This window comes from Oncorhynchus mykiss, chromosome 6 (genome assembly GCF_013265735.2).
Source record: "Oncorhynchus mykiss isolate Arlee chromosome 6, USDA_OmykA_1.1, whole genome shotgun sequence".
NCBI lineage: Eukaryota > Metazoa > Chordata > Actinopteri > Salmoniformes > Salmonidae > Oncorhynchus > Oncorhynchus mykiss.
The window spans coordinates 11,886,976-12,019,240 of record NC_048570.1 but is presented as its reverse complement, the minus strand read 5'-3'; the positions used below and the strand labels follow the sequence as shown (position 1 = coordinate 12,019,240).

At 43.2% G+C, this 132,265-nt stretch overlaps 3 protein-coding genes across 14 annotated transcripts; 1 reads left to right on the top strand and 2 right to left on the bottom strand.

The window, feature by feature from the left end:
• Nucleotides 1-9,221: 9,221 nt before the first annotated feature.
• LOC110525268 (MAP kinase-activated protein kinase 5) lies at nt 9,222-30,879 on the bottom strand. Of its 2 annotated transcripts, none has more exons than XM_021605262.2 (14): nt 29,771-30,879; nt 26,327-26,400; nt 23,012-23,087; nt 21,337-21,434; nt 16,970-17,078; nt 16,610-16,699; nt 16,331-16,426; nt 16,173-16,253; nt 13,127-13,314; nt 12,824-12,944; nt 12,198-12,328; nt 11,742-11,857; nt 11,507-11,611; nt 9,222-11,187 (listed from the first exon to the last, which is right to left on the bottom strand). In XM_021605262.2, the coding sequence occupies exons 1-14, from the start codon at nt 29,804-29,806 to the stop codon at nt 11,093-11,095; spliced, it is 1,416 nt and encodes a 471-aa protein (XP_021460937.1). In that variant the 5' UTR covers nt 29,807-30,879; the 3' UTR covers nt 9,222-11,092. The 2 variants fall into 2 exon arrangements, with proteins under 2 accessions (XP_021460937.1, XP_021460938.1); XM_021605263.2 differs by having other exon boundaries at nt 11,742-11,854; nt 29,771-30,878.
• An 8,964-nt stretch (nt 30,880-39,843) lies between these two features.
• LOC110525267 (ataxin-2) lies at nt 39,844-64,024 on the top strand. Of its 9 annotated transcripts, none has more exons than XM_021605252.2 (25): nt 39,844-40,433; nt 42,175-42,208; nt 42,482-42,541; nt 43,265-43,336; nt 43,885-44,035; nt 44,807-44,821; nt 46,810-46,940; nt 47,402-47,493; nt 47,690-47,878; nt 48,152-48,315; nt 51,783-51,974; nt 52,508-52,687; nt 54,927-55,091; nt 55,264-55,371; nt 55,487-55,557; nt 55,678-55,985; nt 56,176-56,242; nt 56,361-56,492; nt 60,469-60,486; nt 61,047-61,119; nt 61,592-61,770; nt 61,999-62,125; nt 62,439-62,857; nt 62,971-63,145; nt 63,423-64,024. In XM_021605252.2, the coding sequence occupies exons 1-25, from the start codon at nt 40,342-40,344 to the stop codon at nt 63,449-63,451; spliced, it is 3,243 nt and encodes a 1,080-aa protein (XP_021460927.2). In that variant the 5' UTR covers nt 39,844-40,341; the 3' UTR covers nt 63,452-64,024. The 9 variants fall into 9 exon arrangements, with proteins under 9 accessions (XP_021460927.2, XP_021460934.2, XP_021460928.2 ...); XM_021605253.2 differs by having other exon boundaries at nt 39,846-40,433; nt 61,047-61,113; XM_021605257.2 differs by having other exon boundaries at nt 39,848-40,433; nt 62,439-62,800.
• Nucleotides 64,025-69,223: 5,199 nt separating this feature from the next.
• sh2b3 (SH2B adaptor protein 3) lies at nt 69,224-130,304 on the bottom strand. 3 transcript variants are annotated; one of them, XM_036979412.1, is made up of 9 exons: nt 130,189-130,304; nt 109,085-110,062; nt 85,708-85,809; nt 80,915-81,009; nt 74,562-74,653; nt 74,045-74,259; nt 73,727-73,898; nt 70,423-70,730; nt 69,224-70,365 (listed from the first exon to the last, which is right to left on the bottom strand). In XM_036979412.1, the coding sequence occupies exons 2-9, from the start codon at nt 110,033-110,035 to the stop codon at nt 70,354-70,356; spliced, it is 1,947 nt and encodes a 648-aa protein (XP_036835307.1). In that variant the 5' UTR covers nt 110,036-110,062; nt 130,189-130,304; the 3' UTR covers nt 69,224-70,353. The 3 variants fall into 3 exon arrangements, with proteins under 3 accessions (XP_036835307.1, XP_036835306.1, XP_036835308.1); XM_036979411.1 differs by having other exon boundaries at nt 69,224-70,730; XM_036979413.1 differs by having other exon boundaries at nt 69,224-70,730; nt 130,042-130,279.
• Between the last annotated feature and the right edge of the window lie 1,961 nt (nt 130,305-132,265).

The window sequence follows — 132,265 nt, the reverse complement described above, 5'->3', positions numbered from 1 at the left end:
GCTGGTTACGGTGAACAGTGTTTTTAGTTTTGTGTTTTTATTTCGTTTCGTTTCAATGATCTGCTAGTTTTTATTTAGATTTAGTTGTACAATTTAGTTATTTTCGCTTTGATATTATTTTGTGTCAGGGACAGAAAGCATGTGTTGGAGACATTTGTGTTGCATAGTTTTTTGGGGATGTCTTCTTGCAACTGGGAGGCAGTAACGCATACGATGATTTGTCAGGTCATAGATTAGGATTAAATTAAATCAATCTCAATGTGACTTGGATTTAAAAGGAATAGTGCTGCAAGAAAACATGGTGGAAGCCAGGAAACCTGAGATTGCGTATGTTTACACCAATCCAATGTACATGTAAGAAAAATTTAAGTTAGCTACCTAGCCAAATTTTCCTTGCTAGCTAGTAATAATTTACAGAACAGGATAGCTAACAACTGAAGTTCCTTCTGGAAAAATAAAGTAATTAAATAGCTAGTGATACTTGTCAAATATCTATATACTGACAAGATACTGGACTGACCGCTCTAACAATGGGAATAAATGTTTGCAAAAGCTGTGAGGAGGTGGGATCCAGCGGGGATATTCTAGCCAATGAGAGGGCGGATACACGTGTGAACAACAGGCACAACACGGATATAAAATAGTTCTCAACGTTACCGGAATGTCACATGCTTCCACTTGTATCGGTACATTCGAAACAACCTAAACATTAGGCTGCATTTATCCACTAACTTCAGTAGCTTTAATACCCCCAAAAAGCTTGAAATCTTCATTGAAAAACCCATTTGATTTTTGCGTTAGATGATTTTTTGAGTTAGATGAACAGTTACAGTATAGCTTTCATTTTTCAAAAAAGGTGTTCATTATTTTATTTGTTTACAAAATTGTTTTTTCATCATTAGTTTTGGTTTCAGTTTTACTATAATAATACATTTACTATAATAACATTGCTGTGTAGATGGTATTTTCAGCCAGCAACTATCAGGAAATAACAATTAAAAAATATTATTTTACAGTTAGTTTCATCAACTGTTGTACAATATGATACAAAACACAGCAAAAAAGAATTGAGTGCACTGGGCCTTTAATATAATTAGAAATGGCAATGGATACATCAGGAATGGCCATGGCCTCGCAGTTTGTGTACACATCGAGACAAAAACACACAAAGCAATCTCGTTTGTCCATTTCACTTTAACCTGCACACGGGACAATTTATTAAACTATTGATTAAAAACCAAAAAGATGAGTTTTCACAAGGCAGTTGGTAGCAAAGTAATAGTGACTTCAGAAATTGCTTGACAACCACTCATGGTTGTATTCTATCACTGCTCCAGATTAACATGCAGTTCGTTCAACTGCTCCCGAATGTTCTATTTTCTACAGAGATCTGTATATCATGACGAGATGCTCATGTCTCCGCCCTAACAATGGGAGTCATCCCAAAGGCGGGAAGGCAGACGACAAGTTTAGGTCCAAAATAAACCCATAGGATTTATTTTGGACAGATTTTTGGCAAGAGTAAAACCTCTCGCTTCGCCTCTTCCGATCTGTTCTCTCTCGAGGCAGAGTTTAAACTTTAGTCAACAGTGACCTCCAGTGGTGGACAGAGCACTGTTTTTGTCACAGGCCATTTCAATGGTGCAGTAGTTTACAATTAAATCGATCTCAACTCATCCTGAAGAACTGGAAAGATATGAAACATTCATAAACCCTGTTCACTGGATTGTGACGCATTGACTGACCAAATGATGATTGTGTCTAACCAGGTTTCCATCCAACTTGTGTATGCGAGTAAAACACATGTCGAATATTTTTGTTTTTAATAACAGGCCTGATGGAAACATATTGTAATGAAACGGCAGGGAGCAGGACTCGAACCCTCGACCTTCTAGCCCGAAGTCCAGCAAAAGCGTGCTCAAGCGGCAGAGTCGATATCCGCGCTTATAAACCCATGTTCGTTACAATATTTACGGTACATTTTCTAAATGTAAACAAAACACGCTAGATAAGGTGGTATCTTTTTGTGTCGAGGGTCTTATTCTGGTGACATGATCATCGATGATTGGTAGCCGTTTTACAAATAATCTTGCTCTTTTGTCCATAATAATGTCATTAGGCTATACGTGCACTCGCACGTACCAATACCAGCAAGAAACCAATCAGTAGTGTTAAATGCGATTTTTAGTTATACAGAAATAACAAAACATGCTGCTGTGTTGTTCAACTGAGTTTGCAAAAACATGAACACCTGCTCTTTCCACGATCGACTAACCAGGTGAATGCTATGATCCATTATTGATGTCAATAGCTAAATCCACTTCAATCAGTGGAGATGAATGAAGTAGACAGATTAAATAAAGATTTTTAAACCTTGATAATTGAGACAGACAAAAGATTTAACATGGGCCAACATTCTTGTGGAATTTTAGGAAGGTGTTCTTAATGTTGGCTTAAATCCTTATTTAACCCGTCTCCTCCCTTTGATCTTGAAGTGGATTTAACAGGTAACATCAATAAGGGATCATAGCTTTCACCTGGAATCACCTGGTCAGTGTCATGGAAAGAGCAGGTGTTCCTAATGTTTTGTACAATCTGTATGTGATCATATACAAATGTAAGGTTTGAAATTGTTTGTCTAATATTACATCCGTTTGGGCTTCTTGCAGTCAATTTGCAGTCTCCAAATGTGACATTGTTGCGGCCCGCTGACCATCCGCTCAAGAAAAAATAAAATATTGTCCCGTTGCTGAATCTAGTAGATGATTCTCTCTACTATTATTCTGACATTTCACATTCTTAAAATAAAGTGGTGATCCTAACTGACCTAGGATTAAATGTCAGGAATTGTACACTAAAGTGTATGAAAACTTCTAGGCTACCCTGGAAATATCTAGGCTACCCTGCGTTAGAGCATTGGACTAGAAACCGAAAGGTTTATTGTCCAGCTCATGATGCCATCTATTTTGTGAAGTGCACCAGTCCCTCCTGCAGCAAAGCACCCCCACAACATAATGCTGCCACCCCTGTGCTTCACGGTTGGGGTGGTGTTCTTCGGCTTGCAAGCATCCCACTTTTCCTCCAAACATAACAATGGTCATTATGGCCAAATAGTTCAATTTTGTTTCATCAGACAAGAGGACATTTCTCCAAAAAGTACAAGTCTTTGTCCCCATGTGCAGTTGCAAACCGTAGTCTATCTTTTTATTATGGCGGTTCTGGAGCAGTGGCTTCTTCCTTGCTGAGCGGCCATTCAGGTTTAGTGGATATAGATACTTTTGTACCCGTTTCCTCCAGCATCTTCACAGGGTCCTTTGCTGTTGTTCTGGGATTGATTTTCACTTTTCGCACCAACCTACGTTCATCTCTAGGAGACAGAACGCGTCTCCTTCCTGAGCGGTATGACGGCTGCGTGGTTCCATGGTGTTTATACTTACGTACTATTGTTTGTACAGATGAACGTGGTACCTTCAGGCGTTTGGAAATAGAGTTGAGAGAATGCCAAGAGTGTGCAAAACTGTCAAAGGCTACTTTGAAGAATCTCAATTATAAAATATAGTTTGATTTGTTTAACATTTGTGGTTACTACATGGTTCCATATGTTTTATTTCATAGTTGATGTCTTCACTATTATTCTACAATGTAGAAAATAGTAAAAATAAAGACCCTGGAATGAGTAGGTGTGTCCAAACTTGACTGGTACTATATCCATACTTTGTGTATGTGGATCCTTTAAATTAGTGGATTTGGCTATTTCAGCCACACCCATTGCTGACAGGTGTATAAAATCGAGCACACAGCCATGCAATCTCCATAGACAAACATTGGCAGTAGAATTACCTTACTGAAGAGCTCAGTGACTTTCAACGTGGCAGTGTCATAGGATACCACCTTTCCAACAAGTCCGTTTGTCAAATTTCTGCCCTGCTAGATCTGCTGTTATTGTGAAGTGGAAACATCAAGGAACAACAACTGTTCAGCCGCGACGTGGTAGGCCACACAAGCTCACAGAACGGGACTGCTGAGTAATGAAGCACGTAGTGAAGTAAAACTCGCCTGTCCTTGGTTGCAACACTCACTACCGGGAGCTTAAAATAACGTTTTTTTTATGGCCAAACAGCCGTACACAAGCTTAAGATCTCCAAGCGGCGGCGGGGGGGGGGGGGGGGGGGGGGGGGGGGGGGGGGGGGTGTAACGCTCGCCGCCATTGGACTCTGGCACAGTGGAAATGCGTTATCTGGAGTGATGAATCACACTTCATCTGGCAGTCCGACAGACAAATCTGGGTTTGGCGGATGCCAGGAGAACGCTACCTGCCCCAATGCATAGTGCCAGCTGTACAGTTTGGTGGAGGAGGAATAATGGTCTAGGGCTGTTTTTCATGGTTAGGACTCGGCCCCTTGGTTCCAGTGAAGGAAAATCTTAACGCTACAATGACATTCTAGGTGATTCTGTGCTTCCAACTTCTTCATTGAATCAGCAATGAAGTGTTTATATATATATATATATATATATATACACACACACCATTGGTCATACCCTCATCAGAGCCCAAAATATAAGCTTGTTTTTCACCATTGTTTGTAAACAAATACTGCAAAGCATCAAAACATTGTTAAGTGTAATTTTGATATGGAAGGTCAGTCCCTGCACCCATAGCGCCGGCTATACATTTGAGTGGTTACATTTCTCCAGGCCTATCCCTCAGCTTTTTTCCAAAACAGAGGCGGAGTGCCAGATCCTCAACATTCTAGCAGGCATCATCGCTGCGCAGAATGTGGCGCTCTTCTCAACATTACTGTGCAGAGGGAGATCCCCCTAACATCAGGCCTCATTGTTGTGTGTGTGGTGGAAAATTACAAACTAGGCTATCTATTCCGTATTAAGAACTTGACTGATACAGACTGCCCTGGTCTGTTCTAGTCATAAGACTGGGTGAAGCCACAGAATGTGACATCCTGTTACTCAGTATCTACAGGACCCCAATGGAAACCTACTGAGGAGAACAGAGAATAGCGTGATTAGCAGTGTCATGATCTAAATCATTCAGACTATACCCGGTGTCAGCAGATAGGTAGGAAACTTTGATTGCACTATGTACCCACCTTTTGTTTCCACACATCTGCTAACTGTGCAGTAGATAAGGAGGTTGTACTTCTGTTCGTTGGGTCCTTAACTCTGCACCATTGGGTGATGGTTAACTGCTCCAGATTGGCAAACCTTAAAGTTGTTGTTTGAAGAATCTACAGTCTCTCTTCCTTTTGGTTAGAATTACCAAGACATGTGCAAAGGGAGGGGACCCTATCAACAGCCAACACCACTGCGTAGAGAGAGAGCATCCTATCAACAGCCAACACCACTGCGTAGAGAGAGAGCATCCTATCAACAGCCAACACCACTGTGCAAAGGGAGAGCATCCTATCAACAGCCAACACCACTGTGCAAGGGGAGGGGATCCTGTCATAACCAACATCTCAGCACAGAGCTCCATTTTCATGTCATGTGATCTGACCATATCAAACTCCGGGCGGTGCTAAATGGCATTGGCAAGACAATAACTCAGTCCTAATACAAATCCACAAAGAAATAGTTAATTGACTTTAAAATCAGTTTCTGGACTGGAACCCCATTGAAAACCGTTGATTGCAATTGAAGAGGGCAGTCCATCAGAGGATATCAAGGATCTGGGAAAATTCTGTATGAGATTCCTCTCTCATAAAACATTTTTAGAAAAAGGCAGTGTTATCATCCTCGCAGGGGGAGGTCGTTAAAGTATTGAAAAGAGGGGTGCCAATCATTTTGACCCCCCCTTCTTTTAGATTTCATATTACTTGGTAAACAAAATGTCTGAGCGATTTTATTAGTATAATATTTTGGAGCATACAATATAGCTCAGCATGTATTATCTTATACAATCTTTTTTGCTCATCTTTATCAAGGGATTCCAATAGTGGGGCGGGAGGTTTAAATAAAAAGTTATTTAACTAGGTAAGTCAGTTCAGAACAAATTCTTATTTACAATTAAGGCCTACCCCAGCCAAACCTGGGCCAATTGTGCACCGCCCTCTGGGACTCCCAATCATGGCCGGATGTGATACAGCCTGGATTCCAACCAGGGACTGTAGTGACACCTCTTGCACTGAGATGCAGTGCTTTGCGCCACTCGGGAACCCTGGCAGGTAACCTAGCGGTTAAGAGCATTAGGGCAGTAACCAAAAGGTTGCTGGTTCTAATCCCAGAGCCAGGAAGGTGGACATATCTGCTGTTCTGCCCACAACTGCTCCCCGGCCGCTGATGACGTTGATTAAAGCCGTCTGCATGCTTCGCAGTCTAAACAGTTCGGAAGAGTTTGTGCATGTGACAACATTGAGGTTGTTGTTAGTTTGGGGCTTCAGCAAGTTTTTTGGGGCTGTTAGGGAACACAAAACATGTTTTGTTAGAGAGTTACAGTGCCTTAGTAAAGTATGACATTTTCCAAATGTTACGTTACAGCCTTATTCTAAACTATTATTATTTCTTAATCTCAATCTACACACAATACCCCAAAATGACAAAGCAAAAACAGGTTTAGAAATCTTGGCTAATTTAAATAAAATTAGTACTTTGTTGAAGCACCTCTGGCAGCGATTACAGCGTCAAGTCTTCTTGGGTATGACGCTACAAGCTTGGCACACCTGGATTTGCTCCCATTCTTCTCTGCAGATCCTCTCAAGCTCTGTTAGCTTGGATGGGGAGCATTGCTACACAGCTATTTTCAGGTCTCTCCAGAGATGTTAGATCGGGTTCAAGTCCGGGCTCTGGCTGGGCCACTCAGACATTGAGACTTGTCCCGAAGCCCCTCCTGCGTTGTATTGGCTGTGTGCTTAGGGTTGTTGTCCTGTTGGAAGGTTAACCTTCGCCCCAGTCTGAGGTTCTGAGCGCTCTGGAGCAGGTCTTCATCAAGAATCTCTGCTCCATTCATCTTTGTCTCAATCCTTTTAGGTCCACTTAGTACAGGAGCAGCCATGACTAATTCTATATCCCTGAGCCTGGCATCCACCAAATGTTGCAATATGCCCGCTCCCCCCTCCCCTTATTACGACACTTAACCTTCACCGTAATCATGCGCCCCTCCACACTTAGCACATATTTTCCTTCCTTTATATTGAACAGCTACATGTCCAATTCTTTGGCATTTAAAACACCTCATGGGGATGAGACAAATCCTCTACTTTTCCAATCAAAACCTTCTCAATCCTCAGCAGCACTGATAGGCTTTCACTTCTTTTACCCTCTTTCCTACTGATCAACCTTTTGGCCTCACTCACTCTTCCTCCCTTAATATCAATGGACAGGGGAGCAACTTCAGTTTTAGAAGTGTGGGGGAGGACATACCCAACTACTCAGAAGCGTCCTCAAGGTCCTAAAGCATACCCTGTCCCCCCCGACCCCAGTGAAAGTTGCACCCCTGTCTATGGACATAGATATTGGGACCACAGTGATGACTCCCCTCAATCTAGCATAATCACCAGGGACATGGCTTTTAATCTTCCTCTTAAGCTTTTCCATTTTCAGAATCTTCGCTTGCTGAGCCTGGCTTCCACAAAATATTAACAATCTGCCATTTCCAATGAACCAAGCTAATTTGACAGCATTAGCTAGTTGGATAGGGTGTAAACGAGGTCCTGTGGTCTCAAACACCATTACCACTTTCCACTCCAACACACACACTAGACGCTCCATTGCTTTCTGTATCACAATCTCTCGTGTGTCTCTCCCCTACCGACCATTCCGGTCCTTGGCCCTCATTCTCCAGCTCCATACCATCAGAACTGACACCCAGATTGTTTTTTTTTCTCCATTTCATCTGCACCACTGAGGGGGGGGGGGGGTAAAGTACCCAATTGTCATACTTGAGTAAATATACTTGAGTAAATGACTCAAGTCACCCAGTAAAATACTTAAGTATATTTTAGCAATTACATTTAATACGTAAGTGTCAAAAGTAAAAATCATTTCAAATTCCTTAAGCAAACCTGACGGCACCATTTTACTTAGGGATCGCCAGGGGCACACTTAAGGGGAAAAACCTCCTTAATAGAACTTAGAAACATTTGTCTTTTCTTAAAAAAAAAAAGAGGCTATAAACCACATCCATTTAAGACTGGAGTATTTCAAGTGTGTCTAATCATTCTGTTGTACATGCGGGTAGAGGTCAGTACGCTCACAGCATTATGTGGTGTGCACAGAGGGTGCCTACATTGAGAGAATCACCACAGGATTGATGGAAAACGTGATACGCGGTATACACTGCACGTAGTTGAACAAATAATAAACTGTTGACAAGGGGCAATTATTATTTACACAGCAAATTGTCCATTACAAAACAACCCAATGTTTGCCCATTCATCTCCATTAGGAATGGTAATATTAGCCGACAATGAGTTGAAAGAACACGAGCAGTGGAGGGCGATTAAATGGCAGCGTTGGTAATTAGTGTTGGGCATGCACCAAGGATTGACTAATTGTCTGTATTAGCATTCTACCTACTCCAGAGTCATTAACAATGTAGATGAGGGAGAAATGATCTGCCGCTCCCCTCATCTCCGTGAAGAGCGCCGCGCTAATGACAGACACTTGTCATGTGGATAGTTTCCTGCAGAGCGCTACCGCCAACACAGCAGGCTGTGTGTGGAAATCAAAACAGAATAATCAGAAATGGTTAGAAACACAGCCGTCGCAGAGAAAGACATGAACCTTGACAAATGTGGACTAACAATATTTTAAGTGGTTTGTTGAAAGGGTGTGATTAAAATTGGATGTGTTGCGTGGCTGATCTGAAATGATGAACGCATATGCGCATTATAGCAACACAGACCTGAATAACACACTTATTACGGTTGCAAATAATTCCTTTAATACAAATAGTCAGCATGTTCATGACATTCCCAAGAGGACAGAGGACAAAAGGAAATTAAGAATACCAATTAAGGTACAAATCTTCCATGGAGTCAGCAGGTAGCCTAGCGGTCGAATCCCAGAGTCGACAAGGTGAAAAATCTGTTCTGCCCTTGAGCTAGGTAGTATATTTTACACCCCCCCCCCCCCCCCCCCCCCCCCCAAAAAAAACAGCTCCCCGGGTGCCAAATGTGGCAGCCCCCCCACAAATTCAGAAGGGTTGGGTTAATAGCTGAAGTCATGTTTCGGGTTGGACCTTGTTCGCAATGAACTTCTTTTTTTTAACGTATGCATGTACATACGAGACAACCGAAGGAAATATGGAACAGAGAAGGAAGGAATAGCATAGGCAAGTTTTTATAGTGGCCAAAAGTAGGGCACTATAGGGACCCATTTGAGATGCAACCATAGGTGCTGCCTGGATCTTTTGCAGATATGGACTTAGGAACTACTTCAACAGTGTCTGACTAGGCATGCTCTCCAGCTACCTAATAGGAGATATTTAAGTTCTCACTTCCAGGTGACTGACTATATGCTCATGTACAAAACGCAAATGAAGGGAGAATTGTACCTTTTCTCCATCTCACTCTTAATATTTCTCTCAGGCAGCAGAGGATATAAAATCAGTCTAGACATCAGGGCCTGTATTCATAGAGTGTAGGAGGGCCAATCAGGGTCAGTTTAGCCTTTTAGATGATTTGGGCAGAGGAAACAGGCGCTTTCTGAATACGAGCCCTGATCTTGAGCGTTGAAGACACTTTGTATCATTGGGTATTTTCACACAAAGATGAGCAAGTGTTAGTGATTATGAATGCATTGTTATCCTGAGTTAGGAGGCTATATGTTGCCATGAAACAGTTAACAGCCATGACACATTCATGTTGCAGATGTTTGGAGGACAACTTCAGCATTGATTCATGATAGGCCTCCAAACAAACAAAATGACACACACAGAAATGCTTGCAGTCATTGTTTTGACCAAATAAACATTTAGGGCAACAGTCTTACAATGGGAAAATGTGCATTTCCATTGCACCAACCCTTGCCCAATACACTTGAAATGTGAGAGGAGCACATGCTATCTTGGACAAACGGAGTCGATGCAGTCAGCTCATCGATTTAGAAGAAAATCAAAACAATTAGGAAATAAACGTTATTCGCCTCATGTGCAAGCAAGGCTAAGACTTTATCCATGGAAGGTTCAAATGTATACATTTGAGAATGTTTAAATAGGAAAACATAAATACAACTATCAAATAGTCAAGTACTATATTAGAGAACCTGCATTGCCTCTTTTGATCAGTTTTGTTTGGTGTACTATGCTCTGTACTCATTACCACAGGAAGAAACGGGGAGGGTCCACGTTAGCCGTGAATAATACTTTACATACATAAATATACATATTATATAACATGTAAATGTATGCATATGAATGTAAATACAACATATGTACAAATTATGCACATGCCCTAAATGACTATTGCACTGTTGACTGTTGCTGATATCCAGTAGATTGAAGAGCACGTTTCGATATTTTCTCTGTCATTCGAGAGCAGAAATCCCCCCCCCCCCCCCCCAGTGAACCTCACACCGTCACCGAGGGCCCACTCCCTACCCCTCCCTGGAACACAAACCACCCACCCAGTGGGTGGAGAAACAGAGCTTAGACCTAGTTCCTCAGGTCTGCTTTAGAGCCTCTATTGTTCAACTGACAGACTTAAACATTTGGCTTCATGGTCAAAAATAAGGATTTCTTTGTTAAATAAATACTATTTTTAGCATTGTTAAAAAGGTAAAGAAATAAGAATCAAATAAAAACAAGTGAGATTAAAACACATCACTGTGGACATCCTGGTCAAGCAGCTTGGAAAAATTCCCTCCCAGTGGGTACAGAAAAAAAACTAAGTATTTATTTTTCTTTTTTTGCAAAAACTAAAATATATAAGGATTGTATGTTATTTGCAGTTCATAAAAAAACAGTATAGTACAAACAAGTCCTCTTTTGAATATCTACAGCTGTACAATAGTCTTGCAAGTGAGTACATGAAAAGAAATGCTATTGGTTTTAGCATGTCAAGTCACATAAAAATGCTTCTACAGTCATTGGCTAAAAACTGTTCTAATAAAACGCTACAAAAAGGTAAGACAGCACTTGCTACTGACAGTCTTGCAAATGTGTCTTTACCTCTATGGCCTGCTTCACTATTTCAGCCAACTTCAAGCGATCCACTTTGTCAGTAAAGGCCCGTCCTACAAAGAAGACCAAATAATTAAACGTTGACCAAAACCAGATGAATTTTTTTAAAATCAAATTCATCCTACACCACCCAACATGTGAAAATGGAGGGTTTCTGTTTTGTAGAAAAAACAAAACTAAAAATTAAATGTATGTTTCCAATGACATCATCCGGAGACAGCGAATTTAACCAACATTGAGCCAGCAAAGGTTACTAACTGATGAATTAGAATTTCCCATTCATTTGGGGACCCCCTCACAGAAATGAGTTGTATGTGCTAGCTGCCATTGCTCTGCAATGAATGCTGTATCCATGCAGTATGTTATGCTTACCGTCCCAGCTGAGGCCCTGCAGCCCGTCTCGCAGCAGTTTGCAGTCCCGGTTGAAACGCCAAGCCTCATGCATCACCTCATTCAGCTTCTCATCCTCATTCTCCCCTGCCACACACAACCAAACACAGTTTCACCATGCTCACTGTGTGCATGCATGTATGTATGCCTGTTAAATGGAAGTTGTACATCTGTGTTGGTTGATGGGAAGTGTGTGTATGTTTGTTTGTGGACTGACCAGCCTGTGGGAGGATACACTGAGCGATGACGTCTCGTAGTTTCTCCAGGGCCACGTTGGAGTTCTCACCGCCGTTCTCTGGGTCATGGATGAAGAAGCCATCACTCGGCTTGCTGCTGTAGCACACCACACAGTCAGGAGATCCAGACACCACCACCACACAGTCAGGAGATCCAGACACCACCACCACACAGTCAAGAGATCCAGACACCACCACCACACAGTCAAGAGATCCAGACACCACCACCACACAGTCAAGAGATCCAGACACCACCACCACACAGTCAAGAGATCCAGACACCACCACCACACAGTCAGGAGATCCATATACCAGACACACATTTTGTTTAGCAGTGCTGTTCTCAGCAGAAAGTCCCTCTCCACTATAGAGCTAAATTAGTGAGTCAGATCCTAACCAACTACTACATAGAGAGACAGGAATTTAACAAGACAGACCCTAGGAGCTTCCTTTTCCTCAGGATGGGGTTATTGACGGAGTGGAGAGGCTTGAGGCTGACGTTAAGATCCTGTATCCTCATGTTAGCCAGCTGTTCAGCATGGGCCTGCTGGATCCCAGCTACCACCGCCTGGCAGAGGGAGGGAAGGAGGAAAAGACAGAAAGAGGAACGGTCACATGGCAAAATTTTACACCCTGATCATTGCTATTAAAGAGATACCTCAGGATTTTGGCAATGATCCTACTACTTCCCCCAGAGTCAGATGAACTTGTGGACACCACTTTTATGTCTGTGTCCGGTATGAACAAAGTCAGAGGTAGTTTCGCGAGTCAATGCTAATTAGTGTTAGCGCAATGACTCAAAGGTTATGGTATCTGCTAGCGCTAGTCAATAATTGCACTAGTTAGCAACTTCCGTCAAACAACACGCAGAGACAAAATAGAATCTGACTTTGAGGAAGTAGATAAAGGGCCTCAATGCTAAAATCCTAAAAGTATTCCATTAAGACAGCAAAGGCGTTGTCTGCAGAGTCCTGTAGTAAGTATTACTGGGTCTATCTAAAGCGCTTTGAGACTAACGGGAAAGACAGCGTTACAGAAACGCTGTCCATCCCTCAAGACCCACCTTGTCCATCATCATCTGGGCGGAAGGAAGCACGTTGTCTAGAGCCTCTGTGCAGTTCAGCCAGGGGTGTTCCAAAACCCCCTCGATGGTCAGCCTCTCCTCAGGCTTCACCTTCAGCAGCCTACAGAGGGAGGAAGTAATGCTAGTGAAACAGATTCTTCAAACCCTCCTCACTCAATCCAAAGAACACAGAATGAGTAAAGCCCCGGTTTGGCAGTCCACATTGTTTGTCAGGCGAAACCATCACTCGTGAACCATGCCATCTTGTTAGCACACACAGTAAAGCCTGCTGTGGGGACGTACTTGCGAACAATGTCCTTGGCCATCTCAGAGATCTGGCTCCACTCGTCCTCGGGGAAGTCGAAGCTGGCCGTCATGATCTTCTTGCGCATGTCCTTGGGGATGGTGCGGCTGTGGTGCTTGGAGTAGAAGGGAGGGTAGCCGCACAGCATCACATAGATGATCACCCCAATGGACCACAGGTCACAGCTCTGCACGCACAGCAGGGGACAGTGAACGAGCCAAGTCATAGGGATGGAAGGAGAGCGAGAAAGGAGAAGAGTTAGCGTGACAACCCTACAAACACTGATGTCCTTAGTGGAAATATGTTGCATAATGTGGAAATATGCTGTCATTGGTGGAATAATATCTCGTTGTGGCTGAGGTAGTGCATCACCTTGTTATACAGTGCATTCGGAAAGTATTCAGACCCGCTCCCTTAATCCACAGTTAAGTGACAGCCTTATTCTAAAATGTATTCAATATTTGTTTTCCCTCAATCCACACAACCCCACAATGACAAAGCAAAAAACAGGTTTATAGAAATCTTCACAAATGTATAAAAAAAAAAAGGGAATATCTTATCTGCATAAGTATTCAGACTCTCTGCTATGGGACTCAAAATTGAGCTCAGGTACATCCTGTTTCCATTGATCACCCTTGAGATGTTTCTACAACTTGATGGGAGTCCACCTGTGGTAAAATCAATTGATTGGACATGAATTGGAATGGCACACACCTGTCTATACAAGGTCCCACAGTTGACAGTGCATGTCAGAGCAAAAACCAAGCAATGAGGTTGAAGGAATTGTCCGAAGAGCTCCAAGACAGGACTGTGTCGATGCACAGATCTGGGGAAGGGTACCAAAACATTTCTGCAACATTGAAGGTCCCCAAGGACACAGTGGACTCCATTATTCCTAAATGTAAGTTTGGAACCACCAAGACTCTTCCTAGAGCTGGCCGCCCAGCCAAACTGAGCAATCGAGTAAGGGCCTTAGTCAGGGAGGTGGCCAAGAACCCAATGGTCACTGAGTGCCTCTGCAGAGATTGGAGAACCTCCCAGAAGGTCAACCATCTCTGCAGCACTCCACCAATCAGGCCTTTATGGTAGAGTGGCCAGACAGAAGCCACTCCTCAGTAAAAAAGCACATGACAGCACACTTGGACTTATCCAAAAGACACCGAAAGGACTCCCAGACCATGATAAACAAGATTCTCAAGTCTGATGAAACCAAGATTGAACTCTTTGGCCTGAATGCCAAGCGTCACATCTGGAAGAAACCTGGCACCATCCCTACGGTGAAGCATGGTGGCACCATCCCTACGGTGAAGCATGGTGGCACCATCCCTACGGTGAAGCATGGTGGCACCATCCCTACGGTGAAGCATGGGGGCACCATCCCTACGGTGAAGCAAAACAAGGGCTGATTAAGGTTTTACTACTAACCTACAAAGCATTACATGGGCTTGCTCCTACCTCTCTCCCCCATTTGGTTCTTCCGTACATACCTACCCTACGGTCACAAGATGCAGGGCTCATTATCCCTAGAGTTTCTAAGCAGACAGCTGCAGACAGGGCTTTCTCCTATAGAGCTCAATTTTTATGGAATGGTCTGCCTATCCAGGTGAGAGATGCACTCGGTCTTGACCTTTAAGTCCTTATTGAAGACTCATCTCTTCAGTAGGTCCTATGATTGAATGTAGTCTGGCCCAGGGGTGTGAAGGTGAACAAAGGCAATAAACCACCCTTGTCTCTGCCTGGCCAGTTCCTCTCTGACTCTAACCCTATCACAGGAGCTGAGTCACTGGCGCTCTTCCATCCCCACCCTAGGTGGGGTGCGTCACTTGAGTGGGTTGAGTCACTGACGTGATCTTCCTCAGGTTCGTGCCGTGGAGGAGATCTTTGTGGGCTATACTCGGCCTTGTCTCAGAGTAGTAAGTTGGTGGTTGAAGATATCCCTCTAGTGGTGTGGGGGCTGTGCTTTGGCAAAGTGGGTGGGGTTATATCCAGCCTGGTTGGCCCTGTCCGGGGGTATCTTCGGACGACAACGACAGTGTCTCCCGAACCCCTCCTGTCTCAGCCTCGAGTATTTAAGCTGCAATAGTTTGTGTCAGGGGGCTAGGGTCAGTCAGTCTGTTATATCTGGAGTATTTCTCCTGTCTTATCTGGTGTCCTATGTGAATTTTAAGTATGCCCCCTCATAATTCTTTCTTTCTCTCTGAGGACCTGAGCCCTAGGACCATGCCTCAGGACAACCTGGCCTAATGACTACTTGCTGTCCCCAGTCCACCTGGTCATACTGCTGCTACAGTTTCAACTGTTCTGCCTGCGGCTATGGAACCCTGACCTGTTCACCGGACGTGCTACCTTGTCCCGGACCTGCTGTTTGCAACTTGCTCTCTACCACACTTGCTGTCTAACACTGAATGATCGGCTATGAAAAGCCAACTGACATTTACTCCTGAGGTGCTGACCTGTTGCACACTCTACAAACAACTGTGATTATTATTATTTCACCCTGCTAGTCATCTATGAACATCTTGGTCATGCACTGTTATGATCCCCACCCGGCACAGCCAAAGAGGACTGGCCACCCCTCAGTTTGGTTTCATCCTAGGTTCTGGCCTTTCTAGGGAGTTTTTCCTAGCCACCGTGCTTCTACATCTGCGTTGCTTGCTGTTTGGGGTTTTAGGCTGGGTTTCTGTACAGCACTTTGAGACATCAGCTGATGTAAGAAGGGCTTTATAAATACATTTGATTGTTTTTCAGCGGCAGGGACTGGGAGACTAGTCAGTATTGAGGGATAGATGAACGGAGCTAAGTAGAGAGAGATGCATGACATCCTTCCAACAGAACAATGACCCTAAGCACACAGCCAAGACAATGCAGGAGTGGCTTCGGAACAAATCTCTGAATGTCCTCGAGTGGCCCAGCCAGAGCCCGGACTTGGACCTGATCTAACATCTCTAAAGAGACCTGAAAATAGCTGTGAAGCAATGCTCCCCATCCAACCTGACAGCGCTTGAGAAGAACGGGCAAAGTGTAGGGGGAGGGGTAGTGGCTCACCTTGTTATAAGTGTAGGGGGTGGGTGAGGTAGGTATTATTCCAGACTTTTCCTTCTGGTGTCGCCGTTGAGCCTCAAGTACCTAGAGTGAGGAGAAGACTGATTGAACCATTTCATACTCCCCCAACTTGGTGTCAAATCTGACGAGAGCACCCTTACCTGAGGTGCAACGTAGTAAGGCGTGAACTGTGGGGTCATCAAGTCGCCCTGGTCGATTTTGGCAAATCCAAAATCACACAACTTCACCGGTGCATCCTTGAACAGGAAAGGGAGAACGACAGACCAGAAAGAGGGATGAGCATATGAGCATTTTCAAATAGGATGTGTAAATGTTTAAGGGATTCTCCTCTTGCAACATGCTTGTTTCAGCCTATTACTAGACACCTGTATTAAGAGCAGTGTGTGTGCGCGCTTCAGTCAGCCCATCTATTTCCTCACCAGGGAGTTATCCTTGAAGAGCAGGTTCTCTGGTTTCAGGTCTCGGTGTGCAATATTCAGTGAGTGACAGTGTTCCAGCGCCTGGCCAATCTGACGGAGGATAAAGGACAACACAGAGAGAGAGGCTCAACTACACCAGGAAGTCATGTAATTAATGTATGTGTCCATTAGGAAGCCTGGGAGTAGGAGCAGCAATGCAGAGGAAAATGCTCTGTTTGAATGCATAAATCTACTACGTGTCGCAAATGGCACCCTATTCCCTATGGGGTGCACCTTCAGGGCTCTGGTTGAAACAAGTTCACTATGTACCGTATGGAATATGGGACCCTTGTGTTTTCACTAGACAGACAGAAGGCGTACCTGTTTCGTGACCTGACTGGCCATCTTCTCTGTGAAGTGTTTGTGCTGACTGATCCTGTGGAACAGCTCACCTCCCTCCATCATCTCCATGACGATCAGTAACCTCTCTCTGATACAGAGGGAAAGACCAAAAGAGATGTAGACAAGGAATGAATGAGAGAGTTGTTATCTACTCAAATCTGGGGAAAAGCTTGAATTTGGTTGTTCCATTAGTTAGTAGTATTTTATTAGGATCCTTATCCTGGGGCCACACAAGAAATAAAGACACAAAAAACATAATACAATTTGTTTTCTGTTAAAATAACATTGCATTTGGTCAAACACCATTTCTTTCAAAAGTTGGCTAAGTACCGGCAGCAGGCGGATTCGTTGGATGTTTGAACCATTTAAGGGTGCTTTACTACTCTTGGGCAGCGGAATGAGTTTTGGCTCACTCCAGGGCACACTGTCGTCTAGGCTTAAATTGAAGATCTAGCAAACAGGAGTGGCAATGTATTCCGCTACCAACCTTATCAATTTACCATCCAGGTTAACAGTACCAGGTGACTTGTGCTTATTTATAGATAGAAAAAAATATTCACCCCTTCCACACCAACTTTACAGAACTCTAAACCAGTGCTAGTCTTTCATTATTTGGTCTAATATGCATGAATATGAAGGCTCAGTGTTTGCATGTCATGCCTATTTTTTGCAAATCTTGGTCAACAAAATGTATTAAAATGGTTGGCATTATCAAAGGGTTTTGTCATGAACAAGCCATCTGCCTCAATGAAGGCCTAGAATTTCATTTAAGGTACTCCAGAGATTACTTATTTACTGTATGTTTGGCAATTTGTGTTGTCAGACTTATTTCTGGCCCTTCTTTGGACACTGTGTTAACTAACCTCCAGACGAGCTTCAATGCCATACAACTCTCCTTCCGTGGCCTCCAACTGCTCTTAAACGCAAGTAAAACTAAATGCATGCTTTTCAATCGATCGCTGCCCGCACCTGCTCACCCATCCAGCATCACTACTCTGGATGGCTCTGACACATGGACAACTACCTGTGTCTTGTTAGACTGTAAACTCTCCTTCCAGACTCACATTAAGCATCTCCAATCCAAAATTAAATCTAGAAATTGGCTTCCTATATCGCAACAAAGCATCCTTCACTCATGCTGCCAAACATACCCTCGTAAAACTGACCATCCTACCGATCCTCGACTTCGGTGATGTCATCTATAAAATAGCCTCCAACACTCTACTCAACAAACTGGATGCAGTCTATCACAGTGTCATCCGTTTTGTCACACTACTCACCATTGCGACCTGTACGCTCTCGTTGATTGGCCCTCGCTTCATACTCGTCGCCAAATCCACTGGCTACAGGTTATCTACAAGTCTCTGCTAGGTAAAGCCCTGCCTTATCTCAGCTCACTGGTCACCATAGCAGCACCCACTTGTAGCACGCGCTCCAGCAGGTATAGCTCACTGGTCACCCCCAAAGCCAATTCCTCCTTTGGTCATCTTTCCTTCCAGTTCTCTGCTGCCCATGACTGGAACGAACTGCAAAAATAACTGAAGCTGGAGACTCATTTCTCCCTCACTAACTTTAAGCACCAGCTGTCAGAGCAGTTTACAGATCCCTGCACCTGCACTTAGCCCATCTGTAAACAGCCCATCAAACAGCCCATCTATCTACCTACCTCATCCCCATACTGGTATTTATTTATTTTGCTCCTTTGCACCCCAGTATCTCTACCTGCACATTCATCTTCTGCCGATCTACCATTCCAGTGTTTAATTGCTATATTGTAATTACTTTGCCACCCTGGCCTATTTATTTCCTTAACTTACCTAATTTGCACTCACTGTATATACACTTTTTGTTTTCTTTTGTTCTACTGTATTATTGACTGTATGTTTTGTTTATTCCATGTGTAACTCTGTGTTGTTGTATGTGTAGAATTGCTACGCTTTATCTTGGCCAGGTCGCAGTTGCAAATGAGAACTTGTTCTCAACTAGCCTACCTGGTTAAATAAAGGTGAAATAAAAATTTAAAAATAATCTCTCAGCCTAACAGGATTAGAGCCCCACGGTGGAGGTGTCATAATACCCATAAAACCTAGCGGTCAAGCAGGGAAATGGTTTCAATCGATTTTAGAAACACTGCAAATAAGGGCTGTGTTTCGTGTAGGCTTACCCCGGAGTGACGTTTTGAAAACCGTGTAAAAATGTATCAATATAGTTCACTCCATTTACGCTGATTCGAAATTACTAGTTACCGTCAAAGTAGACATGGAAAACTACAAATCCCTGCAAGCTCCTACACGGCATCTCTAGCTGACACCTTTGCTAACAGGTTTTGTGTAAATGTAAAACTTGCGCAAGACCGTTCACAGAATTGTCAATTTAAAAAATACATTGCCAATTTATTCATTACTACACTTACCTAACATTAGATCGTAAATCCAGAGATTCTTACCTTTGCATCGTCTCGTCCAGATCAACATTTGTAATTCTTTATGATAGACACATCAGCAATTCAATTTTTGAAAGTCATAGAATGCCACCTTTCCAATAAGTCAGTTCATCAAATGTCTGCCCTGCTAGAACTGCCCCAGTCAACTATAAGTGCTGCTATTGTGAAGTGGAAACGTTTTGGAGCAACAACTGCTCAGCCACGAAGTGTGAGGCCACACAAGCTCACATATCGGAACCGCCAAGTGCAGAATCGCACACAAAAAAAGAAAAGAGTCTGTTCTCGGTTGCAACACTCACTACAGAGTTCCAAACTGCCTCTGGAAGCAATGTCAGCACAATAAAGGTTAGTGGAGCTTCATGAAATGGGTTTCCATGGTCGAGCAGCCGCACACAAGCCTAAGATCACCATGAGCAATGCCAAGTGCCAGCTGCAGTGGTGATACTCCCCACCACTGGAGCAGTGGAAAACCATCCTCTGGAGTGATGAATCACACTTCACCATCTGGCAGTCCAACTGACTAATCTGGATTTGGTAGATGCCAGGAGTACGCTACCTGCCCCAATGCATAGTGCCAACTGTATAGTTTGGTAGAGGAGGAATAATGGGACTGATTTAATGGTTCAGGCTCTTTAATTCCAGTGAAGGGAAATCTGAATGCTACAGCATACAATTATATTCTAGATGATTCTGTGCTTCCAAATGGGTGGCAACAATTTGGGGAAGGCCCTTTCCTGTTTCTGCATGACAATGCCACAGTGCACAAAGCGAGGTCCATACAAAAATGTTTTGTCAAGATCGGTGTGGAAGAATTTGACTGGGCTGCACAGAGCCCTGACCTCAACCCCATCAAACACCTATGGGGTGAATTGGAATGCCAACTGCGAGCCGAGCCTAAATCGCCCAACATCAGTGCCTGACCTAAATAATACTTGTGGTTTAATAGAACCAAGTCCCCACATAAATGTCCCAACATCTAGTGGAAAGCCTTCCCAGAAGAGTAAAGGCTGTTATATCAGCAAAGCGGTGACCAACTCCATATTAACACACATAATTTTACAATAATATGTTTGACGAGCAGCGCCTGGCCAATCTGACGGAGGAGAAAGGACAACACAGAGAGAGAGGCTCAACTACACCAGGAAGTCATGTAATTAATGTATGTGTCCATTAGGAAGCCTGGGAGGAGGAGCAGCAATGCAGAGGAAAATGCTCTGTTTGAATGCATAAATCTACTACGTGTCGCAAATGGCACCCTATTCCCTATGGGGTGCACCTTCAGGGCTCTGGTTGAAACAAGTTCACTATGTACCGTATGGAATATGGGACCCTATTCCCTACTACTGACCATACCCTCGGAGCTAACAGTTAAAGGAACACATTACATGACTGTCAGAACTAAAAAACATATCCATTCAGTGACAGAGTCTGGTAGACTTTTTTTTAAACGACGTCTCAGTAATGATCTAAATCATTGCACTGGTTAGAGAAATCAGAATTATAATAAGAAACATTTGAAATCAAGCTTCTGACATTCACATGAATCATTCCAAGGACACAGCTGCGGGATATCAGATCAGATGAAGTCTCTAACACAGAAATGCTATGATCAGTAGCTAACCCTCTATATGAAATGGCCTTGGGGTTGGCTTGAAGAAATGGTATACATACAGTACAAGATAGCTTAGAACTGTGCCATTTGATCTATGCCTCGAACGAGGATTAATACAAGACTCAATAAGGGTTAACTGTTGTGGGCAAGAACTGATATCCCATCACTTTAGTAAAAGTACACAAGGTGCAAAGCATTAATACTGTATGTAGCAATATGACAGTGGCATTCACAGGGTTTTAGGTGATGACGTGTTGTATGTGCTGGTACAGTTGACTTGCTCCTCCTCACCTTGGAGTGGATTCGTGAGGAAACTGCACACTGTTGGCATACACCTCCATAATCTGCACGATGTTGGGGTGTGTGGCACACATCATGTGAAGCCGCACCTGAATCATCAGACAGAACAAAGAGTTAAAACACGCCTGGTGACACTGACCATGTCTGGCTAGGCAGAGGCAGACAGTCTTTCACGATTGATACACACAAACAGAGCAGATAACCATCGGCAAAACAGACTTATTTAGGCCAAGTAGCCCTTCAGAGCTGACAAGGGCACGTTGCACTGATGGGACGCTCTGCTGCTGTGATGGGGGCAGCTCGTTTCAACTGCACCTCACACAGCTGGACAACTGCAGGTAGCCGAGGTGCAGTGTTGGGGATGCTACTCTGAAGTAATTGGAAGCTTGGTAAACTATATTTTCACACTGGAAGAAGCTACACTAAAGCTACCCTTAGGAAACATATTTTACTTAACTAAAGTTGCTTTGAAAAAGTAGTTTCCTACATCCAAACAACTTCGTAAAAAATTACCATATCCGATTTTAGTTAGGTCAGACGACAAATTGCAAGAACAGCTCACTCTGGAGTCACTGTTTCAAGTAGGGATGGGTGGTATCCAGATTTTCATACCGTCTCTGTACCATATATAGTATACGGTATTATTGAATGTGCACACAAGTGGCGCATGTATTTTTTTAAACAATATGACATTTTTTGGAGGGGGAAGACAACGCACAAAATTATTTTGGCAACAGGGATCTTGATCCAGGAGAGAACTGAATGTCTCTACTGTAACCAAGAATCTTAACATCTAGCCAATTGGCTAACAAGTTAGAAAACTAAACGCATAGCTGGAGCCCTGAGCTGAATATAATTTGACACATCTTAGATTTTACAGCTATACTTAATTTATAGTTCTAAGCCTGGGTGAAGTAGTCTTGCCTACTTCACCCATATTGTATTTTAGCAAAAAAAATGTAGTACGTAGTTCCAGTAGTTGGCTACAACACTACAAAAACAGTTATTAACTACTGAAACCACTAACAAGTTTTGAAATTAGTTCAACTACCACCAAACTACAGCAGAAATGTATTAAATGACTAGCTGAAAGACGTAGTTCACTACTCTGGCGAGGTTCTTTATCTAATAGTAAGTAGTGGGCTGGGTGAGTGACTATACAATTGAATGCAAGGGAGCAGAATGTTCCGTTTTTTCTTTTCAAAACTAGTTGAATGGCTATTTTTACCATGTTGGCACCTGCAACTTAACACAGGTGAGAAATTACACAGTAAACAAGAATTTAAATAACTTAGTCAAGGCCATCATTTACTTCGAAGTGAAAAATAGTAATTTTTGTTTAAAAAAAAACTAAAGTTGGTCTGGAACAGTTTTTTTTAAAAAATGTATTATTTAAGAAACAGTGTTTCATGCAAGGGTGCCAATATATTGGACTGCTTCTTATGTCCCAAATGAAACCCTATATAGTGCACTATATTTGAGCAGAGCGCTATGGGCCCTGGTTGAAATTAGTGCACTTTATAGGGAATAGGATGCCATTTGGGACTTAGACCAACACAGCAGACGCAACACTGACGAAACAGACGACGCATAACAGTGGACATGACACACAGACAAGGACAACGCGAACAAAAGACAATCATAAAACCAAAACAATGGTTCAAACCTCATTTCTGGCCTTGGGACGATCAATGAGGATCTTCAAGGCCAGTCGTTCCTGAGTCGACTTCTTAACACAAACTCTATTGAGGAAGAGAAATGTAATTAACAAATCAGACAATATAACAACAGTGAGACAGCTTTTCATGGAGCCAATTTGGGCTGCACAAGTTAGCTCATTTTAATATCGCAAGAGGCAGTAAAAAAAATTGCAACATTGAAAATGTAAGAATGGTCCCCTGAGAAATCCAACCAACACGTTGGTTCCTACCATTAGTTGTCATGCCAAACACCACCAATCATGAATTGGAATACACATTTAATTTCCATGATCCCAACAGTTCACCAAAGTGTTTGATCTAAATAAAAACTGCAAAAAGCAATCAAATGTATTTAATTTTTTAATGCACGATTACATAATTTGCCCATATTGTGCAGCCTTAGAGCTAATTCGTGAAGGGGAATAAAACAAGTAAAAAAAAAATATATATTTTAATTTAGAGAGGATATTTGTGAAAACATATTGTTTCAGTTTGACCATATCGTATTAAAATCCAGCATTTCTCCTCCATAGCTTGTTCTCCAGCAGGGAGCCATTTTGTTTCCATGACCAATCAAAACTGATTTTCCTCATTGCTCTCCCTTGTCCCTCTGCAGCAGCAATATGTTCAGAACAACAAATCACAAAAATCAGTGTCAAAATACAATACAAAGAACCGTAAGAACAGCAATGCATATCGTATTGGCACCAAACTACTGTGATAATACCATATCGTGAGGTCCCTGGCAATTCCCAGCCCTAATGGTGGTCCATGCCGTTATTAGGTTAAATAAGAGTAGGCTTAATACCAGTACCAGCCTCTCACTGAGGACAAACATTCTATCCAAACCATAACCTCTGCTCCTAAACTCAGATTACACTAAGAATAAAACATAGCAGAATGTTCCTCCAGGATAGGCTTCGACCAAAGTTCAACAGGGGGAGTGAAATTCCTGATGCATCAGAAAGAGTATGAGAGGAGGAGAACAGGGTAACGGGAACAAGAAATGGGAAGGAGAGACAGACTAGTCATACCTACAGTATCTAGCTATAGATGGCTTATATAGAAAGCAATGGGTCTCCATTCTGAATCAATTACTAAGGTTTTGCGGCACGCAAGAGCTTGTGTTCATTGTGTGTCAGTAGACCATGACGAACGGTGAGCCGTTGAGGACTTAAGGCTCAGACATACCAATAGCGTTTGCTGGCAGAGAGTAATTAACACCTCTGAAAGTAATTTGCGAACAGAGTGCACACCGATTTTACATGTAGAATCACATGAAAATTGTGGGAAATCATACGTCTACAGTAGGTGGTCCCTAAAACACAGCGCACTGAATTATCAGCAGACAAATACTAGATCCACATTAGGTGCGCTGTGTGTGGGCCTTAAGACCATGACAAAAGGTGACCTACCCAGGAATTAGTTATAAACAGTAACCCTAACCCAGTACTTTGAAATCTGTTGGAGTCTGAGTCACATACCAGCTGTTCCAAAGATAAGGCCCATCATATCAAGCAAGGCCTAGGTAACAATTGACTCGCTCAGGAAGAACGGAGGGGTGTACTATGAAGCTGGAGGAAGAAGAATTAGCGAGCTAACGTCGGTCAATTCCACGTTCAACTCAAGATAAGTCGACACGAAGGTGCCTCAGCTTTTAGCCAGGTACATTTCTATGGCAACGCCACCAGCTCTAACCTACTCTGGGGCAGGCTAGCTCCACTTTATCCTGAATGAAGTTTGAGCAGTGAGTTGAGGACCAATCAAATTATATTCCCCTCACTCTTCAGACCATTTCTTAGGAAGATGACTGGTTAAATGTTTTATTAAATCAAAATGTTAAAAATAGAAAAATACACTACCATTCAAAAGTGTGGGGTCACTTAGAAATAAAAACAGGCCTTCTTTAGACTAGTTGAGTATCAGCATTTGTGGGTTCGATTACAGGCTCAAAATGGCAAGAAACAAAGAACTTTCTTCTGAAACTCATCAGTCTAGGCTATTCCATGCAAGAAATATCTAAGAAACTGAAGATCTCGTACAGAGCTGTGTACTACTCCTTTCACAGAACAGTGCAAACTGGCTCTGACCAGAATAGAAATGAATGGGAGGCCCCGGTGCACAACTGAGCAAGAGGACAAGTACATTAGAGTGAAACAGACACCTCAAGTTCAATAGTCATTTACAACATTAACAATGTCACTGTATTGCTGATCAATTTGATGTTATTTTAAATGGAGAAAAAAAAATACATTTCTAAGTGATCAGTAGTATATATCGCTAGTACATGCACCAAATCTCCAGTATTTTTCCTTCATTGCTTGTTCTCCATATTCTTTTTAAAGAGCGAGCCAATTCGTTTTCAGCACTTTTATTTCCATGACTGATCAAAACGTCTCATTTCTCTCATCCATCTGCAGCAGAACTACAGTATGGTGGAGTAATAACTTTGGAACATCAAATTGCAATGCATTTTGAATCATGAGAATCACAATAAGTATGGCGCTATCGTGACATTCCCAGCCCCAATGCGTCACACTACACATTAAGTAATGACAGGATGCACTTGAAACATCACACATGGTAAAACTTCACTTTTATGTCTTAATATGATTATTTTAGCCATAGGAGTAGGGAAAGGGGGCCTGTGCATTTGTTACGGATACAGGTATCATGTGGGTGTGTGTATGTATCCTGTGTTCTTTTCTCTCCTCACAGGTGAAAATCATCACTCCCCAATCAATCATCAATCAGAAGACACACCTCCTCCTGTTTCCTACCCAATCACAGTTCCTTTCCCTTGGTTTAAAAACCCTGAACAGATCTAGCTGGCATCATAGTATACCCCTCTGAAGCGAGTAGCCTGGCCAAAGATGAATCAGGAAAATGGAAGAGCCTTTGAGGTGAAGGCAATTCAACGCATGTCCAATTCCCTAAACATGAGAATGTTGGAGGAACTTCCCTCCACAGCTGACGAGGTGTATCCCAAACACATTGACACTAACGCCCCGTCCAGAGATGACACATTACCACACCGACCGGGTCAATGGGGTGAGAGGGTAGGGCAGGCGCCACTGTAAACACACTGAGTAATACTACCTTTAACAAGTGTAGGTGACACCACCATCTCCAATAAAGCACGGGGCTCTTCTGGAGGACAACTGTTGAACCTCATCTGGGTTTATGCAACCATATTTATGCATCTCCTACATTGCACAAATGAGTTGGCTATGGCAAAGGGAACCCTTCAATAGGACCAACTGTGAGAGAACAACACTCACCTAACAGGTCCACTGATCCCAGCCCCGAGCTTCTGTGTCCAGTTGATGTTGTACTCCTCCAAGATGGAGGTTTCCTAAGAGGGGGAAAAATCAAAAATGCATCTGGGTCAATTACATGTACCTTTAAACAATAAATAGCTACAAGTATAAATGTATTTTTTTTTTACTTTCAAGGCCCCCAATCAGTCAGTGTGCAGGGGTACAGGCTAGTTGAGGTAATCTGTACATGTAGGTGGGGGCAAAGTGACTATGCATCGGTAACAAACAGCGAGTAGTAGCAGTGGACAAAAGGGAGGGGGGGGCGGGGTCAATGTAAATTGTCCGATGGCGATTTTTATGAATTACACAGAGGTCTAAAGGCTTGGGGGTAGAAGCTGTTGAGGAGCCTTTTGGTCCTAGACTTGGCGCTCCGGTACCGCTTGCCGTGCAATAGCAGAGAAAACAGTATGTAGCAAATAAAGTTTGATTTGATCAGTCCTGCATCTAGAAACATTTCACACAGAAAACATGTGAAAGCATCAGCATCCCTGTTCACAGTTAAAAGAGAGGAATTTTACAATATTGCTAGGTCAAGCTCCTGTTGTGTATACACTCATGGCCATAGTCGTAATGCATACCAATTACTCAGAGGCTTTTCTTGGACCAGAGATGACCCCTATCCAGTACCACTGGGCTCTGGTCCAACCATTTATATCCTATGACAAGCAAGGGTGTATTTGGCAAGTAGCTAGGAAGAGTTGTTTACAAAAAAGCCTAAACGCTTAAGGTAAACTCCATAAGTGTCACTTAAAACCTTTCCTTTTCCTGTTCAGTCTAGCGGGCCAATATAACCCTTGGGGCTTTTTGGCCCAGGCTGTGTTCCATTTCTCTGCGCTAGGCTATTCCAAACAGCCAGCACCTCTCGTTGTCACTAGTAAACAATTGTAGTATTTCTATACTCTTAAAATCTGATTTTTAACCAAACCTTGAATCACACTGCTAACCTTAAAGACTAAATGTTTGTTTTCAAGAATTTTTACAATAGCCAATTTTGATTTTGTGGCTGTTCAAATGGAAACCGACCCTCTCCCCCCTGGGCCTCCTCCCATCCTTAGCACATTCTGACCGGCCACTTGGAACACATTTTATGGTTGATATGGATGCCCACTGACACACTAAGAGTAGCCGCCAAGAGCAGGGGCGACTAGGCCAGGCATCTGAGGGGTTGTCTGGGGAAGATTATGGTTCCAGACAGACTGGCTGGATAACATTTAAGACAGACCTGGAGAGAGGGTTCACAAGGAGATATATATCCTTAATACATAGGAGTGTTTCCTGCTAAAAGCATCTACCCTACTCACTTGAGCTTGAGGGTGCATGATCGCTACACCGGATTCTGACCATGACACATTTCAGAGGTTGAATGTCACACTCATTCATCTATTCCAGAAAAAGGACCTCAAACTAAAAAGTACAAAAGGTTGTTCTGATATGTAGCAAATGAAAAAAAAAAAAAAATTTTTTTTAAAGATGGGTCATGCGATTGCATATTCATGGTGATGAGAGCTAGAGGGTTATTTAACAAATTATAAGTTTAAACAGAAACCTACATATAGTGCCACAGTATGAATCATAATTCCCATAAAACCTAGTGGTCAAACAGGGAAATTGTTCCAACACTTTTTCCACCATTCATTGTTCCCCACAGGGGATTTTAGAAACACAAAACACAGCCCAGTGTTTCTAAAATCCCCTATGGGAAAAACAATTGGTGGGAAAATAATTGAAACCATTTCCCTGTTTGACCACTAGGTTTTATGGGTATTAAGACACCACCACTATGGGGCTCTATAAACAACACCCAGCAGAGTTCAGACTTACTTGGGGCACTAAATTGTGTTGCAGAGAAAACAAAAACGAGGCTGGTTTCATGTAACTAATACACATGGAAAGTGAATTCTTTCTTCGCTCTTACAAGACATAAGATTACCGTTTTCCATTTTAAAATGAGGTGATATGTGACAGCATGTTACGCATTAGACATTGCTTCTAAAATACAGTGTTAAGGAAGCTACTCTGAAAATAGTTTACCATGCTGCCAATTACTTTACACTGGAAGAAGTTCAGTATCATTAAATTAATCCTTAAGAAAAAGGTAGTTTACTTAACTAAAGCTATTTTGTCTGTAGTGAACTACTTTTCAAACTACTTTGTGAAAAATAGCATTTAAAATCTGAGAGGTCATACACTACAAACTGCAAGACAGGTCACTGTAGTCTGAAGTTAATGTAATTTCTCATATTAAAATAAACTATTTCAAGTGAGAATTAGTCAGGTCTGATGAAGGGAAAGTAAATTATTGCCTACTTCACCTATATATTTTTTTGTAGTAGTGTAGATCCAATAATTAGCTATACCGCTAGCTACAGGGTGAAAAAGTAATTGACGATTGGAAATACAAAGATGTGAATTTAGTTAAACTGCTGCCAAACTGCAAAATGTTGTTTAATTACTATACTGAAGAAAAATATAAAAACAATTCCATTGATTTTACTTTTCATGAGGAAATCAGTCAATTTAAATAAATGTATTAGGCCCTAATCTATGGATTAAACGTATATCTTTATTCCCAGCCACGTCTGTTGGTCACAGATACCTTACAAAAATGGCCCTCAGGAGCTCTTCATGGTATTTTTGTGCATTCAAATTGCCATAGATAAAATGCATTTGTGTTCGTAGCTTATGTCTGCCCATACCATAACCCCACCATGGGACATCAGTAAATCACTCGATGCCATACACATGGTCTGCGGTTGTGAGGCTGTTTGGACATGCTGCCAAATTCTCGAAAACAACATGGGGTGGGGAGGTGGCTTATGGTAGAGAAATTCATAATTATCTGGCAACCGCTCTGGTGGACATTCCTGCAGTCAGCATACCAATTGCACGCTCCCTCAAGACATCTGTAGCATTGTTGTGTGTGACAAAACGGTGCTTTTATTGTCCCCAGCACAGGGTGTACCTGTGTAATGATCATGCTGTTTAATGAGCTTCTTGATATGCCACACCTGTCAGGTGGATGGATTATCTTGGCAAAGGAGAAATGCTCACTAACAGGGACGTAAACACATATGTGCACCAAATTTGAGAAATAATATTTTTGTGCATATGGAACATTTGAGATCTTTTATTTCTGCTCACGAAACCAACACTTGACAAGTTACTTTTTACATTTTTGTTCAGTGTAGTTTTAGTATACGTACTTAACTACTCCAACACCGCTAAAATACTACAGTAAACGTACAAAGAGGACCAAAATACTTACTCTAAAACCTAAGCAACTGACTTGCCTACGAAATACAATCGGACACTTCAGTCAAGTGACACTTATTTCAATGCATTATAAAAACATTAGCAGCACATCCAGCATGCAAACAGTTGCTCCATCTTCAAATTCCCCCTTACCTTGATGAATATGTCTGCGTTGTTATCCTCCGACATGATGTTCCACTGTGATAGAAGAGTCCTAACTTTTGTTTTGAAGTTCTTTCACAGTTTACAATCAAAACAAAAGGGTGTTGACCTTTAACAGCGATTGTTAATGTTAAATAGCTAACGTTTCCCCTACCGGGTACAAGCTACTGTTGACAGGCCATGGATGACGCTTGATATTCGGCCAAAAAGCCAGTTGAATGCGTTTACTTCGGTAACCCGACTTGAAGACATCCAGCCGGGGCGAGATGCCTCATTCCAGCATTGCCTCCAAGTTTTTCAGATAGTCCTGACTTGGCTGTGGCGACCATGTAGAGCGACAAAGTCCCAATGGGTTGTCTGAAAAGTCGTAAGGTGGAAGGGATCCAATAGGCAAACTCACCGCTTTTGGTAGGGCGCTGAGTGGGGGACAAAGAGTGGTGTATTTATAGCCATTGAGTGATATGATTGAGCACCTGGCTGGCTAGCTAGCTAGATAGCTACAGGACACGCGTCAAGCACCGGTCAAATGAGCGGCTACTCGCTAATGTGGCTCTTCTGCACGGGTTTCGTTGTGTTGTAAAAGCCTGCAAACTTGCTAACAGTCAAAACAAGCTTTGTTGAGAGACCGGGGGTTTCGGGTGAAAATAAAGCGGCGGCGGGGGGTGGGGGGGGGAAACGGTACACCGAGTACCAAAACTCGTCGACGCTTGTTTAGTTAGCAAATTAATGAGATAAAAGAGCCTGGCTTGTTAGCAACCTAACCATCATTTAAAAAGTAAATAGCCCCCCAGATTAGATATCGTTAAACACAATACGTGATAAAGAATACTATTTTTAGCTGACCAGTAAGTGACTTAAATACACCAAGTGGCTAACTAAACAAGAACGGTGTATAACGAAAGCCTGATGAAAATGATATACATTTTAAGACATTACAATTCCAGATATTTCGGGAACTTCACCACTACAACATTCAATAGGAAAGTCAAGTAAATTGGTTGCATTGAGTCCGGTTCACTTGTAATCCATTTCCCGAAAATATTATGAAATCAGGCAGGAAAAAGCCTGGCATTTATTGGGCCTTGGGGTCCTTCTTGTTCAATGCGGGCAAATAGCAGAGAGGAAGAGGCCAAGCGAGAGGTTTTACTCCTCCCCAAATCTGTCCGAGAAAAAAAGCCAAAGAAGTGAGATATTTTTGAATGTCAACAAAAATATATATTGCTAATTTGCTACGTGAGGCTTTATTGATCGAATAGAAGTTTCATGGTGGTTAAGTTGTTACGACTGCACTGATAAAAGTGGATGCACGTGGCATTTCGGCAACTTTGAAAAACAACCAAGTTGTGCCTGTTTTCATAGAGATAAATAGAGGACTCATCACGGATAACTCTTGTTAGCCTGGACATTGCCATTAACTGATTCCACCACTTTAAAATACTCAATTGGGTGTGGATTTCTATGGGTTGGGAGCAATCAGCCAATGAAGAAGAAAATTGACTGCTATAAAACTGAGATAGCATCAATGGGGCTGCCCATTCTGACACAGACACTATAATGACACAGATAAAGTTTAGTCCTCTATCTCTATGTCAGGTTCAAACCTGTATCTGCCCTCTCATTGGCACGAATGGTCCCGTCTGATCTCACCTGCCATCCATCTTTGAGGACATGTATTTCCATTGTTAGAGAGGTCATTTGACTATCTTGTCACTAATAGACAATCTTCACACAAATATACACTACCAAAATCATGGGCATTAATATGGAGTTGGTCCCCTCCTTCGCTGATATAACAGCCTCCACTCTTCTGGGGAGGCTTTCCACTAGATGTTGGAACATTGCTGCGTGGACTTGCTTACATTCAGTCACAAGAGCATTAGTGAGGTCAGGCAGTGATGTTGGGAGATAAGGCCTGGCTCGCAGTCGAGCCTGGCTCGCAGTCCAATTAATTCCAAAGGTGTTTGACGGGGTTGAGGTCAGGGCTCTGTGCAGCCCAGTCTAGAGCTTCCACACCAATCTCAACAACCCATTTCTGTATGGACCTCGCTTTGTGCATGGGGGAATTGTCACGCTGAAATAGGAAAGGGCCTTCTCCAAACTGTTGCCACAAAATCGTCTAGAAAGTCATTGTATGCTGTAGTGTTAAGATTTCCCTTCACTGGAACTAAGGGGCCCCAGACCTTTATTCCTCCTCCACCAAACTTTACAGTTGGCACTATGCTCCCGACGAACAGTTCTTGTGCTGACGTTGCTTCCAGAGGCAGTTTGGAACTTGGTAGTGAGTGTTGCAACCGTGCTTAAGCACACGGCAGTTCCGTTCGGTGAGCTTGTGTGGCCTTCCACTTTGTGGCTAAGCTGTTGTTGCTCCAAGATGTTTCCACTGAACAGTAACAGCACTTATGGCTCACATCAACACCATTATCTCAGAAACCCTATACCCAATCTAATTTGCATACCGCACCAACAGATCCACAGATGATGCAATCTCTATTGCACTCCACACTGCCCTTTCCCACCTGGACTAAAGGAACACCTATGTGAGAATGCTATTCATTGACTACAGCTCAGCATTCAACACCATAATGCCCTCAAAGATCATCACTAAGCTAAGAACCCTGGGACTAAACACCTCCCTCTGCAACTAGATCCTGGACTTCCTGACGGGCCTCCCCCATGTGGTAAGGGTAGGTAACAACACATCCGCCACGCTGATCCTCAACACGGGGGCCTCTCAGGGGTGTGTGCTCAGACCCCTCCTGTACCCCCTGTTCACTCATGACTGCACGGCCAGGCACGACTCCAACACCATCATTAAGTTTGCTGATGACACAACAGTGGTAGGCCTGATCACCGACACCGATGAGACAGCCTATAGGGAGCAGGCCAGAGACCTGACCGTGTGGTGCCAGGACAACAACCTCTCCCTCAACGTGATCAAGACAAAGGAGATGATTGTGAACTACAGGAAAAGGAGGACTGAGCAGGAGACTTGACATGGGTCCTCAGATCCTCAAAATGTTTTACAACTGCACCATCAAGAGCCTCCTGACGGGTTGCATCACTACCTGGTATGGCAACTGCTAGGCCTCCTACTCCAAGGCACTACAGAGGGTAGGCCCAGTACATCACCGGGGCCAAGCTTCCTGCCATCCAGGAAATCTATTTCAGGCAGTGTCAGAGGAAGGCCCTAAAAATTGTCAAAGACTCCAGCCACGCTAGTCATAGACTGTTCTCTCTGCTACCGCATGGCAAGCGGTACCGGAATGCCAAGTCTAGGTCCAAGAGGCTTCTAAACAGCTTTTACCCCCAAGCTGTAAGACTCCTGAACAGCTAATCAAATGGCTACCCAGACTATTTGCATTGCCCCCCCCCCCCATTCTATTCTGCTGCTACTCTCTATTATTATTTATGCATAGTCACTTTAATAACTCGACCTACATGTACATATTACCTCAATTACCTCGACACTGGTTCCCCCGCACATTGACTCTGTACCAGTACCCTCTGTATATAGCCCTGCTATTGTTATTTACTGCTGCTCTTTAATTATTTGTTATTCTTATATCATACTTTTTTGGGGGTCTTTTCTTAAAACTGCATTGTTGGTTAATTAAGGGCTTGTAAGTAAGCATTTCACTGTAAGGTCTACAGCTGTTGTATTCGGCGCATGTGACAAATACAATTGGATTTGATTTGACTTACAGTTGACCTGGGCCAGCTCTAGCAGGACAGAAATTTGAGAAACTGACTTATTGGAAAAGTGGCATTCTATGACAGTGCCACGTTGAAAGTCACTGAGCTCTTCAGTAAAGCCATTCTACTACTGCCAATGTTTGTTTATGGAGATTGCATGGCTGTGTGCTTGATTTTATACACCTGTTGAGGTGTGGCTGGAATAGCCAAATCTACTCATTTGAAGGGTTGTCCACATACTTTTGTATATATAGTGTATTTTTATAGCAAGAGGGTCAACCAGAGACGGAAAAGGATGCGAGACACCCACTCCTGAATGCACTGGTGTCTATGGGAGAGTCACCCCTTAAACAGACTGGAACTGACCATTTTTTAAATTGGTAAATGGCCTAAGTGAACTATCTTTGTATATCCACCATCTTTGGGTAAACTATTACATGATTTCTGTCTGTCGGAAAGTAGTTGAAATTTTAGTTTTTTAGTCAAATTTCAGCTTGAATGTTGGCTGCATGTATGGAGAATACTGTAGCCAATGGCAACAGTGCAACTTACTTTGTGGGTTTCAAACCCGAGTCTTCCAGCCAGCCCTAGGCAAACTCGCTAACCACTGCTCCAATACTATGATTCACTTGGGGAAGATCCATAAACAAGGGTTGTTACTCAATATACACTGCTCAAAAAAATAAAGGGAACACTAAAATAACACATCCTAGATCTGAATGAATGAAATATTCTTATTAAATACTTTTTTCTTTACATAGTTGAATGTGCTGACAACAAAATCACACAAAAATTATCAATGGAAATCAAATTTATCAACCCATGGAGGTCTGGATTTGGAGTCACACTCAAAATTAAAGTGGAAAAACACACTACAGGCTGATCCAACTTTGATGTAATGTCCTTAAAACAAGTCAAAATGAGGCTCAGTAGTGTGTATGGCCTCCACGTGCCTGTATGACCTCCCTACAACGCCTGGGCATGCTCCCGATGAGGTAGCGGATGGTCTCCTGAGGGATCTCCTCCCAGACCTGGACTAAAGCATCCGCCAACTCCTGGACAGTCTGTGGTGCAACGTGGCGTTGGTGGATGGAGCGAGACATGATGTCCCAGATGTGCTCAATTGGATTCAGGTCTGGGGAACGGGCTGGCCTGTCTCCTGGTAGCGCCTCCATGCTCTGGACACCACGCTGATAGACACAGCAAACCTTCTTGCCACAGCTCGCATTGATGTACCATCCTGGATGAGCTGCACTACCTGAGCCACTTGTGTGGGTTGTAGACTCCGTCTCATGCTACCACTAGAGTGAAAGCACCGCCAGCATTCAAAAGTGACCAAAACATCAGCCAGGTAGCATAGGAACTGAGAAGTTGTCTGTGGTCCCCACCTGCAGATCCACTCCTTTATTGGGGGTGTATTGCTAATTGCCTATAATTTCCACTTGTTGTCTATTCCATTTGCACAACAGCATGTGAAATTTATTGTCGATCAGTGTTGCTTCCTAAGTGGACAGTTTGATTTCACAGAAGTGTGATTGACTTGGAGTTACATTGTGTTGTTTAAGTGTTCCCTTTATTTTTTTGAGCAGTGTACTATCCCCTCCCTTTCAGGAGAGCATGTCCCTACCAAGACCCTCAAATACGCACCTTTCCAATGGTCTCAAGGGCACCATCCCACTTTTGACGTAGCAAATGGCAGCAGTGCAAGCTCTCTTGTGGATCTTGAAGCCTGGGGTGCATTCAGTTTATTCAATGATTTACTATGTTTCGTGACATGTACTGAACGACATGTTTTCTCACAACTGTGTGCATCTAACCCATTCATAGACACTAACTACCTTTTTAACGCCTATTGACGATAGTATCTTCTGGCCCAGGGGAGTTTTGTTCAGACCCCCGACGCTCTAAAAGTTAACATGAACCGCTTGTATTTTTTAGTTAACCTTTACTTAATTAGGCAAGTAATTTAAGAACAAATTCTTATTTACAATGACAGCCTACCCCGGGGAACACTGGACCAATTGTGAACCACCGTATGGGACTCCCAATCACAGCCAGATGTAATATAGCCTGGATTCAAACAAGGGACTGTAGTGACACCTCTAGCACTGAGATGCAGGGCCTTAGACCACTGCACCACTCAGGAGCCCTCAGGGTTTTGAAAACAATAAGGAATGTATCTTTCATAACAGCAAGAAATACATTTAAAAAAAACAAAAGGTTGAATTACTATACTTTTATATTAGTGTTACCACAAGGCGACATGTCCATGTTACAGCGCTTGTTTGCAGAAAACAGACTGAAATGATTTTGATGGGATACAAAAGTAGAAGGCTTTATGTTTCTAGAACCGTACCGCAATTGAGAATCGACTCACATTTAGATGGAGTATTTGGCTGATTTGGCTGCCAGTGCCAATTTGCTTCTAAACAGAACATGTAAGTTCCTTGGACTATAAGGAGTAACATTAGGATCCTTTAGTCCATTATTGGGCTAGTGCAAAACATTCTTCAAGAGTTTTCAAAGTATGTTTGCTTGGTGAGTATAGCGGGGTATGACCTGATCGATATGGGTGTGACCATTTTAAATAGTAAAACTGGTGCAGCAGCACTCCACACACAATTACTTTCTAAGCCACCATAATCATAACCATAGACATACTGTACCAGTCAAAAGTTTGGACAAACCTACTCATTCAAGGTTTTTTATTTATTTTTTACTATTTTCTACATGTAGGAACCAAAGAAAATAACAGCCTATCCCTCAATGTAACCAAGACTAAGGAGATGATTGTGGACTACAGGAAAAGAAGGACCGAGCACGCCCCCATTTTCATAGACGGGGCTGTAGTGGAGCAGGTTGAGAGCTTCAAGTTCCATGGTGTCCACATCACCAACAAACTACAATGGTCCAAACACACCAAGACAGTCGTGAAGAGGGCACGACAAAGCCTATTCCCCCTCAGGAAACTAAAAAGACTTGGCATGGGTCCTCTGATCCTCAAAAGGTTCTACAGCTGCAACATCGAGAGCATCACTGCCTATTACGGCAATTGATCGGCCTCCGACCGCAAGGCACTACAGAGGGTAGTGCATATGGCCCAGTACATCACAGCTGCCTGCCATCCCGGACCTCTACACCAGGGGTGTCAGAGGAAGGCCCTAAAAATTGTCAAAGACCCCAGCCACCCCAGTCATAGACTGTTCTCTCTACTACCGCATGGCAAGCGGTACCGGAGTACCAAGTCTAGGACAAAAAGGCTTCTCAACAGGTTTTACCCCCCAAGCCATAAGACTCCTGAACAGGTAATCTAATGGCTACCCAGACTATTTGCACTGTGTGCCCCCCAGACCCTCTTTTACGCTGCTGCTACTCTCTGTTTATCATATATGCATAGTCACTTTAACTATACATTGATGTACATACTACCTCAATTGGCCCGACCAACCAGTGCTCCCTCACATTGGCTAACCTGGCTATCTGAATTGTGTCCCACCAACCCCTCCTTTACGCTACTGCTACTCTCTGTTCATCATATTTGCATAGTCACTTTAACCACATCTACATGTACATACTACCAAAGTCAGCCCGACTAACCGGTGTCTGTATGTAGCCTCGCTACTTTTATAGCCTCGCTACTCTATATGGCCTTGCTACTGTATTTTTCACTGTCTTTTTACTGTTGTTTTTAATTCTTTACTTACCTATTGTCACCTAATACCTTTTTTGCACAATTGGTTAGAGATTGTATGTAAGCGTTTCACTGTAAGGTCTACACCTGTTGTATTCAGTGCATGTAGCCACCCTTTGCCTTGATGACAGCTTTACACACTTTTGGCATTCTCTCAACCAGCTTCACCTGGAATGCTTTTCCAACAATCTTGTAGGAGTTCCCACATATACTGAGCATTTGTTGGCTGCTTTTCCTTCACTCTGCAGTCCAACTCATCCCAAAACATCACAATTGGGTTGAGGTCGGGTGATTGTGGAGGCCAGGGCATCTGATACAGCACTCCATCTTTCTCCTTCTTGGTCAAATAGCCCTTACACAGCCTGGAGGTGTGTTGGGTCATTGTCCTGTTGAAAAACAAATGATAGTCCCACTAAGCGCAAACCAGATGGGATGGTGTATTACTGCAGAATTCTGTTGTAGCCATGCTGGTTAAGTGTGCCTGGAATTCTAAATAAATCACAGACAGTGTCACCAGCAAAGCACCATCACACCTCCTCCTTCATGCTAATGTCCATTGCTTGTGTTTCTTGGGCCAAGCAAGAGTCTTCTTATTATTGGTGCCCTTTAGTATTGATTTCTTTGCAGAAATCCGACTATGAAGGCCTGATTCAGTCTCCTCCGAACAGTTCACTTTGAGATGTGTCTGTTTCTTGAACTCTGTGAAGCATTTATCTGGGCTGCAATTTCTGAGGCTGGTAACTCTAAATGAACTTATCACCTGTAACAGAGGTAACTCTGCGTCTTCCTTTCCTGTGGCGGTCCTCAAGAGAGCCAGTTTCATCATAGTGCTTGATGGTTTTTGCGACTGCAATTGAAGAAACGTTCAAAGTTCTTGAAATGTTCAGCTTTGACAGACCTTCATGTCTTAAAGTAATGATGGACTGTCATTTCTCTTTGCTTATTTGAGCTGTTCTTGCCATAATATGGACTTGGTCTTTTACCAAATAGGGCTATCTTCTGTATACCACCCCTACCATATCACAACACAACTGGTTGGCTAAAACTCATTAAGAAGGAAAGAAATTGAAACAAATGAACTTTTAACAAGGCACACCTGTTAATTGAAATGCATTCCAGGTTACTACCTAATGAAGCTGGTTGAGAGAATGCCAAGAGTGTGCAAAGTTGTTATCAAGGCAAAGGGTGGCTACTTTGAAGAATGTAAAATATATTTAGATTTGTTTAACACTTTTTGGTCACTACATGATTCCGTATGTGTCATTTCATAGTTTTGATGTCTTCACTGTTATTCTACAATGTAAAAAATAGTAAATATAAAGAAAAACCCTGGAATGAGTAGGTGTGTCCAAACTTTTGACTGGTACTGTAAATCATTCTTCAATTGGTCATTCAGATCTATAAATGGTGCACATTGTGCCTTCAAGGAACGTGATCCTGGTCTCCCAACCCATGGCCAAACTCAGGGGTTGAGTTGCCCAACAAGATGTGCTGGCGTTGCATTGCATAAACCATTGGTTAAGTGCTATGTCATCAATTGTACAGTCGGGCATCAGATTGCTATATCATATGATATGGTTAGCTGATTTGTTAAATACCTATTCAGGCATTGTAAGATATGGCATTCGTTTACAATGTAGTCCGATCGGAACTCAACCACAAACCACCGCTCCAATAGGGATCTTAACGACCATTCCCAGGCAGCAGTTATTACAATACAATTAATCAATTTATTATCTCATGATGCCACCCAAATTAGGCAAACAATATATGATTTTGGTGATGTGCCAAAGTGTAACCCTTTCTGTCGAATTAAGTAAGTTCTGCAAAATATAGCTATGTCCATTTAAAGGACCACTTTTGTCAACAACAAAAAAACCTGTGGCAAAAGTTTGATATAGCCTCATTAATCTGTGTCAGTGAAACTGTCACTAAATTATTTGGACATGATCTACATCAGATTACTAAAATTAATCAAACCTAATCAAAGAAATCTATTTATTTTACATGTGAGAGATACAAATGATCCCTATACCGAGCTATAAAATAGAAATACTGTTACTTCCCCACCAATAAGCAGTTAGATTTCAGGAATATGTCCTGGGATAGCACTGTTCTGGGCTTTTGGCACTACCACAGTTGATCAAACAGAGGTCCAACTCCAATCATCATCTCATTGATTTATGCATAAAAAGAGTGAAGTGGAACCAAAGCCCTTTCACCAAGATGGATGTTTTTTCCCATATAAATAAATAATCAAATTTACCATTGCCTACAACTAGCTGCTACACTGCCATCTATCTCACTTTCACCTCTCAACTTCTCAAACCATAGAGATCAAATTATATCTCTGAATGTGGTTCAACGTTCTGACAGTCAAAACTAAATTGAAATGGAAAGATTTATTGATGCAATTTTCCATTATTCAAGATGTCTTTAACATGAATTGAGCTGTTTCTTTTATGAATGGGTGTCATCATGATCAAAGATCTTCTAGCACCCGGCTCACGTGGATGCCATGGTACCGCCAAATCTTTGCTACCGCTGCGGATGATCTCTTGACTTCCTGTAAATAGTGCAATTTGTAAGTCTTATATCTCCGAAAAAAATACCTAACGGTTAGACTGTGGATGACCTCCAGTCACTCATTTGGGTTTATAATTATTATTTTATTCGAAAGATTAACATTTTAAGGTTGTCAAAAGTCAAGTTGCAGTTTATTTAGGTGGGATCATAGCGTGACGGAAATCGGTATATCCCTCCGCTGTTTTGTCTCCTTTCAAGACTGGTTTTGGTCTTTTCGCTGGTAGCAACGAAGAGAGAACCCGACATAGCTGAAAATCCCGTTTGACGGAATTAAAATACATTTTCAGAATCGAAAAACAAATTGACAGGAGCTTTAATTCACCTATTTGTTACAAGTGTAATCGGCGCATATTGTATTTTTTTTTAAAGAGCGTTACTTATATTTTTAAAAGGCATTAACTTACACAGCTAGCTAAGTTGGCTAGCTAACTTTTCATAGGTTTGGAATCACATGCGCGGAGTAGCTGAGCGACGTTATCAAGTTTTTAAAAAACTAGTTATCTCTAAATATTATCCAGTCGTCATTTGTTTGCAGTGTATATTCTTTTTGAGATTTTAGGAATACACCACACACGTCGTTTATGGGCTCATCATGTCAATGAAGCAGGCCGGTGGTAATCGCAAACCCGGCAGTGGCGCTGCCTCTGGTGCCGGGGGAAGTGGCGGACGACAGAATTTGGGCAGGTAGGTGATTTATTCAGTCGACATTTTAGCTAACCATATTATTATTATGATGCCAACGTTGTGAACTTATCAATCGCCGACTATGCTCTTAATTACAGGAGTTGATATTTCCACGATAAATGTCAACGTGTTTGTCGCCCTGACTACTATACTATAAGCTATAAAAACAGTCGCACACTCCATATAACGACCTCTAACCTCACAGTAATGTATTGATTACTGGGAGGTTATATATATGTGAAGTGTGCGACTTATTATTATTTTTAAATCGTTTTTTCATCGTTAGTCTGCACCTCTACACGAAATAATTTTATCTGGATCTGCGCCAGCTCATGCTTATCTGACTAACGTTACTAAACTAACCATACGTCGTTTGTGGTAGGCAAGTTTCTATCCAGCTAGTTAGCAACTTGGTCCATACTATTCGGAATCCTTGTGATGTCCCTGACCCTAGCCTTACTGTAACCATTTTAAATTTCAACGGGTAAGGTACGTCGATGATCCCGGATAGCACGGACCCTAGCAAATTAGGCCTACGAATGATGCTGGACACGGTCTCGTAGTACTGAATGTTCCCGCAGTAATGCCGTACTTAGCTAGCTAGTTTTGGTTTGGTAGCGCCATGTCTGTTTAAGTTAGCTGGTATTGAGAGCATAGCTAGCTATCAGTGGTTTGTATCCTGTGCCACTTGCTTCGATGGATCATCTTGTTAAGAGGATGCATATGCAGCTAGAAATTAAACGGCTAGCTAGCTATACCTCCTGAACTTAGAATACGCTAGGCTACTACCCTGTTAACCAGTTAACGCTTTCTATCATTCATTAATTTAATTCATGCCATCATTGCATCGGCGTCATGGATAAGTCAGTATAGTAAAGGTGGGCAGGACACAACCACTCAACGTTTTGTCTTTAAATATTGTTGCGAGGTGGAAGTTTTGACACCGGCGATTGCAAGTCATATTGCCAAACTAAATTGCTATTTTTTGTTTTGAAGTCGGAGTCACAGCAACGATGTTGCAATCATTTTTAACCTGTAAGTGCGTGCAAGTCTGCAAAAGAAAAGGGGGCGTGGTGGTGTTTTGTGGCGAAGATATAATTTAAAGACCGACGAAGGACTTTCAACCTTGACGTTTTAGTTGCTGCTTGTGTAAAATTGTGCCCTTGAAACATGGCTTGTGTAAGTACTACCGTTAACCAGAAGGTCTGTATTTCAGCAACATATCAGTCTATTTTGATAGCAAACTATTTTAACGGTAGGGACAGTACGTCCTAGCGTTGCATGTGTTTTTTTTGGGGGGGGGGGGGGGGGGGGGGTGGCAACAACAACAACAACAATAGTCATATTCCACACTTCGGAGTCCTGACCCATGCATCATAGACGTTTAAACCAGCCATGCATATATAAACTGTCATCATATGGGTTAGGGAGGCAAGCGCAAAATTAAATGAATTCAGTTATGTATTTCTAATCCAGAAGGAAATTGTGTGTGGGAAAGTGAAGTATTCACTGCACAGCTAGTGAAAGTATCTAGCCAGTCATATTTCAGGTGAAATTTACCCATATGAATCATTATCACTACAGGGCATGCAGGACTCATTAAATATGCTTAGTGTTTATTTGATTGTGGAAAGACCTCAAACATTCCATTTATCTATATATTTTGTGTCACAGAATCAGTAATGAGTCATTTTGAGGATTATAATAATATTGACAATTATTGTTATTTTTTGTCTTTAAGGGGACGGCATAGTGCCAAAGGACCTTCAGCAGCAGTAAGTGAACAGCTTCATTATTTATCATTGTTTGATTTGGTTTTCTGTCTCATTATTTGAATTAGGCACGTGAAGTTGGCAGCTAATGATGATTTGTCACTATCTAGGGTATCATATCTACTATTGTTTTTTTTATGGGAGAAAACCCCCCCAGCATACTGGTACACAGTTGTCTGTTTGTCACACTCTTCTTTGTCCATAATGTTTGCACACATATTCTATTCTGTTATTTTGCAGGTTTGAATTGCATGATCAATACGTTTTGTCTTTCAGGTTGTCTCTAATGGTGTATATGCAAACATGAGGATGGTCCATGTCTTGACCTCATTAGTGGTATGTTCCTCGATCACTTGATGCATTAAGGCTGTGAGGATCAGGCAACACCAAATACATTTTATGATTTGAAACTAATTCATAACCGATCTCTAGACGGAGGTAGTAGAGCCAGATACTGTGTATGTTGATGTGTCTCCTGAACAAAGCTTTTTTTATTTTTTTTTATTTTTTTAAAATCTAATGTCACTGGAAAGCTAATGACAGCACACTACACATGTCATTTTTTTATGTAAACTTAATTTAACTAGGCAAGTCAGTTAAGAACAAATTCTTATTTACAATGACGGCCAAACCCGGAAGCCGCTGGGCCAATTGTGCACCGCCCTATGGGACTCCCAATCACGGGCGGGTGTGATACAGCCTGGATTCGAACCAGGGACTGTAGTGACGCCTCTTGCACTGAGATGCCGTCCCTTAGACCTCTATGCCACTCGTGCTGTTGACTCGTTGAAGCACATCAAGCAAGCAACAGTGACATGTACCACATGTTGTTTTCCCAAAGACCTTCCCTTGCGATAATTAAGTCATGTGTGATTGACAGATTGTTTTAATTAAGAGGTATATGTTTTTAGGAGTGAACTTTGTTTAAATGTGTTGTTCAGACTGCCAATGGAGATACTTCTTAGCAGCAAGTCAATGGTCTTAGTTGAGTTGGAACGTAACTGTACATCTCGCGTGTATGATGATGGAGTAATATTTTTTTTCTCCCTTCATTTGCAGGGAACCAATTGTGAACTGAAAGTAAAAAATGGAATGGTTTATGATGGAGTGTTTAAAACATACAGCCCAGAGGTAAGGACAATCACATAAAGCAATGTCAAAGCCAAGTTTTTTTTCTATTGGGTGACAATAAGTACATTTTAATTGTGATGGCTAGAGCTGTGTTGTATGACCTGATCCCTTGTAGCTTAGTTGGTAGAGCATGGTGCTTGTAGTGCCAGGGTAGTGGGTTTGATTCCTGGGACCACCCATACGTATGATGTGTGCACGCATGTCTGTACGTTGCTTTAGGTAAAATTGTGTGCTGAATGATTATTATTAGTATAATACTTGAGGCCGAGGATATTCTATCTTTCTTGGTAACATAACAGGAGGGTTACACACAGTGGGCCTTACATGCAACATATGCTTCAAGTTTAACAGCCTTGTTGTCCATTTATTAAAGGGAAAATGCTTTACATGGCTCACTTACTGAGGCAGTGTTCATAATCTCAAATCGCACACAAAACCCAAATATAAAATACAACCATGTATTCCCTTCGGGGAGTAGTCTAACCTAAGCGTTTAGTGATACTTGATGGAGCTCTTTCTACTTCACAACTCTGTCGTCCGTCCCCCAGTGTGACCTGGTTCTGGATGCGGCCAACATCAAGAGTCCTGGGCCCAGTGTGGGCCTGCGACAGGAAGATCTCGTGGACAGCATTATCTTCAAGGCTTCCGATGTGGTGGTGGTGCACTTCAGAGACGTGGACTTCAATTATGCCAGAAAAGGTACATCCTTATGTCAAGACCTGTACACTCAAGGTTGTCACTGTCCCCTTAAGTTTGTAGGTGTAGCTATGTCTTTAACTTGAGTTGGTTTGATGCACGAGGAAATGCCTATTTATTGGCCAATACAAAGATAGCCCATTCCTCCTCTGTGAATTGTTATCATGTCTAGAAGCAGAGCCAAGGGCTAGATCATGTGCCTGAACTGAATGCTCCCTCTGTGGCCAGTCATTGAGTAATAATGTGAAATATTGATTGCTCCGAATGTCTCCCAGGCACTGCAGGGGTACTCAATAAGGTTGTGATCCAATATATCTATATTACCTCTAAACCTGTCAGGACTCAAGCACTGCACAGTGAGCAACAATAGACTCTGCTAGTTAGCATCGTAATTAAATCAACTAGTGAAGTGTTACTGTGTGAAGTGGGTTAGATCAGTGCTTCCCTATAGCCATTCCTGAAGCATCCCTGGGTGCCCAGGTTCTTGTTGTAGCCAACCCAGTTTCTAGCAGACAAATAGCAAAGGCCACATGTTAAATGCATACAATATCTCATTGCCATGTGCCAGATATTTCACTGGGCTAAGTCTCAGGTAATGCACAAGAAAACCCATTTGTTTTGTAGATGATAGAAATGTAGCTGTGTGGTTGGAATGTAAACATTAGCATATACATATTGGCGCTTCAGGAATAAGGTTAGGAACCCCAGGGTTAGGCTACCTGTATTCTCTCAACTGACCCTCTCTTCCATGTGTTTCTCCTCAAATGGGTGTAGTCTCTACTGACACAGGTAATATTCTGTTTTTGCACCTTTTTGTTGTTGACGCATACACATGTTAATTTTGATGGTAAGAGGGTAAACAGTAAAACCTCAATAGCTTTGAGGAAATGCAGTAGTGTAAGGGTCCTCTGTAGAGCATGGCTTTTGCATCGCCAGGATAGTGGGTTTGATTCCCAGGACCACCCATACGCAATGTTCCCTCTATGCTGCAAGCAGCTCCCCCGGCACTGCCGCACAAAATAAATATCAGCCTGCGCAGAGAAGCACCTGTACACTCAAGGTTGTCACTGGCGAGATTGAACGTCACTGAACCGTCTAGAGTTTTCCCCTTTTAGTTAACACTATCAAAGTTTCCCTTTACTGTGGGAATTGTGATTGAATCAATGCAATTTTAGCCACTTTCAATGCAACATACTGAAACACAACTATGCAAGAGATTTTGTTGTAGGCCAAACGCATCGCCGTAGGATTCTATTGCGTTGACACGCACGACTCAGCCCGTACTCTACACAGACCTTTGCGGCATAAGCAATCAGAGCTGCAGTAGGCCTATATGCAAATAGACCATTGCCATATGAATCTGTGCCGTTCACGTTGAACTGGACTGTGTTTACAGCATGAGTGGTTGTGAGTAGATGCACTTGTTTTGAGATCAATGTGACAGTTGCATGTATCCACATGCACATTTTGTTCATATCCTTTGCTAGTTAGTGATTTATTAGCCCAGTTATAGATCATTTCTAGTCGGCAATAGGGGGCAGTGATTGCTTCCTACAAGAGCACAAAACGTGTACATTTCTAGACCTTTGAAAAGCAAGTCAGCTGAAGAGCTTTTTTTTTGTCTTAAAAGGGGCAGTGTTGTATTTTGAGATGTCTTGAATAAGCTACGTAGCCAATAGGCAGAGGGTTTGTCTGATTCTCTATAATAAGGGAATGGGAGTAATAATGCGTTTTATTTTGTAAATTGGTTTCTTGTGTCAAACAACACATTTTCAGTCACCTCGTCTGAAAGACAAGTGGATAAGCAGGTTAAAAAGTATCATGGAATGTAGGCTTACATTGACCACACATTGGCTGCTACTGTAGGCTGAATGATAGAACAGCTATTTCCATGTTAAAATGGTATGGTGTGCATTTCTCCATTGTTTCTGAATGGTAGGCCACTGATAACTCATGTTGGCTTAACAGTCTACTTGACCACTGTCTGAAACTGTAACTCGGTGTTCACTGTAAACTCACATTCTGTTGCACAGAATTTTCACAATGTTGGAAGTTTGCGCTCTGCAGACCTGAAATTTGCTCAGCGCCAGACAACATTTGAGGGAACATTACCCATACGTAAAAAAATAAATATATGCACCCACGACAGTAAGTTTCTTGGAATGAAGTGTCTGCTAGATGCCATATTATAAGGGTCAATCCTCATATTGGGCTTGTTTCAGCCAGACCCCATTGTCATTAAAATACATACATATTCAAATGGCTTGATTCTCTAAAGAGCTTTGGTTGACTCTATCGAATAAATGCAACTGAAACCAAAGTACTTACAAAGATGTTGAATTGTGCTAAAATATCTCGTTTAAAAATGACAAGTGCGGTCTCAAATGTTCCTTTTTATAATTCAATCTATTCTGCGTAACCACATTGTCTGACCTGCCTGGAGTCATATTTTTCATGCTATGACTGTAATCTAAGTGCATGTTATTTATAGGTTTATTTTGCTTACCATTAATTTCTGTACTCGTTCTCCCTAATGTTAACGCTATGATTCTGCTACTTCTGTGTTGTGACTGTTTCTAATGGTTATCCTGACATGATCACTGCCAAAGCAAAGAATGCACCTGGTTCTTAGAAAGGCAGATCATGTGCTATCTACCTTCTCCACACCTGCACAGTCATCATTTACCTGTGCCTGCGTGTGTATGTGTGATCCCCTCCGTGTTTGCATGCATGTCTGTCAGCAGTATATAACTATGAATGTGTGTTGTAACGTGTAGATAACTTCACGGACACTGCAGTGGGCGGCAGAATCAACGGGGAACACAAGGAGAAGGACCTGGAGCCGTGGGATGGAGGGCGGCAGCAGCACATGGTCTCAGGCAGCCTGGAGTCTCTGGACACAGACGTGGTATTGCTTTCCATTTAGTGCTCTGCATGGAACTATATCTGCTGCTGTGGGCAAAGTTGCCCCTAGATGCTGTTCTGGTATCTGTTTATTTTCCACCTTAGTGGTTAAAGGGTTACTTTGGGATTTTGGCAATGAGGTCCTTTGTCTACTTCCCCAGAGTCCGATGAACTCCTTTATCTCTCTGCGTCCAGTATGAAAGAAATTGGAGGTAGTTTTGCAGCCAATGCCAACTAGCGTTAGCGCAGTGACTGGAAGTCTACAGTAGCATCTAACTCCGGGGAAGTAGATCAATCCCGAAGTTTCCCTTTAAGGTTAGGATTGGGGAAGGGGAAGCTGATCCTAAATCTGGAGCTAGGTAGCACTTCACCTGAGAGTATTGTTGTTTTTTACCTTCCATTCATAGTCTATATCATCTGACCAAAAGCCTCTCTGCCTCGCTCTTGCTCTGTTGCTCCTCTTAGTCAAATGGCTGGGACCCGAATGACATGTTCAAGTACAATGAAGAGCAGTATGGCATCAAGTCCACCTACGACAGCAGCCTGTCCACCTACACGTAAGCTACTCCTGCCTCTCTCTGTCCACTCATGCGTCATGCAGGCACAGACAGGTTTATCAAGTAGGAAATGAGCTCATCCACTAACAATGTGTTGCACCTACTTTGCTTTGCATGCGTGGCCCCTATTTGGGGACAGGGGTGTGTGTGTGTGTGTGTGTCTAAGGTTTGTCCTGTGCTGTGCTCTGCTATGCAGGGTTGCCCTGGAGCGGGATAACTCTGAGGAGTTTCTGAAGCGGGAGGCGCGAGCGGCCCAACTGGCGGAGGAGATCGAGGCCAGCTCCACCTACAAGTCCCGCGTGGCCCTGGAGAATGACGAGCGCAGCGAGGAGGAGAAGTACACTGCCGTGGTGAGGGGAGAAAGGGAGCAACACACACTCAACAGGTGGGTCTCTGAGGGGTTTTCACAATCCATTAGTTGATGCTAGCATCCATAAATTGAATGTTCGTCTGTCACTCGCATCCATGTTCAGCTGCGACTTGCCTCATGTATGGCTAACATACTGGCATACTGCAGTGTCTTCAAGCTCTCGTTCAGTTGTGGACATTGCAGAGGCAGGCTTGCAGGATTCCGCTGCCAATTTGTACATCTGGTTTCACATTGTTGTAGTTGCATTAGTTTTTAACTTGTTCTCCTGGGTCACTGATCTCTCCATAGAGAAAAGTACATTCCCCCGGGTCAGAGGAACAGAGAGGGGATGTCATGGGGAGCGGGTCGTCAGAACTCCCCTAGGTTGGTCCAGAGCAGCAGTGGACCTCCCCGGCCAGGTCTTCACGACTACACCCCCAGCTCCGGAGCTGACCAGCGGGTTGTCAACGGAGGTAAGGGCACCCTGGTTCATCCTGGAGCATGGAACACTATCACATTTTATTTGTCACATCCTTTGTAAACAACAGGTGTAGACTAAAGTCCTATTGGAATTGGGCTAGTATTACTTGAGAACGTTGGTTATGTATTTATTACCCCAGAATGTCAATTATTCCAGAGGACGATTCTGACAAGATTCTTTTTTTTTTTTTACAAACTGTCCCTGTAATTTTTGGGATGGAAGCCTGGATGTTTTTTTTTTTTCAAGGCGTGAAGATATTTCAACAAATCCAGGCGACAATATGCTACACTGATATATTGAGCTTGGTTCCAACTTTCTGAACCATACCAAACCATCTTTCAGGTCTTGTGTTGATATATAATATTTGAATTAACGAAGTGTAATATTTTAATGATCTGCAGTAGAAGGCATCCTAAATGCCCCCCAGTCTTCAGATGGGAGATAAACAGTTAACTTGCACTTGAGATGTGTTTTAAGGCTGTAGATGAGTTACCTTGTCATTTCTAAATGTTTTGCTCAGTTGTATGCTGCTTCGTGATCTATTAACAACAAGGGTTGCATTACATAGGAGCAATATGTTTCACTGATGCATTTGGCAATATTCACACACACAAAACATCAACCAAAGCATTCACTGTGGAAGTTGATACATGTTGACCCTTCATATATAGGCTAAGAGCAGCACGTAGTTCAAATTATCCAATCAGTTATTGTTTTCTTGCTCAAACCGCAAGCAACACCTGTCAAACTCAGACAGTTCTCTCAAAACACAGGGATGTCGATTTGCACGGGACTAGTGTTATCAGAGGACCTCGGAGTTCGCCAACAGTAGGATATTCTGGATGGAATTGTTACACTCCTGCCAGATAAAAATGGCTGACATGTCAGATTCAGAAAGGACTAAAATGACAGATGTGATGTTTTGTGCTCGTGCACATAATTCCATTACCCAACCTCCCCCAGTAAATCGAGGGCACCACACAATGACTGAATGAAAGGCACTATTGTCAAAGCCAGAGGATGTCTCTGCGTCAGACCACCCCTAGATGGGTTTTTACAGGCATCCTGTAGAGATCAGTTGTGTGAACATGACTGGCTATTTTTGAATGAGCTCATCTGTCCTGAATTTACCCAATCCCTAGTTTTAGTTTAACGTTCTTCTTTTTAGTTAAGCTGTATGCTCATCTCGTAGCTGGTATTTAGACCACAACTGTCGGATCACCTGTAGGATTTGTTAGTCTGACAAGTCCGGGCCTATGTTTATCTGTGTCTGGGGAAACTTGCCGTGGCGAGGTTGGCCTTGACTTTCAGACATCAGTACTCGGTAATCATCCTATCATCCAAAAAACACAATTGCATGTTTCTCTCTACAATAACAATTTGAATGTCAGTTCAGTTTCATTTCCTGAGTTGTCATCTTGTTCTGCGTCCTAACTTTCCTTGACCTTTTTTCAAGTTTATTCTGTTTTCATCAGTTAATCTCTGGAGTTTATTCTTTGCTATGCTGTTTCTATCCGTTTCAACTAGAGGTCAACCGATTGTGATTTTTCAACGCCGATACCGATTATTGGAGGACCTAAAAGAAAGCCGATACCGATTAATCGGACGATGAAAATATATATTTTATTTATTTGTAATAATGACAATTACAACAATACTGAATGAACACTTATTTTAACTTAATATAATACATCGATAAAATCAATTTAGCTTCAAATAAATAATGAAACGTGTTCAATTTGGTTTAAATAATGCAAAAATATAGTGTTGGAGAAGAAAGTAAAAGTGCAATATGTGCTATGTAAGAAAGCTAACGTTTCAGTTCCTTGCTCAGAACATGAGAACATATGAAAGCTGGTGGTTCCTTTTAACACGAGTCTTCAATATTCCCAGGTAAGAAGTTTTAGGTTGTAGTTATTATAGGACTATTTCTCTCTATACCATGTGTATTTCATTAACCTTTGACTATTGGATGTTCTTATAGGCACTTTAGTATTGACAGTGAAACAGTATCTTCCATCCCTCTCCTTGCTCCTACCTGGGCTCGAAGCAGCGTTACCCATGCAGAGCAAGGGGAATAACTACTCCAAGTCTCAGAGCGAGTGATGTTTGAAACGCTATTGGTGCGCTAACTAGCTAGCCATTTCACATCGGTTATACCAGCCTAATCTCGGGAGTTGATAGGCTTGAAGTCATAAACAGATGCTGGCAAATGCACAAAAGTGCTGTTTGAATGAATGTTTACGAGCCTACTGGTGCCTACCATCGCTCAATGCTCTATCAAATCATAGACTTAGTTATAACATAACACACAGAAATACGAGCCTTAGGTCGTTAATATGGTCAAATCCGGAAACTATCATATCAAAAAGAAGACGTTTATTCTTTCAGTGAAATACGGAACCGTTCCGTATTTTATCTAACGGGTGGCATCCATAAGTCTAAATATCCCTGTAACATTGAAGGTTGTGCAATGTAATATCATAATTATATAAAATTCTGGCAAATTATGCAGCCCAAACTGTTGCATATACCCTGACTCTGCGTGCAATGAACGCAAGAGAAGTGATGCAATTTCACCTGGTTAATATTGCCTGCTAACCTGGATTTCTTTCAGCTAAATATGCAGGTTTAAAAATATATACTTGTGTACTGATTTTAAGAAAGGCATTGATGTTTATGGTTAGGTACAGTCGTGCAACGATTGTGCTTTTTTCGCAAATGCGCTTTTGTTAAATCATCCCCCGTTTGGCGAAGTTGGCTGTCTTTGTTAGGAAGAAGTAGTCTTCAGAGTTCGCAACGATGCAGGGTTAGCAGGGAATATTAACGAAATATGCAGGTTTAAAAAAAATATATATACTTGTGTATTGATTTTAAGAAAGACATTGATGTTTATGGTTAGGTACACATTGGCGCAACAACAGTCCTTTTTCGTGAATACGCACAGCATCGATTATATGCAATGCAGGACACGCTACATAACTACACATGGTTGATGATATTACTAGTTTAACTAGTCATTATGATTGTTTTAAGTTTAATGGGAGCTAGCAACTTAACTTGGCTTACTGCATTCGCGTACCAGGCAGTCTCCTCGTGGAGTGCAGTGAGAGGCAGGTGGTTAGAGCATTGGACTAGTTAACTGTAAGGTTGCGAGATTGAATCCCCGAGCTAACAAGGTAAAAATCTGTCATTCTGCACAACCAAATTGGTGTCCAAAAATACCGATTTCCTATTGTTATGAACTTGAAATCTGCCCTAATTAATCGGCCGACCTCTAGTTTCAACCTGCTGACCCCGTCTCCTCTTCCTGCCTTCCTTGAATCACCCTCCTTTTCCTTGTGTATCCATGCCTCGTCTTTACCCCTCGCTCCACCTTATTATCAGTCCTCTTTCTGTCCTTGCTCTCTCGTTTCTCCTTATTTCTCCTCCTCTGCTCATTGTCATTTGTCCTATCAGGTGCCACCTCCTGCCCATCGCCCTCCTCCCGCTACCAGTCAGGCCCCTCCCCTCTCCCACCCAGGGCGGCCACGCCCACCCGGCCTCCATCCAGACCCCCCTCGCGGCCCTCCCGGCCCCCGTCTCACCCCTCTGCTCACGGCTCTCCAGCTCCCATCTCCACTATACCCAGTAGACGCATGTCCTCAGAAGGTAGCTACCTCCCTCCTAACAGAGTGGTGAACACACAGAGCCATGTGCACCGCTGGGCTGGCTGTGCTGCTGCCGCTGTTTCTAATCTCCTGCTTCAAGACGCTGCTTTTCAATTGAGAAATGGCTTTGGACTCTGATGTTTTTTCTTCTTTGCCCTACCTCCACTTTCCTCCTGCTCTCTCTCGCTCTCCTTGCACACATTGCATTGTGAATTGTGTGGTGTTGGTCGCGCTCTCCAGTAACACTCCCATGGTGTGGCATTGAAAGCAGTGGGCACTAGTCACAGACTTGTCAGTGTTTATGTGCACTGGGTGCATTAATGACCGTTGTATTGGTGAAGGAAAGATGGTGTATGTATTCATGCCGTTTTTCATCACCGTTCCTCAATCATTTTGTAATATCGTCTGTGGTAAGTAGCTGTTTGTATTGTCCACCTAGTTGCATATAGTTTGTGGTACTAGTGGCTCACAAGTCTACCTGGGCTCCTTCTAGCTAAATGATGTGATGTGTCACAACTATCTCTCTCCCTCCAGGCCCTCCCAGGATGTCCCCAAAGACCCAGCGTACCCCTCGCACCCACAGAGTTCCCCCCGGGAGTAGAGTCCCCCCGGGAGTAGACTTCATGCCCCACAATGCTCCAGGAGAGGTGTCCGTGCCCCCGGCTACCCGCAGCAGCTCATCCGGTGGCACCTGGTCTTCAGTGGTCAGCGGAGGTAAGAAACCCCATCTGTCCTTCAGGACTGGGGTGGAAATGACACCTGGCAAAATAGCTTGGATTGTTAGATATAGCCACTGTGGTTATATTACATTGACAAATGGTATGCCTAGGGTTGTGGCGGTCAGCCGTTAATTGTCATGCAAATGACTGCCGGTCTCACGGCACCTTACTGTTAATTAACATAACATGTTTAGCATCTCCTGGCTTCCACCCATACGAGCTGCTGATGCGCACCTTTGGAACATCTACATTTTAACAAGTCAAATGAATCCATTTAATATAGCCTACACCGTCACATTAAAATGCATTATTTAGTTGTGATATTCCCAGGTTTATAGGCCTGTCTTAGATATCGAAACATAAATGTTGCATGAGACTTGATGATTTGGAAAAAAGTTTCATGAAAAGGCATGTGCTCTCATCCTTCCCTCGGCGAGACGATTGCATTGTTAATCTGCTTGTGGGTCGAGCAAGTTAGGGGATATGTAATCAATAGAAGATGGCATTAAAATGACAATTAAAAGACTACAACAACCAAAACCAACAGGTAGGCTTGTATTTAGGCTATAATTTGAACAGAGTAGTGATGTGTTGGCTTAACTTGTAGGATAGTGAGATGCAAAGTAGCATTATGGCTAGCCTCAAGTAGCCAAGTTAGCTAGCTTCTCTCGGTTTGATGCAGTCAAGACTGGTACAATGTGATCCGATGGGATGGTAAACTAGCAAGAAGTTATTCCAGGGCGAGAACAGTAGTTGCGGTGTCTCCCTCCGTGCCTGCTCCAAGCCTCCTGAGTCCTGTGTCCTACTCTCACATTCCCACACACACTGCACGCTTCTGCTCTCTGAGGCAGATAGCCTAGAGGTTAAGAGAGTTGGGCCAGTAACCAAAAGGTCGCTGGTTCGATTCCTCGAGCTGGCAAGGTGGACTAATCTGCCCTTGAGCAAGGCAGTTAACCCCCAACTGCTCCCCGGGCGCTGATGACATTGATTAAAGGAAAGGTTCACCCATTTTGAATGTTTTGTTTTTGTGCATCTCTGGGTGAGTTATTGATGTTCAAGCAGACAGAAATCCGTCCGGTGTGACGTAGCACCGTGATAGTCACTCTCACTTCACTGGAAGTTAACAGGAATATGACTTTTACATCGTGAAAATTTCTCAAACATGTCAGATTTCAATACCGGCTGATGTCTTGACTCGGGAGGATTTTTTTTTCTCTCAAATGAGCCATTGATCATATTTTTTGCGATGTTCCTACCTCGAGAAATGTGTAATTTAACGGAGAGCCTAGCACATTTTTTCCCATTTGTCTGCCTCTTTAGTCCAGGGTGCATTGTGCTGTTGCTAGAGATGTATTATAGAAAAGAGATGGGAACGTATAATGTCCCGATTAAGCATACTGTCAAATGTTCACGTTGTCATGCTGCGTCACACGGTTGCTAAACTAATTGTCACTCAATCCCTTTCTCAAAGTCTGTGTATATGTTGAGAAACATGCCTATTTTCCTCAAGTACATAGTGTCACGATTCCAAAGCTATACCCCGGTCTTGCTCAAGGATCTTGCCGGCTCGGGGATTCAAACCAGCGACCTTTCAGTTACCACACCAATGCTCGCTCTGTGCTTCTTTCTCTCTTTCTGTAACGGCTCCGGTTTAATAAGGTAGCAAAACAATGTCTTCTACTGCTTCCCTCTCATCAGACCGGTTGTCCTTCAGATCCTTTCGGGTTTTCAAATAAATGTATGCATATTGGGTCCTGGGCTTTTCCTTGTCCATTTCAGAACAGGAGCTCTGACTCACATCACCATTGTCCTCATCATTCAGATGATTAACTCATGAAGTGATTTAGAGGGACAATGGAGTGCTGAGTATGAGGCGATTAGAGGTTCGTTGGCAGGGTAGGCTGCCATTCAGGGCCATTCATTTGCGCTGTTTTGGATGGGTTTACCCTGACCAGTGGTCACAGGGAATTTGACTGTGGTTATGACTCGTGACTGCCAGTTTTGGATGGGTTTACCCTGACCAGTGGTCACAGGGAATTTGACTGTGGTTATGACTCGTTATGACTGCCAGTTTTGGTGGGAATACGGTCAGTGCGACAGCCCTAGATTTCCATTCTGTGTAAACTTATTGGACAATGAAATGTTCTCATCTTAGCTGTGAAGTCTTACACTAGGTAAGGGATGTATCTCTCTTGGATGTGTGTAGGATAACTGTGTTTGTTGCTCTCCTATAGCACACAGACCTCGATCCCCTCGGCAGAACAGCATGGGCGGGGCCTCTCCTGGTCCCTCGCCCCAGACTGGGTCCACTCCCGTGGAACCTGTTAACACATCAATGTCAGCTTCCTCACCTACTGCTAGCCCTGCCCCCAATATGGCCGCCACCTCCTCAGCAGAGGGTAAGTCTGCTTGCCATCGACATCCATACTCCTATTGTTTTCTGTCTGTATGCTCTGAAGCAGTGACAAACGTAAGAATCTGTCACTTTCATATTAAAAGCAGTCAGTCAAGCGCCGTCTGAAACAAGGCACTTGACGATTTACTCTCCCCTTCTTTCTTCCCTTAATATAGCGAAAGATTCTCGGGTCCAGGCGACGAGACAGAACTCTCCTACGGTCAACAAAGAGAACATGAAACCCCTGGAGAGCCCCCCTAGTATCAACAGACCACTCTCTAAAGGTCTGCAGCGTGGACACAGCTCACATTTTGAGGAGGATCCAATTGTATTGTCTGAAATGCATCTCTATTTCTGTATTGGTGAAATGTCTCATGATCTTTCACTTTCTCTCTGCAGGACCCCCCTCCATGGCACCAGACCACAGAAAACAAATAGACAACTTAAAGAAATTTAGTGTAGATTTTAGGGTAAGTTGGGTGTCCTCACTTGCCTTCAGGAAGAAGTATCTCTTGACAGTAAAATACAGAAAATGTCATAAATAATCTTTGTTAGTACAGCCATCTAAAACTCTCATCTCGCTCTCTCAGTTGCAGTCCAGCTCTAACCCAGACCCACAGTTTCAGCAGATGGTGACTAAGCCTCCGCAGGACACGGGAGAGAAGTCCAAGCAGCTTCCTCTGGATAAGGGGTTGGAGGGGTCTGAGGGCCCTGTGGTCCCCGCCAGGAGCAACAAGCCAGACAGCCCTGGCGCATCATCCCCCTCCCTGTCCTCTACCCTCTGTCCCGCCCCGGAGCAGAACAGGGGGCCTGACGTGACCTCGCAGGGTGTCCAGACATCTGCACCCAACTTAAGCGGAGGAGCCAAGCCTGAAGACAAGGAAGAGGATGAGGCAGAGTGAGTGTCATGGCCATTCATCTGTTAGATTTGAGTTGGTGTTGTAGTGGGTCTCTCTTGAGGGTAGGCACAAATGGAGTGCAGCTTTAAACAGCCAACCTAAGAGAAATTGATCATCCTGGAACTCTCACGTTGCCGAAATAAATGATTTTCTGTCTTATGTTAATGTTTCCTTTTCCCCGCTCCGCAGTCAAATGAGAAAGTCGACTCTGAATCCTAATGCCCACGAGTTCAAACCCAGGGTCTTCACTCCTCAGGTCAGTTTGACTCCCCACATAGGCTGCATCCTCTGTTTCTGCTATTTGATATCTCTGCTTGATATCGATATTCCTTTTGAAGATGAAAAGACTTTGTAATATGTGCCTGTGTGTGCAGCCAAAGCCGGCCACCACCCCAACCCCCCCTCGGCCCCAAGGCCAGCCCAGCCCCTCTATCGTCATGCAGCAGCCTCAACAGGTCTACTTTCCCCAGATGTACCCTCTGACCCCTGTCAGCCCTGGAGTCCAGGTGAGACGACACACGCACACACAGACTCCATCCTCCTGCATGCCCCCACAACTCTGGCAGGTTAGAATAAGAATACTTGTGGAAGCTGAGACATCCCCATGAAATGATAATTGGTGTATGATTGGCATGCACAGTTGCTAAGCAGCATGGAAGGTGGATGAGGGTCCTAAAATATTTAGTTCACCCTCCTTTCACCTCATCCCTCATCTCTTGCTCTCACTCTCTGTCTCTCTGTGTGTGTTGTGGTACAACGAGATGGAATTAAGTTTTATTTTTTCTAGAGGTCGACTGATTATGATTTTTCAACGCTGATACCGATTAATCGGCCGATTTTTTTTTAAAATATTTATTTATTTATTTTTATTTTATTTATTTTTTATATATTTGTAATAATTACAATACTGAATGTAACAATACTGAATGAACAATGAACACTTATTTTAACTAAATATAATACATCTAGTCTCAAATAATGAAACATGTTCAATTTGGTTTAAATAATGCAAAAACAAAGTGTTGGAGAAGTAAGTGAAAGTGCCATGTAAGAAAGCTAACGTTTTAAGTTCCTTGCTCAGAATATTTTAAAGCTGGTGGTTCCTTTTAACATGAGTCTTCAATATTCCCAGGTAAGAGGTTTTAGGTTGTAGTTATTATAGGACTTTTTCTCTCTCTACCATTTGTATTTCATATACCTTTGACTATTGGATGTTCTAATAGGCACTCTAGTATTGCCAGCCTAATCTCAGGAGTTGATAGGCTTGAAATCATAAACAGCGCAATGCTTGAAGCATTGCGAAGAGCTGCTGGCAAACGCAGTAAAGTGCTTACGAGCCTGCTGCTGCCTAACACCGCTAAGTCAGACTGCGCTATCAAATCCTATACTTAATTGTAGTATAATAAACACACAGAAATAAGAGCCTTAGGTCATTAATATGGTCAAATCCGGAAACTATCATCTCGAAAAGACGTTTATTCTTTCAGTGAAATACGGGACCGTTCCGTATTTTATCTAACGGGTGGCATCCATAAGTCTAAATATTGCTGTTACATTGCACAACCTTCAGTGTTATGCCGTAATTATGTAAAAATCTGACAAATTAACCAGGCGGCCCAAACTGTTGCATATACCCTGACTCTGCGTGCAATGAACGCAAGAGAAGTGACACAATTTCACCTGCTTAATATTGCCTGCTAACCTGGATTTCTTTTAAATAAATAAATATGCAGGTAAATGCATAAATATGCAGCTAAATATGCAGGTTTAAAAAATATACTTCTGTGTACTGATTTTAAGAAAGACATTGATGTTTATGGTTAGGTACATTTGTGCAACGATTGTGCTTTTTTCGCAAATGCTCTTTTGTTAAATCATCCCCCGTTTGGCGAAGTTAGCTGTCTTCGTTAGGAAGAAATGGTCTTCACACAGTTCGCAACAAGCCAGGCGGCCCAAACTGCTGCATATACCCTGACTCTGTTGCACAGAACGCAAGAGAAGTGACACAATTTCCCTAGTTAAAATAAATTCATGTTAGCAGGCAATATTATTTATATATGCAGGTTTAAATATATATACTTGTGTAATGATTTTAAGAAAGGGGTTTATGGTTAGGTACACATTGGTGCAACGGCAGTGCTTTCTTTCACGAATACGCTTGTTAAATCACCCGTTTGGCGAAGTAGGCTGTGATTCAATGACAAATTAACAGGCACCGCATCAATTATATGCAACGCAGGACAAGCTAGATAAACTAATAATATCAGCAACCATGTGTAGTTAACTAGTGAATATGTGAAGATTGTTTTTTTTATAAGGTGCTTGCTAGCATTTAAACTTACCTTGGCTCCTTTGCTGCACTCGCATAACAGGTAGTCAGCCTGCCACACAGTCTCCTCGTGGAGTGCAATGTAATCGGCCATGATCGGTGTCCAAAAATGCCGATTCCCGACTAATGAAAACTTGAAATCGACCCTAATTAATCGGTCGACATGTAGTTTTTTTCTGTATAGAAAAGTCTAAGGTGGGCCGCCTAAGTGTTTCAGGCCACTTGTGTCCAAACAGTAAAGAAAGAAAAGGTGTGATGTGAAAAGGTTCAGTGTAAACTTAAATGACTAAAACCAGCTATAAAGTACAGTATGTAGAAAACATTATGGTGCTGTTATTTATTTTAAGATCAGTCAGGGACAATCAAATTCCCCAAATAATTCATTCAGGACTATCTTTGTCAAGGCATGGGGCCCACATCGATGTTACATTTGAGTCACACAAATAGCATAAACCATGGCAAGATGTGTAGATTGGAGTAAATTAGCTATATAACAGCTACATTTTGTCACTGCGGACAATGGGAGAGTCTCTAAAATTTCCGGTCAGAGACTGCACCAGTGACCATGCCCACAGCCCCATTTTGATCCAGAAAAAAACCCTGGAATGTATCATTCCCAACCAGAAGGATCACCTTTTCAATTTTTGCTTCACTGCTATCAGTTTTTTATAATTTGTGGGTATTTGTATGATCCATCTGTCCTTCTATGCAGTTGTGGCATGCGTATGTTAGAGGCCCTTTCTTCCTACTTTGGCCTGACTGGTCACCGTTTCACATTCCACAGTCATTTACTCACTGTTTGATCTCATGTAGAGTAGCCTACTGCTTCTTTGTATTGGTTTGTGACATTTCGGGAGACTTCAGGTGGGTTTGAGTCGAGCTTGAATTATTATTATTATTTATTTATTTATTTTTTCTCTTCCTGAGTATCTCCTGTCAGTATACAGCAGCATTGTCTTGATGCTAGTCCTGTTTTGGTGTAGGCCAGTTGGGAGTAATGTAGGACTCGGGAGTGAATGCAGTAGGGCTGGGCGATATCGGCAAAATGTCATGGTATTTTTTCAATTTGAAGTTATTTTGTTTTTGATCAATAAAAGTTCTAAATTTGCTTTGAGTAGTGTGTGTGTGACCCTAGGGTGGCAACACACATTTTAAGTGATTGCAATGGGCCATTCTCCATTCTGATTGTTTTATACTGTTTAATTCAACTTCAACCTAAAATAATTTCCTGCACTCATTTGAGATCATTTCCACACTGCGGACAAAAATACTAGGCCTTATTTTTAACCAGATGTTGCGATTTAGATCAAACCACTTGGGTGAACTTTTAGAAATATGAATAATGGTGGGCACTTTGAATACAGTGACATGACAACGAATGAAACGTGTTATTGTGACAGGGTAGGAACCAAAGTGTTGATCAGTGTTTCCAAGGGGACCCTATAGTCTTTGGCAACATTAAATCTTTATTCATACAGCCAACTTGCAATTAGCATTAGTGGCTAAGAAAATACAAACTAGCTGTTTGCAGATGTAAGAAGCACAAAGTAATTATAGTATGCTTGTGGATTTATATTAAATCCATAAGCAAAAATGAACATTTTGTTGCATGTGCTGCATTGACCGTGCAGACTGAACAAAAGTGTCAGGTGGTCAAGCAACAACAAATGCGCTCCTTGAGAGACGGGGTGGGACTAGATCTGTGTGGAAGCGGCAGGGAGAGGGATGGACTCGAGTAGTGGAGTAAACTATAAAAATTAACGTTACACATGGCGTATCACATTTAACAAACCAAACATTCAAATACCCCTATAGAAGGTCAAGTAAAAACCCAAACCGGTCCGTGCATAAATACCGGCGTGTGTGTATATAGTAAAATACGGTATACCGCCCAGCTCTAGAATGCAGTTTGAGACTAGTGAATCCGTTGTGAACTATGCAATTGTGTGATGGAGATCTCTGGACTTGCGCTGTCTCCAAAAGCACATACAATACATCTCTGTGGCAAATATTGTAAGAAATAAATCTATTTTGGTCTTGAAGTTGCTATGGTGATCCAACATTAGTCACTTGAGAGAGAAACATTTTCTAGTTACCACAAACAAGCCACTAAAGAATGGTTCTGTTGTTTCTCCCTTTCCTCTCTCCATTAGAAAAGCATTATCTGGAAGGTTTGTGCATTTCTTAAGCTTTCTACTCTTTTCTTACCTTTTATGTCCAAATCCGTATGTGATGTTTTGCTTGCTTGAAAATGTCCCATCAGATGTTGGTTTGCCAATTTCTTATTGCAATTGTTTCTAGTTGTCGATCTTATCTTCGTTTTTAACAGCTTACTTTGGTTCATTTGACAACTAATGGTCTCGCTGCCTTAGCAATTTTTTTTTTATACCCAGACCTAAGACTCTTCATTTTTAGTTTACAAACTGAAGAATGCAGAGCAATTCTCGTATTTGTATGTGAGCAAATGTTGCCATTTGATTAGCCTGCATTGATAATGTGCAGATGAACATAGAATATTAAGTGCATGTTTCAGTCATCCAGCTGATAGAAGGGGAGCCCAGTGTGGACAGACAGGTGTATGCATGAGACCAGACAACCCTTCTTCTCTTCAAGTTTACAAGGCATGCTGTGAACATGGATTGTGGGTGTATGAGGAGGTCAGAGTTGAAACGGTAAGGGGGCTGTGAAATCAGTGGGTTAACCTTGGTGTTCTTCTGATCTTCTCTGCCAGTCTCCAGCCATGTACCACGTCCAGATGCCTCATATGACGCTGAGCCAGTCCAAGCCCTACAGACCAGGTAAAGGTGAGACTGGCAAACGCTGTCTCATGTCTTCCTTGTCCTCATCAATAGCACAGTTCAGCTGCCAAATTAACAGCCAAAGGCTGCTTCCAGAAGTCAGACATGCTGCCCTCACACATGCGTGCACATGGAGCCAAAGCTGTCTGGCAAACGCATAGTGAAGACATTCTCATGACTTTGTGCAGTAAATATTCATTTGCTTTGTAGTCGTAACTGCCGGCCGGCATCGGGTGATAGCGCTGCTTTATGTGTGGAGCTTTTGTCGGCGTTGTCTAGTCTGCTGGAGAGCCAAACAGCTACACTAACAGTGCTTTTGGAATTCAGCATTTTCATAGGGTGTATGTCATCATAGATGGATTCAGCATTGTAGACAAATAATTAATTAAAAAGGTTGCCCACCCAGATATCTCTCCTGTTATTCTGGATGTTTGTGTTCTGAATGGTTGTTGTTGTGGTATGCCACTGGCTGCTGCAGTATCCAACATGCCCCAGCAGAGGTCAGACCAGCACCACCCCCAGGGCACGCCCACCATGATGCACCCGGCCGCGGGGCCGCCCATCGTGGCCCAGAGCCCTGCCTACTCAGCCCAGTACTTCACGTGTAGCCCACAGCAGTTTACCAGCCAGCAACTGATGCCCCACTACCAGTCACAGGTAACAATCTGCCAAAATAACTACTCTACTCATTTCTATGGACCATGGATAATGGAAAGACCCTATAGATTTCATCAGGGCTTGTAGAAGGTATTCCAATACTCCTCCAATGAGTGCATGAATGCCTTAAAATCATCAGCAGTGTCTTTGGAATAGGACCACACACACACACACACACACACACACACACGTACGTGCAGGCAGTGAGTTCCCCATCTTCCCCCCCAGGCCCAGCATGTGTTCAGCCCGGTGATTCAGGGTCAGGCCAGGATGATGGCCCCTCCCACCCACGGCCACCCTGGCCAGCTGGTCTCTTCCACCACCCAGTATGGTGAACAGACTCACACCATGTACGGTAAGACTCCACTGTGTGTCAGACCGCATTTTCTACTCTTCCCACTATCTGGTTGTGTGTATGTACCTCATCTCACCACCCAGAACCAAATCAGCGACTCTATTTTGGTTCTGGGACCGGTGGTAGAGAGATTTGTAATACGGTTGCATAGCCACACTAATTCCATGTAAAAAGCATAAATGGTGTGCGATTGCGCAATAAACGTTAGATTATTTTTCTTTTTGGCAAAGCAAACATGTTGACATGTTGTTCTGTGTAGTCTGTCTGGTCTGTGACAATAACCCAGTCTTTGTTTGGGGGGGGGGGGGTTCAGTGTCACAAGGCCCCATGCCGCAGCAGTACGCCCACCCCAATACCACACTGCATCCCCACCCCCAGCCCTCGGCCACCCCCACAGGCCAGTCCCAGCAGGGCGTGCAGCACGGTGGCAACCACCCGGCCCCCAGCCCCGTCCAGCAGCACCAGGCTGCTGCAGCTGCCCAGGCCCTGCACATGGGCAACCAGCCCCAGCAGCAGATGTACCAGGCCCTGGCCCCCACCCCACCCTCCATGACCCCGGGGCCCAACCCCCAGTCCCCCCAGGGCAGCTTCTCCTCGGCCCAGCAGGCAGTCTACCTCCACCCCCAGCAGATGCAGCACGGCTACAACCCCTCCCACATGGCCCACATGCAGCAGGTGAGCTCCACCTTCAGAAGCCCTTCCCTTCACTCTGAGTACATACTATATGAGCAGGTTAGTGGTCCCAGGAACAAAAACACTCACTTTTATAGAATCAAAGTCAGTAACAGTTGTATGTATCTTTTTCTACTAAGCTTTTTTTTCTGTCTTATTCTCTCCCTCTTCAGGCCCATATCCAGTCTGGGATGGTGCCGTCCCACCATGGTAACCCTGGCCACCCTCAGATGATGCTTATGGCCACCCAGCAGCAAGGTGGCCCCCAGCCCCAACTCGCCCAGAATGCCCTCAACCCCATCCCAGTGTCCTCCACTGCTCACTTCTCTTACTTGGCTCACCCCCAAGGTACGTCCATATGAAACCCCATCCCTACATGCCTCGGGGAGGACTTCTCCAGTCACCTGACGGATGTCTTTGCTGCTTGTTCAACTAAACACAAGTCTTAAATTGGGGCAAATAGGTTGTTCATCATATCAATGTTTGATCCCATTTCCCAGTCTTTTTTGCTAATGATCATTTTGGTTGAAAACAGATATTAATAAATGCTGACATGCAGCTGTATCTAATCTAACCACGACTGGCCAATCAATGATTTGCTCCATTTTGTGTTTTGTCCCTGCAGTACAACAGCACCATCAGCAGCAGCTGTAGAGGGTACTGTGGAGAACATGGACCCCTCTACCACCCTCGCTCTCGGAGTCTTCACACAGAGAATCCACACAGCTCTCATCATGCTACATGTGCGTTCCTCTCCCAGTCAGAATGTTCAGATTGTTACAGTGGACAGAGGTTTTATTAGTTTAGAGTTGTGCTGATAACAGAAAGGACTCCTTTCCCCCCCACACACACACCTAAGTGGAACTTGATTTGGCTTGCCAATTTAAGAATTGAGAATGTAAAAAAAATACCGGAGCTTGCATTATGTCTGCACCTTGATATGAAAATTCTTCCGACTTGGACAGTTTTAAAGTGACTGTTTAATTGCTGCTACTATTGCTGCATTCAAGACTTAAGAACAGGTTCAAACCAAACTAAAACAAATTAAAATCTTCCTGTAATTAATAACAAGTTTGGCTAAAAGGACTGAAGTATTATTTATGAATTGATGGCTAAGGTGATCCCACTTCCCACCTGACCATTATGGAACTTAAGTTAAAATACAGTTTACTTTGTAGATATCCATTAAAAAAATTAGGAAAAAAATAAAAGTTTTAAACTGGGTAACTGTCTTTTGTTTATTTTAGCTTTCTGTTTAATCACATTTTTTGAAGTAATGTATAGACCTTGACAAATGTATGAATTAAGTTGGTCAAAAAGTAGATGACCACTCAAGGTCATGGACAAGATTAGGACCTGGTCTCTATCCCAGTGATTCTAGAGGGCTGTATAATTGATTGAAGTACTTTGACCATCCAGATCAGTTTGCACGTGATGTCTTTTTAGAAAGGCTATCTGCAAGATTAGAACCTGTGACCTTCAGATCTCTAAATGCCTAATCAACTGCTCCAGCACAGCTTTTTTTCACAGATATAAAGCTGTTCAGTAAACAAATCACATTTTATAATTGTTGGGTAAGGTTGGAAAACAAACAGCGCATTGTGATTTGAACTGACAAACGTGGGTTGCGACCAAGTTAACACCCTTCAACCTACCTCCATATGAGCCTTGTCTTTATTTGACTCACCTATAACCTCTACCCCCTGACCTGTCACTAAGCGGTTGAGACTGAAGTCGTGGCAAGTGGATCTGCAACAGCCGAACACTTATAGATTTCCAACAGCAAAGCTCAGATCCACATAAGCTATAGTTAATGAAAGTTTATTTGTCTAAGTAAACATCTCAACCTCCAATATCTCACACGAACTGAAATCGTGTGTGTAGGCTACATGATACAATCAATTGGTAACCCTCATATCACAATTTGTTAATATCCATCTAGTCTTACATGAAACGCAGCAACGTTGTTTCCTGTTTCAGTCACATCTTTGGTCATGTTTGTCAAAAACAATTCACCTCATTGGTTGACAAGAGGTGATGAAGTTGAAGAGCAACTTCATGACCTTTAATCACATGGTTTGTGTAAAGTACATGTAGGCGCAAGTCGGACAATTATATATTTTTTTAACATACTTTGAAAGGCAGTGACTAACGTGATCTGCTCGAATGTGCCCAGTGAGTCTGAACTGTCTATACCGGTCTCAATATGGATGGGATCTGTACATATTTTAGCACCAGGTATCAACGAGGCTCAAATAAATGTTTCACAGGTCCCTTAGCGACACCCTTAAATGACCCAGTTCTATTTTAACCCCTAGCACCCCCTGTTCAGACTAAACACGTGAAAGCATTATAGGGCTTTGTGGTGGAGCCATACCATTCTGTGTACACTTGTAGATAAACATGAAACCATGAGGGAGGTGTGGAGCTTTTTCAGTCACAAATGTGTTGCAGGTAGATGTGTTTTGGTTAGCTTTATTTTCCAAAAGTCAAATATACAGTTTATATAATTTTAGAATGATTAGAACTGAGGGAAATGTAACAATTGATCAAAGATCGACAGGAAAAGCTTTGGGGTGGTTTACTTAGTGATGGAATGTTAGTGCTAATACATAAATAGAATCAACAGTATTGAGAAGACATGCGTTCATCAGTTGAACTCAATGTACAAATGTCGCTGAGGGGCCAAAATAAATGCTCGCAAGCAAATGTTCTAATACCTGAGCACAGGAGGTTGGAGGCACCTTTTTAATTGGTGAGGATTGGCATAGAAACCATGTTTGATGCCAATCCATTTGCACTGTTTCCTTGGGAGCATAAAACAAACCTATGTGCAGACAGTTGAAGAGTGAGCAACCCACGTCTGCAGTGACGGAATGCACTCGAAGCTTGCCATGACACTGATGTAAGTAGGGGTGATCTTTATTGCTGGATGCCAAGTATGAATTTTGTTTCTCCAATGTACAGGTTAAGCTATAATATTGAACAACGCTTTAAGCCAAATCATGGGAAATATGTTATTGCACTAATTTCTAACGTCAGGTCCGGAAGTTCAAAGGGTTAAAGCAAAAGCAGTCTCTCTACAGGTCAGAGAGGGACTGATAAGTCAATGATACCGTTCATTTCCTTTTGCAGAACAGACGTTTGGGTTTAGTTTAAACTTAAGTGCAGGAGACCAACCGTACTTAACAATTGTCTATCCACCACCACCTAAACACTTAATGTCAGTTTCAATATTGGAAGATACCCTTGATTACATGTAGCTCAATTATGAAAATAAAATATCCTGATCATGTCTAAGAAGATCAACCTGCCTTTGTGCATTTCTTAAACAGGAAACCCTATGATTACCATAAACACTGCATGACATCGAGGTTGAGTCGCTGCTAAGTTAGTGTTAAGCAAAGGGAAAGAGCTACGTACAGAAAAGTGAAGGGTGTGTTTAGAGAATTGTCAAAGTGTTTAATAAACAAATGTATACCAGAGTGGTTGCGTACACACACTGTGTTAAGGCACCACATGGGTTCTTAGTGAGGTCCGCTTTCTAGAGCTCGATGATTAAGAAGCCATAGACAAACATTCAAATGTAGCATCTACAAACGAAAGGCCTTCAGAAAGGACCAGGATGAGTTATCCGTTACTTCCTGGTAGATGGAGAGCACAGGTAAGGGCCTTTCTGTTTCATGCTGATGGGAAATTAACACTAATCTTTGGCCCTGTACACATTCAGGTTTTTACAATTGATACAATGGTGATATTTTTGACATAAGGGTTGTGTAAATGTTATTTGGTAGACAAACTGTCGTATCATAACCATTGTGTGAAAGGTTTTGTACAACTTGAGTGTGTTGGGTTTCATGTCTCCTTCCAAACCCTTTTCAGTCACATCTCTTGAGGTTTAGCACCAACTCACCCCAACTATGAGCCTCTTCCAAACCTACATGGAAGGCTCATTTAGGGCTATGGAGATCATGAAATTGTCAGCCGGTGATTTTCAAGCCAATAACTGCTGGTCTCTACGGTAATTGACTGTTACACCATCACATTAAATCCATTATTTTAGACAGTTCTAAAGAAACATGAAGAAAATGTCTATTTCAGAAAATAATAGCATACTGAGTTGTCCTTATGTTAGACCCTGATATGGCAGTGGGCTACACTAGTTCATTTAGCAGACAAGATATGCTTGGAATTGCATGGCATTTATTTTATAGAAGAATATATCCTTGAGGGAGTGCGCACATGCGGCTAGTCTGTTGAGTGGTTAACATATAGGTACTTCTATATGCTTATTTTTTTTTAATGCAACTTTAGTAGGGTTATGTTTTGATTTTTAGTCGCATGAAAGGCATTAGCTCTGTTTCTTGTGCAGGCTGCACACTTGTCTCTCAATCACAATTTGACAAGCACTTGATAATCTCACCCGTCAGCCTATTCTCAATTTAATATGGTCTTTACATAGCCTAATATGGGTGGAATATTTTTATTATTAGAATGGCCCACAAAACCCATGTAGCCTGGACTCATAGCATATGGAGGTCGCGTGCAGTTACCTTTTTAATATGCAAGCATAGGGGAAGTTAAGATTCTCCCAAAATTATATAGCCTAATTTGCCTAAACATTAATAAATATAATCATTCAAAATAAAATAAATTGTTTTAAATCGCATTGCCTATATTTGGAAGGAAAGGCAGTTCACAATTTGGGCAGATATTTGTTGAGTTGCGACTGTCTGAAAATTAGAGGCCAAGCCAGGCATATAGCAATATTTAAAAATACAATTGTGGGAAAACAGTTTGGAAAGCAAATGATTAAAGCTGTGAAGAGAAGACAGTGAAAGGACTAATTGTCTTAGTTATCAAAATTCTCAACTTTGTTGGGTCAGTCAGTGCCACTTAAGTTAGTTTTTGAAAAATTATTTCCAGTTTAGATGGACATGTCTCAGGCCTATTATATGGTCACTGTCAGGTGAGTAGGCTACTCATTATAATTTGTCCTATTAAAAAAATATGCTAATGTCTCCCGCCATATGAAGTGTAGTAGAATTGCATTTATAAAAAAGGCCACATTTTTCACATGCAGAGAAGAAACAGCCTTGGCCTGCTATACGTGCTCAGCAATGGACTGAACGGTCTTTGTTTTACCAACAGTGATTCAGTTATATTATGACTATCTACTCATCACATTACAAATAGTAAGCCATCTTACAGAAGTCTGCAAATGTGATTAGACATGTAATGCTTTATTATAAAAAGGTGCATTTTTATGGTAAATTATGAGAACATCTCACATTTCTGAACATTGTTTGGGATTCTGTGTTTTCAAATATTGACTTTGTCAATGTTACTTTTGATGTACACTACCGTTCAAAAGTTTGGGGTCACTCAAATGTGTTTTTAAAGAATCACTTTTTGTCCATTAAAGTAACATCAAATTGATCAGAAACACAGTGTAGACATGGTTTATGTTGTAAATGACTACTGTAGCTGGAAACAGCTGATTTTGTTATGGCATATCTACATACAGAGGCCCATTATAAGCAACCATCACTCCTGTGTTAGCTAATCCTGAAGATCTCGTACAATGCTCTGTACTACTCCCTTCACAGAACAGCGCAAACTGGCTTTAACCAGATTAGAATAGGAGTGGGAGGCCCTGGTGCACAACTGAGCAAGAGGACAAGTACATTAGTGTCTAGTTCGAGAAACAGACAGCTTCATTAAATAGTACCAACAAAACACCTACGTCAACAGTGAAGAGGCGACTCCGGGATGCTGGCCTTCTAGGCAGAGTTGCAAATAAAAAGAAAAGATGGGCAAAAGAACAGACACTGGACAGAGGAACTCTGCCTAGAAGACCAGCATCCCGGGGTCGCGCCTCTGCGAGTACTATTTAATGAAGCTGTCAGTTGAGGACTTGAGGCGTCTGTCACAAACTAGACACAAATTTACTTGTCCTCTTGCTCAGTTGTGCACCAGGGCCTCCCACTCCTCTTTCTATTCTGGTTAGAGCCAGTTTGCAATGTTCTGTGAAGGGAGTAGTACAGAGCATTGTACGAGATCTACAGTTTCTTGGCAATTTCTCGCATGGAATAGCCTTCCTTTCTCAGAACAAGTATAGACTGACGTTTCAGAAGAAAGTTCTTTGTTTCTGGCCATTTTGAGCCTGTAATCTAACCCACAAATGCTCCAGATACTGAACTAGTCTAAAGGCCAGTTTTATTGCTGCTTTAATCAGGACAACAGTTTTCAGCTGTGCTAACAATTGCAAAAAGGTTTTCTAATAATCAATTAGCCTTTTAAAATGATAAACTTGGATTAGCTAACAACGTGCCATTGGAACACAGGAGTGCTTGTTGCTGATAATGGGCCTCTGTAGATATTCCATAAACAAGTCATTTCTGATCAATTTGTTATTTTAATGGACAAAAACAAGGACATGTCTAAGTGACCCCAAACTTTTGAACGGCAGTGTATGTCAGTTGGTCTCTACACCGTAATAATGTGCTTTAGTTACAAATCTTATCATGGGCTAGGCTACATGACATGTGCGACTATGAATAAACAAAAACATGCTCTGTTTCTTACCTTATTGCACACCCTGGGCATCATTCATGAGTGATAGCCAAATATTGTCACCCATCAGACTAATCTTGTCTTTACTTAATGATGGACCATTATCTTGCGCCTGTCGGAAGAGGGGGGAAAGAATATGTAATCTACGCACTTAAAATAGCGAATGGAGGTTGCTTTTCCCGTGGTTCATTTTCATTACAGCCAGTTAGGCTATACTCATGTTGTAAAGAGAAGCAATGTGCTTAATATTAGGAAAGTTGAGAAATATAGTAGGCCATCAAGACGCTTTTCTCACGCAATTGCATAGCCTATAAAAATGTTGTGCAACATGAGCTCTCATGAAGTGTTTGATTTGCATTGATGTCAGAGTGATTAGAGGGACAATAGTGCTGAGCGACTGGCACGTTTGGTAGGCTACTAACCATCAGAGCGCAGTTTGAGAAGGCTAGTCACATGGAATTTGACTGTGGTCATGACTCGTCACCGTAACAGCCCTAAGCTCATCACAGTTGTTTTTTTTAAATTATTTATTTTTCAACATCTTCATATTCCTACAAAAATAGTCTGCGTACTAAAATACACTGTTTAAAAGTACACAATGTGTGCATTTGAGACACTAATACACAGGGCATCAAATAACATTAGAATTCATTTAAATGGAGTGTATGTGTGGAGGGAGTGAACAGACCCCTATAGAAGGGAGGGACTGAGGGAAGACCTTCCATACCAGCGCCACTCACTCCCATGTAGCAACGTCCCTTAGAAGGACCACGACAGCCGCTTCAGAAAATGACAATCATAACAAGATTAGACACTTTCCTAAAAAATACATTCACAATGGACACTCGGGTCGGACCTCTGACACCCAGCCCACGAGACAGACCTCCACTGTGGCATACACGTTCACTCATGAGTCTGTCCTTCGCTCATTTGGAGTCTCAGAGCCACCACTGGGTCGGCTGTGACCGAGAGTCCACCAATTAGAGGAACATGTACTGGTTGTTGATGGAGTGCGTGCGGCCTCTGTCTGGCTTCAGTTAGAGGAACATGTACTGGTTGTCGATGGCCCGCTTGCGGCCTCTGTCTGGCTCCAGTTCGTAGTCGGAGTCCCGTTGAGTGAGGAGGGGTGGGTGGGGGTTGGGGTGACGCAGAATAGGTCTGCGGTCCACAGACTCGCTCCGACGCAGGGGACCCGAGGTGGAAAGGTCTGGGAAGGGCGCAGGGCGTAGGAGAGGGAGCCTGGGCTGGGGAAGGGGGTCTGGAGAGGGGAGCAGGCTGGGGCTGCAGTGGGCTAGGCTGGGTTCGGAGCTCCAGCGGTGCAGGGAGAAAGGAACCAGGACAGCGGATGAACTCTGACCTGAAGACAGAGGGATCACAGAGACATTCCAGTATTTATGCGGACAGAAACAGACTAACTTGGAATATCCTTTTTGTGCTGAGTCCCATATACTGTATATTCCCACAATTGTAGCTGTATTAATAGCGTCTATTTTTAAAATACGTTTGTGCAGAATGTTAATATCTTTATGTAAAGTGTTAACAGGACATCAAGTTTCCATGACGACACCACAGTTGTAGGCCTGATAACCGACAACAATAAGTCAGCCTATAGGGAGGAGTTAAGTGAAATGGCAGTGTGGTGCCAGGACAACTTCTCCCTCAACGTCAGCAAAACAAATTAGTTGATTGTTGACTTCAGAAAGCAGAGGGAACACGCCCCGGGGACTTGACATGGACAAAAAAAACACCTCTTGTCAAGAGGGCACAACAGCATCTCTACTTCTTAAGGCGGCTGAAGCAATTCGGCATTCCACCGCAGGTCCTCTCCAAATACTACCGCTGCACCATCGAGTGTGTCCTGCAAGGCTCACCAGAGGGTGAAGACAGCCCAGTACATCACTAGGACCGTACTCCCATCCCTCTAGGACAGCTTCTTGAAACGGTGCCTGAGGAAGGCCCGCAGCATTATCAAGGACCCACCCGAGCTACGATCTTTTCTCTCCCTGATCGTCTGGCAGACGGCATCAGACCTCATGCTCCGATACTAACAGGCTAATCGGGTTGATGTCGGAAGTTTACATACACTTAGGTTGTAGTCTTTAAAACTCGTTTTTCAACCACTCCACAAATTTCTTGTTAAACTATAGTTTCGGCAAGTCGGTTAGGACATCTACTTTGTACATGACCCAATACATTTTTCCAACAATTGTTTACAGACAGATTATTTAACTTATAATTCACTGTATCACAAATCCAGTGGGTCAAAAGTTTACATACACTAAGTTGACTGTGCCTTTAAACAGCTTGGAAAATTCCAGAACAGGATGTCATGGCTTTAGAAGCTTCTGATTGGCTAATTGACATCATTTGAGTCAATTGGAGGTATACCTGTGAATGTATTTCAAGGCCTACCTTCAAACTCAGTGCCTCTTTGCTTGACATCATGGGAAAATCAAAAGAAATCAGGCAAGACCTCAGAAAAAAAATTGTAGACCTCCACAAGTCTGGTTCATTCTTGGGAGCAATTTCCAAACGCCTGAAGGTACCACGTTCATCTGTACAAACAATAGTACGCAAGTATGACCACGCAGTACTCAGACCCTTTGCAATGAGACTCGAAATTGATCTCCGGTGGATCCTTTTTCCATCGATCATCCTTCATGTTTCTACAACTTGATTGGAGTCCACCTGTGGTAAATTCAATTGATTGGACATGAGGCACACACCTGTCTATATAAGGTCCCACAGTTGACTGCATTTCAGAACAAAAAGCAAGCCATGAGGTCGAAGGATTTGTCCGTTGAGATCCGAGACAGGATCGTGTCGAGGCACAAATCTGGGGAAGGGTACAAAAACATTTCTGCAGCATTGAAGGTTCCCAAGAACATAATTGCATCATTCTTAAATGGAAGAAGTTTGGAACCACCAAGACTCTTGCTCGAGCTGGTCGCCCAGCCAACTGGGCAATCAGGGGAGAAGGGCCATGGTCAGGGAGGTGACCAAGAACCCGATGGTCGCTCCAGAGTTCCTCTGTGGAGATGGAAGAACCTTCCAGATGGACAACCATGTCTGCAGCACTCCACCAATCAGGCCTTTATGTAGTGGCCAGAAGGAAGCCACTCATCAGTAAAAAGGCAAATAACAGCCCACTTGGAGTTTTCCCAAAAGGCACCCAAAGGACTCTCAGACCATGAGAAACAAAATTCTCTGGTCTGATGAAACCAAGATTGAACACTTTGGTCTGAATGCCGAGCAGAGGAAACCTGGCACTATCCCTACAGTGAAGCATGATGGTGGCAGCATCATGCTGTGAGGATGTTTTTCAGTCTGGGGAAGATCCTTGATGAAAACCTGCTCCAGAGCGCTCAGACTGGGGCGAAGGTTCACCTTCCAACAGGACAACGACCCTAAGCACACAGTCAAGACAATGTAGGGGTGGCTTCAGAACAAATCCCTGAATGTCCTCGAGTGGCCCAGCCAGAGCCCAGACTTGAACCTGATCGAACTCTGGAGAGACCTGAAAATAGCTGTGTAGTGATGCTCCCCATCCAAACTGACAGAGCAGAATGGGAGAAACTCCCTAAATACAGGTGTGCCAAACTTTATTTTATAAGTGTGTACGTATATATATATACACACACACACACGTGTGTACGTATATATATATACACACACACACACACACGTGTGTACGTATATATATATATACACACACACACACACACACACGTGTGTACGTATATATATATACACACACACACACACACACGTGTGTACGTATATATATATACACACACACGTACGTACGTATATATATATACACACACACACACACGTACGTACACACGTACGTACACACGTGTGTGTGTGTGTATACACGTGTGTGTGTATATGTGTACGTGTGTGTGTACACGTGTACGTGTGTGTGTACACGTGTACGTGTGTGTGTACACGTGTACGTGTGTGTGTACACGTGTACGTGTGTGTGTACACGTGTACGTGTGTGTGTACACGTGTACGTGTGTGTGTACACGTGTACGTGTGTGTGTACACGTGTACGTGTGTGTGTACACGTGTACATGTGTGTGTGTACACGTGTACGTGTGTGTACACGTGTACATGTGTGTGTGTACACGTGTACGTGTGTGTGTACACGTGTACGTGTGTGTGTACACGTGTACGTGTGTGTGTACACGTGTACATGTGTGTGTGTACACGTGTACGTGTGTACGTACGTGTGTACGTGTGTGTGTACACGTGTACACGTGTACGTGTGTGTGTGTACACGTGTGTGTGTACGTGTGTGTGTACACGTGTACGTGTGTGTGGTGGAGGTCAGTAACTTAGACTCGCCTTGTGCGGTAGAATTGGCCACCACAAAGCTGGTGAGGGTGACGTCGCAGGCGGCAACACACTCCAGGGGTATGGGGTAGAGGCGGAAGTGACTGAGCATGTCCATGACGGAGGGGAAGCGCAGATGCTGCACCCTACATTGACCACACTCTGTTAGAGACAGACGCAGGTGCTGCAGAGGGAGAGAGAGAATCTTCTTTCAATTTTACAAGGATCACTACATGGGACCAAGATGATGGTGCTTCTATTCAGACATCTTTATAGAGGAAAAACTAATAAGGTATTCTTCTAGAACCTGTGTGTGTGTGTCTGCATCACCTTGGCCTTGCCCTGGTAGTTGAAGGTGAGGACATAGTCTCCGCGGCGGGTCTCACTCTGCCTCACCAGGAAGACTCCGTGGCCCTCCAGGCCCGAGTTCTGGACCAGGTGGGCCGCCTTGACCCGCGATATGGGGCCATGGAACCAGGGGTACAAACACAGGAAGTGGTCAGTCTTATGGTACACCTGCTCCGAGAGGGCAAAGGTCGCAGAGCCTGGGGACGGCAAGGCGTAAGAATAGAATGTAATAACATTGTCATTTAGCAAACATTTTGATCCACAATTAGCTCATTCCCTCTGTTCATTTACATACATGCAGCCCATGCAGGAATCACACCCAAAACTCCTCAAACTGGTACAAGCACCATGCTCTGATTCTAAACGGCAGACAATCGTAACTACTACATCATTTTAAACATCAAGTTACAATAGAATCCTGAGATATTCACACACTTCCTTGTTGTGAAACGACACGCATGGGAAAGAAGGTCCGCCCCTTCCTGTCCCTGACACCCACCCTGACTCCCTGACTCGGAGCTCCCTCTCCGGTTGGCCGTCGCAGCATTATCCATAGGGTAGGTTAGGCGTTCCAAATCCCCGCTCCCAGACCTGTGGACAAACAATGCCTTTGGTTAGCAGCAGTCAATCCACAGTAGGATGAAACGTTAGCCTCCCGCCATCGACTGACTTCATTAGTCAACTCCAGCCTCTGTGTGACTGCTTCTTTAAACAATTAGGCATTATTCACAAGGAAGTCAAATAAAACAAATCAAAAATGATTTAGATCACACTAGTATAATATTACAATAATGCACAAATGTATTATTATTTAAATTGTGTGAACCACAGAGGGGAGCTTTGGAGGAGTGTTCACACTAGGGGAGAAAGTAAGAGAACGAAAGGAAGAGGGAGGGCTGGGGGCCATGGAGTCTACAGGAAGCAGCAGGATGGCACACAAAAGCGTCGGGGCTCGGTCAGGAAGCGTCTTGTTAAGTCTTGAGAACGCCACATGTTATTGTACATGAATCCCGCATCACAAGCAACAACACACACTCAACACACACACGTACACTTTGGTAGCCAGGTTGAGAAGGAAGACAGATCAAATCCTGCTTAAAATGCTGACTACAGTTCTGAGAACTCTGAATAACAGGAAGACGAGCCTTCTCCTCTCTCTGTGAGTGTGAGAGACAGACAGAAAGACAGGAGTTTTTACTTCTCATACATATTCAGTCCAGTTTATTAGGAACACCACCTGTTCACAAAAATGCAAGTAGACCGGCATCCAGTTACTATTCCATTCAATGTTAGAATGGACAAAACAAGTCACCTCAGTGACTTTGACCGTGGTAGGCGCGTCGGTTCTAGTATCTCAGAAACTACCAGCCTCCTGGGATTTTCACGCACGACAGTGTCTAGGGTTCACCGAGAATGGAGCCACAAACGAAAAGCATCCAGTCAGCAGCAGTACTGTGGGTGAAAACAGCTCGTTGATGAGAGATTGAAGGAGAAATGGCAATCGAATTGAATCGTGCAAGTTAACAGGCGGGCCACAAACAGACAAATAACAGCGCAGTACAGTGGTGTGCAGAACTGCATCTCAGAATGCACAGACGACCAAACCGGGTTCCACTCCTATCTGAAAAAAACAAGCAGGCGCTGCTCCAATGGGGATGCGATCACCAACACTGGACAATTGAGGAGTGGAAAAACATCGCCTGGTCCGATGAATCCCGGATCCTGTTACGTCATGCAGATGACAGAGTCAGGATTTGGCATAAGCAGCATGAGTCCATTGCCCCATCCTGCCTGGTGTATATATACACAAACACACACACAGAGAACAAACATATTTTCCTTTTTAACAATTTAAAAAGGAAAATCTGTCAAATGGTAGCTTTGTTTTCAAATTGCCATTGATAAAATTCAATTGTGTTTGTTGTCAGTAGCTTATGCCTTCCCATACCATAACCCCACCATAGGGAATTTTGTTCACAACGTTGACATTAGTAAACCGCTCGCCCAAACGACGCTATACACGCTGTCTGCCACCTGCCCGGTACATTTGAAACCGGGATTCATCATCATTTTTATTTATTTATTTTGCTCCTTTGCACCCCATTATTTTTATTTCTACTTTGCACATTCTTCCATTGCAAAACTACCATTCCAGTGTTTTACTTGCTATATTGTATTTACCTTGCCACCAAGGCCTTTTTTGCCTTTACCTCCCTTCTCACCTCATTTGCTCACATTGTATATAGACTTGTTTATACTTTATTATTGACTGTATGTTTGTTTTCCTCCATGTGTAACTCTGTGTTGTTGTATCTGTCGAACTGCTTTGCTTTATCTTGGCCAGGTCGCAATTGTAAATGAGAACTTGTTCTCAACTTGCCTACCTGGTTAAATAAAGGTAAATAAATAAATCTGTGAAGAGCACACTTGTCCAGCGTGCCAGTGGCCATCGAAGTTGAGCATTTGCCCACTTAAGTCAGTTACGACGCCTATCTGCAGTCAGGTCAAGATCCTGGTGAGGACAACGAGCATGCAGATGATCTGCCCTGAGATGGGTTTTGACAGTTTTTGCAGAAATTCTTCAGTTGTGCAAACCCACAGTCCGGGTGGCTGGTCTCAGACAATCCAGCAGATGAAGCAGCCGGATGTGGTGGTCGTGGGCTGGTGTGGTTACACGTGGTCTGCGGTTGCGAGGCCTGTTGGACGTACTGCCAAATTCTCTAAAACAATGTTGGAGAAGGCTTATTGTAGAGAAAAACACATTAAATTCTCTGCCAACAGCTCTGATTAACATTCCTGCAGTCAAAACTTGAGACATCTGTTGTGACAAAACTGCACATTTTAGTGGCCTTTTATTGTCCCCAGCACAAGGTGCACCTGTGTAATAATCATGCTGTTTAATCAACTTCTTGATATGGATTATCTTCAAAAAGGAGAAATGCTCACTAACAGGGATGTAAACAAATTTGTGGACAAAATTTGAAAGAAATAAGCATTTCAGCTTATGAAACATGGGACATGTTGCGTTTATATTTTTGCTCAGTGTAGCCTATAGAAAGTCTACAACCCATTGAACTTTTTTCACATTTTGTTATAAAGTAGGATTGAAATAGATGTAATTTGTCATTGATCTACAAAAAAAATACTAAATGTTTTGCAAATTAATAAAAATGAAATAAAATAGCCTTTGTTTAGGCCGGCCTAAATGAGTTCAGAAGAAACAGGTTGCTTTACAAATCACATAATAAGTGATATGGAAGTTATAATAGGGGTTGACATGATTTTTGAATTTGACCCCTTCCTCTGTCCCCCATACACATAACATCTGTAAGGTCCCATTAGTCAAGTACTGAATATTACCCCTTCCTCTGTCCCCCATACATATAACATCTGTAAGGTCCCATTAGTCAAGTACTGAATATTACCCCTTCCTCTGTCCCCCATACATATAACATCTGTAAGGTCCCATTAGTCAAGTACTGAATATTACCCCTTCCTCTGTCCCCCATACATATAACATCTGTAAGGTCCCATTAGTCAAGTACTGAATATTACCCCTTCCTCTGTCCCCCATACATATAACATCTGTAAGGTCCCATTAGTCAAGTACTGAATTTCAAGCACAGATTCAACTACAAAGACCAGGGAGCTTTTCAAAAGCCTCAGAAAGAAGGGCAGTGATTGGTAGATGGGTAACAATAACACATCAGACATTGAATATGTCTTTAAGCACGGTCAAGTTAATAATGATGCTGTGGATGATGTATTAAACCACCCAGACACATCAACGATGCAGTCGTCCTTCTGAACTGAGATGCAGGACAGGAAGGAAACTGCTTAGAGATGTCACCATGAGGCCATTAGCAATTTTAATGGGTGATGGGAGAAAACTGAGGATGGATCAACAACATTGTAGTGACTCCATAATAATGACCTAAATGACAGAGTGAAAATAATACAAACACGCAGAATAAAACTATTCAAAAACATGCATCTTGTATGCAACAAAGCACTAAAGCAATACTGGGAAAAATACAGCAAAGGCAAAATCCTAAAGGAGAACTTGCTTTACACCAAACATGGAGAGCAATTCACCTTTCAGCAGGACAACAACCTAAAAGACAAGGCCAAATGTACACAGGAGTTGGTTACCAAAGACACAGTGAATGTTCCTGAGCAACCAAGTTACAGTTTTGACTTAAATCTGCTTGAGAATCTAAGACAATACCTGAAAATCGCTATCTAGCCATGATCCCCAACACCTTGACAGAGCTAGAAGTATTTTGAAAATAAAATAGGCAAATATTGCACAATACAGGTGTGCAAAGATCTTATGAGAATTACCCAAGAAGATTCACAGCTGTAATCACTGCCAAAGATCTTATGAGAATTACCAAAGAAGATTCACAGCTGTAATCACTGCCAAAGATCTTATGAGAATTACCAAAGAAGATTCACAGCTGTAATCACTGCCAAAGATCTTATGAGAATTACCAAAGAAGATTCACAGCTGTAATCACTGCCAAAGATCTTATGATAATTACCCAAGAAGATTCACAGCTGTAATCACTGCCAAAGATCTTATGAGAATTACCCAAGAAGATTCACAGCTGTAATCACTGCCAAAGGAGTTTCTAACATGCAGCGGGGTGAATACTTATCTCAGGTATCATTTTTCAATAATCTTTAGAAGATGTTCAAAAAATTTTCCCCACTGACAGAGTATTTTGTGTAGATCGTTGACAAAAACAACAATTAAATCCATTTCTATCCCCTTAATGTGAAGAAATCCAAGGGGTTTAGACTTTCTATGATACTTTATACAGTGCATTTGGAAAGTATTCAGACAACTTGACAGTTTGTTACATTACAGCCTTATTCTAAAATGGATGAAGTAAAATCGTTTCCTCATCAATCTACACACAATACACCATAATATTTATTTTAATACTTTGCAAATGTATTAAAAACAAAAAACAAATATTTACATGAAGTATTCAGACCCGTTGAAATTGAGCTCAGGTGCATCCTGTTACCAGTCATCATCCTTGAGGTGTTTCTACAACTTGATTTGAGTCCACCTGTGGTAAATTCAATTGATTGGACATGATTTGGAAAGGCACACACCTGTCTATACAAGGTCCCACAGTTGACTGCATTTCAGAGCAAAAACCAAGCCATGAAGTCGAAGGAATTTTCCGTAGAGCTCCGAGCCAGGATTGTGTCAAGGCACAGATCTGGGGAAGGGTACCAAAACATTTCTGCAGCATTGAAAGTCCCCAAGAACACAGTGGCCTCCATCATTCTTAAATGGAAGAAGTTTGGAACCACCAAGACTCTTCCTAGAGCTGACCACTAGGCCAAACTGAGTAATCGGGGGAGAAGGGCCATGGTCAGGAAGGTGACCAAGAACTCTGACAGAGCTCCAGAGTAACTCTCTGGAGATGGGAGAACCTTCCAGAAGGACAACCATCTCTGCAGCACTCCACCAATCAGGCCTTTATGGTAGAGTGGCCAGACGGAAGCCACTCCTCAGTAAAAGGCACATGACAGCCTGCTTGGAGTTTGCCAAAAGGAACCTAAAGACTCTCGGACCATGAGAAACAAGATTCTCTGGTCCGATGAAAGCAAGATTGAACGTCCAGGGAAACCTGGCACCATCCCTACGGTGAAGCATGGTTGTGCTGTGGGGATGTTTTTCAGCGGCAGGGACTGCGAGACTAGTCAGGATCAAGGCAAAGTTGAAAAGAGCAAAGTACAGAGAGATCCTTGATGAAAACCTGCTCCAGAGCACTCAGTACCTCAGACTGGGGCGAAGGTTCACCTTCCAACAGGACAACGACCCTAAGCACACAGCCAAAACAACACAGGAGAGGCTTCAGGACAAGTCTCTGAATGTCCTAGAGTGGCCCAGCCAGAGCCCCGACAAATACATCTCTGGAGAGACCTGAAAATAGCTGTGCAGCAATGCTCCCCATCCAACACGACAGAGCTTGAGAGGATCTGCAGAGAATAATGGGAGAAAGTGCCCAAATACAGCTGTGCCAAGCTTGTAGCGTCATACCCAAGCTGTAATCGCTGCCAAAGGTGCTTCAACAAAGTACTGAGTCTGAATACTTAAGTAAAAGTATTTAGTTTATATTAATTAGCAAGCATTTAAAAAAAAAAAAACATTGTGCTTTGACATTGTGGGGTATTGTGTGTAGATTGTTGAGGGGGAAAAAGTCAAGGGGTCTGAATACTTTCCGAAGGCACTGTATCTCAAACACACATGAAAAATAGCTGCACACGTGCGCAAACTAATGAATATGCACAATCATATATGTTGTATGCTGCTAGATTTGGAACAGCATGATAACAGACATGCTGAAAGTGTGGCCAAGCCATGGGTCTCCAATAGCTCATCATTCCCTGCACACTTCAGCCATTTAATACGGGATATCCATTTTGAAGGCAAATGTGGAATCCTAATAGCAGTATACTAACTACTAGATATCAGTACTGCAGGAGAGAAATGCATGAGACTAAAATGAGTGAGTGAGTGAGTGAGTGAGAGTGAGAGAGAGAAACCCTTGGGACATGGGTGCTGCAGAGCTGAAACCGTGTTGGCCTCAGAACGGGAAGTGAGATGGAGAATCCAGACATCTGCAGAAAGGTCCTGAAAATTCCCCCACTGAGACACACCTCCCCCACGCTTCCTCTTTCACAGGGCTGCACCTGACACAGCTCCGCAGGCACGCACACAGACACACAACAAAAAGCTAGATGAAGAAAAAGGCTGACAGTAGACAGGGAGAAGAGTAGCATGATAAATAGTGTTAACATTTAGGTTAGATGTGGCACGTCTCTCACCTGTTGTTTATCCATTCTTTAATTTCTGTTGTCCAGGAGCTGACCTGTTGGTCATTGTCGGTCTCAAATATGAGACTACCTGGATAGTGATTAACCTGGGGATGAGACAAGACTGCTGGTTAAGGAGATGTACACACACAGACACACAGAAAGTGGTGATACGCATGCACACAAAGACGTGACACGCACGCACACACGCACAAAGACGTGACACGCACGCACACACGCACAAAGAAGTGACACGCACGCACACAAAGACGTGACACGCACGCACACACGCACAAAGACGTGTCACGCACGCACACACAAAGACGTGACATGCACGCACACACACAAAGACGTGACACGCACGCACACACACAAAGACGTGACACGCACGAACACACACAAAGACGTGACACGCACGCACACACACAAAGACGTGACACGCACGCACACACACAAAGACGTGACACGCACGCACACACGCACAAAGACGTGACACGCACGCACACAAAGACGTGACACACACGCACAAAGACGTGTCACGCACGCACACACAAAGACGTGACATGCACGCACACACACAAAGACGTGACACGCACGCACACAAAGACGTGACACGCACGAACACACACAAAGACGTGACACGCACGCACACACACAAAGACGTGACACGCACGCACGCACAAAGACGTGACACGCACACACAAAGACGTGACACGCACGCACACACACAAAGACGTGACACACACACACAAAGACGTGACACGCACACACAAAGACGTGACACGCACACACAAAGACGTGACACGCACACACAAAGACGTGACACGCACGCACACACACAAAGACGTGACACACACACACAAAGATGTGACACACACACAAAGACGTAACACGCACACACAAAGACGTGACACACACACACAAAGACGTGACACGCACACACAAAGACGTGACACGCACACACAAAGACGTGACACGCACACACAAAGACGTGACACGCACACACAAAGACGTGACACGCACACACAAAGACGTGACACGCACACACACAAAGACGTGACACGCACACACACAAAGACGTGACACGCACACACACAAAGACGTGACACGCACACACACAGACGTGACACGCACACACAAAGACGTGACACGCACACACAAAGACGTGACACGCACACACAAAGACGTGACACGCACACACAAAGACGTGACACGCACACACACAAAGACGTGACACGCACACACACAAAGACGTGACACGCACACACAAAGACGTGACACGCACACACAAAGACGTGACACGCACACACAAAGACGTGACACGCACACACAAAGACGTGACACGCACACACACAAAGACGTGACACGCACACACACAAAGACGTGACACGCACACACACAAAGACGTGACACGCACACACACAGACGTGACACGCACAAGAACTGGAACAGGAAGAAACTAAGGCAAGTTTGGCAGAGGGTGTGTGTGTCAAATCAAATCTTATTCTATTGGTCACATATACATATTTAGCAAATGTCATTGCGGGTGTAGCGAAATGCTTGTGTTCCTAGCTACAACAGTGCAGTTGTATCTAACAACAATACACACCAATCTAAAAGTAAAATAATGGAATTGAGAAATATATAAATATTAGATTGCTCAATGCTGGAGTGGTATTGACTAAAATAGAGTAGAATATAATACAGTATATACATATGAGATGAGTAAAGCAGTATGTAAACATTATTAAAGTGGCCAGTGATTCCAAGTCTATGTATATAGGGCAGCAGCCTCTAAGGTGCAGGGTTGCGTAACTGGGTGGAAGCCGGCTAGTGAAAGCTATTTAACAGTCTGATGGCCTTGAGATAGAGGCTGTTTTTCAGTCTCTCAGTCCCAGCTTTGATGGATGATAGCGGGGTGAACAGGCAGTGGCTTGGGTGGTTGATGTTCTTGATGATCTTTTTTGCCTTCCTGTGACATCAGGTGCTGTAGGTGTCCTGGAGGGCAGGTAGTTTGCCACCGGTGATGTGTTGGGCAGACCGCACCATCCTCTGGAGAGCCCTGTGGTTGCAGGCGGTGATACAGTCTGACAGGATGCTCTCAATTGTGCATCTGTAAAAGTGTGTGAGGGTTTGAGGGGCCAAGCCACATTTCTTCAGCCTCCTGAGGTTGAAGAGGCGCTGTTGCGCCTTCTCCACACTGTCTGTGTGGGTGGACCATTTCAGATCGTCAGTGATGTGTACGCCGAGGAACTTGAAACGTTTCACCTTCTACACTGCAGTCCCGTCGATGTGGATAGGGGCGTGCTCCCTCTGCTGTTTCCTGAAGTCCACGATCAGCGCCATTGTTTTGTTGATGTTGAGTGAGAGGTTATTTTCCTGGCACCACTCTCCAAGGGCCTTCACCTCCTCCCTGTAGGTTGTCTTGTCATTGTTGATCATCAGGCCTACTACTGTTGTGTCGTCTACAAACTTGACAATTGAGTTGGAGGCGAACAGGGAGTAAAGGAGGGGGCTGAGCACGCACCCTTGTGGGGCTCCTGTTTTGAGGATCAGCGAAGTCATCGTGTTGTTTCCTACCTTCACCACCTGGGGGAGGCCCGTCAGGAAGTTCAGGACTCAGTTGCACAGGGCAGGGTTCAGATCCAGGGCCCCGAGGTTAATGATGAGCTTAGCGGGTACTATGGTGTTGAATGCTGCGCTATAGTCAATGAACAGCATTCTTACATAGGTATTCCTCTTGTCCAGATGGGATAGGGCAGTGTGCAGTGCAACAGCATCGTCTGTGGATCTATTGGGGCCGTAAGCTAATTTGAGTGGGTCTAGGATCAGGTAAGGTAGAGGTGATACGATCCTTAACTAGCCTCTCAAAGAACTTCATAATGACAATAGTGAGTGCTATGAGGCGATAGTCATTTAGTTCAGTTACCTTTGCTTTCTTGGGTACAGGAACAATGGTGGACATCTTGAAGCAAGTCGGGATAGCAGACTGGGATAGGGAGATATGGAATATGTCCGTAAGCACTCCAGCCAGCTGGTCTGAGGGCGCGGCGAGGAATGCCGTCTGGGCCGGCAGCCTTGCGAGGGTTAGCACGCTTAAAATGTCCTACTCACTGCCATGGAGAACGAGAGCCCACAGTCCTTGGTAGCAGACAGCGTCGGTGGCACTGTGTTATCCTCAAAGCGGGAGAAGGTGTTTAGCTTGTCCGGAAGCAAGACGTCAGTGTCCGCGACGTGGCTGGTTTTCCCTTTGTAGTCGGTGATTGTCTGTAGACCCTACCATACAAGTCTCGTGTCTGAGCCGTTGAATTGCAACTGCACCATGTCTCTGTACTGACGTTTTGCCTGTTTGATTGCCTTACGGTGGGAATAACTACACTGTTTGAATTCGTCCAGATTTCCAGTCACCTTGCCACGGTTAAATGAGGTGGTTCACACTTTCAGTTTTGTGCGAATTCTGCCATCTATCCACGGTTTCTGATTTGGGTAGGTTTTATTAGACAGTGAGTACAACATCCTCTGTAGAGTTCCTGATGAACTCAGTCACCGTATCCGTGTATTTATGTTTACCCGAAACATATCCCAGGCCGCATGATCAAAGCATGGATTCCGATTGGTCAGACCAGCGTTGAATAGACACAGGTAGCACAGGTACTTCCTGTTAGAGTTTCTGCCTATGGGAAGGGAGGAGCAAAATGGAATCGTGCTTAGACTTGCCGAAGGGAGGGCCTTGCAGGCATTTTGAAAAGTTGAGTAGCAGTGGTCCAATGTTTCTCCAGAGCGAGTACTACAGTCGGTCAAACTTTGGTAGCGGTTTCCTCAAATTGGCTTTTTTAAAATCCAAAGCTACAATAAATGCCGCCTCAGGATATGTGGTTACGAATTTGTGTAAAGTCCACTGTAATTCTTTGAGGGCTGTCGTGGTATCGGCTTGAGGGGGAATACACACGGCTGTGACTATAACTGAATAGAATTATCTTGTGAGGTAATACGGTCGGCATTTGATTGTGAGGTATTTTAGGTCGGGTGAACAAAAGGACTTGTGATTATCATAACATACAGAAACATCATGAGTAGTTAATCATGAAACCTACCCCCCCGCCTTTCTCTCTTCGGAGAGTTCTTTATTCCTGTCTGCGCGATGTACTGAGAACCCAGCAGGCTGTATGGACGGGGACAGTATATCATCCCTAGAGAGCCATGTTTCCGTGAAACAGAGTATGTTACAATCACTGATGTCTCTCTGGAAGGAGATCCTCGCCCTGAGCTCGGCTACTTTATTATCCAGAGACTATATACTCTGAAGCGGTGGATGGTGTGCACGCCTCCTGAGTCGGACTAGAAGTCCACTCTAAATACCTCTTCTCCGTCAGTGGTGTTTTGGAGCAGCCCCTGGAATAAGTTCAATTTCCCTGGGGGGTACGAAACAAAGGATCCAATTTGGTAATATCGTATTCCTAGTAGTAACGCTGGTGAGTTACCGCCGCTCTGATTTCTGGCTGTATGTAATAACACACAAAAACAATATTCAGGCCTAATAATGAAAGAAAAATACTGAAAAGTTGCTTAGGAGCTAGATGCAGAGCTGCCATATCTGTTGGCGCCATATTACTATGTGTGTGTGTGTGTGTAATTCATGTGGAAGCTCAATGCTCACTACAAATCCACAGGAGTGCTTTTGGACAGAGAACAGACTGGCTCGGCTGTATGGTTGTGTGTGTGTGAATAGGCGATGTTGAGAAAAGGACAAGAAATGAGGCATGAAGCTAGATCACCAACAACAGGAAGAGTCTCCTCTTCCTCACCTTTAGAACAAACGTGTTTGTGTTGTCCGGCATCTCCAGACAGTTGCAGCGGCGGATCTCCAGGATGTCTGAGCAACGTGCTGTCAGTTTCGGACTGGAGCCCTGGAGGACACACAGAGAGGCAGAGAGAGACAGGGTCCGAGATCAAGCAGACATTGTTACAGCACGTTGTGTCCTAGATCCCTCAAACACCACTCTGTTCCGGTAACACACCACTCTGTTCCGGTAACACACCACTCTGTTCCGGTAACACACCACTCTGTTCCAGTAACACACCACCTCAAACACCACTCTGTTCCAGTAACACACCACCTCAAACACCACTCTGTTCCAGTAACACACCACCTCAAACACCACTCTGTTCCAGTAACTCACCACATCCGCTTCGACGCAACTCCCTTCAAAAAACCACGTCATACTAGTGTGTTTGAGGCACATTAAGAGACGTTTCAAGATACAGTTTGCTTCTGCTTTACTTGAACATTTGACTGAGTGTTCGTGGTGAGGAGCGTTAGTTTGTGTTTTGTTTTTTTTAGGGAGTAGACATATCAGGATGCATTCATTTGATCTATTGCTGTTTTGATGTTGTTTTCCTTTCGCTCTACAGCACTCTCCAACAAGACCTCCAAAACTAGATGGAGAGGGGATCCAGATGGTGGAGGAAGTAGTGGGAAACGCAAAACCACTGGGACATGCAGGCTGTGTGTGTGTGTCGGTCTTTCTCAGTGTCAGAGTGTCTAAAGTACGTGTTCCTGTGTGTTCAAGTCTTTGCTGTTGAAAATCCAACTTGGCTCTTCCCCTGGAGTATCCCTCAGTGGAACTCTCTGGGCTGAGCGCCAGGACTCCTTCCCTCCAGGCCAGGCCCAGTTCAGAATGGAGAGACCCAGAGAGGAAGGCTGCTCCTCTGGGAACACACTCACAGTCTCCAGCCCAGCTCAGAGGGAGGAGGGGAGGCCAGTCATCAACAGCCCCATGGGATGACAGGGCAAAGGTCACCTTTGAAAATTAATCTCCTCACTGTTCTTTCAGGAGAAAATGGACAGAAGGAAAGTGCTCGTCGTATGCTGATGATAGCTCTGCTGTTGTGTGTCATGTGTGAGCTGTTCCACATGCTGGCTGATGGAAAGGAAATGAGCGAGACAGTATAAGATGGGGGAGAAAGGACAGCGGGGGACAAAGGAGAGCGGGGGACAAAGGAGAGCGGGGGAGAGAAAACGGGTGGATTCCAGAGGGCTGAGGCGGATGAGTGTGACCCTGTGACACAGTGTGTGAGCCGATGAAATGTCTATGGGTGCGTCCTAAATGACACCCTATTACCTATTTAGTGCACTACTTTTGACCAGAGGCCTATGGGCCCTGCTGAAAAGGAGTGCACTATTTAGGGAATAGGGTGCCATTAGGAACACATCCCATGCTTATCCCAGACAGGTTGGGCACATCAAAAGGAGATTCCTTTCCCCCTCGTTTCCTGTCCTCATGAGTCTTAGTATGAATGAATCACATGGAGCCATTGTTCATCCCAACAGCTTTAAGGAGAAATTAGAAGTATTTGACTCAGTAGCTAGATTTCCATCCAATCGGTGACAGATTTTCATGCAAATATCCTAAAATCTGCATAAAGAATATGTGCATTTTCCCATCAGTGGTGTTTTCACCAAACTGACTTGTTGCAGATAAAAAAAAAAAAATTAAAAAAGTGAGTTTTAGTTTTTCATGTAGCGAATAAAAATGTGTTTCCGTTGCATGTCTAACTCTACCGATTGTGACAAACTGCTGCTGCGTTAAAAAGCAAATGTGCCTCCTCTGGTCTTGGCACATGTGTTCCAGCCAACAGTTGGCAGATGCACTGTGGGTAGACTTGAGATTAAAATGGATAACAGCGAGAATATTTTGACTTGTCAAACTGCAGTCAATCATTGATCAACATGTCACCAGAATAAGACCCTGGATATTTATTGGAAAGGAGCATCAAGCTCATATCGTGCACTTCACCACCCGACCTGAACCCGATCAAACATCTCTGGAGAGACCTGACAATTGTTGTGCAGCGACGCTACCCATCCAGCCTGACAGAGCTTGAGAAGATCTGCAGAGAAGAATGGGAGAAACTCTCCAGATACAGGTGTGCCAAGCTCGTAACGTCATTCCCAAGAAGACTCGAGGCTGTAATCGCTGCCAAAGGTGCTTCAACAAAGTACTGAGTAAAGGGTCTGAATACTTATGTAAATGTAATTTACATTTAAAAAAAAAAAAAAATAATTAAAAAAAAATATTTTTTTGCTTTGTCATTATGGGGTATTGTGTGTAGATTGATGAGGGAAAAGATTTTAGAATAAGGCTGTAACGTAACAAAATGTGGAAAAAGTCAAGGGGTCTGAATACTTTCCCGAATGCACTGTATACTGCATGACTTTACTCGCATAAAGCCTGTGGATGGAAACGTGGTTATGGAAGGAAGGAATCTCCCCTTGTTTAGATTAATACCAGGTCTCTTTCCAGTTTGCTGCACCACCCACTGGCACTGCACTGACTCACTACACAGAGACAGCACTCCACTGGGCGGGTGGGCGAGCGCGCGCACGCACACACAAGCTATCATAAATTAGGCCTACACAAATATGATACACCCCAGATCCGAGCCTGTGTACTGAAACAAATGTGCCGGCGGTTCAGTGGACACTCCATAGCTAGGCTATGTCAACTAAAACTGACACTTTCAAACAAGTGGAACAGATTGGCAAATAAATGTAGCGAGGGTCTAGCATAAACAAAAACTCCAGAGCTCTTCAACCTTTAAAAGAAACAGGACGCAGCATTAGATAGGCTACATCTGACTGATGTATTGAGAGTTAGTGACAGGAACGCTTTGGTAGGGTGACGCCACTGGAAGCCTGTGAAAACTAAATGTTGGACAAATGCCATATTTGGTTAGCCGTCTGCTTCGAACCGCCTGACGCCATCTCCTTGGCTGTATACACAACGCATCCAAATTGTTTGTCCCTCTTGGAGCTTGTTTAGAGCATTTTAGTGTACTTAATAAGGTATGCCCTGAGCCACTGAAGCCACAAGGGAAAAGCAAAGAGAGAGAGATGCAGCACAACAGTTTGATGTGAAGCAAAAAGTCTCATGCTACTCATTCAGCGACCATCCCAACAACATCTCATCTCAGAGATCAGCTGTTTACCAAAACAGTGGCGGGGCGACCGCTTTGCTGTTGTTTGCAGATGGCACCTTTAAAGCTCAATATGACGCTGAGCGCACTACAGGGGACATTTACAGAGGTCTGCTTGTGACGCCCTCCGATTCCATTGCACTTCTCACTGGTCACTTTCAATCTTAGTCATTCACAATCGTGTTTCAGCTTTAGTCACACACACACAACATTTGATAATATGGTTGGAGAAAATTGACAATATAACCCACAGATGTGTGGCAAAGCAAATACAAATATTCACAGCTCACACTGTCTACCCTGGGCAGGACTCCCAGCATGCTTTGCACCAACATTACGCTGACCCTGGGGTCATCATCATCAGGACCCTCTCCAGAAACTTCCCAAATGTTACCCTCCAGCTCCCCATCAGTACAAATACACAAACATAACACACTACTCAATACAGGAGGATTTTCATACGCTACAGCTATTGGGTTGAGATTTCCTTTGGTTGGCAAACTCATAAGGTGATTCAGAATTTGATATTGTATAATAGTCCCTGTTCCACATCCACACATGACATTCTGCACTATAGGAGGATAGGCCTTGTTCAGGGTTCCCCAACTGGTGGCCCACAGGTGGTTTTATTCCATCCCCAAGATCTGACAACAACAAAAAAAAGATACAAAAAAATGTGGGTTGAATTTTCATTGTTGTACATAAGACTGTAAAATCACCAGGAAATCAGCGGCAAGTGATTTCCATTTTGGAAATCTGTTCTAGTATTTCCACGCATAACAGAAACACATGGTTGTATAAACATTCTGAAATGATTATGCTTGAGTCAAATATATCGGTTTGTGGTTCTTGTAGTCAATCTGCAACCTACAAATGATTTGTAATTATGTTCCGGCCCCCTGACCACCCACTCCTGAATCTAGTTGATGATCCCTGGTCTAGACCACACGCTAATCAGCCTTGGTGGTTGCCTTTTGACTTTACACCCAGCTCGGCATCTTTATGGTGAAGCAGGTTTATCAAACAACCCTGCAGTGGAACTGAAATCCTCAGAAGTGTCACAGGAAAGAGAGTGTGCTGTTCTCGGTTGTGAGCAGTCTGAGGAGAGCAGCGGCAAGTACGGTGATAACGCCATATGAACCAGATCTAGCTAGATATGACATCATCAAGGATGTGGGGACAGCAGCACTATCATTAAACTGAGAAATGACAGGTTTCTAGGAAACAGAGCAGCCAATAGTAAAGAGATACTAACAGGCTGCATAGGCAATACAAACAAGACCATTTTTCTAGTCAGACTTGTGTGTCAATTATCTTGCAATTTCAAATGGTAATAATAGCTAGCCTATGCAGCTAAACATATGACAGCCACTCTGGTCTGGAAGTCATTCCACTGAAGGTGTAACATCAGGAAAATGACAACGTCAGTCAGTCTGACCTTTGGCCCTGCTCTTGGAAATACAACCGCAGTTTCACCGAAACACTCGAGAGCCCCTGCTACTGAGAAATGTATAGAGGTGAGAAAGTGAAACAGAATAGTGTTTCCTGTTACTGTCTAACATTGAGCCTTGGGTCTTGAGGTCCTCCTTAGAGACTGGGGCTAGGGTGTGAGCTTGTTTTAGGCCACAGACATGGAGCTTCACCCCAACCCCCTACCCATCAAATCCGTGTGTGTGTGTTCGTTCCATACAGTGTATTCAGAAAGTATTCAGACCCCTTCACCTTTCCACATTTTGTTACGTTACAGCCTTATTCTAAAATGTATTAAATACAATTTGTTCTTATCAATCTACACAATAAAAGTTTAGAAATGTTAGCAAATTTATATAAAAATAAAAAACAGAAATACCTCAATTACATAAGTATTCAGACCCTTTGCAATGAGACTCGAAATTGAGCTCAGGTGCATCCTGTTTCCATTGATCACCCTTGAGATGTTTCTTCAACTTGATGGGAGTCCACCTGTGGTAAATTCAATTGATTGGACATGAATTGGAAAGGCACACATCTCTCTATATAAAAGGTCCCACAGTTGACAGTGTATGTCAGAGGCAAAGGCAAGCCATGGAGGTCAAAGGACTAATTCGTTGAGCTCTGAGAAAGGATTGTGTCAAGGCACAGATCGGGGGAAGGGTACCAAAACATGACTGCAGCATTGAAGGTCCCCAAGAATCTCCATCATTCTTAAATGGAAAAAGTTTGGAACCACCAGGACTCTTCCAAGAGCTGGCCACCAGGTCAAACTGAGCAATTTGGGGAGAAGAGCCTTGGTCAGAGAGGTGACCAAGAACTCTGTGGAGATGGGCAATCATCTCTGCAGCACGCCGTCAAATCAGGCCTTTATGGTAGAGTGGCTAGATAGAAGCCGATCCTCAGGAAAAGGCACGACAGCCCGCTTGGAGTTTGCCAAAAGGCACCTAAAGGTCTCTCAGACCATGAGAAACAAGATGCTCTGGTCTGATGAAACCAAAACTCATTGGCCTGAATGTCAAGGATCACGTCTGGAGGGAATCTGGCACCATCACTACGGTGAAGCATGGTGGTGGCAGCATCATGCTGTGGGGATGTTTTTCAGTGGCAGGGACTGGGGAAGATCCTTGATGAAAACATGCTCCAGAGTGCTCAGGACCTCAGACTGGGGCGAAGGTTCACATTCCAACAGGACAATGACACTAAGCACACAGCCAAGACAACGCAGGAGTGGCATCGGGACAAGTCTCAATGTCCTTGAGTGGCCCAGCCAGAGCCCGAACTTGAACCCGATCGAACATCTCTGGCGAGACCTGTAAAACATTCCCATCCAATCTGACAGAGCTTGAGAGGATCTGCAGAGAAGAATGGGATAAAGTCCCCAATACAGGTGTGCCATGCTTGTAGCGTCATACCCAAAATGACTCAAGGCTGTAATCGCTGCCAAAGGTGCTTCAACAAAGTACTGAGTAAAGGGTCTGAATACTTATGTATATGTGATATTTCTGTTTTCAAGGAGTATTTTCCAAATGCACTGTATGCATGCACATGCAACTACATAAGTAAACCAGGAGGTCTGGTGAAAGTGGGAGACTGAGTGAGTGAGACATTTGCTCTCCCCTGTCTTCGTCCACTGCTGGCCACAGAAAAGAGCCAGCTCTGCAGTTTTGTCCTCTGACCCAACAGGCTGGGAGATGCAGCACAGAATGAGTGTCGGCCTTCATGTGTTTGCCAGCCAGTCTGCCTGCCTGCCTGCCAGCCAGCCAGCCAGCCGCTCGCTCAGCAGTGGACAAAGACAGGGGAGAGCAAATGTCTCACTCACTCAGTCTCCCACTTTCACCAGACCTCCTTCGCTCCAATGGATTGCTTGTGTACTGGCATGTACACATGCACATACTTACATGCATACAGTGCATTCGGAAAGTATTCAGAGCCGCCACTCCGTCTGCCCGCCCGCCGCCACTCCGTCTGCCACTCTGCCTGCCACTCTGGCTGCCTGCCCGCCGCCACTCCGTCTACCCGCCCGCCGCCACTCCGTCTACCCGCCCGCCCGTCCGTCTGCCAGCCACTCTGGCTGCCTGCCCGCCCATCCGTCTGCCTGCCACTCTGGCTGCCTGCCCGCCCATCCGTCTGCCTGCCACTCTGGCTGCCTGCCCGCCGCCACTCCGTCTACCCGCCCGCCCGCCCGTCCGCCTGCCTGCCCACCCTTCTCTTCGCCAACCACTCCATCTGCCTGCCCGCCCGCCCGCCTCTCCGTCTGCCTGCCCGCCCGCCTCTCCGTATGCCCACCACTCTGCCTGCCCGCCCGTCACTCACTCTGTCCGTGTACACCGTCCTTGGCTCTGTGAAAAGCCATTCAGGCAGAACAGGCATTCACACAGGTCCACTGAAGACAGTGAACCACGTCTCTCACACACACACACACACACACGGGGTTAGGGGCCAGAGCAAAAGGGACAATTAGAGAAAGAGGAGCAGGGGAGGGGGATGAAAAGACAGGCAAAGGGAGAAATGAGAGAGGGGAAAGGTGACAAAAAGAGAAAATGACCAGAGGAAAGAGATGTTCCAGAGAAATGACAGACGTCGCTCCCCTCAGGGGCTTTCCGCAGGCAACTGAGCAAGGTCAGGTGCACTAACACTGTGGTTACAGGTCCATCACAGAGAGATAAGCATTGTTACCCACAACAGAGGCGCACGCACGCACACAGGGCATCAAAGCCAGTGAAAGGTTTAAAACAAACAAGCACTCCTCTGCATGACTACGGTAACCACTTGACTTCCTATCGACTCTTCTAGATTTTCTGTGTCACCTTGACGAACACATTTTTTCCTCACCCTTCTTCTATTCAACCATTTTGAGTGTACGTACTGTAAGAGACAGGATGGGGTACAGAACAAATAGGCAGAGAGAGAGAAGAAGAAAAAAAAGGTAGTCTAAACAACAACAACAAAAAACTATTTTGGGCTAAGTTCTTTCCCTGTGATCAGAACTGAAAACTGGGAGCTCCTCTCAGCATCTGGATGTTTCCTACTTGATTCTGGGTTCTTGGTCCCGAGGTCAGTGTAAGGAGATTGGGCTAATTTGACCTTTAGTCTTTACATTTTAATGCATATTTTTCAATCAAATGGACATGTTGTGGAAACAGCCTTTGTAAGCATTGACTGCTGGATTGACCTCTGCATGTTAAAGTCTTTTAGCAACAGCAAATACTATTAGGCTACAATGAGTGTGGGTTTTTCTTATTCAGTTTGCCTTTTGAACCCTGTACCTAAAATACTTTGTATTATTAAGAACTATTGGAGTCAAGCATGCTAATTCCTCATTCTGCTAACTAACCAAAAACAAATCGGTTGCGTCATGCACCAGACAGCACACAGAATTCTGACAGAAGCATTGCAGGTTACATTAAGACCTACTTTAAATCAATCAATCAATCAATCTATATATCAATATATCAATATATCTATATATCAATATATCAATATATCAATATATCTATATATCAATATATCTATCTATCTATCTATCTATCTCTATCTAGATATATAGATATATAGATATATAGATTTTAACATTTTCCCCCCTTTTTCTCCCCAATTTCATGGTATCCAATTGTTAGTAGTTACTATCTTGTCTCAAGATAGAGACGAAGGTCGAAAGCCATGCGTCCTCCGAAACACAACCCAACCAAGCCGCACTGCTTCTTAACACAGGGCACATCCAACCCGGAAGCCAGCCTCACCAATGTGTCGGAGGAAACACCATGCACCTGGTGACCTTGGTTAGCATGCACTGCGCCCGGCCCGCCACAGTAGTCGCTAGTCGCGATGAGACAAGGATATCCCTACCGGCCAAGCCCTCTCTAACCCGGACTACGCTAGGCCAATTGTGCATCGCCCCAAAGACCTACTTACACCGGATAATACTTGCCTATCTACAAAGGCTGCATCCCAAATGCACCTATTCCCTATTTAGTGCACTACTTTTGACCAGGGCCCATAGCATTTGGGACACATCCTAAGAAGCTCAATTACATTTTTTTTTTTTTTAATGGCAGAAAGCCATCCATTTCATTTAGCACATCAAGAAGCAACATTAACCACACGTTGTCCTTTGCACACAGACACTGTCAGTGTGTTAACTGTTGCTCTCTGGCTTTCTGACACACCAACCTACACAAACACACAGCCGAGTCAACTCCAAAACAATACTTTGCCATTTCATTAGGCTACATTTAGGCCAAGTGTTCCTCAGGAGATAATACACTCATATGCCTGCCAGTCTGCAGACACCTGCTCATCGAACATCTCATTCCAAAATCATGGGCATTAACATGTAGTTCATCCCCCCTTTGCTGCTATAACAGCCTCTTCTGGGAAGGCTTTCCACTAGAAGTTGGAACATTGCTGTGGCTTCCATTCAGCCACAAAAGCATTAGTGAGGTTGGGCAATAAGGCCTGGCTCTCAGTCGGCATTCCAATTCATTCCAAAGGTGCTTGATGGGGTTGAGGTCAGGGCTCTGTGCAGGCCAGTCAAGTTCTTCCACATAGATCTCAACAAACCATTTCTGTATGGACTTCGCTTCGTGCACGGGGGAATCCTCATGCAGACACAGGAATGGGCCTTCCCCCAACTGTTTCCACAAAGTCGGAAGCACACAATCGTCTAGAATGCAATTGTATGCTGTAACGTTTCCCCTTCACTGGAACAAAGGGACCTAGCCCGAACCATGAAAAACAGCCCCAGACCATTATTCCTCCTATGCATTCAGGTAGGTAGCGTTCTTCTGGCATCTGCCGAACCCAGATTTGTCCGTCGGACTGCCAGATGGTGAAGCGTGAGTCATCACTCCAGAGAACGCATTTCCACTGCTCCAGAGTTCAATGGCGGCAATCTTTACACCACTCTAGCCGACACTTGGCATTGCGCATGATGATCTTAGGCTTGTGTGGGGCTGCTAGGCTATGGAAACCCATTTCATGAAGCTCCCGACTAACAGTTCTTGTGCTGACGTTGCTTCCAGAGGCAGTTTGGAACTCGGTAGTGAGTGTTGCCACCGAGGAGTCAGCGGTCCCGTTGTGTGAGCTTGTGTGGCCTACCACTTCACAGCTCCCGTTGTTGACCTAGACGTTTCCACCTCACAATAACAGCACTTACAGTTGACCGGGGCAGCTCTAGCGCGGCAGAAATTTGACAAACCAATTTTTTGGAAAGGTGGCATCCTATGACGGTGCCACGTTGAAAGTTGCTGAGCTCTTCAGCAAGGCCATTCTACTCCCAATGTTTGTCTATGGAGATTGCATGGCGGTGTGCTCCATTTTATACACCCGTCAGCAACAATTGGCTGACAGTGTCCTTCTTAAGCCACGTTGTTGGTATGGACAGCATCCACTTTGAAAAGCAACATTTTGCTGAAGCCCTCCTTCCATTGTTGATACCATGGAAGCTCTCAAGTATGAAATGTGCCTCACAGATTGATGAGTAGATGCACAATTCACCCGCCTCCTTTTCACAAATGTATCCCAGGTCTTGCGAAGTGTTTCATTTGAGTGGCCATAGAGGCATACTCACATGTGTAGTGTTTCTACACCCTGCTATCACACAAAGCTTGGCCACCATGATTCATAAAAATGCAATTGCCAGCTAGCTCTATACTACTAACCCACAAGTCCTTTTTTTTATGAGTATATGAAGGGGTGAGTATGTATTTTTATTTCCTCACCGTATGCCGCTGGCCATGGGAGGTTGTGAGATTGTTTCCGACCTTGGAGCTGATTTAGTTACTATTATATGGCATTGGGAAATAGCAGCTACATTTACGTTTACATTAGTGTAGTTTACATAATTCCACCATTTCAAGGTTTGACATTGCTTGGTGTTTACGAGAAACACAACCTGGTAGCAGAAACACAGCTTGATATTGAGACGAGGGTGACGAAAACTGAAACTAATGTCTAGTAATCTGAGGTGGATAATTATGTAGTGTGAAAACTGTACCAAACAGAGGTCAGTTTGCCTCCAGAAATTGGTTTCCATTCATCTGCGTTGCGGTAGAGGCAGGTGTTCTGATTTCTATGTTCCAGTAAAAAGAGGAGTTCTCTTCACGGATGATAATCTTTCACCAAGTAGTCTAGGCCTTTATGATGAGAATAGCTTATCTTATAAAAGCATAAGGAAAATAAGGCCTAGGAACAGCCCAATACTATTTCTATGTAATTACCTATTTTTTAGAATTAAAAAAAAACATTTTTTTAAATAGGTAGCCTAATAGTGGAACGAATCCCACAATTTCAACTTTTTTGTTGTTGTTGAGGTCCTACACATTCCTAGTTCCATGACAGTGTAGTGACTAGGCCTAAACAACAGGTACACTGGTTGCAAAGCAATACCCCAACCAAAGCGAAGACAGTACAACGTTGAGTAGCTTTAAAGGTTGATTAAAAAGAACCAGGGAGTACTAAAGCAAGTTCTTTCATCACTCATCATGTTTCCTGGAACTGGAGAGTGCTAATTGAGTTACTGGTTTGGCTGGTTCAGGCCACATGTTCATATGCTTACTTGTGGTGCACAGGGTGACTGAAATGAACACTGCATGTTGCTTTGTAAGTTTGAAACATACTCCGTGTCAACACACAGATGGGTGATGAGGTTTGGCAGAGTAAAAAGTATTTTCCATTCCATTCTGTCATGGGTTAACAAGAGAGAGGTAATAGATTTAAATACAAACAGTAAGTAAACTAAAGCTAAACCTGAATTTATCTTTATCACTGCAATACTGTGGAGCAAAATTAGGCAATATTGCCCTTAAGATTCTTTTTTAAACAAAATGGGGAACAGATCCTTTTGATCTGGATAAAGCATACCGAATAAACATCCACAGTGTTTCCTGGAAGATATATTTAAAGATGCACAATGCAGAAATCACTTCGCCATTTCCTTGAAGCTAAAATTATAATTTAGTTTTGTGTGACAAACAAGCAAATATAGTGTAGAGAAAGATTGTACCATCTAAACCACTGTGAAATATATTTTCCAAAACCAAAAATATTGTATTTTCAGCTGTTTGAAGCTGGTGTACAAAACCGAATGTATCAGACAGGGAAGAATAGAAATAGAGCACATAGAACACACACCACTTCTTAGACATGCTTTCAATGAGAAGGACAGATCTATAACTCACATTTCTATGTGAATTTGATCAGATCGCCCAAAAAGTAACTTATTGCAGCTTTATTTAAAAAAATATATAAATCAAGACAAGCAATTAAAGTGAAAGCAACTATTTCTCACTTTTGGTTACTCATCTCTTGATGCGATATACACGCACAAACACGTGCATAGATCCAAACAGGAACATTACCATCAGGGAACAGTCATGCACACACACACACACACACACACACAGTGAAACCATGTGGTGAAGATTAAGTTGTAAAGTCACAAACACTGGCACCATCACACATCAAACAACATACTTTGAGGCCGTGCAACAAAAAACGAGGGCCCGTTTACTCAAGAATGCATTACAAAGCGTGGGCAAGGTAACAGGAAACATCTAGTCCTGGATGAGAGCCTTGTGTTCTAATCCATTGGCAACCTAGGCAGAACCTCAGCTGTCTCCTAAAACAAAGGGTCTATCTCTTAAAAATAACACCACCAGAGTCGTGTGTTAAAATGAGCCATATTCTGCTCTGTTCTTTAAAAAGGTTGCTTCGGGTTTCTACTTTTAGTAAGAGCCAAACAGTACGTCTCTTTAACTAGGCTAACCCTACATTTAAAAAAATATGAATAATGTACTTCTGTGAAATCTGACAGCAGATTATCTGCCCAGTTTATCGGCTACACAAACACCATCTTTAAAAAAAAGTTAGGACTCCCCTGCCCTGGAGCTTCTCATGCAAAGAAATTAATCAGCTAACACCCAGCTTCCTCTTTCTGCAAAATGACCCGACTGGCGTCGCCATTGTAGTTCAGATACACATAGCCCTCAATTAAATGTTACTATATTTGCAGGGTTGCTGCTATGCTATGCGCAGGCAGTGCACGGGCATCACACACACACAACCACAGTGACCTCAGCAAAATCCAACTATAGCCTTTAGTTTATCTTTCATATCTTTTCCAAAACATGAATTCAGACCAATACATGGAGAGAAATGTATTGTGCTGTAGAACATCTATTAAATATGGTGCTGTAGAACATCTATTAAATATGGTGCTGTAGTACATCTATTAAATATGGTGCTGTAGAACATCTATTAAATATGGTGCTGTAGAACATCTATTAAATATGGTGCTGTAGTACATCTATTAAATATGGTGCTGTAGTACATCTATTAAATATGGTGCTGTAGAACATCTATTAAATATGGTGCTGCAGAACATTATTAAATATGGTGCTGTAGTACATCTATTAAATATGGTGCTGTAGTACATCTATTAAATATGGTGCTGCAGAACATTATTAAATATGGTGCTGTAGTACATCTATTAAATATGGTGCTGTAGAACATCTATTAAATATGGTGCTGCAGAACATTATTAAATATGGTGCTGTAGTACATCTATTAAATATGGTGCTGTAGAACATCTATTAAATATGGTGCTGTAGTACATCTATTAAATATGGTGCTGTAGTACATCTATTAAATATGGTGCTGTAGAACATCTATTAAATATGGTGCTGTAGTACATCTATTAAATATGGTGCTGTAGTACATCTATTAAATATGGTGCTGTAGTACATCTATTAAATATGGAACATCTATTAAATATGGTGCTGTAGAACATCTATTAAATATGGAACATCTATTAAATATGGTGCTGTAGAACATCTATTAAATATGGAACATCTATTAAATATGGTGCTGTAGAACATCTATTAAATATGGTGCTGTAGTACATCTATTAAATATGGTGCTGTAGTACATCTATTAAATATGGTGCTGTAGTACATCTATTAAATATGGTGCTGTAGTACATCTATTAAATATGGAACATCTATTAAATATGGAACATCTATTAAATATGGTGCTGTAGAACATCTAAATATGGTGCTGTAGAACATCTAAATATGGTGCTGTAGAACATCTATTAAATATGGTGCTGTAGAACATCTATTAAATATGGAACATCTATTAAATATGGTGCTGTAGAACATTATTAAATATGGTGCTGTAGTACATCTATTAAATATGGAACATCTATTAAATATGGTGCTGTAGAACATCTATTAAATATGGTGCTGTAGAACATCTATTAAATATGGTGCTGTAGTACATCTATTAAATATGGTGCTTTAGTACATCTATTAAATATGGTGCTGTAGTACATCTATTAAATATGGAACATCTATTAAATATGGAACATCTATTAAATATGGTGCTGTAGAACATCTATTAAATATGGTGCTGTAGAACATCTATTAAATATGGTGCTGTAGAACATCTATTAAATATGGAACATCTATTAAATATGGTGCTGTAGAACATTATTAAATATGGTGCTGTAGTACATCTATTAAATATGGAACATCTATTAAATATGGTGCTGTAGAACATCTATTAAATATGGTGCTGTAGAACATCTATTAAATATGGTGCTGTAGAACATCTATTAAATATGGTGCTGTAGTACATCTATTAAATATGGTGCTGTAGTACATCTATTAAATATGGTGCTGCACATGACAGCCCGCTTGGAGTTTGCCAAAAGGTACCAAAAGACTCGCAGACCATCAGAAACAAGATTCTCTGGTCTGATGAAACCAAGATTGAACTCTTTGGCCTGAATGCCAAGCGTCATGTCTGGAGGAAACCTAGCACCATCCCTACGGTGAAGCACGGTAACGGCAGCATCATGCTGTGGGGATGTTTTTCAGCGGCAGGGACTGGGAGTCTAGTCAGGATCAAGGGAAAAATGAACGGCACAAAGTACAGAGATGTCCTTGATGAAATCCTGTTCCAGAGCACTCAAGACCTCAGACTGGGGTGAAGGTTCACATTCCAACAGGACAACGACCCTAAGCACACAGCCAAGACAACACAGGAGTGGCTTCGGGACAAGTCTCTGAATGTCCTAGAGTGGCCCAGCCAGAGCTCAGACTTGAACATCTCTGGAGAGACCAGAAAATAGATGTGCAGCGACGCTCCCCATCCAACCTGACAGACCTCGAGAGGATCTGCAGAGAAGAAACGGGAGAAACTCCCCAAATACAGGTGTGCCAAGCTTGTAGAGTCATACCCAAAACTTGAGGCTGTAATCACTGCTAAAGGTGCTTCGACAAAGTGCTGAATATAAAGAGTCTGAATACTTACGCAAATGTGATATTTCAATTTATTGTTTTATAAATTCTCTAAAAATCAGTTTTTGCTTTGTCATTATGGGGTATTGTATGTAGATCGATGAGGAAAATGGTAGACATTTTAGAATAAGGTTGTAACGTAGAAAAAAGGGGAAAAAGTCAAGGGTTCTGAATACTTTCCAAATGTACTGTATATGGAGACTGAATGCCAAAAACAAGGGGTTAAATACATGTAAAAAAAGAAACTGTTTCATGCTCTTTCTTATATCTCTCAGACATGGGACAGACACCCAGAACAAACTTCCTTTAGTTTTTTTGTGGGACAATCTGTTATTCTACGTAGTGAATCTGGTATTCATTGCGTTTGTATGAGCTAATAGCAGTAAGGCCAAAAATGAATTGATCAAATATTATAATTTTTGATACTTTAATGAGTCTTAAAATTCAAAATCAATTAGCAAAATGAGCCTTGGAATGACCCCCCCCCCCCCCCCCCCAAAAAAAAACTATACAAGTAACTCGAAAACAGTACTGCTAGTTTGCTGCACGCACAAAACAAATATTAGCCTGCAAGGCTCTTGATTCAGGAGGGGATTCTCTGCTGTTACCAAGCAAATGCTTCATTTTGGAAAAAGCTAACCACTTACAAAAGCTAGATAGCCAACTAGCTCCTAAATTAGCAAAACAAAAAAAGCAACTGCAGAGCATTTAGCACATTTTAGACAGTTAACTTAATAGTTGTAAGATATTTAGCTGGCAAACATTTAGTTGTGAATTCCATACTGTAATTAGATCATAGTGACTCATAAGGCTCCGGTCTCTTGTCGTTGTGTGCTAGTAAACAAACACTCAACTAGGGACTTATAAATACATTTGATTTAAAAAAAAAAATAATAATTATAGCCCTTCTTACATCAATTAAAAATAAAAAGTTAACGGTATTGACATTATTGAAAAACCATCCCATGGCTTTTTCATAATACCCAGGTATACGGTATACCGCCCAAGTCTCGTAGAAACCCACGAAACTATTGGGCAACAACAAATTCAATCCCTTTTAGACCGGGATAATACATGTCACTGCAATAATGAAAATCTGGCAGTAGAAAGACTAAATATGACCTTTCAGCTTCCCTATCAAATCAAAAAATGTCAAGCAGACAGCCTAAAAAAAAATTACAATGACAAATGGTTTGATGAATGCAAAAACCTAAGAAAGAAATTGAGAAATCTAATCAACTAAGAACACAGAGCCCAAGAAAACCTGAGTCTATACCTTCACTATGGTGAAACACTAAAACAGTACTGAAATACAATAAGGAAAAATAAGGAACAGCACATCAGAAACTAGCTCAGTGTAATTGAAGAATCCATAAAATAGAACCACTTCTGGGAAAATTATAACACACTAAACAAGTTATCTATCCAAAATGGAGCTGTATGGATAAACCACTCATGCAATCTTTTTGGCTCTATAACGAAGAATAAACAGCAAAAACAAATCTTAGAATGAGCAATTAAAGACTACCAGAACCCACTGGATTCTCGAATTACATTGAATGAACTACAGGACAAAATACACACCCTCAATCACAAAAAGGCATTGATAGTGTTGATGATAGTGTTGATAGTATCCTAAATGAAATTTGAAAATATACAGACCACAAATTCCAATTGCCCATTCTTAACAACTCTTTAACTGCTCTGGCATCTTCCCCAATATTTGGAACCAAGGACAGACGACCCTCCTCCCCCCCAATCTACAAAAATAGACAAATTTGACCCCAAAACCTACTGTGGGACGTGCGTCAACAGCAACCTTGGGAAAATCCTCTGTATTATCATTAACAGCAGAATCCTACACTTCCTCTGTAAAAACAATGTCCTGAGCAAATGTCAAATTTAGCTTTGTACCAAATTACCATTTGACAGACCACATATTCACCCTGCACACCCTAATTGACAAACAAGAACAAAGCCAAGTCTTCTCATGCATGAGGGTCTGCTATACAAATTGTTGGAAAGCAGTGTTTAGGGGAAAACATTCTAAAATCTGTGTACAGAAACTGGCAAAAAAAAAAGATTTATTTCCTCAGGGCCGTGGGGTGAGACAGGGATGAAGCTTGAGGCCCACCCTCTTCAACATAAACATTAATGAATTGGCGCGGGCACTAGAACAGTCAGCAGCACCCGGCCTCACCCTACAAGAATCTGAAGTCAAATGTCTATCTGGTGCTTCTGTTTTGATATGTCGGCTATGTGCCTTTTTTTCAGGTATTTCTGTCCTTGAGCAGTTCTTGTCTATTAATGTTCTGTATTATGTCATGTTTCATGTTTTATGTGGACCCCAGGAAGAGTAGCTGCTGTTTTTTGCAACAGCTAATGGAGATCCTAATAAAATACCAACCAAGGAGGGCCTACAGCAGCACCAAGATCTTCTGTACAGATTCTGTCAGACCTGGGCCCTGACAGTGACTCTCAGTAAGACAACAATAATGGTGTTCCAAAAAAGCTCCAGTTGCCAAGACCACAAAATCAATCTAGACACCGTTTCCCTAGAGCACACAAAAAAACTAAACCTTGGCCTAAACATCAGCGCCACAGGTTACTTCCACAAAGCTGTGAACGACCTGAAAGAGAACAATGATTTGGCAAATATCCGAATAAAATATTGAAATATTGATAATTTATTTGACCAAGAGCGAGAGAAACAGCACCCATCTGTCTCCCTATGTGTAGACCATGTATCGGATGGCATGTCATACTCTTTCTGGACAAACAGCATCAGATACATGGGCTAGATACAGTAAGACAGAGCAGTGCGGTTTCACTTGCTAGTTTCAGCAGAAGAGGCGAAAGCAAGAGACCTCACTCTCGCCAAAATCTGTCCAAAATAAGACAATGCGATTTTATGGGCATAATATGCAGACCTAAGCTTGTCGCCTGCATTTCCGCCTTTGGGACAATGACTCACATTATTAGGGCAGAGACATGAGCATCTCGTCATTATATACAGGTCTCTGGTTTCAGCCAGTTGCGAATTAGAAAGGAAAGTTGGAGGTTGCACAGTGCACTGTTTGGATGCTGGCTTCCCCTAAAGTAAATAGAAGTTTTGCCAATATTATATAATTACTCCTGTCTAAATAAAATACAAATACTTTCCCAGAGAGCTGGACTAGTGCATAGGCCTACAACCTATTTAGGAAGTAGGCCATTTGGGCAGCACACGTGGCAATAGGCCTAGCTGACTGAGTTGCGGTTGTCAATGAAAAGCATATCAAAAAGTGTGAAGATAACGTGTCTTGAGTCTAATTTTAAAATGTTGAGACAAGGAAAGAGATGTGTGATGAAGATATGGGCATCCCTCTCCAGAATGTATGCCCTCAGCTCTCCGGGATGTGCCCCACTGTCTCCCGCCAATTCTTGTACATTAAATTGTTTCATTGTGTGTATTGTTTGCTCTTTGATTGATTATTCGATCAATTCCCCATTACATACGTAACCAGTAGGCCTAGTAGACGTGTTGTTAATCCCCATCCTTTATCGTTCTCATAGCGGAAACGTTCTTTGCAGAGTTCACAACCTGCTACAATTGTGAGAAACAAGTTTTGATTTAATTCATAACAATCATTAAGGAGTTCTCCATTGTCTTTTGTTTGGAGTGCTCCATGTGAGCAATATTTGTGTAGTTTTTCTGCCATGATAACGTTGAGTGGGACATCAACACAATTAGACAGAACCAAATCATAAGAAAACAAAAAGAGAATTACTTGACACGCCTGAGATGCCAACCTGCTGAGTTGATACAATGATGCACTTCACTAACGATAGCTCAAATCAAGACAGATTGAAAGGCAGGCAGACAGGCAGAGTAGAGATAGATGCGATTGAAAATCCTGGATCTTTCATCAGGATATTTTCTACAGTTTTATGCCGACTTTAGGCCTAGTTGACATTGGAAGTTATAGGCCTCCTGCTGCACTGCCCTCTAAGATATCTTGGACTTCCATGCGCAAATGTCTTTAGCCGACAATGGATCATGGTGTATCAATGTGTCCATATGGAAAAGGCTGGTGCTCTTGCATTAGTTGAATTTTAACTTAGATTTTTATCATTTTAATTCTGATTTTTATGACTAACCACAGGAAAGTGTTATTATTGAAATGAAACCGTTCCACGAAAATCAACATTTAAAAATAATCCTAACTGGCATCCAGATCGGTAGAAATGGGAGGAAAAATTATACGTTTCCCTAAACTTGAAACTCACAAGGTCTTCATTACGAACACCCATTAACAAAATGTGTGAATGAGCAAGCATGCGCACACAGGAGGTCCAGTGAAAAATATGTGCCCGCCTACAGAAATCAAATGCCAGTCCATCTGATTCCTTCTGGCACCGGCCCTGCAGAACCCATTGCCCTCTACAGTTGTGAGGTCTGGGGTCCGTTAACCAACCAATAATTCACAAAATGGGACAAACAACAAATTGAAAGACTCTGTATGTAGAATTCTACAAAAAATATCCTTTGTGTACAACGTACCAAAAAATATATTAATGCATGTAGAGCAGAATTAGGACGATACCCGCTAATGATCAAAATCCAGAAAACAGCCGTTAAATTCTACAACCACCTAAAAGGAAGCGATTCCCAAACCTTCCATAACAAAAGCCATCACATACAGAGAGATGAAGCTGGTGCTGGGGCTCTGTTCACAAACACAATAAGACCCCACAGAGCCCCAGGACATCAACACAATTAGACAGAACCAAATCATAAAACAAAAACATAATTACTTGACACATTGGAAAGAACTAACCAAAAAACAGAGCAAACTGAACTGATATTTGGCCCTAAACGGAGAGTACACAGTGGGAGAATACCTGACCACTGTATTTTCCAAAGTCCCTTCTTGCAGCACCTAACCACACGACTGAACAGTAGTCCAGGTGTGACAAAACTAGGGCCTGTAGGACCTGCCTTGTTGATAGTGCTGTTAAGACAGAGCAGAGCTTTATTATAGACAGACTTCTCCCCATCTTAGCTACTGTTCTATCAATATGCTTTGACCATGACAGTTTATAATCCAGGGTTACTCCAAGACGTTTAGTCACCTCAACTTGCTCAAGTTCAATATTATTTAATTACAATATTTAGTTGAGGTTTAGGGTTTAGTAAATGATTTGTCCCAAATACAATGCTCTTTGATTTTTAAATATTTAGGTCTAAATGATTCCTTGCCACCCACTCTGAAACTAACTGCCGCTCTTTGCTAAGTTGACATGTATAGTGTCGAGTCATTTACTCAAAGCCAGTGGCATGTCATTAGTAAAGATTGAAAAAAAGCAAGAGGACTAGACAGCTGCCCTGGGGAATTGCTGATTCTACCTGGTTTATGTTGGAGAGGCTTCTACTAAAGAACACCCTCTGTGTTCTGTTAGACAGGTAACAATTCATCCACAATATAGCAGGGGGTGTAAAGCCATAACACAGATGCAGCAGACGATGATCGATAATGTCAAAAGCCGCACTGAAGTCTAACAAAACAGCCCACACAACCATTTTATCATCAATTTCTCAGTCATTTGTGTAAGTGCTTGTATAATATCCTTCCCTGATTCAAAATTAAGGAAAGCTTTGACAATGTACAGAGTCAGTGAGCAAAGTCACCGTAGGCAGACCTGGCTCTCAAGAGAAGACTGGCTATGTGCCCACAGAATGAGGTGGAAACTGAGCTGCACTTCCTAACCTCCTGCCAAATGTACGACCATATTAAAATAGACATATTTCCCTCAGATTACACTGAAAAGGGCAACCAGCGAAGCAAACATTGTAAATATAAACTATACTGAACAAAAATATAAAACGCAACATGCAACAATTTCTAATATGTTTCTGAGTTACAGTTCATAGAAGGAAATCAGTCAATTGAAGTGCCCCACAAAGGCTTTATTACAGACATAAATATTCCTCAGCCTTCTTCTTCTTGATTTGAGGATGGATGGATTATCTTAGAAAAGGATAAATGCTCACTAACAGGGAAGTAAACACATTTGTGCACAACAGATTAGAGAAGTAAGCTTTTTGTGAGTATTAAACATTTCTGGGACCATTTATTTCAGCTCATGATACATGGGACCAACACTTCACATGTTTTATATTTTTGTTCAGTATATATGCATCTGTCCATTTTCTGTTTTGTACTTCAACTATTTGCACATTGTTACAACACTGTACATAGCATTAATATAACATTTGAAATGTCTATATTCTTTTGAAACTTTGTGAGTGACATGTTTACTATTAAGTTAAATAACAAATCAGAAATACTGTTTATTATCTATTCGAGAGAGAGAGAGAGAGCGAGCACAAGAGAGAAAAACATATGAATGACCTGGTAAGAACGTATGGTGAGTGGTGTGATGATGCGTTTTATATCATTTGAAAACATCACTGCTGACATGGCCAATTTTTTGGGACCATATCAACAGTTGACTAATGAACCAAATACTAAACGTGTTTTGTTGTTGTAAAGTGATCCTTTAACGTTCATATATATATATATTTGTGAGGGCCTCTACAGTATGAGGGAATGTTAATGTCTGTGTGCTACGGTCTACAGATATTCTCTGGCTTTGAGCATTGCCAAGATTCCACAGAAATAGTGCAAGGCCTTTATACACACACACACACACACTTCTGAGTGGAAGATTTAATGGAGCTGCAGCATTACATCTCTCAAACAGTCTTCAGCAACAAATGTGAACTTGGTTGTGATAAAACACCAGATGCTGGCAGAGCTGCCTTCTAAATATACATTATTAGTACAGCCTTTTCAAAGCCTTGTGCTTAACCAAAAACTCTCGGGTCTACATCCACGACTGGTTTACAAATGTCTGGTTTTAATGTTCTCTAAAAAGGTTTCTTGGTTTTCCAGCTCTGACAATCTGACATGGGCAGCCTGCTATGTGTGGCTGACTACTACCCCCAGGCTACATAAAACTGGGTGTGTGAATCCAGCAGCCTGCTATGTGTGGCTGACTACTACCCCCAGGCTACGAAAAACTGGGTGTGTGAATCCAGCAGCCTGCTATGTGTGGCTGACTACTACCCTCAGGCTACGTAAAACTGGGTGTGTGAATCCAGCAGCCTGCTATGTGTGGCTGACTACTACCCTCAGGCTACATAAAACTGGGTGTGTGAATCCAGCAGCCTGCTATGTGTGGCTGACTACTACCCCCAGGCTACGTAAAACTGGGTGTGTGAATCCAGCAGCCTGCTATGTGTGGCTGACTACTACCCCCAGGCTACGTAAAACTGGGTGTGTGAATCCAGCAGCCTGCTATGTGTGGCTGACTACTACCCCCAGGCTACATAAAACTGGGTGTGTGAATCCAGCAGCCTGCTATGTGTGGCTGACTACTACCCCCAGGCTACATAAAACTGAGTGTGTGAATCCAGCAGCCTGCTATGTGTGGCTGACTACTACCCCCAGGCTACATAAAACTGGGTGTGTGAATCCAGCAGCCTGCTATGTGTGGCTGACTACTACCCCCAGGCTACATAAAACTGGGTGTGTGAATCCAGCAGCCTGCTATGTGTGGCTGACTACTACCCCCAGGCTACGTAAAACTGGGTGTGTGAATCCAGCAGCCTGCTATGTGTGGCTGACTACTACCCCTAGGCTACGTAAAACTGGGTGTGTGAATCCAGCAGCCTGCCCACTCACTGCCCTCTCTGGGGTTATGCGTTGGCCCGGCCAGCTATGGTTCTCTCCTTCCGTTCAGACGAGTACACCTCGAAACAGACACAGTAACACTTCTGCTCCGTAGCATGCAGATTATATTTCTGACAGTACAGAGGCTTGATATAGGCTACATATCAGGCTTCTCTACAGACCTTGTGAAGTTACTAATGTTAACACTCAAAACAACAGCCCAACATGGTTACTGCCCAGAGAAGTAAACTGCAGCAGAGACAGGAAAGTGTGGGAGGTCAGCTGAACTGAAACTTTCATGTCAAGCTTTAGATCATTTGCATTTGACAGCCAGTGTAGGTGGAGCAGCCTAAACTATGTTCATTTCTCACGCACCTCTCACAAAACAAGACAATCGTCACCAAACAAAACAATCTTCAAATAGGAATAATAGAAGTCCTTTGAAATTGGTACAGGACCTGGGGAGGGGACCTACCAGGGACCTACCAGGGACCTACCAGGGACCTACCAGGGACCTACCAGGGACCTACCAGGGACAAACAAACCCTGGTCAGAAACATCACTGTTAAATGATCAGCACTCCTAAAGTAGCAATTACCTACAGTAGGTGAAGCCCAATTTGATAAGATAAAAGCCCAACAGAAAGAATCAGATGAATTTAGTGGTAGGGGAGAGCCCAGTCCAGCAGCTGGAATCAGGTGGCTTTAGTTTACCTTGGGGGGGTCGTAGAGCTCCAACTGGAACCTCTCTCCTGCCAGGCCCTCTCTGATCTTCCTCACAAGCAGGCGGCAGCGCTGCCAGCGATGCTGTGTGTCCGAGATAGTGTCGTCAACCACCAGGTACTTCAGCTGGCCCTCCTTGCAGCTGCTTGCAGCCTGCGGCCTGCGCTTCCCACTCTGCCTACGGACAAACCTGCTATTCAGCCGTTCTAGGAAGTGGGTGGACGTGGGGGAGGCCGAGGGCGTGGTCTCGTGGGAGGGGTTCCCAGTCAGCGCTGACGACGATAAGGCCGTCACTTCCTCCAGCGCCCCACCCATTCCCCTGTCCACCAGCCTGCTGGGCTGCAGGTCCTGAAGGGGCGGCGGGGGATTCTTAAAGAGACGGCACACGCTTTTCCTGATCTGGCTGACGGAGAAGTGTGTAATTTCAGCAGCAGTGAAGGAAGTCGAGGTGGGGATGTACCGTTCAGACGCAGGCCGCCCCTCCGACACAGTCACCTCCTCCAGGCTGCGGCTCTGGATGGGAGCTCGAGCTCGTAGCACCGGGTTGGCTGCCGAGCACCGGATGGGGTTCCCCTGCTCCCGGCTCACCGGCACGGGCTCCGTCTTTGGGGCCAGAACGCCAGACCGGCCCGCCTCCCTGTAGTCCAGGGCCTCGGAGGAGGTGGTGATGCGGAGCCGGCCCATCATGGGGGGAGGGGTCGATGCAGGGAGTTCTTTGGCCACCTCACTGTGGAAGTGCTGCTGGAACAGCTCACTGAACTGCTTGGAGAAGCTGTCCGGTGGGACGACATCTTGCACTGGCCACTCCCTGGCAAAGTTCCGGTAGTGGTTGGCTAGTTCTCGGGCCGTGGCAATGGCATGCAACTCGCAGAACTCCCTCCAGCCACGAGGCACTGCAACCAAAGCTGTGGTCGTAGCCTGATGGATAGTGTTACCATTCATTGCAGTAACCAGAACAGCTGAGAATCACTACAAATGAGATGTGTTGGTGGGGGGGAGAGAGAGAGATATTATTAAAAGGGTGCAATTTTAATACATTCACTTACATTTGAGATATAACAATAGATACAGACCAAAGATCTATTTAATTCAATTTAAAACCTTATACTTTAACAGACACCAAAGACCAAAGTAGGGGAAAAGTACCATGCACGACATGCGGACATTCGGAGAAGGAGATTTATCTACCATAAATCACATTTCAACAAATCCAATTTGATTACAGGTTAACTAACTGCTGCACTTAATAATGATGTCATATGATTTATTGGGAGATAGGCCAAACACACACTACATCCTTCATGAAGAAGATTGCCCTAAATCTGAATATCAACCAGAGAAAAGGTTAATGTAGAGACCAAATGATTATAGTAGCCTGAGTCAAACTATAAAAGTATATTTCCTGAAGAAAATGTGTTTGATTGCTTGCCTTGAAGTATTTATGGTTGTAGCAAAGTAAGTCTATCACTATGGCCATCGAAATGCATTGAATTTAATGTGAATATGGCTATAGTAGAGACTGTTCTCCCCCGCCTTATTGTTTTTGTTGACTAAATGAAGTGGAGCAGCTTGTTAAAGAAATATTCTGTACCTATTCTACTGTTCTATTGCACGTGCATTGAAGGAGTAATATCCCAAACAGATGTGGCAGTTTCACTTTTTAATTGTTTTTTTAAGTTATTTTTTAAATATATATATTTTTTAATCAGTTCAAGCACTGGAGCTTATGGAAGAAAACAAATAATATTAAGAGTACATGTAAGATTGAGTATTCTTGCTTTGAGCTAGCACACTAATTAGGGAAAGGTAGTCTACATTGACAAGAACGTCATGCCTCAACTACACAAATTACTAAAAAAGGCTCAACCCTGGATGATACAGGAGTCTTGACACTTTACTCCTAGCTATATTTACATATCTACCTCAACTACCTCATACCCCTCCCTGCACATCGACTCGATACTGCTACCCAGTGATTACAGCCCCGTTACCGTTACTCACTGTGTATTTATTATGTTTCTATTAGTTCTATATATTGTCTCTCTGCATTGTTGGCAAAGGCCCATAAGTAAGCATTTCACTGTGAGTCTGCATCTATTGTTTACGAAGCATGTGACAAATAACATGTGATTTGATGACGCAAATAGGCCTAACTCTGATAAATTGAATTTGTCTTATGAATAATCAAATGTATTTGTCACATGCTTTGTGAAACAGGTGTAGACTAACAGTGAAATACTTCCTTACCAGTAGACCCTACCCTACATACAATTTTTCCAACTTTGCAGCAATGTGGAAATGATTGTTTTTAATACACCATGAAAGTACATAATTCCAGCACAGAGTTTTGTTGGTTTTTCAATAATGTGTAGTATTACAAAACTAAAACTGAGATCTGCCTTGTTCCCTGTTCCGCTGCCTGCTGAGGGTTAAAAACAACAGTAATCCTTGTTACTGGGACGCCACATCTCTGTTGCTCCCCCTCTGTTAGCGAGAGCTGAGGCAGGGAGCAGCATGGTGGGGGTAGAGGAGAGCAATAAAAACCTGATTAGATTAAACCCAGATCAGTTTTATACGCTTTACACAGGGAAAAGGCCACATGAATGGAGCCAATATAGTAATGTGAGAGTGAATGAAGGGCAGATTGAGGAAGTTGGCTTCAGCATTTCTCAAATGGATGCTACAACTGGGGACTTCTCCTTATTCGAGAGGAGGGTCTCATGATAAGGCCTAATGGTGTCAATAAACACACGAGGCTGTTCTCTATGGCCTCTCCCTCACTTGAGATAGAAGACCAAGGCTGATGAAACTCAAAACCTCCACCATACGTGATCTGTTTTTCACATGGTGGACAGAGACGTCACAATGTGTGTCAGAGGCGTTGACAGCATCCAGAAATATTGCATCACCAACCATCAATGTCCCACTACCATTCTTCTCCGCCCCCATAGCCCCTGTACGCATGCTCCCGCTGGTACTCCCACCCCTGCCGCTGGCCCCCAGATGGCTGTTTCTATCAGTGTAGCCAGCCCAGCCATGACTCAGCAGCCTCCAGCACTGTAAGACACACTTCCTCTCCTTCACTGTGTGCCTGCCTCGCCCTAGGCTGTCTGTCCCCCTGCATTTCCTTTAGGCTCAGCCGTGTGCCGAGTGACACTGCCCTAACCCTCCAGTGACACTGCCCTAACCCTCCAGTGACACTGCCCTAACCCTCCAGTGACACTGCCCTAACCCTCCAGTGACACTGCCCTAACCCTCCAGTGACACTGTGTTCCAAGATGGCGTAGCAGTAGGACGTGTTGTCGTGTTCCTTGTATATATCGTTTGTTTTCGTTTCGTTTTCGTTTTTTTTCTTCACATATCTTTAAAACTTTTTTGCTGAACCTCAACTTCTTCTAAATACTCTCCTGCAACCCGCCTCACCCAACGTAGCTTTTTTTCCTAAAGTATTTATATTTACTTCGGATCTGGAACCCCTCAACTGAAGCTAGCCAACTAGCCAACTAACTACCAGCTTCAGCAAAACATTGCTAGCGGTCTTCAGCTAACCGGTCATCAGCTAACCTTTAGCTCGGAAAGCTCTCGCCAGTTCGAACAACGCGACTCTAACCAGAGCATAACGGACCTATCTTTTATTTTATTTTTCACCCCCGGATTCCCATCGCAAACGGAACATTTTGAGCTCCTGGGCTACAATATCCAGACCCACGACCGGTCCATTGATGTCACCGCATGAAGAGGAATAAACAGACTCCCCCCATCGCGACGTCCCCAAAGGCTAACTCTCTAGCCCTTGCTATCTCCTTGCTTGCAAATTCGGCCTGCTAACTGCTAGCTTGTTTAGCCCGGTCCGCTAACTGCTACCGTGTTTAGCACCGTCTACTAACTGTTAGCTTGTTAGCACAGGCCTGCTAACCATCTGAATCGCCGCGTCCCAAACACTCACTGAACCCATATTTACTTTCTATCCCTTTTCGATTTTTAATTTGTTTATACCTTCCGGTAACCTGCCTCACCCAATGTGATACGGTACCGCTATTATCTTTACATTTTTAGAACACACTCAAGAACCTTCAGAAGCTAACCAGCTAACTGGCTACAAGCTATTTAGTCATTGTTAGTTTTCTAACCTGGATAACACTCGCCAGTCCAGCTTCCCTGCCCCATCCACCGCTGCCCCTTGGACACTGATCACTTGGCTACATAGCTGATGCAGGCTGGACTGTCCATTAATTCACGGTAATCCATTCTGCTTGTTTATGTTTTTATCTGTCGACCCCAGCCGCACTTAGGCTCTGTGTGTAGTTAATCCGACCCTCTCTGCCTAATCTATCGCCATTCTACCTGCTGTTGTTGTGCTAGCTGATTAGCTGTTGTTGTCTCACCTACTGTTTTAGCTAGCTCTCCCAATTCAACACCTGTGATTACTGTATGCCTTGCTGTATGTCTCTCTCAAATGTCAATATGCCTTGTATACTGTTGTGCAGGTTAGTTATCATTGTTTTAGTTTACAATGGAGCCCCTAGTTCCACTCTTTATACCCCTGATACCTCCTTTGTCCCACCCCCCACACATGCGGTGACCTCACCCATTACAACCAGCATGTCCAGAGATACAACCTCTCTCATCATCACCCAGTGCCTGGGCTTACCTCCGCTGTACCCGCACCCCACCATACCCCTGTTTGCGCATTATGCCCTGAATATATTCTACCATGCCCAGAAACCTGCTCCTCTTATTCTCTGTCCCCAACGCCCTAGGCGACCAGTTTTGATAGCCTTCAGCCGCACCCTCATACTACTCCTTCTCTGTTCCGCGGGTGATGTGGAGGTAAACCCAGGCCCTGCATGTCCCCAGGCACCCTCATTTGTTGACTTCTGTGATCGAAAAAGCCTTGGTTTCATGCATGTCAACATCAGAAGCCTCCTCCCTAAGTGTGTCTTACTCACTGCTCTAGCACACTCTGCTAACCCTGATGTCCTTGCCGTGTCTGAATCCTGGCTCAGGAAGGCCACCAAAAATTCTGAGATTTCCATACCCAACTATAACATCTTCCGTCAAGATAGAACTGCCAAAGGGGGAGGAGTTGCAGTCTACTGCAGAGATAGCCTGCAAAGTAATGTCATACTCTCCAGGTCCATACCCAAACAGTTCGAACTACTAATTTTGAAAATTACTCTCTCCAGAAATAAGTCTCTCACTGTTGCCGCCTGCTACCGACCCCCCTCAGCTCCCAGCTGTGCCCTGGACACCATTTGTGAATTGATCGCCCCCCATCTAGCTTCAGAGTTTGTTCTGTTAGGTGACCTAAACTGGGATATGCTTAACACCCCGGCAGTCCTACAATCTAAGCTAGATGCCCTCAATCTCACTCAAATCATCAAGGAACCCACCAGGTACAACCCTAACTCTGTAAACAAGGGCACCCTCATTGACGTCATCCTGACCAACTGGCCCTCCAAATACACCTCCGCTGTCTACAACCAGGATCTCAGCGATCACTGCCTCATTGCCTGTATCCGCTACGGAGCCGCAGTCAAACGACCACCCCTCATCACTGTCAAACGCTCCCTAAAACACTTCTGTGAGCAGGCCTTTCTAATCGACCTGGCCCGGGTATCCTGGAAGGACATTGACCTCATCCCGTCAGTTGAGGATGCCTGGTCTTTCTTTAAAAGTAACTTCCTCACCATTTTAGATAAGCATGCTCCGTTCAAAAAATGCAGAACTAAGAACAGATATAGCCCCTGGTTCACTCCAGACCTGACTGCCCTCGACCAGCACAAAAACATCCTGTGGCGGACTGCGCTAACATCGAATAGTCCCCGCGATATGCAACTGTTCAGGGAAGTCAGGAACCAATACACACAGTCAGTCAGGAAAGCTAAAGCCAACTTCTTCAGGCAGAAGTTTGCATCCTGTAGCTCCAACTCCAAAAAGTTCTGGGACACTGTGAAGTCCATGGAGAACAAGAGCACCTCCTCCCAGCTGCCCACTGCACTGAGACTAGGTAACATGGTCACCACCGATAAATCCATGATTATCGAAAACTTCAACAAGCATTTCTCAACGGCTGGCCATGCCTTCCGCCTGGCTACTCCAACCTCGGACAACAGCTCCCCCCCCCCCGCAGCTACTCGCCCAAGCCTCTCCAGGTTCTCCTTTACCCAAATCCAGATAGCAGATGTCCTGAAAGAGCTGCAAAACCTGGACCCGTACAAATCAGCTGGGCTGGACAATCTGGACCCTCTATTCCTGAAACTATCCGCCGCCATTGTCGCAACCCCTATTACCAGCCTGTTCAACCTCTCTTTCATATCGTCTGAGATCCCCAAGGATTGGAAAGCTGCCGCAGTCATCCCCCTCTTCAAAGGGGGCGACACCCTGGACCCAAACTGTTACAGACCTATATCCATCCTGCCCTGCCTATCTAAGGTCTTCGAAAGCCAAGTCAACAAACAGGTCACTGACCATCTTGAATCCCACCGTACCTTCTCCGCTGTGCAATCTGGTTTCCGAGCCGGTCACGGGTGTACCTCAGCCACGCTCAAGGTACTAAACGATATCATAACCGCCATCGATAAAAGACAGTACTGTGCAGCCGTCTTCATAGACCTTGCCAAGGCTTTCGACTCTGTCAATCACCGTATTCTTATCGGCAGACTCAGTAGCCTCGGTTTTTTCGGATGACTGCCTTGCCTGGTTCACCAATTACTTTGCAGACAGAGTTCAGTGTGTCAAATCGGAGGGCATGCTGTCCGGTCCTCTGGCAGTCTCTATGGGGGTGCCACAGGGTTCAATTCTCGGGCCGACTCTTTTCTCTGTATATATCAATGATGTTTCTCATGCTGCGGGCGATTCCCTGATCCACCTCTACGCAGACGACACCATTCTATATACTTCCGGCCCGTCCTTGGACACTGTGCTATCTAACCTCCAAACGAGCTTCAATGCCATACAGCACTCCTTCCGTGGCCTCCAACTGCTCTTAAACGCTAGTAAAACCAAATGCATGCTTTTCAACCGTTCGCTGCCTGCACCCGCACGCCTGACCAGCATCACCACCCTGGATGGTTCCGACCTTGAATATGTGGACATCTATAAGTACCTAGGTGTCTGGCTAGACTCTAAACTCTCCTTCCAGACCCATATCAAACATCTCCAATCGAAAATCAAATCAAGAGTCGGCTTTCTATTCCGCAACAAAGCCTCCTTCACTCACGCCGCCAAACTTACCCTAGTAAAACTGACTATCCTACCGATCCTCGACTTCGGCGACGTCATCTACAAAATTGCTTCCAACACTCTACTCAGCAAACTGGATGCAGTTTATCACAGTGCCATCCGTTTTGTCACCAAAGCACCTTATACCACCCACCACTGCGACTTGTATGCTCTAGTCGGCTGGCCCTCGCTACATATTCGTCGCCAGACCCACTGGCTCCAGGTCATCTACAAGTCCATGCTAGGTAAAGCTCCGCCTTATCTCAGTTCACTGGTTACGATGGCAACACCCATCCGTAGCACGCGCTCCAGCAGGTGTATCTCACTGATCATCCCTAAAGCCAACACCTCATTTGGCCGCCTTTCGTTCCAGTTCTCTGCTGCCTGTGACTGGAACGAATTGCAAAAATCGCTGAAGTTGGAGACTTTTATCTCCCTCACCAACTTCAAACATCTGCTATCCGAGCAGCTAACCGATCGCTGCAGCTGTACATAGTCTATTGGTAAATAGCCCACCCATTTTCACCTACCTCATCCCCATACTGTTTTTATTTATTTATTTTTATTTTTCTGCTCTTTTGCACACCAATCTCTACCTGTACATAACCATCTGATCATTTATCACTCCAGTGTTAATCTGCATAATTGTAATTATTTGCCTACCTTCTCATGCCTTTTGCACACAATGTATATATAGACTCCCCTTTTTTCTACTGTGTTATTGACTTGTTAATTGTTTACTCCATGTGTAACTCTGTGTTGTCTGTTCACACTGCTATGCCTTATCTTGGCCAGGTCGCAGTTGCAAATGAGAACTTGTTCTCAACTAGCCTACCTGGTTAAATAAAGGTGAAATAAAAAAAAAAATAAAAAACACTGCCCTAACCCTCCAGTGACATTGTCCTGGCCTACTGGAGGCAGAGCAGCAGCACAACCCTCACCTTGTCCTAGTGGAAGCCCTCTAAACAGGGTGGACCTAATTATATCTCATAGGTTAGTATCTGTGCTCACACAATAAACAGTGTTCCTTGTGACCCCCGTTGGGAACGGTGGTTACTTTAGGCCATGGAGTAGACAGAAGATCCCTCCCTCCTCAAGCCTGCTGCAATGGACCCAGTGAAGAGCTCATCCCAGTCAGATGACAAACACTCACCTTGAACCCAGCATGACACAGAGAGAATCCTGACTGTTTTATTAAGGCTGTTTTACGCAAGAGAAATACATCTACCACAACCCCTGTACTATTAGCATACATGAACAACTGTCAGAGTAGCCATCCCCTATTACCACACAATAACTTTGATCCAATCCCAAACAGTGTTGTTGATTCTCTGAATTGCACAGGTTTGGTGTTTGAATGCAAGGTGTTTCTAAGGAAGTACAAAACACTGACAAGCAGGGAACCAAGAAAAGTGGGCATGTAAAAGCCTCATGTGCTTTGGCCTGGCTCTCGGAGGAAGGGAGAGAACCCAGGTGGCAGACTCACTGAGACAAAAGAAAGCTCTAGCGACCAGTGGCACTAAGGCAGCAATCTCAGGAACAGGAAACCCTGCCCTGCCCTGGCAACCGTCTCCAACACAAACCGTACCCTACAGTACCCTGGCCTGGAAACTGTGGGAGCCAGCTCTCATTCAGCTCACTATCCTGAGCCAGATAGGAAGCTGAAACACAAAGTGTGTCGGTCAGCTGGCCGTTCCACAGCAACGAGCCGGGTCTGTCAGCTGGCCGTTCCACAGCAACGAGACGGGTCTGTCAGCTGGCCGTTCCACAGCAACGAGACGGGTCTGTCAGCTGGCTGTTCCACAGCAACGAGAGCATATCGGTATAGGCTATGTTCTGTTTTCTGCGTCAACTTTGTCTATGTGCGTAAAGCAATAATATATATATTATGAAAAAGTGATTGTAAAGTATAGGCTTCTAGTGGGATAAGCCTATATCTCAACGGCAACTGGACCTTTTCTCTACCTCTCTAGTAGCTTATGGGTACTTTACCAAAGTAGTGGATTCCACTTTGGCAGAAGAGGGCCATAATTCCTAACCTTTGTCCCCAGTCCTTCAACATGCTTACTCACAACAATGCAAGCTCCACACAACACAATGTGGCTATTCTTATGACACACTGAAACAACTCAACAATTTCCCAGATTTAGAAAATAGAGAATGAAGTAGCGAAGGCCAAGCCAAATGCAGGGAACAAGTAAGGATTTTCCCTGTGTCAGACAGGTAGGGGTGAGAGAGGGAACTGACGGAATGAATAGTTTACTATACAGAAACAATAACATTTCCTAAAGAAAGTGTGTGTGCCTGCTTGTCCTGAAGTATTTATGGTTGTGAAAGTTGTTTAGGTGTTGGCAGCTTTTACTGTTATGGCGTTTAAAGCAAAATTGATAGGCCAATAACAAAAGGTGTGGCGAATAACTAGTGTTTTTGCTTTCAGCAAGCACACTAATAAAAAAAATGCAATAAAAATAAAGGAAATAAGCTGTTCTACAGTACAAAATCACATTTGGCATGCTTCAGCAAGCACACGCATGTCTAGTAGCCTAATGCTATGCTAACAAATACCATGAAAGTTTTAATCTGGGAATGCAGAAGCAAATCTTGTGTGTGTTAGCTAGTTACTTTGTTTACTTTGGTTGGAGGAAGTGGCAACATCTGAACTGGTGAAGACAGTAGACTTAGCCCCTCCCTACTACTGAACCATCTGACCTAAGCAGGTACTTTCCGGTTCAATTATTCACCTCAAGTATCCCTTTATTCATCATGAAAACCTAAAACGCGCCATTTCTCTAGAGAGAAATCAAATCATTCATGAGAAAAACCAAGTCAAGAAGTATGTGGGACGCTGGGCTGAAAGGGAGTTGTTTAACCTAGTTCAGCGCGGAAACGTGATAACTACAACGACCATAATCTATTGCGCCTGTTCTTTCCGGCTCGGACAGAGATGGATGCACTTCTACACCTGCTACGTAGATGCACACAGAATGCATGCAGCCCGCGAACCGCATTAGAGAGAGAAGAAAGTACACAACCACAAGAGAGAGGGATAGAGACAGTTCATGAAAGTATGCCGTATCTACTTTGAAGAACTAGTAAAATGATTGTCAGACAGCTCTGCAGCATACTTCGGCAGGCGAGTTAAATAGGATGACCAAAGACAGTACAGTCTGGGGAGAACAGAGACAACGTCGTCTGGCTGACTGCTACTGCCTGAGCAGAAATGAGAGGATGACTTTGAAGGAATGAAAAATAATAAAGTAATATACCCAACTGAAATATTGTACCATTCATAGAAATGTCCTAGTGATGTCTACCCAATGTGGACCTGACAGAGACGATGGAATATTGTTTTGGCAATTTAATGTTCACTATTTTGGGCTATGAAATTTCCATTTAAAAATCTATAAAAAAATCATTTGAATGTAATTATTTCATAATGCATTTAATGATTCAATTTTTTATCAAACCGAGTGGAGAATGAAAGAGGACACCTCCCACACCTCATCAAAGACACGCCCTGGGGCACAGATGGTTGGAGGCCATTGGAGTGGACTCAGCCCTGGGGCACGGATGGTTGGAGGCCATTGGAGTGGACTCAGCCCTGGGGCATGCAGGGATGGAGGTCATTGGAGTGGGCTCAGTACTACCAGACAAACAAGTTACTTCACTCCTCACGCAAATTAAATCAGTCACTCACCAAGTAAGCTACACGGTCATATGCCAAGAAACAGGCCAAGAGCCAACTCTTATCAGAACTCAAACAGAGTAGTCAGCATACGTCAAACCAGGGGTTCCCCATCCATCTGTTAGGCTACTGGTCCAAGGAACCACTAGTTGAGCAATTCTTACAAGAAGAGGGGAAAGCAGTAATCAGATGAGTAAAGTATTTTGCTCAACTATTTTGAACTGGAATAAATTCTGCACTTATTACCAATGACCAACACAATTCCAGTCAAAGTAGAAGATGGTCAGAAATACTGTAGCCTACCATGACCATATCCAACCCCATTTGTTGTCACCATCATGTATCCAAGTGGTTTTCAAACTTTTTGACCCACGACCCCCAAAAAGGAATGATACAAAGCTTGCAAACATGCTCGCACAATCCCTGTGCAAATGTAGCCTGTTATTACAGCCATAAACAGTAATGCATTTACAAAATGCAATCTAGGCTACAGAAATAAACTGTGTTTTACACCTGCATTTAGAGCTGAAAGTCATTCATGTTAGCAGCCAATATCAGCTTGGGATACAGTGCCTTCAGACTTGACTTATTTCACTTGTTGTGTTACAGCCTGAATTCAAAATGGATTTTTTTTTAAATAACCTCACCCATCTATAAAATCATGGTAAAAATTATTATTGAACATAGTGATTCCATGCAACTTATGTGACTTGTTTAACCAAATGTGTACTCCTGAACTTATTAAGGCTAACAAATGGGCTGAATACTTAGACTCGACACATTTCATTTTTTTATTAAATTTGTAAAATGTCTAAAGACATAATTCCACTTCGACATTATGGGGTATTGTGTGTAAGCCAGTGATACATTTTTTTTTTAAAACATCTTAATTTAATCCATTTTAAATTTAGGCTGTAACATAAAGAAAATGCACTTAAGAATACTTTCTGAAGGCACTGTATATCATGTCATTTCTCTGGAGTCCAGAGCAAGAAAAAAATCACACGGCCAACTTGTAGAGGAGAAAAGCACATTCTGTCTGCACCGCGTCATGTCTTTGGAAGGCAGCTTGCCTGCAGAGTGACAGCCAGGTAGTTCTTCCTATCAAATATCATCCAATAATATTGAAGGCGGTGCGATGTTCCGGCTGCTAATCTATAGCCAGTAGCCACCCAAGCTAGGTCTATCTGAAATGTAAAAATTATCAATCAAATCGCCAGGTAGCCTATTGCTCTGGCTAAGACGAGTCAGTAAGTAGATTGCTCTGGCTAAGACGAGTCAGTAAGTAGATTGCTCTGGCTAAGACGAGTCAGTAGTAGATTGCTCTGGCTAAGACGAGTCAGTAGTAGATTGCTCTGGCTAAGACGAGTCAGTAGTAGATTGCTCTGGCTAAGACGAGTCAGTAGTAGATTGCTCTGGCTAAGACGAGTCAGTAGTAGATTGCTCTGGCTAAGACGAGTCAGTAGCAGATTGCTCTGGCTAAGACGAGTCAGTAGTAGATTGCTCTGGCTAAGACGAGTCAGTAGTAGTAGATTGCTCTGGCTAAGACGAGTCAGTAGTAGTAGATTGCTCTGGCTAAGACGAGTCAGTAGTAGATTGCTCTGGCTAAGACGAGTCAGTAGTAGATTGCTCTGGCTAAGACGAGTCAGTAGTAGATTGCTCTGGCTAAGACGAGTCAGTAGTAGATTGCTCTGGCTAAGATGAGTCAGTAGTAGATTGCTCTGGCTAAGACGAGTCAGTAGTAGATTGCTCTGGCTAAGACGAGTCAGTAGTAGATTGCTCTGGCTAAGATGAGTCAGTAGTAGATTGCTCTGGCTAAGACGAGTCAGTAGTAGATTGCTCTGGCTAAGATGAGTCAGTAGTAGATTGCTCTGGCTAAGATGAGTCAGTAGTAGATTGCTCTGGCTAAGACGAGTCAGTAGTAGATTGCTCTGGCTAAGATGAGTCAGTAGTAGATTGCTCTGGCTAAGACGAGTCAGTAGTAGATTGCTCTGGCTAAGACGAGTCAGTAGTAGATTGCTCTGGCTAAGACGAGTCAGTAGTAGATTGCTCTGGCTAAGACGAGTCAGTAGTAGATTGCTCTGGCTAAGATGAGTCAGTAGTAGATTGCTCTGGCTAAGATGAGTCAGTAGTAGATTGCTAAACTGTATTTTATATGGGTGATAAACGTAGACCTACTCGGTTTTTGGCAGGCAAAATGGGAGGAAATTAAACAAGTTATTTCTGGTCAATAATCTGGATATGCGCACTTGCCTTTGTGCACCAATGCTGAGGACTGGTCATTGGTCAACAATCAAGACGCACAACTGTTTGGTTCTGAAGCATAGATGATAATTTAAGGACGATTTGAGGGCAGTGGGTTGAACAACAATGCTAAAGAATGTATTTTAAAATATATATAATTTTGGGGGAAATTATACCGCCACTGAAAAGGGCACTTTAGAGACTGGAAGGGTAACGGGGCAGGTAGAGCCCTGTCTGTTGGAGACTGGAAGGGTAACGGGGCAGGTAGAGCCCTGTCTGTTAGAGACTGGAAGGGTAATGGGGCAGGTAGAGCCCGGTCTGTGCACATGCCTGCTCTCACTCCCCCTCACTGTCTGAGCTATGTTTGAGAGTTCCTACTTCAACTTCTCCACTCCACTTCCTGTAGGCTGCTGACTTGTCTTGATACCCCCCACCAAACATACACTAAATCTTTCAATGATTCTGTCTTTTATCAATTGAAGTTCCTCATATTTTCAAAGCATGAACCAAGCTCATTCACAATGAGTAGAGAGCCCCAACACTCAAGTGAACCACAACAGCACTGCATGTAGGCTACACTACCTACTTATAGGCCTACAATCAATATCCACTTACAAAAACAAACAAGTCTCTCATTACTGTTTCCATAGACACACAAAGACCCCTCCCCCACCTCAACACATGGGTTCCAACATAGTACACAGGCACACACAAATCATAGTCTTCTCTCCTGCCATGCATGTGTACAGTAGTAAATAAAATAGATGATCTACGAGGAAGATTAAACTACCAACGGGACATTCAAAACTGTAATATCTTATGCTTCACGGAGACGTGGCTGAATGACGACACAATCAACATACAGCTGGCTGGTTATACGCTGTACCGGCAGGATAGAACAGCGGCATCTGGTAAAACAAGGGGCAGCGGACTATGTATTTTTGTAAATAACAGCTGGTGCACGATATTTAAGGAAGTCTCGAGCTATTGCGCACCTGAGGTTGAGTATCTCATGATAAGCTGTAGACCACACTATCTAACGAGAGAGTTTTAATCTGTATTTTTCATAGCCGTTTTACATACCACCACAGTCAGAGGCTGGCACTAAGACAGCATTAACTGAGCTGTATTCCGCCATAAGCCAACAAGAAAATGCTCACCCAGAGATGGCACTCCTAGTGGCCGGGGACTTTAATGCAGGGAAACTTAAATCCGTTTGACCAAATTTCTATCAGCATGTTCAATGTGCAACCAGAGAAGAAAAAAAAAACTCTGGACCACCTTTACTCCACACACAGAGATGCATACAAAGCTCTCCCTCGGCCTCCATTTGGCAAATCTGACCATAATTCTATCCTCCCGATTCCTGCTTACAAACAAAAATTAAAGCAGGAAGCACCAGTGACTAGATCAATAAAAAGGTGGTCAGATGAATCAAATGCTAAGCTACAGGACTGTTTTGCTAGCACTGACTGGAATATGTTCTGGGATTCCTCCGATGGCATTGAGGAGTACACCACATCAGTCACTGGCTTCATCAATAAGTGCATTGATGACATCATCCCCACAGTGACCATACATACTAGAGGTTGACCGATTCATTGGAATGGCCGATTAATTAGGGCCGATTTCAAGTTTTCATAATCTGAAATCTGTATTTTTTTGGCGCCGATTAGCCGATTTAGATTTTTTAAAACATTTTTACAATTTGAGTTATTTAGTTATACAGATTTTCACATTGTCAGCTCGGGGGATCCAATCTTGCAACATTACAGTTAACTAGTCCAACGCAATAAGGACCTGCCTCTCTCTCGTTGCACAAGGAGACTGCCTGTTACGCGAATGCAGTAAGCCAAGGTAGGTTGCTAGATAGCATTAAACTTATAAAAAACAATCAATCATAATCACTAGTTAACTACACATGGTTGATGATATTACTAGATATTATCTAGCGTGTCCTGCGTTGCATATAATCTGACTGAGCATACAAGCATACAGGTATTTAAGTATCTGACTGAGCGGTGGTAGGCAGAAGCAGGAGCGTAAACATTCATTCGGACAGCACTTTCGTGCGTTTTGCCAGCAGCTCTACGTTGTGCGTCAAGCATTGCGCTGTTTATGACTTCAAGCCTATCAACTCCCGAGATGAGGCTGGTGTAACCGAAGTGAAATGGCTAGCTAGTTAGCGCGCGCTAATAGCGTTTCAATCGTCACTCGCTCTGAGCCTGTGGTTGTTTCCCTTGCTCTGCATGGGTAACGCTGCTTCGATGGTGGCTGTTGTCGTTGTGTTGCTGGTTCGAGCCCAGGTAGGGGCGAGGAGAGGGATGGAAGCTATACTGTTACACAGGAAATACGAAAGTGCCTATAAGAACATGCAATAGTCATAGGTTAATGAAATACAAATGGTATAGATGGAAATAGTCCTATAATAACTACAACCTAAAACTTCTTACCTGGGAATATTGAAGACTCATGTTAAAAGGAACCACCAGCTTTCATATGTTCTCATGTTCTGAGCAAGGAACTGAAACGTTAGCTTTCTTACATAGCATTATTGCACTTTTACTTTCTTCTCCAACACGTTGTTTTTGCATTATTTAAACCAAATTGAACATGTTTCATTATTTACTTGAGGCTAAATTGATTTTATTGATGTATTATATTAAGTTAAAATAAGTGTTCATTCAGTATTGTTGTAATTGTCATTATTACAAATAAATTGTTCAAATAATCTGCCGATTAATCGGTATCGGCTTTTTTGGTCCTCCAATAATCTGTATCGCCGTTGAAAAATCATAATCGGTCGACCTCTAATACATACCACAACCAGAAGCCATGGATTACAGGCAACATCTGCACTGAGCTAAAGGCTAGAGCTGCCGCTTTCAAGGAGCGGGACTCTAACCCGGAAGCTTATAAGAAATCGCACTATTCCCTCCGATGAACCATCAAACATGCAAAGCGTCAATACAGGCCTAAGATCGAATCGTACTACATGCTATGACGCTTGTCGGATGTGGCAGGGCTTGCAAACCATTACAGACTACAAAGGGAAGCACAGCCGAGAACTGCCCAGTGACCCGAGCCTACCAGATGAGCTAAACTATTTCTATGCACGCTTCGAGGAAAACACTGAAACATGCATGAGAGCACCAGCTGTTCCGGAAGACTGTGTGATTACGCTCTCCGCAGCCGATGTGAGTAAGACCTTTAAACAGGTCAACATTCACAAGGCCGCAGGGCCAGACGGATTATCAGGACGTGTACTCTGAGCACGCGCTGACCAACTGGCAAGTGTCTTCACTGACATTTTCAACCACTCCCTGTCCGAGTCTGTAATACCAACACGTTTTAAGCAGATCACCATAGTGCCTCTGCCCAAGAACACTAAGGTAACTTGCCTAAATGACTACCGACCAGTAGCATTCACGTTTGTAGCCATGAAGTGCTTTGAAAGGCTGGCCATGGCTCACATCAACACCATTATCACAGAAACCCTAGACCCACTCCAATTTGCATACCGCCTCAACAGATACACAGAAGATGCAATCTCTATTGCACTCCACACTGCCCTTTCCCACCTGGAAAAAAGGAACACCTATGTGAGAAAGCTGTAGTCAATGAATAGCACAGGGTTCAACACCATAGTGCCCTCAAAGCTCGTCAATAAGCTAAGGACCCTGAGACTAAACACCTCCGTCTGCAACTGGATCCTGGACTTCCTGACGGGCCACCCCCAGGTGGTAAGGGTAGGTAACAACACATCCGCCACGCTGATCCTCAACACGGGGGCCCCTCAGGGGTGCGTGCTCAGTCCCCTCCTGTACTCTCTGTTCAGTTGTGACTGCACGGCCAGGCACGACTCCAACACCATCATTAGGTTTGCTGATGACAACAGTGGTAGGATGATCACCGACAACGACGAGACAGCCTATAGGGAGGAGGTCAGAGACATGGCGGTGTGGTGCCAGGACAACAATCCCCCCCTCAACGTGATCAAGACAAAGAGGATGATTATGGACTACAGGAAAAGACAGAGCACGCCCCATTCTCATCGACTAGGCTTCAGTGGAGAAGGTTGAGAGCTTCAAGTTCCTTGGTGTCCACATCACCAACAAACTAACATGGTCCAAGCACACCAAGACAGTCGTGAAGAGAGCAACACAAAACCTATTCCCCCTCTGGAGACTGAAAAGATTTGGCATGGGTCCTCAGATCCTCAAAAGGTTTAACAGCTGCACCATCGAGATCATCCTGACTGGTTGCATCACTGCCTGGTATGGCAACTGCTCGGCCTCCGAACGCAAGGCAGTACATAGGGTAGTGCGAATAGCCCAGTACATCACTGGGCCCAAGCTTCCTGCCATCCAGGACCTCTATACCAGGCGGTGTTAGAGGAACGCCCTAAAAATGGTCAAAGACTCCGGCCACCCTAGTCATAGACGGTTCTCTCTGCTACCGCATGGCAAGCAGTACTGGAGCGTCAAGTCTAGGTCCAAGAGGCTTCTAAACAGCCTCTACCCCCAAGCCATAAGACTACTGAACACCTAATCAAATGGCTAACCAGACTATTTGCATTGCCCCCCCCCCCCCCCTACACCGCTGCTACTCTCTGTTGTTATCATCTATGCATAGTCATTGTAATAACTCTACCTACATATTACCTCAACTAACCGGGTCCCCCATGCACATTGACTCTGTACCCCCGTCTAGCTAATGTCATTTTACTGCTGTCTAGCCGTCAAGTCAGTGAGGCCTCAAGACACCACAAAGCAAACCTCCCTAGCTGTCTGTCAATTAGGCCTAAAGACACCACATAGCAACCCTCCCTAGCTGTCTGTCAATTAGGCCTAAAGACACCACATAGCAACCCTCCCTAGGCGTCTGTCAATTAGGCCTAAAGACACCACATAGCAACCCTCCCTAGGCGTCTGTCAATTAGGCCTAGACACCACATAGCAACCCTCCCTAGGCGTCTGTCAATTAGGCCTAAAGACACCACATAGCAACCCTCCCTAGGCGTCTGTCAATTAGGCCTAAAGACACCACATAGCAACCCTCCCTAGGCGTCTGTCAATTAGGCCTAAAGACACCACATAGCAACCCTCCCTAGCTGTCTGTCAATTAGGCCTAAAGACACCACATAGCAACCCTCCCTAGCTGTCTGCCAGTGAGCAGCACTCATCTCAAACACATAGGGCTGGAGAGAGGGTTTGCATATCACCAACTCAGATCATAACACACTCTTCCCCTGTGGGAGGGGTCCAAACTTACTGTGAGGGTCTCTCTCTCTCTCTCTCTGTACCAGGGCGCAACATAAGCATTCCTTTGAGGTAGAAGGACAGCCTTACATTAAAACTAGCTTAGGCCCTAATAAGAGGGCCGGTCACTGTGGTCAGCAACATACTAGGCAGCAGTGCCTCTAGGTTGAGAAACACTGATCTACACTTACATTACTGTAGTGCCGATGAGGGTCAGAGCTCGTGCACCAGTGAAATCTATGGAAATCTTGTTAACGCTTAATGGAACGGAAAGAATAGTTGGTGATAAGATCTCTTTAAAATGACATGTATTCATGCATGGCAGAAGCTGATCCATGTGTGCTTACGGTCTTAAAGTTTCAGAGTCTGCAAAGGGCTTGAGATGTGAAAAGCACCAGGAATAGACAAGCATACATGTAGGCATGCAAGAAACATCATAGCCTAACAACATGCAACTAGAACACAGAGGTGAACATAGTGATACAGTTCCTTTTGCCCTTCAAGAGACTTTAAAGAAGTCCTTTCATCACTTCATCTCACCAGACGCACACCTCTACTTTGAAAAGAAAAACTTAGGATTTGTTTTGTGTATAAAAGCTGGGTTCAGGCAGACGAGCACGCTCTGACACACACCTCTTAGGCCTATAGGTTTGCTGAGATAATTATTGTTTTGATTTAAGTCTATAACAAAGGAATTGTGCAACAGCACCAGCTTCCCCAATTGTTACTCTCTTCTGCATCCTGTAATCATGTGTACGACTGATGTTTCCATGCGAGTCACCCACAACAGAGCTCATCAGAACGCCATTTATTCTGCCGATTGAGCTTGTATACACATTTCAAACATATAGGCTAATAGTTCTCTGCTAAAGCCCTAAAGCAAGTAGTTTTGGGAACCAGCATAGGTAAGAACAAAAATATTCCCAAACAGGTTTTTGTGAGCTGGTACCAAAATCCACCAATACAGACATACTGTAAATGATGGTGACATAATTAGGCTTTTTTGCTCCTATTTGGTATAGCCTGGAAGTAAAAAAAAAAAATGGCCCTCTGATTTGTACACATTTGTTGTCGGAATGGTCAGAATCATTGGCCTTATGCAAAACGAATGTGAATGAATTTGTCAGGCATTGGACTACCTTCAACCAATCAGAAAACCAAATATTTTTTGTGCTGTTTGTGCCATCATTCTATTACCAAACTTTATATCTGCACTGTTCTTCGAGTAAATGTGTTTATATTAACAATGTTCAGTGGAAATTGTTAAACGTAGACCTTGTGCATAGAGTTGTATGGTTTGTTTGACTTTGCAATTATTGATTTTTGTTTGACATTTTAAAGTGACTGATCTGAGTCTCAGCATCGCTCCGTTACCATGGAATTGCCCTAATCCAAACCCTAACATTTTGGGGTTCAGGCTGAGGCTGGTTTTACACCCCACCAAGCGTTCACCTTAGTAAACATCACTGACACTTGCATAAATAAATGCAGTGTGTAGTGCAGTCACAAAGCGGTTTGAGGAGACTCTACAGAGTAGGCTACTTCTAGTGAAGGGAAAATCCAGCCGAAGCTCACCCATAGTTCTTGGAAAGACACTGATAGCCAGTCCAAGGGATATTCAGTATGGATTCCAAGTCTCTGATCTTTGTGTGTGCCCCCCAAGCAGCAAGTGACATATTTTAAGAAATTGTGAAACAACCACCCTCTGAGAAACCAAAGGACAAGTACAGGCTACTTTGTGCTGACTACTGTTCGGTTATCTTCAGTAGAGTTGCATAATGTTGCTAGAAGGGGCCCACATTCAGGAAGGCAACATCTTGTACAGCATACAGACATGTACTAGAACACATGCATGTCTGACAAGTAAGAATCATAACAGCTTTATAATTCCATGTCTATCTGCAATGTTCACTCACTAATGCCAACCAGGTGTTCAAAACAACACCAATTCCATATAATGAAAGATTTACTATGTTTCTGAACGCAGCCCAAGGTCATTCAGTAGGCAAACGTTTCAGATATACATTATTTCTTATTTCAACATGTCAGAGGCATGTTAGTTTTACATAACACTTTATTAATGTTACACAACGTTAACTTGCTGAACAGGTCACAGGTGTGTGACAGTAAAAACAGTAATACATCGCCATTCACAAAGTTTGGCAATTTTAACTAAATCCCGTTTGTGGTCTGACGTGGTTGTCTTTCTGAGAATATCTTTGCTAGTTATCAAATGTTTTGCAAGAAACTACCCAAAGAAGTGACAAACCAGTAATTTAGTCACGTCGGGGATGGAGAGGACGGCCCTTTAAATGTAAATCCAGAAATGTACACATTTCTACAGTGGCTAGCTAAACACAGTTGGACTTTATGATAAAACTTTACCGAAATTAGCTACTATGTGTGGACAATTAACTACAAGCAAGCTATCTGATTTTTAACGACACTTAGTCCAACGATTGGCGCTCTGTTTTGAGCACTTCGGAAACAAGACCAAATTTGACACAAGACTCTTGACAATAGGCTATACTCACGTTCTCTGTTATCTTGAATGTGCACCCATAGCACGACGACATACCAAAAACGTGGACGTAGCATAACCCATATGCGTTGTGAAACATTTATAATAACTAAAACAAACTTCGGTACATAATAATAATACATAAATACTTAGAATGTACCTGCAAGCCCAAAAGCCCGTTGCTTTCTCTCGCATGTTGAATGTGTTTTCAGGAACGAAACTGACTGGTGTGAAGCCAGCAACATTGGCGAGATCGAGGTCGTTAGTTCCGGGTGACGTTTTAGAAAAACCTTCACAATAAAAGTACGGAACTAAAGGAAATAAAAAAGCACGAACATGACGTCAGTGAAATCAAATGAATGATGAAGCCAGAGGTCTTAACGACACATTTCGGAAAGTATTATGAATTGTTAGATACTACTGCACTGTTGGAGCTAGGAACACAATAATTCCACTACACCCGCAATAACATCAGCAAAATATGTGTATGTGACCAAAACAATTGTATTTTATTTTATTGCAGGAATTGATGACTGACAACGTTATGTAGCCTAAGTAAAATACTTATTTTACTATTGCATAATCAATATCTAACCTCAAAGAGAATCAAAATGATGTCTGTGTCAAGCCCATGGAACAATTCAGGGCGGATAATCTGGGAAAGAATTTGCAGTTTTTAAGCCAATTTTCTGAAGTTCTAAACATTTTGCCAAAGCCATGTTCATATGCTGTCTGAGTGACTCAAAAATTAGCACAAAATCAATGGGGGCCCCCTGGAGGTTGGGGACCATGGGCACGCGGTCCTGCAGAAAACTCATAGCATGGCATAGGTTTGACAGTAGGGTATCATATAACTTCTAAACAAAACCTCTATCATCGACTTATGGCACAGACATCTGACTTCAATAATATTCATGGCTAGTCATGGCTCATCCTATATAACTACTTTTCTATTCATATAGTATCCATACTGTCTATACACACCATTATATATATTCTGGACTCTGACATTGCTCTTTCTGATATTTCTTAATTTCTTTATTTTTACTTTTGCATTATTTGTGTAGTATTGTTTTGTATTGCTAGGTAATTACTGCACTGTTGGAGCTAGAAACACAAGCATTTCACTGCACCTGTGATAATAACTGCAAATCTGTGTATGTGACCAATAAACTTTGATTTGATTTAGAATGTATTTCTACAGAAGTCAAAAAAATGTTTTATTTAATCCTGCAGAACAAGCTAAACCTGCACATCCTCCAAAACGATTACCAATTGTTGGTATTGAATGAAAGTTGAAAAATATTTTTTGTGTATATATAATGTTAAATGAGAATCTAACATAAAATACTCCAATACTAAGGCCTTTGTTTTATTGTATGCCTTTAATTCGCAGGACTTATATTTTGAAAGGATCTTGCAGAAATCGTTGCATGTTTGTTGCCAGAAGCTGTTGGTTGGCTTTGCTGGCGTCACACAGATGAAACTACGCGGAAAAAAGTTTTGTCTTCATCATTTCCGCTGTCAAAATTGCCGCGGTCGAGTGCATGTTGATGTTGCACATCAAGTAGACGATAGCCTATGCATTTAATATAACTGTTATTATTAAAGGAGCTGATAAAACGCTGAGTTTATTTCGTATTGATATATTGGGGAAACAAAACAAGTGAGATGTACAAGAATAAAGTTACAAAAATTATTAAATGCTGTATGATACGCAGTTATTTGAATTCGTATTTAGACTACAGTGTTAATTAAGACTAGTGTTAAAAAGTCAGAATCACCCTTATTCGTCAACCATTTACTTGGTGATACGGTGCTGCTAGTGATAGACAACATTTAAAGACAGAATACAGACTACAGAATTTAAACAAAGTTTACATAGATATTGGTTGAAACTCAGTGTTAAATTAAAATCTCCCTATCATCATATCTAAGCCAATATCACACCAATCTAGATTTAAAACATTCGCAAGCAACTTGATTGGAGGTATTCAATACACTCTCCACCTCTCCTCGTGACCCGTCTGTCCATTACTAAGATTCACATACCGGAATTCTTAACAGTGTCATTAGCGATTGAGTTGCGATTTCTTGCACCTACCTAGCTCAAATTCTAGATTTCAGATTAGAACGACGAGACTGTAGCGGCCATAAAGTGATCATTGGATTAAAAAAATGCCAGATTTACTAAATGTATAGGTGCAAGAGTTTTTTATTAAATATATAATTTATAG

Coding starts and splice junctions, on each gene's coding strand:
- LOC110525268 (XM_021605262.2), bottom strand. CDS start 29,806: ATGTCGGAGGATAACAACGCAGACATATTCATCAAG. Junction 21,435..23,011: donor GTCCCAAGGCCAGAAATGAG/GTTTGAACCATT, acceptor CTGATGATTCAG/GTGCGGCTTCACATGATGTG. Junction 11,612..11,741: donor GTGTATCCTCCCACAGGCTG/GTCAGTCCACAA, acceptor TGTGTGTGGCAG/GGGAGAATGAGGATGAGAAG.
- LOC110525267 (XM_021605252.2), top strand. CDS start 40,342: ATGTCAATGAAGCAGGCCGGTGGTAATCGCAAACCCGGCAGTGGCGCT. Junction 55,558..55,677: donor AATTTAGTGTAGATTTTAGG/GTAAGTTGGGTG, acceptor TCGCTCTCTCAG/TTGCAGTCCAGCTCTAACCC. Junction 62,126..62,438: donor ACAGACTCACACCATGTACG/GTAAGACTCCAC, acceptor GGGGGGGTTCAG/TGTCACAAGGCCCCATGCCG.
- sh2b3 (XM_036979411.1), bottom strand. CDS start 110,035: ATGAATGGTAACACTATCCATCAGGCTACGACCACAGCTTTGGTTGCA. Junction 85,810..109,084: donor AGCTCTACGACCCCCCCAAG/GTAAACTAAAGC, acceptor TGTGTCCTCCAG/GGCTCCAGTCCGAAACTGAC. Junction 70,731..73,726: donor GGCCAATTCTACCGCACAAG/GCGAGTCTAAGT, acceptor CTCTGTCTTCAG/GTCAGAGTTCATCCGCTGTC.